At 36.1% G+C, this 144,179-nt stretch overlaps 10 protein-coding genes and 6 long non-coding RNA genes across 22 annotated transcripts; 13 read left to right on the top strand and 3 right to left on the bottom strand.

Annotated features, from left to right (window-relative positions):
- Positions 1-33,152: 33,152 nt before the first annotated feature.
- Positions 33,153-40,999, top strand: LOC109173185 (probable trehalose-phosphate phosphatase 3). Of its 6 annotated transcripts, none has more exons than XM_019322468.1 (9): positions 33,153-33,236; positions 33,510-33,638; positions 38,304-38,500; positions 39,204-39,344; positions 39,472-39,543; positions 39,634-39,759; positions 39,894-39,950; positions 40,059-40,382; positions 40,464-40,999. In XM_019322468.1, the coding sequence occupies exons 2-9, from the start codon at positions 33,590-33,592 to the stop codon at positions 40,617-40,619; spliced, it is 1,122 nt and encodes a 373-aa protein (XP_019178013.1). In that variant the 5' UTR covers positions 33,153-33,236; positions 33,510-33,589; the 3' UTR covers positions 40,620-40,999. The 6 variants fall into 6 exon arrangements, with proteins under 6 accessions (XP_019178013.1, XP_019178014.1, XP_019178015.1 ...); XM_019322471.1 differs by lacking the exon at positions 33,510-33,638 and adding an exon at positions 37,604-37,747 and having other exon boundaries at positions 33,170-33,236; XM_019322473.1 differs by lacking the exon at positions 33,510-33,638 and adding an exon at positions 37,604-37,747 and having other exon boundaries at positions 33,170-33,236; positions 38,301-38,500.
- A 1,628-nt stretch (positions 41,000-42,627) lies between these two features.
- LOC109173186 (abscisic acid receptor PYL8-like) lies at positions 42,628-45,109 on the top strand. Its single transcript, XM_019322474.1, has 3 exons — positions 42,628-42,977; positions 43,574-43,789; positions 44,590-45,109. The coding sequence occupies exons 1-3, from the start codon at positions 42,855-42,857 to the stop codon at positions 44,806-44,808; spliced, it is 558 nt and encodes a 185-aa protein (XP_019178019.1). The 5' UTR covers positions 42,628-42,854; the 3' UTR covers positions 44,809-45,109.
- On the top strand, positions 43,804-44,215 carry LOC109173187. The gene is made up of 2 exons (XR_002052864.1): positions 43,804-43,942; positions 43,997-44,215. It is a non-coding gene; the product is annotated as an uncharacterized LOC109173187 (long non-coding RNA).
- A 14,671-nt stretch (positions 45,110-59,780) lies between the features above and the next one.
- Positions 59,781-61,569, top strand: LOC109173219 (probable WRKY transcription factor 53). The gene is made up of 3 exons (XM_019322522.1): positions 59,781-60,130; positions 60,224-60,349; positions 60,604-61,569. Exons 1-3 carry the CDS (start codon positions 59,850-59,852, stop codon positions 61,244-61,246), a joined length of 1,050 nt encoding a protein of 349 aa, XP_019178067.1. The 5' UTR covers positions 59,781-59,849; the 3' UTR covers positions 61,247-61,569.
- Positions 61,570-67,521: 5,952 nt separating this feature from the next.
- Positions 67,522-68,298, top strand: LOC109173221. Of its 2 annotated transcripts, none has more exons than XR_002052871.1 (3): positions 67,522-67,552; positions 67,983-68,064; positions 68,212-68,298. It is a non-coding gene; the product is annotated as an uncharacterized LOC109173221 (long non-coding RNA). The 2 variants fall into 2 exon arrangements; XR_002052870.1 differs by lacking the exon at positions 67,522-67,552 and adding an exon at positions 67,788-67,871.
- A 190-nt stretch (positions 68,299-68,488) lies between these two features.
- Positions 68,489-70,123, top strand: LOC109173222. Its single transcript, XR_002052872.1, has 4 exons — positions 68,489-68,656; positions 68,812-68,855; positions 68,981-69,106; positions 70,094-70,123. It is a non-coding gene; the product is annotated as an uncharacterized LOC109173222 (long non-coding RNA).
- A 907-nt stretch (positions 70,124-71,030) lies between these two features.
- On the top strand, positions 71,031-71,593 carry LOC109173220. The gene is made up of 3 exons (XR_002052869.1): positions 71,031-71,226; positions 71,304-71,344; positions 71,441-71,593. It is a non-coding gene; the product is annotated as an uncharacterized LOC109173220 (long non-coding RNA).
- A 2,902-nt stretch (positions 71,594-74,495) lies between these two features.
- On the top strand, positions 74,496-76,283 carry LOC109173218 (putative F-box protein At1g19160). Its single transcript, XM_019322521.1, has 2 exons — positions 74,496-76,189; positions 76,244-76,283. Exon 1 carries the CDS (start codon positions 74,734-74,736, stop codon positions 76,045-76,047), a length of 1,314 nt encoding a protein of 437 aa, XP_019178066.1. The 5' UTR covers positions 74,496-74,733; the 3' UTR covers positions 76,048-76,189; positions 76,244-76,283.
- A 14,286-nt stretch (positions 76,284-90,569) lies between these two features.
- Positions 90,570-94,472, top strand: LOC109172984. Its single transcript, XM_019322230.1, has 3 exons — positions 90,570-90,730; positions 91,371-93,119; positions 94,016-94,472. Exons 2-3 carry the CDS (start codon positions 91,411-91,413, stop codon positions 94,200-94,202), a joined length of 1,896 nt encoding a protein of 631 aa, XP_019177775.1. The 5' UTR covers positions 90,570-90,730; positions 91,371-91,410; the 3' UTR covers positions 94,203-94,472.
- LOC109172987 lies at positions 93,526-107,872 on the bottom strand. Its single transcript, XR_002052829.1, has 3 exons — positions 107,860-107,872; positions 98,450-98,452; positions 93,526-93,731 (listed from the first exon to the last, which is right to left on the bottom strand). It is a non-coding gene; the product is annotated as an uncharacterized LOC109172987 (long non-coding RNA).
- Positions 95,187-95,993, top strand: LOC109172985. Its single transcript, XR_002052828.1, has 2 exons — positions 95,187-95,463; positions 95,767-95,993. It is a non-coding gene; the product is annotated as an uncharacterized LOC109172985 (long non-coding RNA).
- A 595-nt stretch (positions 107,873-108,467) lies between the features above and the next one.
- LOC109173091 (uncharacterized mitochondrial protein AtMg00810-like) lies at positions 108,468-109,987 on the bottom strand. Its single transcript, XM_019322347.1, has 2 exons — positions 109,387-109,987; positions 108,468-108,499 (listed from the first exon to the last, which is right to left on the bottom strand). The coding sequence occupies exons 1-2, from the start codon at positions 109,985-109,987 to the stop codon at positions 108,468-108,470; spliced, it is 633 nt and encodes a 210-aa protein (XP_019177892.1).
- Positions 109,988-120,390: 10,403 nt separating this feature from the next.
- Positions 120,391-123,692, top strand: LOC109173090. Its single transcript, XM_019322346.1, has 3 exons — positions 120,391-121,562; positions 121,675-121,816; positions 122,673-123,692. Exons 1-3 carry the CDS (start codon positions 120,391-120,393, stop codon positions 123,690-123,692), a joined length of 2,334 nt encoding a protein of 777 aa, XP_019177891.1.
- A 6-nt stretch (positions 123,693-123,698) lies between these two features.
- On the top strand, positions 123,699-124,457 carry LOC109173088 (uncharacterized mitochondrial protein AtMg00810-like). The gene has a single exon (XM_019322345.1). It carries the CDS (start codon positions 123,699-123,701, stop codon positions 124,455-124,457), a length of 759 nt encoding a protein of 252 aa, XP_019177890.1.
- Positions 124,458-132,084: 7,627 nt separating this feature from the next.
- Positions 132,085-134,543, bottom strand: LOC109173170 (rust resistance kinase Lr10-like). Its single transcript, XM_019322444.1, has 3 exons — positions 133,833-134,543; positions 133,493-133,543; positions 132,085-133,368 (listed from the first exon to the last, which is right to left on the bottom strand). The coding sequence occupies exons 1-3, from the start codon at positions 134,509-134,511 to the stop codon at positions 132,251-132,253; spliced, it is 1,848 nt and encodes a 615-aa protein (XP_019177989.1). The 5' UTR covers positions 134,512-134,543; the 3' UTR covers positions 132,085-132,250.
- Positions 134,544-135,332: 789 nt separating this feature from the next.
- On the top strand, positions 135,333-139,048 carry LOC109173169 (LEAF RUST 10 DISEASE-RESISTANCE LOCUS RECEPTOR-LIKE PROTEIN KINASE-like 2.3). The gene is made up of 4 exons (XM_019322443.1): positions 135,333-136,373; positions 137,540-137,563; positions 137,674-137,694; positions 137,804-139,048. The coding sequence occupies exons 1-4, from the start codon at positions 135,476-135,478 to the stop codon at positions 138,958-138,960; spliced, it is 2,100 nt and encodes a 699-aa protein (XP_019177988.1). The 5' UTR covers positions 135,333-135,475; the 3' UTR covers positions 138,961-139,048.
- Positions 139,049-144,179: the final 5,131 nt, after the last annotated feature.

The raw sequence follows: 144,179 nt of genomic DNA, 5'->3' as shown, positions 1-144,179 counted from the left end.
TCACAAATGAGATTGTTTTATCTGGAAAACGGCGAAAGAACATGTATATTGTGGATTGGAGCACAAGCAAAGATTCAGTGTGCTTAATGGCCAGAAATTCGAATGAAGCTAATTGGGAATGGCACAGAAAGCTCAACCACTTAAACTTCAAGACTATCAATCAGCTTGCAAAGAAGAATCTAGTAGAAGGCTTGCCAGATATTATCTTCAAGAAGGACCAAGTGTGTGATGCATGCCAACGCGGAAAGCAAATCAAATCATCATTCAAATCAAAGACACACGAGTCAACGTCAAGACCGCTAAGCTTACTACATATGGACTTATTTGGACGGTTGATCCAATAAGTGTAAGTGGTAAGAAATATACTCTCGTTGTTGTTGATGATTTTTCCAGGTACACTTGGACCGTGTTTCTCAAGAAGAAAAATGAAGTTGAGCAAGTTCTACCGAAGCTGTTGAAGCAACTACAAAATGAGAAAGAATTGCAAATATCAAAAATACGAACGGATCGCGGAACCGAGTTCGTGAATGGAGTTATACAAGCTTTTTGCAATTCACATGGAATTTCTCATCAATTATCTGCCGCAAGAACACGCAACAAAACGGTGTTGCCGAAAGAAGAAACCGGACGCTCAAAGAAGCCGCACGAGTGATGATTAGTGCTGCCGGTCTCCCGAAACGCTATTGGGCGGAAGCTATCAACACTGCTTGTTACACGCAAAATCGAAGCATGATCCATAAGCAGTACAAGAAGACGCCATATGAGCTATATAAAGGGAGAAAACCAAATATTGGTTATTTTCATATATTTTGGATGCAAATGTTTTATTCATATTAATGATAAATTGCATCTAAAAGCTTTTGATGAGCGTGCAGATGAAGGAATTTTTCTAGGATATTCAGCTACCAGCAAGGCGTACAGAGTTCTGAATAAAAGATCAATGGTGGTTGAAGAATCCATACACGTGGTATTTGATGAAAAATCACAGATCAAAAATGATGCACTGGACGAAGAAATTGCACAAAATGGTAACAAGTGTCATATTGATTTTTGTGATACTAATGATACGTGTGAAGATGATGTTTTGCAGGGAATGGATGAGTTGGAAATTAATTCTCTAGAAAATCCCATCCCTCACCCAGAAGAAGTTGGAAATTCTTTAAATAATAATTTTGGGAGTGATGCCTCACGTGGGAATGGAGATGCAGTACAAGTTGGTGATCCAATTAATGATCAAATTGCATGTGATGTTGGTAATCAATTTCAAGACAATTTAATGATGAAATTCGAACCAACACTGCAAATTCACAAACAAATGGATCCACCCAGTACCATGCACCCATTTCAACCAGATTTAAGATGGCTCAAAAATCACCCTCCAGAATTAATTATTGGGAATATCCATGAAGGCGTGAAAACAAGATCATCTACCATGGAAGCATTGTTCACGTGTTATCTATCTCAGATTGAACCAAAAGAAATTGACGAAGCTCTCAATGATCCGGATTGGATAAATGCTATGCAAGAGGAGCTCGATCAATTCAAAAGAAATGATGTTTGGGAACTTGTTCCAAGACCGCCGAACCACAATGTTGTAGGAACCAAATGGGTCTTCCGGAACAAAGCAAACGAAGAAGGCGTGATTGTTAGGAATAAAGCAAGGCTCGTTGCAAAAGGATACTCTCAAGAAGAAGGAATTGATTTTGATGAAACTTTTGCACCGGTGGCTCGACTTGAAGCAATCAGAATTTTCCTAGCCTACGCCGCACACAAAGATTTCACCGTTTATCAAATGGACGTGAAAAGCGCATTCTTGAATGGTCTACTCGAAGAAGAAGTTTATGTCGAACAACCCCCAGGTTTTGAGGTAAAAGGCGAAGGTGATAAAGTCTACAAACTTAAAAAGGCATTGTATGGGTTGAAACAAGCACCTAGAGCTTGGTATGATACTTTGTCAATGTTCTTGATAAGCTGTGGATTCACCAAAGGCCTTGTTGACAAAACTCTATTTAGAATTCAAGATGGTGATCATATTTTATTAGTGCAAATATATGTTGATGATATTATTTTTGGAAGCACTAACAATTCTTTGTGTGAGAAATTTTCGAAGCTTATGCAGAATAAATTCGAAATGAGCATGATGGGTGAATTGAATTACTTCTTGGGCTTACAAGTCAAACAACTGAAAGAAGGAGTATTCATCAATCAAGCAAAGTACACCCGACTTGATAAAGAAGTTTGGCCTTGATGGAAAATCATCGATCAAAATTCCATCAAACAAAGAAAGATCAGATATGAAAGGCACAATCAATGTTGGATTGTGGTATCCAAAAGGTACAGATTTTACTCTAACGGGTTTTTCAGATGCGGATTTTGCAGGTTGCAAAATAGACAGAAAAAGCACTTCCGGGACATGCCAGTTCTTGGGGGAAGGCTTGTTTCTTGGTTCAGCAAAAAGCAAAATTCCATCGCAACTAGTACCGCCGAGGCCGAATATATTGCTGCAGGAAGTTGTTGTGCGCAAATTTTGTGGATGAAGCAACAATTGAAGGATTACGGAGTTAATTGTGATGACGTTAGTATTTATTGTGATAATACTAGTGCAATCGCTATCACTCACAATCCGGTGCTTCACTCAAGAACCAAACATATCGACATTCGACATCATTTTATAAGGGATCACGTTGAAAAGAAAAATCTGAAGATCGAATATATCCCTACGGAAAACCAAGTTGCTGATATTCTCACGAAGCCTTTATGCGAAACGAGATTTTCTACCTTAAGGCACGAGTTGGGAATGATCGAAATGAGCTAAGTATCACTGAACTTAATCTCTCTATTTAAATTGATACTTGTGCTCAAAATAAATTGTTTATGTGAATAAATTGTTTTATTTTCATGTATGTTTTTATTCGAAATTTTTATGTGATAAAATTGCAATATGTGTTAGAAATTTATTTGTGTATTTGCATGTGTTATTTAACGTGAGATCATATGCCATGCAAATTAATTTGATAAAATGTGCAATTCGTGATTTATTTGATAATTTGTATAAAATTGCATGTTTTAATGTGTTAATCAGTTTTTGAGTATGTGTTCATGTTTCTGTAAATTAACTAACTTGTTTGCATGAACAATTTGCTCTAAAAATGATTTACCATGTTTATTTGATAATATATATGTGCTATGTGCAAAATGTGATTTAATATGTTATTTGTATGTGTGTTTCGTATATATGCAGTATATGTGATATAAATTGCTATAAAATGTTTTAGAAATCTAGAAATTAGTATTTTTGTTAGTTTCTAAAATATTTTGGAATCTGATTAATATGTTTTATATAAAAGTTGTTTCTAATTATAAATTAGGAATATGTGTGTTAATTGTGTTAATTTCCAAATTATATGTATTTTAATTAGGAATGCCGTGTATATGTGTTTAATATTTGGTATGTGTGATTAATTATTTGTGGAGTAATTTTTGCTACTAACGAGATGTTTGAGTGTGTTTATATGTACACGATTTTGAGAAGGAAATCAGGAGATAAAGGAGGAAAATTTAGAGTTTAATTGGGCATCAAACCTCCACCCATAAACTCCTACCTTTCTAAACCTCCACCCAACCTAAACCTCCCCCATAATCCTCTCTAAATCAAATCTTTCCAAACAGATTTACCCTCTCTCTCTCAAATCGACACCCCCATCTCGCCTGTCAGAAATCTACACTCTTAATCGATCCCACAAACAAATCTCAAGGAGATCAGAACCCAAATCCTTCCTAAGTGTCTCTTCAAATCTCCACCCTCTACACCTTACGTGCATTGGGTATTTCTAAAGAGGTGTGAGCATTAAATGCTCTTGTCTGCTCATGATGACATTTTCTCTTTCCTCGTAACACTCTCTATCAGATGACTCATCTACCCTAAACTCACCCAATCGACACACCTCACCAAAGGGTACAATTGAGAAGTCCCATCTCTCTCTCTTAAATTCGAAAAACCCCTTCGAGTCATCCTCCTCATATAAACCCCTCACTTATATTCAAAAACTCTTTCAAGGCCTTCAGAATATCAGAAAAACTCTCTCAAATTATCTCTCCTCGATCATCAATCTGATCATCATGGCCCAATCTGGAAGAAAGCAAATTGATCCTATTTTGCCCTCTCGCAACAAGTGACGAATGGGATGGTTCTCAATCCTGAGTTTTTCAGACTAGGTTCTACCAACAAGGACACGGCCGAGAAAATTCTTCAAGCTTAAAAGACTGTGGACTGTTTGATTTCTTCACCTACAACTACTTTGGAACCTTTGAAGAAGATGTAGCCGAATTTTATCTACATGCAATCGTTGAAAGGACTCGATAAAATCTAGAGTTGGAGGATCAGAAGTTTCGATCACTGAAGATGACATACACAAGTGCTTCAACTTTCCTGAATCTCAGATAATGCCAGAATCTCACAGCTATGTTGTTCAAAATTTTTGGAACGAGATTCGTGGTCCTACGGCTCCAATTTTCTCCGATGTATCCGCTCATAAGAATGTATTGAAGTTTGAATATGAGATGTTGGTGGACATGATTTACAAGATTCTTGAACACAAACTGGGAAGTACTGAAGATTTGACCGGTCAACAGTGTGCTGATGGACGGAATCATGAAAGGAATAAAATTCAAATGGGCAAAATTTATCTACAAGAAGATGGTTATTTTTGTTCATGCTGCCAAACCAATGAAGAAACCTGCTGTAGTGGACCGATTCTATCAAAATGTTAGATATGGTCTCATCATTGGAGAACTGCTAAGGAAGAAGACAATTCCAATGAGAAAACACAAAAATATTGGAATTTACAGAGCTCTCTTCAGAAAATTCAGTCCTAATTTTGGAAAAAGGTCAAGCCAGAGAAGAGGACAAGAAGGTGGGAGTTCTACAAGTTCAAAAAAACCTCAGAGTTCCAAACCGAGAAACAGCAAAGCAATCTCAACCTCAAGTAATCAAATGGGATCAAACAATCGATCAGGAAGAGATCAAGAAGCCATCAGTACGGCTATGGCAGTTGTTCCAATCAAATATGCCGAACCAAACTTGTTGGCCGAAGGAGTTGATGATACTACAAGAATGGAATTTGCAGGAGTTGATGTGCAAATTTCGAATGATCTACAAAGAAGGCTCTCGAGTCAATCTGCAGCCGAAGGAAGTGCAGGACCTATAGTTTTTGACTCAGCGCTCATTCAAGATGATCCGGAGCTGTTGAAAGAATTGATAATGGTGCGAACTTGGAAAGAATGGAAACTTGAAAGATATCATTCTTTCATATCAAAAATCACCCAGAATTGATACGGAGTGAAGATTTTTCCTTGGAATGGTGTGGAACGAACGTGATGCTAGATGCACTCAACATGGATTTAAATCAAGTGTATCACATGAAGCTACACGAGAAGGCAGCCAGACAAAAAGGAAAAACACAATAAAAGGAGGCAGTACGGCTCAAGACCGTTTAGCCGAACAAGAGAGACAGAATGAAATTTCACTTCAGTTAGCTCTACAAAGGTCAGTGTATGATGCACATCATTATCCAGGTAACACATCTCTTGTGGATAATGAAGTTTTTGATGAAAGAACTGATGGGACGGCACTCATTGATGTACCAATCATAAGCACTGAAAATCATATGGACATACCTGTGAAAGTCCATGATGCTTCTTTATTGATATCTGATTTGACCCCCACACCAATTAATGTGAATCTGGAGTGCAATGAACAACTTGTGGGAGCCAATGAAGAACAAGTGTCAGAAGAAAGAAGAAGATATTATACCAGTGGAAGTTGCAGTAGAAGTTGCTACTGAGAGTAGACTGCAAATCACAGAGGATTTATCCAGTGTATTGCCGGTACACCATACCGAGTCTACCATGCCTACCATGGACCCTGTTCTAGAAAATGAAGATTTATTTACAGAGAACTACACAAGAAACAGAGTCTTAGAAGAAGAAATTGGTGATCTCAATCAAGAAGCCGAATCACCTGAAGAAGAAGGGATGCAACTTATTGACACAGTTATTCTCACAGATCCGAATAAAAGTCCATTCGGATCCCCTCAAAATTTTGTGCAGATGGATGAACAAGAAGATGACATATTTTCATCCTTATTTGCCAAAGTAGCCGAATCCAGTGATGTTGTTTGTCAAACAATTGGAGAAAAATTGGTTGAACAAAACCAAAAGCTAGATCAACAACACACGGATGTACGAGTCAATCTGAAGGAATTAATGGAGCATCAAAATATTTTGAAGACCCAGATTGACAAAGCAGAAAGAATTTTGAAAAGGAGAATTGACAAAAGGCTTACTTGAAGTGATTCAGCTCATGAAGAAGGAACGTGAAGCAGCTGAAAAGATTCACAACGAACGTCACTTGAGACAGATCAAAGCAATTCAAGACCAAGAAAGCCGAATCAACAACTTGAAGCTGAACTCGCAGTTACAACAAACAAGCTGGACAACATGCAAACCGTTTCCATTGAAACACACAATAGTGTTGAAACTGTGAAGGCAAATCAAGACCGGAGATTTTAAGACCCTTGCATTTTTGGTTGATAACGCCGAAAGGGGGAAGAAATTCTCAGTCACTTGGCTTTGCAACAACAAGAATTTATTCTTAGAAGTCAACAACAGCCAGTAGTGTCTACTCAAGGTAGAGGCCGAAGCCGCGGACAATCCTCACAAGGACCATCTCAGATTTGTTTTGCTCAGTTCGCGAATCCTAGTCTTGGTACAAGTACATCGAAGGTTGCTGAACAACGTGGCTGGTTCGAATGCTCTAAGGGTACCGCCACTCAGACAACAATATGGACCAAGGAAAATTTACCAAGCATGATCAAGAAATGGCCTGCAGCCGATCAAGCCCAATGGATCTCGGAGAAGAATAAAGAAGAAGAAGGCAAAAGGAAAAGAACGAGATATGGTATGAACTAAGAGATTTCACTGGAAATATGGGCATGAATCTTGGAGAAGAAAGAAGCTTCGAAGAATGTGTCTTATGGTGGGAAACGGAGTTCTTCCGGGCAACAATATCAAAGAAGCTTTTGGACATTACATGGTCGGACAGCTTACAAAGAAATTTCAGAATGCAAAGTTCAAAGATGATTTCTTCAAGCTCAGAGAACATGTCAAGGAAATTTTGAAGAAAGACTTTGGTGTGAAGAAACCCAGAAGGTAATCTGAAAATTCTCTTAAGTTGATATTCTCTATTTTCGAACCTCTGTTGCGTTTTTCTCTATAAATTTGAAATATATCAATAATAATTTCCCATGGTCTATTTTGAGTCTTTAATTTTATTTGTTTAATGTAATTAGACTTTCGTGAATTAAAAGACAAGAAATATGTCAAACGCACGACAAAATTAAAAATTGATGATGATCAAAATAAAAATAATTCAAGATGTGTTTAGGAGTTTGTCTAAAAATTTAATTCACAAGTTTCTTTTGATTGTGTCTAGAAACCATTTGTTAAACTCATCTTGGCTTTGTCAAATAAAATTGAGCAAAAAGATTATTTTTCAAAGACTTAAAGCCAATGACTAAGTATAGGTTTTGGCATTATCAAAAGGGGGGAAATTGTTAGGAATAAAGTGTAATGGTTTTGATATGCCAAATTTGTATTTGTAGATCCCCAATTTTATTTTATAGGTCTAGTAGAGTCTTAGACCATGATCGGGAAATTATTTAAAGAGAAAAACAGAGGAAGATGGATGAAAATAGAAGAAGAAGATATAAAGCCGAAAATCAAGAATTTGTCTGGAGAAAATGACAAATTGAAGAAGAAGATGAAAGATATGAAATCACGTCAATGCTACTCAAAGAAGATATCCCAGAAGAATTTTCGTGAAGAAAATTAATATTGGAAGAATGCATGAAATTGACTTGGAGATCAAGCATCTATGGAAAGAAAGAAGTACATCAAATGTGATTGGAGATTTAATCAAAAGCTGTACGGACGAAGTGGATAATGCTTGATATATTATTCGAAATGGCTCAAGTTCAAAACTCATCATCAACAATTTTACAAGGTAAAATCACTTGGGTGGCAATTGAGAAGCAATTGCACTTGGGAGCCAATTCAAAGGAATTGGGAGCCGATTTCATAGAAGAGAAATCAAAATCAATTGAAATTGGGAGCCGATTTCATAGAAGAGAAATCAAAATCAATTGAAATATGGGAGCCAATGTAGAATTGAAATTGGCTTTGAATTGGGAGCCGATTTCATAGAAGAGAAATCAAAATCAATTGAAATTGGGAGCCGATTTCATAGAAGAGAAATCAAAATCAATTGAAATATGGGAGCCAATGTAAAATTGAAATTGGAAGCCAATTGAGGTTGTAGTATGGGATGCAATTTCAAAGTTGGGGACCGATTCAAAGAAGACATGGAGATCAAATTGAATTGAGATGAAATTCAATACCAGGAAAAGTCTGGGAGCCAATTTCAAAGTCAAAGTCAACAATTCAAATTGGGAAGCAATTGAAAGCACCAGGAGCAGTTGGGAGCCAATTGCAAGTCAAAGTCAATTGGGAGCCAATTACAATGGAGAAATTCAAATTGGGTGCCAATTACAAGCCAATTGAAATTGGGTGTCAATTACAAAGGAGAAATTCAAATTGGGTGGAAGTTCAAAGCCAGTTTGAAGTCTGAGAACACCCAGACGTGAGAATGAAGAAGATGAAGATGAACTTACAGTGAAAATATTCTCACAAGGAAAAATACTAGTTTTAACTAGTATGGGATTAAATTGATGAATATTTTTAAATCCCAAAGATACAAAGACCACTTCAGAGCTGATCAGAGAAGCCATTCTACACCAAAACTGAGACCCAGATATTTCCACTCAACGTAAAACCAGAGGAGTATCAGATGAAGTTTGGGAGCTCATTTACATGGAGATGAAACTCCATCAACGGCTAGCTTATCTCTTTCTGACATTTTTGCAGAAGATAAGATAAGATCTCTGACAAAAGATACAAGATTTCAAAAATGAGAGCGTTTCTTTCCAACGGACAGATTCTCATTACCAGCTATAAAATGATGAAGATATGAAGACTTGAAGATGGGGAACTCACGAACAAGAGAGCAGAAAATTCGAATCCATCAAAGGGATCGAATAGAGCAATTAAGCTTGAAAGAGCATAGAGCAAAAATCTCATTTGGTACAGAGCATACCAAAAATCTTCAAGTGAGAAGTGAGAAAAGAAAAAGAACTCAGAGAGCTTCAAAAGAGAAATATTCTGAGAGTTCTTAAGCAGAGCAAAACAGAGCATAAATATCAAGTACTTTACTTGATATATTCAAAGAGAGAAAACACTCAGAGCTGTCAAGAGAAATCATTCCAGAGTGTTTATCTTCATCAAAGAGACCTGCGCATCATTGAAGATCATCTACAGAGTCTCAGAAGTTGGAAGCAAGACAACACTTGTTTTGGAGGCAAAACAAGAGAAGGGAGGAAAGTAGCACGGAGCTGTGAAATCCTGGATTGTCACACGGTGCTGTGAGATCCGAAGCAGCAGTGTCGGAGGCACTGGGCGTGATTGGTGTGGGCTTGGTGATCAAAGCACCAGATCACGGGATACGTTTCTACCGGAGTGTGGAAGACGGGGGGAAAGTAACGCGGAGTCGTGAAATCCTGGGATAGTAGCGCGGCGACGTGAAACCCGAAGCAGCAGTGTGGTGTCACTGGGCGTGATTAGTGCGGGCTTTGTGATCAAAGCACTAGATCACGGAAATTCATTGTATCTTGGAACCAATGAGTGGTAGATATAGTGAATTGGCTCTTGGAGAAAAGAGCAAGTGGAGTAGGAGGATTACGCCACCTCGCGAACCACTATAATTGTCTTGTGTTCTTTACTGCTTTCTTTACATACTGCTCTTTATATATTTGCTCTCACGAAGATATACTGCTCACACAATCTCACACACACTTTATGTTTATTTATTTCTGCTGTGCACCATACTCTAACAATCTAGTTAAGAGTTTTGGTTTATCTCTGTCTTAGCAATTGTTGTGCTGTGCGAAAAAGTTTGAAAGTCTATTCACCCCCCCCCCCCTCTAGACTTTCACCTTACCTCTTTTGGGACCAACAATTGGTATCAGAGCGGGAGCCTATCCGAGTCAGAATTTGTCTCTAACTGATACCAACAATTGGTATCAGAGCAGGCTGTCTATTTAGGCCAAATTGCTATCTAAGCACGTGCCTAACTGGGTCAACCGTTTCTGACTGCTAGACAGATCCATTCTACAAAGTGTGTGAATTGGATTAATCTTTCATATCTCTCGTGATGATGATGAAGAAAGATTTAGCTCAAAATCTATTATTCTCTCTTGATAAATTTGATGATTGGAAAGTTCGTATGCAGGTACACTTATCGGCTTTACACGATGAAATGTGGGAAGTTATTTCCACTGGCCCTATAGAAATATTAAAAATCAATACGGCGTTTGTTATATCTCCGGATGCTCCACAGTACGTAAAAAGCCAAAACCGGAATGGACATCGGACGATAGAACGCGGAATAATCTTGACAATATTGCCAAGGATATTCTATTCAAAGCTGTTGATGATACAATATTTCCGAAGATCCGAAAGTGTGCCACTGCTAAAGAAATATGGGAAACTCTTATCAAGATTGGCGAAGGAGATGAACAAGAAAAAGACAATAAGCTCACAATCGCCATGAAGAAGTTTGAAGATTTCAAAATGCTCTCAAATGAAAGTGTTGCAGACATGGAAGCTCGAATGATCAAAGTTCTTGGAGAGATTAGTGATCTTGGCAAAAATATTAGCCAAAAAGAAACTAATCTCAAAATTCTACGAGGCTTACCATCTGCATGGGATATGAAGGTTACGGCTATGCGCGATCACCGAGATCTAAGAATGTTGTCAACAGACAAATTATTTAGTGATCTAAAAGCATATGAGTTCGAAATGAAGGCCAAAGATGATGATGTTCATGAAGCTCGAAATGCTGCTCTAATGGCCGAACAACCGTCAACCTCCAGGTCAGTAGAAAATAATGTTGATTTTATGACTGACGAACAATTTGCTCTTTTTGTCAAAAAGTTTAGAAGGTTTATGCGAAAAGGAGACAACAAAAATTCTGCTCGTGGAAAATTCATCTCTCGCATAACACAAGAAGAAAAAGTCGAAGAAAATAAGGATTTGTGCTACAATTGCCGCAAACCCGGACAGTTTAAAATAAATTGTTCGTATCCGATCGTTAGCAAGTATCAAGGCAAAAATGTTGAATCTACACCGAACAAATCCGAAAGCAAAAGGTTCAAGCGCGACAAAAGAAAAGCTCTCGTTGGTAACGAACCAAACGAAAATGATGATTCGGAGGATTCATCATCAAGCGATGAAAGTTCATATTCGGATGATGATACGGCGCTAATATGCAAGTCAATTGAGTTGAGTACAAGTGAAGATTGTCTTATGGCTCTTGACGCAGAGGAAGAAGAGGTAACATCTAATTCTTTCAATTCTGTTAATTCTTCTTTTTCTCATGAATCTATTGACAATCTAATGCGAGAATGTCAAGAGATTATGCTCACTCATCCTCAACTCAAGGAGCGCAATAATATTCTAATTCTTGAAAAAGAAGAAATGAATAAAAAATTGCAAGATGCTTTACTTGAAGTGAGTAAATTGAAGAATGAAAATATTCATCTTCAAGAAGAGTGTAAAGCAAGAGAGGTTAGAGAACATAATCTTAGAGCTACTATTGCTACGTTCACTAATTCGTCTAAAATTATAGATAAAATGGTGAGCATGCAAAAGCCATCAGGAGATAGAACCGGAATTGGTTATGACTCCACATGTTCTCAAACCCCTCAAAATCTGACTAATTCTACTACTACTTTAAATAATAAAGTTCAAGTGGTAAAATTTGTTAAAAGTCAGAATAGCACAATGAGACAAGGACTTGGCTATCAATCAAACGCAAAGTTGAATGTTGAAAGGCCGAAACAAGTTTATACTACGGCAAAGCAACAAAAATTCTACAAGCAAAGATATGCCAAAGAGTCAAGTGCAAAAAGATTTCATAGAAAAGAGGGAAGCTTTTCTAGAAATAAAGTTGGGAGATTTTATCCCACTCAAAAAGATTGGTTGTGCAATAGATGTAATACTTTTTATAGACCAAAGCAACCATTCTCTTCCCAGGTGCCAAAATATAAAAATAATTTTCAAAACCCGGCGCCAAAAATATTTTCTAAAGTGAGTTATGATTATCGTGTCTCAAATGGTTACAAATCGCCTCATCTTAATTCAATAAGATCAAGGTGGGTTTGGTTACCAAAAATCACTAACAGTAAAGGACCCAAGCAAGTATGGGTACCTAAAATTAATTAATCTTTTTTGCAGGATATTTGGTACATCGATAGTGGTTGCTCACACCACATGACTAGAAATAAATCATATCTAGTTAATTTCAAAGAAATCGATGGACCAAAAGTTATATTCGGAGGAAATCAAAATTATGGAATTACAAAAGGAGTTGGCACGATCAAGAAAAATGGTTTGAAGATTGAAGATGTTTCTTTCGTTGAAGGATTAAAATTTAATTTGTTGAGCACTAGTCAATTTTGTGATAAAGGCTATCTTGTAGAATTTTCTAAAGATAATTGCCTAATCAAAAATGAGCTCACAAATGAGATTGTTTTATCTGGAAAACGGCGAAAGAACATGTATATTGTGGATTGGAGCACAAGCAAAGATTCAGTGTGCTTAATGGCCAGAAATTCGAATGAAGCTAATTGGGAATGGCACAGAAAGCTCAACCACTTAAACTTCAAGACTATCAATCAGCTTGCAAAGAAGAATCTAGTAGAAGGCTTGCCAGATATTATCTTCAAGAAGGACCAAGTGTGTGATGCATGCCAACGCGGAAAGCAAATCAAATCATCATTCAAATCAAAGACACACGAGTCAACGTCAAGACCGCTAAGCTTACTACATATGGACTTATTTGGACCGGTTGATCCAATAAGTGTAAGTGGTAAGAAATATACTCTCGTTGTTGTTGATGATTTTTCTAGGTACACTTGGACCGTGTTTCTCAAGAAGAAAAATGAAGTTGAGCAAGTTCTACCGAAGCTGTTGAAGCAACTACAAAATGAGAAAGAATTGCAAATATCAAAAATACGAACGTATCGCGGAACCAAGTTCGTGAATGGAGTTATACAAGCTTTTTGCAATTCACATGGAATTTCTCATCAATTATCTGCCGCAAGAACACCGCAACAAAACGGTGTTGCCGAAAGAAGAAACCGGACGCTCAAAGAAGCCGCACGAGTGATGATTAGTGCTGCCGGTCTCCCGAAACGCTATTGGGCGGAAGCTATCAACACTGCTTGTTACACGCAAAATCGAAGCATGATCCATAAGCAGCACAAGAAGACGCCATATGAGCTATATAAAGGGAGAAAACCAAATATTGGTTATTTTCATATTTTTGGATGCAAATGCTTTATTCATATTAATGATAAATTGCATCTAAAAGCTTTTGATGAGCGTGCAGATGAAGGAATTTTTCTAGGATATTCAGCTACCAGCAAGGCGTACAGAGTTCTGAATAAAAGATCAATGGTGGTTGAAGAATCCATACACGTGGTATTTGATGAAAAATCACAAATCAAAAATGGCGCTCTGGACGAAGAAATTGCACAAAATGGTAACAAGTGTCATATTGATTTTTGTGATACTAATGATACGTGTGAAGATGATGTTTTGCAGGGAATGGATGAGTTGGGAATTAATTCTCTAGAAAATCCCATCCCTCACCCAGAAGAAGTTGGAAATTCTTTAAATAATAATTTTGGGAGTGATGCCTCACGTGGGAATGGAGATGCAGTACAAGTTGGTGATCCAATTAATGATCAAATTGCATGTGATGTTGGTAATCAATTTCAAGACAATTTAATTGATGAAATTCGAACAAACACTGCAAATTCACAACAAATGGATCCACCCAGTACCATGCACCCATTTTAACCAGATTTAAGATGGCTCAAAAATCACCCTCCAGAATTAATTATTGGGAATATCCATGAAGACGTGAAAACAAGATCATCTACCATGGAAGCATTGTTCACGTGTTATCTATCTCAGATTGAACCAAAAGAAATTGACGAAGCTCTCAATGATCCGGATTGGATAAATGCTATGCAAGAGGAGCTCGATCAATTCAAAAGAAATGATGTTTGGGAACTTGTTCCAAGACCGCCGAACCACAATGTTGTAGGAACCAAATGGGTCTTCCGGAACAAAGCAAACGAAGAAGGCGTGATTGTTAGGAATAAAGCAAGGCTCGTTGCAAAAGGATACTCTCAAGAAGAAGGAATTGATTTTGATGAAACTTTTGAACCGGTGGCTCGACTTGAAGCAATCAGAATTTTCCTAGCCTACGCCGCACACAAAGATTTCACCGTTTATCAAATGAATGTGAAAAGCGCATTCTTGAATGGTCTACTCGAAGAAGAAGTTTATGTCGAACAACCCCCAGGTTTTGAGGTAAAAGGCGAAGGTGATAAAGTCTACAAACTTAAAAAGGCATTGTATGGGTTGAAACAAGCACCTCGAGCTTGGTATGATACTTTGTCAATGTTCTTGATAAGCTGTGGATTCACCAAAGGCCTTGTTGACAAAACTTTATTTAGAATTCAAGATGGTGATCATATTTTATTAGTGCAAATATATGTTGATGATATTATTTTTGGAAGCACTAACAATTCTCTGTGTGAGAAATTTTCGAAGCTTATGCAGAATAAATTCGAAATAAGCATGATGGGTGAATTGAATTACTTCTTGGGCTTACAAGTCAAACAACTGAAAGAAGGAGTGTTCATCAATCAAGCAAAGTACACCCGCGACTTGATAAAGAAGTTTAGCTTTGATGGAAAATCATCGATCAAAATTCCAATGAGCACATCAATAAGGCTAGACAAAGATGAAGATGGAAAGGATGTCGATCAAACAAAATATAGAGGAATGATTGGTTCACTTCTATATCTTACTGCAAGCAGGCCGGACATTTCTTATGCTGTGGGCGTGTGTGCAAGATTCCAAGCAAATCCAAAAGAAAGCCACCTCACCGCAACAAAGAAAATCATACGATATTTGAAAGGCACAATCAATGTTGGATTATGGTATCCAAAAGGTACAGATTTTACTCTAACAGGTTTTTCAGATGCGGATTTTGCAGGATGCAAAATAGACAGAAAAAACACTTCCGGGACATGCCAGTTCTTGGGGGGAAGGCTTGTTTCTTGGTTCAGCAAAAAGCAAAATTCCATCGCAACTAGTACCGCCGAGGCCGAATATATTGCTGCAGGGAGTTGTTGTGCGCAAATTTTGTGGATGAAGCAACAATTGAAGGATTACGGAGTTAATTGTGATGACGTTAGTATTTATTGTGATAATACTAGTGCAATCGCTATCACTCACAATCCGGTGCTTCACTCAAGAACCAAACATATCGACATTTGACATCATTTTATAAGGGATCACGTTGAAAAGAAAAATCTGAAGATCGAATATATCCCTACGGAAAACCAAGTTGCTGATATTCTCACGAGCCTTTATGCGAAACGAGATTTTCTACCTTAAGGCACGAGTTGGGAATGATCGAAATGAGCTAAGTATATGTGTTTAATATTTTGGTATGTGTGATTAATTATTTGTGGAGTAATTTTTGCTACTAACGAGATGCTTGAGTATGTTTATATTTGTGGTACACGATTTTGAGAAGGAAATCAGGAGACAAAGGAGGAAAATTAGAGTTTAATTGGGCATCAAACCTCCACCCATAAACTTCTACACTTTCTAAACCTCCACCCAACCTAAACCTCCCCCCATAATCCTCTCCTAGATCAAATCTTTCCAAACTGCTATACCCCCTCTCTCAATCGACACCCCCATCTCACCTGTCAGAAATCTACACTCTTAATCGATCCCCACAAACAAATCTCAAGGAGATCAGAACCCAAATCCTTCCTAAGTGTCTCTTCAAATCTCCACCCTCTACACCTTACGTGCATTGGGTATTTCTAAAGAGGTGTGAACATTAAATGCTCTTGTCTGCTCATGATGACATTTTCTCTTTCCTCGTAACACTCTCTATCAGATGACTCATCTACCCTAAACTCACCCAATCGACACACCTCAACCAAAGGGTACAATTGAGAAGTCCCATCTCTCTCTCTTAAATTCGAAAAACCCCTTCGAGTCATCCTCCTCATATAAACCCCTCTCCTATATCTCAAAAACTCTTTCAAGGCCTTCAGAATATCAGAAAACTCTCTCAAATTATCTCTCCTCGATCAATCAATCTGATCATCATGGCCCAATCTGGAAGAAAGCAAATTGATCCTATTTTTGCCCTCTCGCAACAAGTGACGAATGGGATGGTTCTCAATCCTGAGTTTTTCAGACTAGGTTCTACCAACAAGGACACGGCCGAGAAAATTCTTCAAGCTTTAAAAGACTGTGGACTGTTTGATTTCTTCACCTACAACTACTTTGGAACCTTTGAAGAAGATGTAGCCGAATTTTATCTACATGCAATCGTTGAAAAGGACTCGATAAAATCTAGAGTTGGAGGATCAGAAGTTTCGATCACTGAAGATGACATACACAAGTGCTTCAACTTTCCTGAATCTCAGATAATGCCAGAATCTCACAGCTATGTTGTTCAAAATTTTTGGAACGAGATTCGTGGTCCTACGGCTCCAATTTTCTCCGATGTATCCGCTCATAAGAATGTATTGAAGTTTGAATATGAGATGTTGGTGGACATGATTTACAAGATTCTTGAACACAAACTGGGAAGTACTGAAGATTTGACCGCGTCAACAGTGTGCCTGATGGACGGAATCATGAAAGGAATAAAATTCAAATGGGCAAAATTTATCTACAAGAAGATGGTTATTTTTGTTCATGCTGCCAAACCAATGAAGAAACCTGCTGTAGTGGACCGATTCTATCAAAATGTTAGATATGGTCTCATCATTGGAGAACTGCTAAGGAAGAAGACAATTCCAATGAGAAAACACAAAAATATTGGAATTTACAGAGCTCTCTTCAGAAAATTCAGTCCTAATTTTGGAAAAAGGTCAAGCCAGAGAAGAGGACAAGAAGGTGGGAGTTCTACAAGTTCAAAAACACCTCAGAGTTCCAAACCGAGAAACAGCAAAGCAATCTCAACCTCAAGTAATCAAATGGGATCAAGCAATCGATCAGGAAGAGATCAAGAAGCCATCAGTACGGCTATGGCAGTTGTTCCAATCAAATATGCCGAACCAAACTTGTTGGCCGAAGGAGTTGATGATACTACAAGAATGGAATTTGCAGGAGTTGATGTGCAAATTTCGAATGATCTACAAAGAAGGCTCTCGAGTCAATCTGCAGCCGAAGGAAGTGCAGGACCTATAGTTTTTGACTCAGCGCTCATTCAAGATGATCCGGAGCTGTTGAAAGAATTGATAATGGTGCGAACTTGGAAAGAATGGAAACTTGAAAGATATCATTCTTTCATATCAAAAATCACCCCAGAATTGATACGGAGTGAAGATTTTTCCTTGGAATGGTGTGGAACGAACGTGATGCTAGATGCACTCAACATGGATTTAAATCAAGTGTATCACATGAAGCTACACGAGAAGGCAGCCAGACAAAAAGGAAAAACACCAATAAAAGGAGGCAGTACGGCTCAAGACCGTTTAGCCGAACAAGAGAGACAGAATGAAATTTCACTTCAGTTAGCTCTACAAAGGTCAGTGTATGATGCACATCATTATCCAGGTAACACATCTCTTGTGGATAATGAAGTTTTTGATGAAAGAACTGATGGGACGGCACTCATTGATGTACCAATCATAAGCACTGAAAATCATATGGACATACCTGTGAAAGTCCATGATGCTTCTTTATTGATATCTGATTTGACCCCCACACCAATTAATGTGAATCTGGAGTGCAATGAACAACTTGTGGGAGCCAATGAAGAACAAGTGTCAGAAGAAAGAAGAAGATATATACCAGTGGAAGTTGCAGTAGAAGTTGCTACTGAGAGTAGACTGCAAATCACAGAGGATTTATCCAGTGTATTGCCGGTACACCATACCGAGTCTACCATGCCTACCATGGACCCTGTTCTAGAAAATGAAGATTTATTTACAGAGAACTACACAAGAACAGAGGTCTTAGAAGAAGAAATTGGTGATCTCAATCAAGAAGCCGAATCACCTGAAGAAGAAGGGATGCAACTTATTGACACAGTTATTCTCACAGATCCGAATAAAAGTCCATTCGGATCCCCTCAAAATTTTGTGCAGATGGATGAACAAGAAGATGACATATTTTCATCCTTATTTGCCAAAGTAGCCGAATCCAGTGATGTTGTTTGTCAAACAATTGGAGAAAAATTGGTTGAACAAAACCAAAAGCTAGATCAACAACACACGGATGTACGAGTCAATCTGAAGGAATTAATGGAGCATCAAAATATTTTGAAGACCCAGATTGACAAAGCAGAAAGAATTTTGAAAGGAGAATTGACAAAAGGCTTACTTGAAGTGATTCAGCTCATGAAGAAGGAACGTGAAGCAGCTGAAAAGATTCACAACGAACGTCACTTGAGACAGATCAAAGCAATTCAAGACCAAGAAAGCCGAATCAACAAACTTGAAGCTGAACTCGCAGTTACAACAAACAAGCTGGACAACATGCAAACCGTTTCCATTGAAACACACAATAGTGTTGAAACTGTGAAGGCAAATCAAGACCGAGATTTTAAGACCCTTGCATTTTTGGTTGATAACGCCGAAAGGGGGAAGAAATTCTCAGTCACTTGGCTTTGCAACAACAAGAATTTATTCTTAGAAGTCAACAACAGCCAGTAGTGTCTACTCAAGGTAGAGGCCGAAGCCGCGGACAATCCTCACAAGGACCATCTCAGATTTGTTTTGCTCAGTTCGCGAATCCTAGTCTTGGTACAAGTACATCGAAGGTTGCTGAACAACGTGGCTGGTTCGAATGCTCTAAGGGTACCGCCACTCAGACAACAATATGGACCAAGGAAAATTTACCAAGCATGATCAAGAAATGGCCTGCAGCCGATCAAGCCCAATGGATCTCGGAGAAGAATAAAGAAGAAGAAGGCAAAAGGAAAAGAACCGAGATATGGTATGAACTAAGAGATTTCACTGGAAATATGGGCATGAATCTTGGAGAAGAAAGAAGCTTCGAAGAATGTGTCTTATGGTGGGAAAACGGAGTTCTTCCGGGCAACAATATCAAAGAAGCTTTTGGACATTACATGGTCGGACAGCTTACAAAGAAATTTCAGAATGCAAAGTTCAAAGATGATTTCTTCAAGCTCAGAGAACATGTCAAGGAAATTTTGAAGAAAGACTTTGGTGTGAAGAAACCCAGAAGGTAATCTGAAAATTCTCTTAAGTTGATATTCTCTATTTTCGAACCTCTGTTGCGTTTTTCTCTATAAATTTGAAATATATCAATAATAATTTCCCATGGTCTATTTTGAGTCTTTAATTTTATTTGTTTAATGTAATTAGACTTTCGTGAATTAAAAGACAAGAAATATGTCAAACGCACGACAAAATTAAAAATTGATGATGATCAAAATAAAAATAATTCAAGATGTGTTTAGGAGTTTGTCTAAAAATTTAATTCACAAGTTTCTTTTGATTGTGTCTAGAAAACCATTTGTTAAACTCATCTTGGCTTTGTCAAATAAAATTGAGCAAAAAGATTATTTTTCAAAGACTTAAAGCCAATGACTAAGTATAGGTTTTGGCATTATCAAAAGGGGGGAAATTGTTAGGAATAAAGTGTAATGGTTTTGATATGCCAAATTTGTATTTGTAGATCCCCCAATTTTATTTTATAGGTCTAGTAGAGTCTTAGACCATGATCGGGAAATTATTTAAAGAGAAAAACAGAGGAAGATGGATGAAAATAGAAGAAGAAGATATAAAGCCGAAAATCAAGAATTTGTCTGGAGAAAATGACAAATTGAAGAAGAAGATGAAAGATATGAAATCACGTCAATGCTACTCAAAGAAGATATCCCAGAAGAATTTTCGTGAAGAAAATTAATATTGGAAGAATGCATGAAATTGACTTGGAGATCAAGCATCTATGGAAAGAAAGAAGTACATCAAATGTGATTGGAGATTTAATCAAAAGCTGTACGGACGAAGTGGATAATGCTTGATATATTATTCGAAATGGCTCAAGTTCAAAACTCATCATCAACAATTTTACAAGGTAAAATCACTTGGGTGGCAATTGAGAAGCAATTGCACTTGGGAGCCAATTCAAAGGAATTGGGAGCCGATTTCATAGAAGAGAAATCAAAATCAATTGAAATTGGGAGCCGATTTCATAGAAGAGAAATCAAAATCAATTGAAATATGGGAGCCAATGTAGAATTGAAATTGGCTTTGAATTGGGAGCCGATTTCATAGAAGAGAAATCAAAATCAATTGAAATTGGGAGCCGATTTCATAGAAGAGAAATCAAAATCAATTGAAATATGGGAGCCAATGTAAAATTGAAATTGGAAGCCAATTGAGGTTGTAGTATGGGATGCAATTTCAAAGTTGGGGACCGATTCAAAGAAGACATGGAGATCAAATTGAATTGAGATGAAATTCAATACCAGGAAAAGTCTGGGAGCCAATTTCAAAGTCAAAGTCAACAATTCAAATTGGGAAGCAATTGAAAGCACCAGGAGCAGTTGGGAGCCAATTGCAAGTCAAAGTCAATTGGGAGCCAATTACAATGGAGAAATTCAAATTGGGTGCCAATTACAAGCCAATTGAAATTGGGTGTCAATTACAAAGGAGAAATTCAAATTGGGTGGAAGTTCAAAGCCAGTTTGAAGTCTGAGAACACCCAGACGTGAGAATGAAGAAGATGAAGATGAACTTACAGTGAAAATATTCTCACAAGGAAAAATACTAGTTTTAACTAGTATGGGATTAAATTGATGAATATTTTTAAATCCCAAAGATACAAAGACCACTTCAGAGCTGATCAGAGAAGCCATTCTACACCAAAACTGAGACCCAGATATTTCCACTCAACGTAAAACCAGAGGAGTATCAGATGAAGTTTGGGAGCTCATTTACATGGAGATGAAACTCCATCAACGGCTAGCTTATCTCTTTCTGACATTTTTGCAGAAGATAAGATAAGATCTCTGACAAAAGATACAAGATTTCAAAAATGAGAGCGTTTCTCTCCAACGGACAGATTCTCATTACCAGCTATAAAATGATGAAGATATGAAGACTTGAAGATGGGGAACTCACGAACAAGAGAGCAGAAAATTCGAATCCATCAAAGGGATCGAATAGAGCAATTAAGCTTGAAAGAGCATAGAGCAAAAATCTCATTTGGTACAGAGCATACCAAAAATCTTCAAGTGAGAAGTGAGAAAAGAAAAAGAACTCAGAGAGCTTCAAAAGAGAAATATTCTGAGAGTTCTTAAGCAGAGCAAAACAGAGCATAAATATCAAGTACTTTACTTGATATATTCAAAGAGAGAAAACACTCAGAGCTGTCAAGAGAAATCATTCCAGAGTGTTTATCTTCATCAAAGAGACTTGCGCATCATTGAAGATCATCTACAGAGTCTCAGAAGTTGGAAGCAAGACAACACTTGTTTTGGAGCAAAACAAGAGAAGGGAGGAAAGTAGCACGGAGCTGTGAAATCCTGGATTGTCACACGGTGCTGTGAGATCCGAAGCAGCAGTGTCGGAGGCACTGGGCGTGATTGGTGTGGGCTTGGTGATCAAAGCACCAGATCACGGGATACGTTTCTACCGGAGTGTGGAAGACGGGGGGAAAGTAACGCGGAGTCGTGAAATCCTGGGATAGTAGCGCGACGACGTGAAACCCGAAGCAGCAGTGTGGTGTCACTGGGCGTGATTAGTGCGGGCTTTGTGATCAAAGCACTAGATCACGGAAATTCATTGTATCTTGGAACCAATGAGTGGTAGATATAGTGAATTGGCTCTTGGAGAAAAGAGCAAGTGGAGTAGGAGGATTACGCCACCTCGCGAACCACTATAATTGTCTTGTGTTCTTTACTGCTTTCTTTACATACTGCTCTTTATATATTTGCTCTCACGAAGATATACTGCTCACACAATCTCACACACACTTTATGTTTATTTATTTCCGCTGTGCACCATACTCTAACAATCTAGTTAAGAGTTTTGGTTTATCTCTGTCTTAGCAATTGTTGTGCTGTGCGAAAAAGTTTGAAAGTCTATTCACCCCCCCCCCCCTAGACTTTCACCTTACCTCTTTTGGGACCAACAGATAATATTGTCCGTGATTTGCCTTCCAGGTACGAATGAGCTCTGAAAAGGGCCAATAATCCTCGGTAGAATATGCTTCAACCGGTTTGTGGTCGTTTTTGTTATCACTTTGTAAGATACGTTGCATAAGCTAATCGGTCGAAACTGTTTTATGCTCTCGGGCATTGCAACCTTCGGGATAAGAACCAAAAGTGTGTCGTTGACCCCGTCCGGGAGCTTGCCTGTCGCAAAAGCCGTCTTCACCAGATCAAACACACAATCCCCCACTACATCCCAAGAATGCTGATAGAATGCCGCATGGAACCCATCCGGTCCTGGTGCTTTCATGGGCTCATGTCAAAGACTTCTTTTTGGACTTCTTCTTTGGACACCGCCCTATTAAAGATCCGCCAATCCCGCTGCCTAGTCTAGGGAATAGACCTCTTACTGGCCTCTGCATATTACCCTCGCCCTCGTTTCTGAACAGGCTAGCGTGGAACGCCTGAACGTGTCGCTGTAGAGGCTTGGCTTCAGTGATCCAGTTGCCCTCTGTATCCATCAAACTTAGAACTTTATTTCTTGATTTACGAACCATCGTGGCGGTATGGTAGTACCGGGTGTTTCTGTCCCCCGACGCAATCCACTCCTCCCTAGACCGCTGAAACCACATAAGCTCCTATTGGTAGAGTACGTTCTCTAATTCCCCTCTCAATTTCTTCTCTAGCTGCCATGAGCCCCTGTGACTAGAGAAAGACTGGTGCCGTTGGATTCCCCCAATGCGAGCAAGAAGATTCTTTTTCCGGCCCTCGATGCTGCCAAAGACCTCTCTATTCCACACAGTTAAATCATCCCAAACCTTGGCAATATTTGCTTGCAGCGCATGGCCAGGAGCCCAAGCTTTATGAATAACCTCACTAAATGAGTCATTGGTCAACCAGGCCGCCTCGAACCGGAACGGGCCAGGGCCTCTCGTGCCTCCTCTCCCAACAGAGTGGAGCAAAATCGGCGCATGGTCCGATGCTATCCGTGGCAAGTGGCGGACCGTTGCCTCCGGGAAGCGGTGTCGCCATTCTACATTGCACAGCGCCCTGTCAAGCCGGGCCCCTTTCTCAGGTTCCGACCCTCGCATCCAGGTGAGTCAGGCCCCGCTAAAGCCCATGTCTACAAGCCCTTCACTATGAATCCAATCCACAAAATCCGCACTACGTTGGGGAGAATATGATGAGTAATTATAAGTTTCCTCTTCACAGGTGACGGCATTAAAATCCCCTGCCGCAACCCAAGGTCCGAAGATACTACGTTTTTGCCCCTGGAGTTCCGTCCAGGGCCTTCTCCAGAGGTGCTGAGTCGGGCTGCCATAGACGACTGCCATGGTCCATTGTGCACCTCCATTTTCCGTGACCTGCAATAAGATGAATTGAGGGTGAGTGTATTTTACTGAGATATCCAAAGGTTTGTTCCAAAGCACCCAAATTCCCCCACTAAACCCCTCTGCCTCCACGCGAACCCAGTCCTCATAGCCAAGCTTGGAGCAAATTTTGTTTACCTGTCCACCAGACACTTTCGGCTCAACCAAGCCCAACATACTCGGTCGATACGTTCTGATTAAATGTTTGAGGACACGGTGGAATTCTCTTCTTTCGGCGCCTTGGCAATTCCAAATGAGACCTATCATTAGAACGGGAACAAAAAGTGAAAGGCGAAAAAACACGCTGATAACAAAGAGAAAAACACAAAGAGGCCTCAATCAAAAAGAGAAAAATAGGCTCTGATTAAATGTTCAAGGCACTCTTCATTTTGGTTTACATATTCGTAAGTCTTCTTCGGTTGATGTGCATGCGTTTTCGGATTCGGATTGGGCTGGTGATCCGAATGATAGGAAGTCTACAAGTGGTTTTGCGATTTTTCTAGGTTGTAATATGATTTCATGGACATGTCGGAAGCAGTGTACTGTTGCTCGTTCATCTACTGAGGTTGAGTATAAGGCGCTTGCTGATGTGTCTGCAAAGGAAACTTGGTTAATTTCTTTGTTGTGTGAGCTTGGTTTATGTCCGGGTTTGCCACCCACTCTTTGGTGTGATAATTTGGAAGCTACTTACATGTGTGTCAATCCGATGTTTCACGCTAGAATAAAGCATGTGGAGATTGACTACCACTTTGTTCGTGACAAAGTGGCTAAGAAGAAGTTACAGGTTAATTTTATTTCCACTAAGGACCAAATAGCGGATGTCTTATTAAAGCTCTGCCTGGTCCGTGGTTCACTTCTCTTCGTGACAAGCTCAATATTAAAAGAGAATTTGATCTTCACCGAATCACTAATTACTATTTTTAGTTGAATATTGTGATCTTTTATAAATTGTATTGAAGATCATGTATTAAATTTAATCTTTTCAATAGTTGTTGCATATTTTTGTGGCTTACAGTGCATAATTTTGCCTTCCAGTGCATATTTTTCCTTCTTTCAAAGCACATTTTCCCTCCTTCCAGTGCAGGTCAATGCATTTTCGGACCTAAGGGTGTCATCTCACCAGAACCGCACCCTATATATATATATATATATATATATATATATATATATATATATATATATATATATTGAGAGAGAGAGAGAGAGAGTAGTATTGTATCTATTACAAGGTAGTATTTGTTCTATACTAAGAACCAATCCCAGCCTTACATTTGGAAAAATCGAACGGACCAAATCTGATTTAAAAAAATATGGTGGTATTTTTGTAATTATCACAAACTTTACTATGCAAACTTGAACACTAAAATCTGCACTTCTCAGAATTTTCTTGGTTTGCACGTTTAGTATTAACAATTTGCACATTTAGTAGTAAAAGATTGCACTTGCAAAAATTCTAAAATACATTACACTTAAGGTTTTGATTTTAAAGTTTATGATGAATTTTTTATTTTATTTTATTTATTTATTCACTTTTTATTGCTTAGGATCTAGTATTTACGATTTAGATTTAAGATAATACATATCACATTTATACAAAAGAAATTTACATGACTAAAAATATATCTGAACCAATAACTTATTAATTTCACATAAAATTTAATTTAGATAATATTAATATTTTTTTGACCTAATATTAAAATATTTTTGGATATATTCATTTGAATGACATGTATATAAATATATAATTTTTACTCTGAATTCTAATTTAGTAATATAGGTGAAATTTCAATATCCGATATCCGGACTAAACTTCTATTACGAAATAACAGAATTAAAAATATCCGAATCAATAATCAATTGAGTTCAATCAAAATATAGAACTTGATATAGAGTTCAATTTTTAATTTTGATAATGTGAATAATGTATAACTTTAAGCATAAGCAAATAAGTTATGTTTAAATAAGTAATGCAAGTAGAAAAGATAGAAGATGGTGATAAGTAAAAGAAGATGGTCATAAGTAAAAGAAAATGATAATGAATGTAATCATAGTAATAAATAAATATGTAAGTAGATAATGGTGAGAATGTGGTAATTGTGACATATAGACGAATATATGATAGATGATTATGTTTTCCATTTAGAAAATAATTTTTAATAGTTTTTCAGAAAACTGGAAAAAATTTTCCTGTTTTCAAAATAAAAAGTTGTGCTAGTAAACATGTTTTATGTTTTCTGTTCTTCAATTCTCCAGTTTTTCAGAAAATTGAAAAAAATTTCCAGTTAGTAAACGGATCTTTTGTTTTCTAAAAGAAAAATATTTGAATAAAGAAATTTTTTACTTATATTAAATTATTTAAATAATCAAAGTTCATTTTAATTATGTAATTTGTAATAAGTTTCATGTTCCATGTGCATTTAATTAATGATAAGTGAATGAAAATATTCTTAAAAAAAGTTTTTTTTTAAGACTATAACCTAACACTGTCTATAGTAACTGTTTCACATAATATGTCAATTCTGCTTCTATTTAGAATGGTAACAGTGATACTATCAAACTATAAGGTATTTGACAAAAATATTTTACATAGTTACATCACTTTCTTGATCTCACTTTCATGGCTGATGAGCCATGGCCCTATTAGTGTTTGGCTTGGTTTTCTAATTAGAGTTAATGACTTGAGGGTTAAATTGCAAGGAAAAGAAAATTTTGTGTGTTGGGGCGTGTTGAAGATCAAGATGGAGGTGGGTGGGCGTTGGTGTCCAGCCAGGGTCGCCAAGCGCCCCGCAACCCAATTACCGATCACAATCTAGCCAAGTGTGACTAGGTAGGGACAAAAAGGGTGAGGGGCAGCGGTGTGGGCCACGTGTATGACGAGGAGAGTGTAAGGCAAAGGAGGGAGGCGTGGGGACTGCGTCAGGGGTTGCATGATAAACACGTGTGTGGTGATGTAGCTAAAAAGTTTGGGATACACTAATTACACCTTGGACACTATTAATATGGTTCTTGTAAGAGTTCAAACATCATCATCTAGAAAAAATTTTGGTGTGATTTTTAAACAAATGAGGATGGATTTTTGGAGATATTTTTCTCCTACTAATTTAGTTTTTTGTGCGACCCATTGCTTGGGAAAATGGGGAAAAAAAACACGCAATTTGCGCGTGCTTAATTAGCACTGTGCCGCGCCAAGCATGGCACGTGAAAGGAAATTTCTCTTCTTTTTTTTTTTTCCTTTAATTTTTTTTTTCATTTTTTCCCTCTCTCTTTTTTTTTTTCTTTCCTTGTCATCCCTACAAAAACCCACTTAAAACTCCAACTAATGTTGTTGTTCTAAGCCTTTTTAATGAGTATGTGTGTGCGCGTAAGCGTACGTACATGTGTATGACTTATCTATGCATGTGTATTTCTAACCAGGGGCGGAGCCAAAGGGGGGGTAGGGGGGTCAGCTGCCCCCCCTCACCCCACTCCCAACCCCACCTCATATATAGTCTTTATATGTATATATGTATATATAGTACATGATTTAGTATTAGTATAAAAAAAACTATAAAATGGTAACAAGAGTGAGATAGATTAGGTGGTAGAGCACATATTTGACAATAATGAGGTTAAGGGTTCAAATCTTTGCATCAACATAATTTTACAATTCATTAATTATGCTTCATATTTTGTTATGAATATTTTTATAAAGTTTCGATGTGTTTTATTTTTCGTTCATATCCAACAATATTTACAACTATATTTCTTAAGTAATTTATTTATTTATTTTTAAATTATCTCTTTTGTTTTAATGTTTTCGCCTTTACTGAAAAAATTTTCTGAATCCGTCTGTTCCGCCCCTCAACTAAATTTCTGGCTTCATCCCTGTTTCTAACTAATTTTCTAAAAATGTATCTATTTCTCTCTCTTTTAAATTTGGCCTTCTCAAACATTGTCCATATGTATCTTTTGTTTTTCTCCAGTACACACCATATTTTTCTCTAGCACACTACGACTCTAGCTAGGTATTGACTTCAACTACGACTTAGGGGGGTGTATTCAATCATGACTTTCATAGAGTTTTAAAGACTTTTATGAACTTTAAAAGTTTGGAGGTATTCAATTCAAACTTTTAGAGAGTCTTTAAAAGTCAGGCGGTATTCAATCAAGATTTTTAAAGAGTCTTTAGAAGTCGGGTGGTATTCGATTAAGACTTTTAAAGAGTTTTTAAAAGTCATGTGGTATTCAAAAAGTTATGAACTTTTGTAGACTTTTTAATTTTAAGACTTTTGTAGACTTTTGTAGACTTTTCCTTCTCAAATATAAATAGTTGAAATCCAACCATCAACCCTAAGATTTCAAATTTTCTTTCTAACAACTTTAAATCTTTTCTCTCTATTTAAACTTTATTTTTTCTCCCTATTTAAACTCTATAAACCTATCTAAATTCAATAAAATAATTTTTTTTCTTCATTATCCTATATTTTCCTCATACCTAAACACTACCAATTTTTCTCTCTCTCTCTCTCTCATAAACTTTAGAATCTTCATCTAAAAATTCGAAATAATATTATTTTTACTTCACTATTGCTTGTTTATATTGGTTTTTTTTCTATGAATTTTTTATCCCTAACTTTCTCTAATTCTCTTTAAGTACATGAACAAAGCAAATTTTTCATCATCAAATTAGAGTATATGTTTCATAATATTCATATAAATACTTATATATTTTGATTTTTATTATTTTTATGTTTATATTCGTAATATATATTTTTCCTTTTTTTTAACAACAAGTTACTACGTATAGCGAATTACTATCCGGAACAATAATTTGGAGTTGCAAACAGTAGCACCTTGTTGTTGTTTGCAGTCTCAAATTGCTATTGCAAATAATAGTTCTTTGCGTGATGCCTAGCTAGCAATATATCAAGGATAATTATATATATATATATATTATTAATATTAGATTTTTATTTTTTTATTTTATGCAACTTGTAATTATATTTTTAAATATTTTATTTGATCAAGTCTTTTATTATAAATTTTATTGTCCAATATTGTTATGAATTTCTAATGAAATTGTCTTTTTTTTTTTTGTTGATGTTTATTAATAATATATATAAGTAATTAGCATATAAGTCTCAACATACTATGGATAAAAATAATAATATTGAGAATGTTGATGTGGGTGAAGAACTATATAATAAGAAGAATTTTATGATATATTATAAATGTTTTGTAAGAAAATTGTAAATGATAAGAATCAAAATCATTGAAAGTTTGTAAAGATGTATTCAATTTAGAATTTCAATGACTTTTGTAGACTTTTTAAAATAAAAAGTTGATAAAAGTCTATGAATGTTTTTTATATAGACTTTTATAGAGTCTTATAAAGTTTTAAAAAGTTTTGAATGACTCTATGAAAGTCAATCAAAGTTTATTAAAATCTATCATTTTAAAAGTCTTTAAAACTCTACAAAAGTCATGATTGAATACACCCCCCTTAGTCTTTGTGTATTTCTAAATACTTTTCTTTAAAAAAAATGAGTTAATACCCAAAATGGTCCTCGACTATAGTGGTTTTTCTCAATTTCGTCCTAAACGACTTTGGTGACCTAATACCGTCCCAGACTTTTGTGTTTCGCTCAATTTAGTCCCAGATTTTTGTATTTTTGCTCAATTTAGTCCCTCATTTGTTATTTTGTCCATTTGGTGTTAAATAAATAGACAATTCATTAATTTTAATATTGGCATCTCTTTACTCATAGACATGTGAACTGCAAAATCCCTTTTATTTTACGAATTACTCCCAGAATTACTTCTAAAACTGCGAATATAAAATTTGATTTGCAGGTCCGGGAGTAATTCTGGGCTTAATTCGTACAAGAAAGAGGAATTTCGCACTTCACAAGTTGAAAGTAAAGAGAGATCAATATTGACGTTACTGAATTGTCCCTTTATTTAACACCAATTTGACGGAATAACAAATGGAGGACTAAATTGAGCGGAACACAAAAGTCTGGGACGATATTAGGTCACCAAAGTTGTTTAAGACGAAATTGAGAAAAATCACTATAGTCGAGGACGATTTTGGGTATTAACTCAAAAAAAAAAAAAAATGCATCAATCTTATGTATGTTATATTATTTTTCTAGTACACCGTAGGTTAGGGGTGGAATCAGAATTATTTATTGCAAGGGTAGAATTATTATTCATGGTTAGCCTTGGACAATTCTATCAAGAGTTACTTGTAAATTGACAATATAATGCAAACATAATTTGACGTTAAGATGAAATCTAATATGGTATAATCTTTCAATATTAAAGATTTAATTGTTCAAAAAGTAAAATTTAATTAATTAATTTATTTATTTATATATGAATTGAGTTTAATTAATAAAATTTTGAATAAATATTGTACTTTTATTTTATATTTGAAAAAATATATAAGTTATACAAATTGAATTACATATATCTTATAATATTTCACTAACCCTAATATAACCTAAATATATACTATACGTTTAATTGATAATGATTGCACACATATCATTAACAACACTTGAATAATTACACAGCAAATTTAAACTTTTGAATGAATGAATTGATTCTAAATATTTTAATATCAAATTTACAAATTAAAACTTTTGGATGACAACAATAATTTTGCATACAATATACACATAATAACTGTTAATTTGTGATCTTGAATGCAAGGAAAAATTTAACGGTTCCTAATTAGATTTTAATCAAATTAATTATTATATGTGCTAAGATCAGTGTTAAAAAAACAAAATGAATAATAAAATCAATGCACAAAAATAAAGGAGCCAGTATATGTTTACCCAGTTCGAAGAACTTCTCCTACGTTGCGGGGCCACTCAAAAGTGAAACCCAACTCCAATAGATATCACGGATGTTACAGGGTTGAATAGATTTTCATACTATATTTATGGTCTAATCTTTCACACCAACCACTTTTGATCATCTTCTGAGTTGGCAGGAATGCAGGAATCAACGTTCCACAAATTCTTCACTTTTCTGGACCAATAAACAAAGCTTTCACTTCTGTGAAGAATAACAAATCACTTTAAATAGCTATACTAGCTAGATCACCATCTTATATAAAATATGCTTAAATAACATGTGTATCATTTGTACATTTACAATAACAAGTTGAAAATCCATAACAACACTAATTAAAAAATTTCAAATTAAAAAAATGGGGTTTCAAACCACCCCAGGGCCCAATTCCCCATGTCCTACACTCCTACCCTTGCTATAGGCCTTCTTAATAACTCAATATTAAAATTTCAAGTCTTGAGATTTATTATTATTATTATTTTGGAAATGATGAGTATACAATATATTATAGGGAAGATTGCATGATTTATTATTATTATTATTTTGGAAATGATGAGTACAATATATTATAGGGAAGATTGCATTTTTTATCATCTAGTTATACCAGTGATTTAATCAGGCGCACAAGGAACTCGACAATTTATATCCTACACCACGGTGCGCGTTGCACTGTGCGTTCAGATGCAAAACGATGTCGTTTTAAATTTTTTTTTTTTTGAAATTTCCCGTCCCAGTGAATGGCAGTAATTTTTTCTTTAAAAAACACCCGTTGTTCAAAAATGTACATAATGTTATACTAGAATACACATAATTGTATACAAGAATGTGCATAATTATATAACAAAATATACACTCTTTTTAAAAGATAATACACATAATCTAACATAATACATAATAAACATAAACTTTTAACATAATACACATCAACTCTTAACATAATACACACAAATTTTCTGATTCGGATGTACATAATTGTATAAAAAGAATGTACATAATTGTATAAAAAATGTACATAACTGTATGAACAAATACACATAATTGTGTGAACAAATACACATAATCACAGCAACTTCATACCGCGCCTCCCAAAATGACGTCGTTTTGGGAGGCGCGCGGAGCACAGTGCTACGCGCGCCGTGGTGTAGGGTATAACGATTGCAAGGAACCCCCCTTAATCAGTCACGACCACAGTCCGGCCCGAAATGCTATAAGCTAGGAGCTGAAAAGCTATAAGTTCGGAGCTGAAAACTGAATAGCTGTTATGATTGGAAGTGTTTGGTAAAATTAACTTTTTGATAAGTGGATAAATGTAAAAAGACTAAAAATGACATCTTCATAAAATTTAAATTAGTTTGTTTACATATTAAAACATTTTGAAATAAAACTATTAGCATAATCATGATCTAGCATCTCATAATGAAGTAGCAATATTGTTGCAAATTTGATAATAATAATAATAATAATAATAATAATAATAATAATAATAATAATAATAATAATAATAATAATCTCTTCAAAAAAAAAATAATAATAATAATAATAATAATAATATTTGCAGGAAGCTACTAGCTTATTTTGAAACACTAGCTAAAATAGCGTTCCAAAATAAGCTCTTATTTTAAAGTAACGTATATTGTCTTCCCAAATACTTGCATATACTATGTTCGCATTCAGTATGAAATAAAATGAAGACATTTTGTTTCTTGATTATCAATTCAATTATAATTTATCTTTTAATTATCAATTCTGTTTCAAATTTGATTCTCCGCTAAAAAATTGGTTCGAGACGTGTCAATTATAAAGAGAAAAATATAAAATTTATCATTTTTCTAAATTATCATTTGTGTATTAATTCGTTTCCACTCATTTTGAGTGTCTAGAGTATATTATATAATTGAAAATTTAAAAGATCATTATAATTTAAATAATAACCTTGGTTTTCAAAAAAAAAAAATAAAAAACTTGCTTTTGAATGATACGTTGTGCACTTATACATAACCAGTAATAGTGAAGAAAGGCACAAAAAGATAAATTTTACACTTTTACCTTCATAGTTCAATGTCTCACAATCATTTTTTTTTTATAGATAAAAGAACTAAATTTAGAACAAAACCAATGGGTGGTAGTCATTTATAGTAAAATTTACAATTAAAGAGAAATTTAAAAAGTCAATAGTGGATTGACTAGTTTTAAAATTAACTCCTAAAGAATGTTACAACAGATTATTTCAGATATTTAATGAATTAAATTAAAAATTTTCCTTTCAAGTCAATGACTTTGTGGTCGAGTCATACAGAGTCTCTCAAATTGGAGGTAAGAGAGTCAGTAGTAGTATAAAAACAAAATTGTTTACAAAAAAAGAATGTTACAACAGAATTAATGGTAATTTCGTAAATTTCGGTATCTGTGTCATCTTGACTGTAAATGACGTGGAATCGTGGATGGCATTTTGGGAAATTTATCCAGCTTAAACCCCTCTCCCCCTATCTATATAAACTAACCTCCGCTCCCACTAAACTCTCCCTTCTCTCTTTCTCCGGTTCTGAAACTCATTTTCATTTTCAACACAGTTCCGCCTTTCTCCTCCACCGTGGGCGAAATTCAGTAAGGTATCTTTGTCGATTTATATATTATTTACATATATATGTATGAATGTGTTATATGTGTATGCGTTTATGCATAAGTCGTAGATCACAACCTACTCTGCAACGATAATGCTTGGCGAATTATTTTTCTAGCAATTTTCAGATCTTTCGTCTTCCCTAAATGCGATTTTAGATTTTCAAATACATCTATTCGAGATCAAGGTGTGAAATTCTGTGATTTATCGCTTTTTTGTTTCAAAGCACTTTTTGATGGAAACTGCTTTCCTCATTCCGTAGAGAGAGATAAACGATCGTCGTAGACTCGTAGACTCGTCGAGACGAGACATTTCTGTTCATTGGCCTCGAATTTTCCGGCGATGGCGGTTGGCGAGTTTTTCGTTCACGCTCACCGTTCAAACGCCATAAGTTCCAGTTTTCATATATTTTTGTTTCTTTCTGGCGCATTTTAGCGTCGAGGATATACTTTATAAAAAAACGGTTGGCAGTTTGTTTGTTCTTCTTAGGGAGGAGCAAATAGGGCCCACGTTTAAGCCACGCGCGTTTGGTGGGCGTGACGGAGAAGTGGCTAAGTACGACCGCTCCGGCGGCGATGTTCGTCGTCACTCGCCGACGAGGCGAGCTGATGGGTGATGCCCCTAGATTCGGTGGGTTTTTACGGTTAACCTCACTTTCCATGAGAGATCGATACGTGTGGTATATGCACTCCACACGTGGTTTGTGCTAGGGTCTGTATCTGACTGGACTGGTTTTCCATTTTGACTGGGTGGGCCCACTAAAGTACAAATCTCGTTTAGATGTTTCACTGATGGCGATCGATGACCCACTGATCATCGGCCTCAACCAGGCCCGGGTCGCGGTTGACACCTATAGGCTATAGGGCATAATAGTTCTTGACAAGAAGCCATAATTTAGCTTTGTTCCTTTAAGCATTATGAATATTTGGGACACAGATTGTTACGTACGTGATGCAATAACTACACATATCATATGGAGTTATTTTTATAGGTAATTTTACTATTAAGTAAATTTTAAAATAATATTTTACCATATTAACTCTATTAGAATGTAGTATCTGTTTTTACTTTCTGTATCTCTTACTGTCTAAAGATTCAAAAAACCACCGTCAGAGTTCAATTCCTTGACCTTCTCTCAAGAGCCCGGAGCCGGGATATTTTGATAATTTTATTTTATTTTTCTTTTCTTGAATTGATTTATATTCCTTAAATCTCATCATCTTTTCTATTTTTAGAAAAAAAATCAAAATTTTGTTACTTTAAATGTTCGTGATCTTTTAAACTACCTGGTCATCTTTTCTATTTTTAGTCGGTTATGGGGTTGGGACTTGGGGGGTGCCTACCTTCTAGAGTTCTTGGCCTTTGCTTAGCTTTCCGGAAAGCAACTAGTATTATTTTATTTTTTTTTAAAAATTCCATTTCAATTTTCAGCAAATTTATTATCATTTGGAATATATTTATTATTCAAAATTATGTATTCGATGTAGTTATTATTTGATTATTATAATTGAATTGTTTGAGAGTTCCTATTATACTATATATGAGTGTTTGACTAAACAATTGGAGAAAGAGGTATAATTTTGATGTAATTATATCTCTTCCAAAATAAAATTTCATATTTTAGAGTAAATATAAGGCATTGTAAACTATTCATAGATTAGTCATAGCATTCATACTCCGTAAGATTAGGAGATTTTTTAGTATTATACTTTTATTGGTGATATAAAATTTTCAATCTTGACTTGGTTGAAATAGTTGACAAGCTAGACATTAATGCTTTTGAATTACCCCTCTTACAAGTTATTTTTGACCCATTCTACCCTTTTATTAATATTTATATTCTAACTAAATTCCCCCTTTTCTTCTACACATAGAAATTATATATAAAAGTACTTCTCATCGAGATCATAACACAATTGTCAATGATTCTGTCTTTTATTTAGGTTATATTAATTAATAATTAAACATTTTTATAAACCAAACAGCGCGTTAATTCCGTATCCCATTAGCATTCCAGTCGTTGAAATCAAGTGTGGGATTGGTACAGTTTTTATTTTTTAATACTTTGGTCGATTACAATATCGATTACTTAATTCTTAAGTACTAAAATATTCCTAGGTTAAGAGTACTTAAACGGCAGTACAATGTATGACGAGTTGTTTTCTTGTGTCATTATTTTAATTAGTTTGTGGCCTATATTGTGTATTTATTCCACTTCCAGGTAGTTTCACTAGTTGGTCGTAGGTTGTCCGCTTTTATAGTTGAATTGAATTCTACGGCATTTACTTTCTATTTTTATTCCCTCATTTTTACTTTATGATAATTAGTTATATTCATCTGGTGAATCTCAAGAAAATTAAGAGTAGAATTCAAGAGTAGAGGTAATATTTTTATTTATAATGTGTTACTCTCTTATATTATATAATTATATATATATATATATATATATATATATATATATATATATATAGGTTTTGGCACCGCACCTATAAAAGACTCCCCCTGCCATGGTTATGGACAAATTTGGATTGTTTTTACTTAGGTCCTGTTTGGTAAATGACTGTTAGCTGATAGTTGTTAGCTATTAATTGATTGAATTATTTAGAGAGTATAATTAAGTGATAACATTAGCTGATTGTAGAAAGGTGTTTGGTAAATTAGTTGATAGTTGTTTGGTATATAATTTCTTTTCCCAAAAAGTTAATTGAAAAGTTGCTTTGAATAGCTTTTTGAATTTTAGCATTTTGAAGTACAAAAAGCTAATTAACCAACCGTTTATATTAATTTTTAAATCGAGTAGCCAAACAATTAATAATGATCAAATAAGTTAGAATTGACCTAGGCTAACTATTTTACCAAACACGTCTTAACTAAGGTTGCTTTCTGTCCTGAATATTGTGTTAAAATCGTGTATTAATGAATGTGTTGGGCTTAAAAAGTCTGAGTTGTCCTACATTCTCGAGGAAAGTTGATGCGTAAATCTTTGTCATTTACCACCTCCTATGTGGGGACATCTTTAAAAAAAGAGCACTTCGCAATTATTTAAACTAGTAAATACAATTTCTCAGAACCTTGGTTTTCCTCGTTCACACCTTACGCCGCTTGATTTCCTCAAGCCATTTCTGCCCGAAAGTTTTTTTTTGGTTGCTCTTTTTCTTTTTTAGGTAGGGGACTGTTGTCAGTGGCTTCATAGGATACACGTGTCTGCTTTTTGTGGAAGTCATGTGAACATTACGAGGTTGAGTAATACATGTTCTGCCTGTTTAATTTATTCACGAGCGCGTATAGATCTGTATTTTATTTGGGATTATTTATTTTCTTGGTGGTTCACATTTTTTGTTTCAATTGTTTGGGTTGTAGATGATGTGACAAATGCCAATAAATTCGAACAATCGAGAAAAGGAACTAGCTGCAAGTTGGCACTGTAGTGTTCAATCTATTTCATGATCTTGTGCCCTTTTTTTTTTTGAAGTCTTTGCGTTTTCTTCTGTCCAACTTTTTTGAAATTCTGGGAATTAAATTAGAAATTTTAGTAGAATTGTTTTGCTTGCAGGACTATATAGAGTGACTAGACTAGATGTAAACTTTTGTTGTACTTAATTAATTTCTCTGATGAATTGAATCTGATTCATATTCCTGTGTATGGGATTCATGGCAGGTACTTGTATTCATTTACACATGCAAAATTCCATGTGTATACTAAAGAAGGATGTTTGGCTCAAAACTTTCCTTCCCACAGCTTATAATTGATATGTGTGTCACTATTTGCATGGCTGTATGTCCATTCAGCCAAGTTTCTTTGCGTCTTCCCTTTCGTTTTTTACTTCTTGGTCTGTATTATATTGTATCTTATTTCCTTGTTCCAATAGCCTACCACCTCTACTAAATAGCTATTATATTCATTTATAATTCTCTCAATAATTCTATTTGTTTCATACAATAAAATGGAAACTTATATTATTTATAACTATTATAATTTTGTTATGGTGAAACTCATTTTGTTCTGCACATTAAAAACCCATTCTAGTTTACTTCTTTTTTGTTTCATCTTTTATTTCTGGTAGGGTGGAAGACCCTGACAGCATGTATATTAATTATTAAATTTAATTGGATGGAGAGAATAATTGTAAATAACGATAATTAAGCATAGGTTGTCAATTTCTGCGGGCACTGCATAATTAGAGGACACATGGAAAGTAAATTAGTTTATTTTTGTTGGTTCTGTTTGGCCCTTTAATGGACCCGGGGGTGGGTTGGTGGTAGTTAACCTTGAGAGATTCCTTAACAGTTGGCACACATTTGAAGGGGGTGGTTGGGGTGGAGCCAACGGTTTTAACCATAGTAGTCTATTTGTAGGATGCTTGACAAAATCGAAAGTTATTAAAAATCGCTGGTCCTTGTCGGTGTTTTGATGGAGACTGCACCAGATAGCAGCGAATTGAATAAAAGCTAGCGGACATACTTCTTTTTTAAGTGGCCATGCATTCTTGAGTCATCGAGGTCGACTTAAATAATTTTTTATTATTCCATTTCATTGTCACTTCTTATCAAATCAAATTTAGTGTTTCTTCCATTATTGTCCGTGTTTACTTTATTATTATTTGCATCTTATGTTCCTGGAGGAATCCGTATTAATCATTTAACTACACATGTGAAACTATTTCTACATGTTAATATATAATGATATCTTGACCCCACCCTTCTTTTATATTTGCATATTTGGTATATACATGTATGTTTGTTTGTTTTTATTTTTTAAGTGATCAATTGGTTATTTGTTGAGAGGGCACATTTAAACTTTTTTTTAGAATATCCTTTCCATTTGGTTTCAATAGCCTAGCTGTGCGATTGTGTGAACTAAAAGATCTGTATAATTCGTTAAGGAGAGAATAATGTAAGAAAAAACATCATTTGACATTTCAAACCTATACTTTTTAGATTTTTGAGGATTAAAATTTATGAATAATTTTGGGCGTTATAAATTTTTATTTTTATTTTTATTGATTTTACAAGGAAGAAAATTTTCTTACATTTAGTACTCTTTATTATTGAGTAGGAAAAATGAGGGACAACATTCCAAGGTTTTACAAGCTTGTTGGATTGCCAAAGTGGCTTGCCAAAGCCCACAATATTGAGGCCTTCGCGAAAGTCAAGTATGACAAGTATCACCCCAGTGAATATTCTGAAGAGGAGCCTATTCATCCTTTATCAATTGAGCCCATTATTGGAGACCCCAAATGCAATTCTTGGTTGGTTAGTTTCCACTCCCAGACATTTTTGCTTTGTCATATATTTTAAGCACATTATACATGGACCAGGTTCATATAGCAATGGGAGTAAGTTTTTAGGAGTCTGAATTAATATAGGATTAATTTCGTAATAGAGGAATTTAATCTTCATTACGGTCAGAACCATTATTGGCTCTTTCTGTTCCACTTAGTTTTAGATTCGGCCTCCCAAGGCCGAACCATCAGCTCTTGTTTCGGCCTCTAGTCTAAACCATGAGTTTTGGCCCAAGGCCGAACTCAGAACTCAGAACTCATCACGAGAGCTTTGGCACTTGCTGTTATCTTTCGGCCTCCAAGGCTGAACCATCATGGCAGATCGATTCGGTCTCCCAAGGATGAAGTATTTTTCTGTCTAATATGGGACTGTTATTAAATCTATTTTTTCTTAAATTAATTTAATATTAGTGTTAAAAATTACATTAAGAATAATTTTAAATTAAAAAAATTATAAAAGTATTTAAGAAAATTAAACACATTGTTTACATTAAAATTAAAATAAAATAAATTCTTTTGAAAAATTTTTTAGTACTTTTCTTTACTATTTACATTCTCCCACAATAATATAAATTTTAATTTTACAAACTGTGCACCGACCTAGTTTGGAGGAGAAGAATTTTGAAAGGTTGTCTTAAATTTATTCTCAGCACTTTCAACTTGGTTTCTTTCAGCAAAAACACCCTTCTGCTCTGAGCTCGTTTAATGGGATTATGAGCGCAGCAAAGGGAAAACAGATTGTTGTGTTTTTGGATTACGATGGAACTCTGTCGCCAATTGTTAGTGACCCTGACAAGGCCTTCATGTCTGCTCCGGTAAAAATCTTAAACCACACATATTTGATTACATATAGGTTGCCTATACTTGATTTAAAAAAAAAAAAAATTATTTGGCATTTAAATATTCAGACCCTTGATCTGTTTTGACACTTATGCTGTGCAGATGCGCTCAGCCGTGCACGATGTTGCCAGACACTTCCCGACAGCTATTATAAGCGGAAGAGGCAGAGACAAGGTATTTAAACTTTCATGTTGAAAAATATATAATACTAATAAATACTCTGTAAAAAAAATGAAATAGTAAGTTTGTTTGTGGATATTTCAGGTGTTTGGATTTGTGGAGTTAGATGAGGTGTATTATGCTGGCAGCCATGGAATGGATATTATGGGACCTGCAACGCAAGTTAAGTCTTATGATGCTAAATACCAGACCAGAACAGTTGATAAAAAGGTTGGTTTTATATTACTTAGAGCAACCCCAACAGGGGTTCTTGCATAGTTTTTTTCAGGAAAAAAAAACTGGGTATGTGATTTTTTGGCTGATTCAGAAATTGACATAGTAAATCGGTTTGTTAAATATTGTAGGGGAATGAAATTTCAGTTTTCCAGCCTGCTCATGATTTTTTGCCTTTAATAGAGAAGGTAAGATTATATACATAAATATCATGTTGTTTTGTAGAATACAAATTTGATTGTGATTTGTGAGGGCACTATTTAGTGTATAAAGTTGTTGTTTTACATCACATACAGATGTTAGGTGAGCTAAGAGAGGCAACTTGTGATGTAAAGGGAGCATTCATAGAGGACAATAGGTTCTGTATCTCAGTGCATTATCGGCAAGTCTTGGAAAAGGACTATGCATTACTAGAGAAGAAAGTCCATGCCATACTCTCCAACTACCCAAAGTTTCATGTGACAATAGGGAAGAAGGTCCTGGAGATCCGGCCATCGATCAAGTGGAACAAAGGCCACGCGCTGCTCTACTTGCTCGAAGCTCTCGGCTTTTCTGACTCCAGCAGCAATGTCTTCCCCTTTTACATTGGAGATGACAAGACTGATGAAGACGCTTTTAAGGTATCATCCGACGCCACCCCCTTTCATACTCTCAATATATGGAACATGATTTGCTAATAATATTGTTAACCTTATCTCAAGGTACTCAAGAGTAGAGCGCAGGGTTGCCCTATAATAGTCTCCTCTGTCGCAAAGGAGACTATGGCTTCTTACTCGCTTCGCGATCCGTTAGAAGTGTTATCGTTTCTGAACCGGTTAGCAAGATGGGGCAAGATCAATGCGATAACTTCTCCATGAGATCACTTTCTTCTTCGTGCAGCTTGCATTGGCTTGACTTACTTTCTGTATATATAAATATATGTGAAGGAGGGAATACAAGAAGGAGGAATGAGAAGAAGTTTATACAAGGTGCTTTTGTTTTTTGAAATCCGCCTTGTATAAATATTCTCATAGAGAAAAAATAGTTTAGCAGTATATGTATATTTATATTTATATATATAGTTGGTAAATCTTCAGCTGTGGGCGAAAGTTTTTGTGCCTCAGCTGCTATATTTTATTCTCTGTTTTTCTTTGCTTTTTGGTTATCATGTTTAAAACTCAGGATGTGTTTTAAGGGTCTATTGGATATGAATGTATTAATGTAAATTACTTTTGTTTAGTTGAATTTTTTAAATTTGTGAATACACTATTCTTATATTTTTGCTTTACTTAACGTCTGAATTACACCAATTGTGAGAAATGTATGACGTAAGGGTTAACTAAACTTTTAAATATTTTCAAAAATCACAATTAAGCTATCAAAATTTTAGAATTGTTTGATCAGCTTTTTGTAACACTAAAATGCTAATATTCAAAAGTTGCTCAAAGTAACTTTTCTAATTAGCTTTTTGAGAAGAAATTATACCAAACAGATATTAGATGGATGCACACGATTTGTTCTCACGTTCTCATTGGAACCTTACCCATCCTATATATATATATATATATATATATATATATATATATATATATATATATGAGAACCCTACCCATCCTATATATATATATATATATACTAGTTATCACGCGCATTGCGTGAATAGTTTAATGTCCAATGTATATTTTTAAATTAGTGTTTCAGAATTTATCAAATTATTATTCGGTATTATTGTTAGTAATTATATAATATTTAATAATTGTGTGGTAGCAGGAGGATAGTCTGTGTGACTAGCCTATTCGTTAACCTTTTTTTTATTTTTTTATTTTTATTGTAATTTCTTATCTCATTGTAACTGAATAGGTTTCTACAATCTCATCTGGTATCAGTTAGCCAAACGATCCAATCTTTCTATTTTTCCTCCCTATCGACGGTGATTGCCGCCACCATCTCCGGTCCGGTCACCACCCAAAACACCATTTCTTCAGCCCACCACTTCATATCCATAAAGCTAGCTAACATAACTATGACTTATATGAATGCAAAATTATCAAATTTTTTATAAAATAAATATTTTAAGAATGTATAACAATGACTTGTGCATAAATGTTGGATTGAGTGGTTGTAATAGCAGTACGTTTTAGAGGGAAACACCCTCACTGAATAATACTCAAGCACAATTTTTACAACACAAAACCCTATTAATTGGCATGATTTATGCTTCTTCTTGTTGCCAGTTCCACCATAAATGAATTCTTGATTTGATCTGGTCTCTTGGTGTGCTTCACTGCAATTTTAATTTAGTGCCTTGTTGGCACAGTGCACCTTAAAAAACGTGACCAAATCTTCCTTCCCAAAAAAAAACAATGATAATAGGCATAGTTCCTCATCTATGTTGAATATATATACTCTAAATTAGGTGTACCATTTCATTAATGCCCAATACGTGATTCTAATTAATTGACCAAAGTTCATGTTAAATTTTATTTTGTATTTTTAACACGCAAACATATTCATAATATATGCTTAATAATTATGTAAATCTTGCCTGGGAAGGTTCGAACCTAAGACCTTCTTTATAAAAATTGATGAGTAAATTAACAATAATAAATAATTAATTGAATATTTCATTTCTTAAAGTTTACACCTCAAATGCATGAGTATTTAAGAAAAATAAATGATATAATAAATGGTAAAATAAAAAAAAATAATGAAAAATACTAAAATCAAAATGATATTAATCATTCATTTCAATAAATAATTAAGAAGTATTAGATTCGCCTCTCATTAGGTTTGTAGGCTGTAGATAAAGAAAAATAGAATATTTATTATTTATATATGAACTGTATTGTAAATTTCATGGCAGAAGTAAATAAATAAACGGTAAATATCTAGATGGAGTTCTCTTTTAGCTATGGCAGTGGCGAGTTTTAAAGGCAAGTGAGTCAACTCGCGAACCATCTTAATCTGTTTCCGCAGCATCTTGAAAGATTCGAGCGGCTCAAACTCCGGTGGTCGGAACATTTCTACGGTGACCGGAGGAGAGAGCCGTTGGTTGTCTGTCCTTGAGAAACGGATTCGGAGGAGTGGTATTGAATAGAGAGAGAGAAGCAACGATGAACGCGAACGGATACAGCAGTGTTGAAAGAGAGTACATAAGGAAACATCATAGGCAAGAGCCGGCGGGGAATCAATGCAGTTCGTTTCTGATCAAGCACATTAGAGCGCCTGTTCATCTCGTTCGTTTTCTTATCTCTGTGATATTTTTATATGTGCTTAGTATTTTCCCTTGTGCGTTTTTGATTTTGTAATAGATCGATTTATTGATAATGAATGTCGTTGAGATTGATAGTTAAGGTCGGATCGTTCTTGGAACATTTCATCTTTATTTTTGGGAAGATTTCATTTTATTCCTTTGAGATTGTGATTTCAGACCTTTGATTTGTTCCTATCTTTCAATATGATTGATTGCTTTTTTTGTGGGATGAGTCAATGAGATATTGATATATTTGATTGATTTCCTCAAGATTGCCAAATTTGTGATTAGCTGGGAAGGAAAAGGAGCAAATTAAAGAACTGAAACCTGAAGTTTTCTCCATTTGACCTTTTGCTCAGTAGATGATTTTTATTAATTTAGTTAATCCCAGAGTTGATTGTCAGGAGTGTTTAGATTGATAGCTTATAATAAATTGAATTCACCTGATGCAAGTAGTATATTATAATTGGAAATAGCATGATTAAATGCTTGAGATTATATTGATTTCAAGACTAGAACTTATTCCATCATGGTTACTGTCTCATATTTCTAAAATTGTTATGTTCTTCTTTTTAACAGGTTTGGTCATTGGTTCGGAGGTTTGATGAACCACAGAAGTACAAGCCCTTTGTCAGCCGGTGCATAGCACAGGGAAACCTTGAGATTGGTAGTCTTAGAGAAGTTGATGTCAAATCAGGCCTTCCTGCCACAACAAGCACGGAAAGGTTAGAACTTCTGGATGATGATGAACATATCCTCAGCGTGAAGATTGTTGGGGGAGATCACAGACTTAGGGTATGCAACCAACTTATTCCTCTTTTACTATCTCTTCTCCTCACATGAATGGTTTCTATTGGAAAAGGTTTTTAGCACAATTTTTGGATTTTTGCCTCTAACATTATATAGGACACATGGTGATTCTATTTGAGTTACTCGTGGTATATTTGGGTATAGAAGTAATGATCTATCTGTTTTTGGGTGACGAGAGAAACTCGCAACCAGTGTAACCAAGAAGGTTGGGATTCGAACTCGTGACCTTGTGGTTACAAGTTTTATCCTTAGCCATTTTGGCAGGGGTTAACCCCAATGTTTTATCTGTTGTTTCTATGGAGTAATGTCTTTTCATCAAATATCTACTGAAATTCGAAACATATAATAGTTATTATTAGAAATGTGGCTTCATATTATACTTAGAGAATGAATCAACTTCATAATCTGAAATTTTAAGTAGAGGTTGGACTTTGGACATCAATGGCATCCCCAAACTGCATTTGCTGAGCTTGAGTACACTCTCCCTTCCTGTTTAATTCACTAGCAAGTATTGTGGATCAGGATGCGGAGGTTGGGCCAACGTCTGAATTACCATGTACCAAATGTATCTGCACACTTAGTTATTTCAATCCTTTATATTGGATGGATGATTGTGTGCATTAAAGTAGGGAATCCCAGATCAATATATATATTACCTCGCGGAATTAGTGGGTAAATCATAGTGGTTTACCAACTAAACTGTTATTTTAGCTATTTGTCCTTGGTATGTCTTTCTGCACTTTATTTTTATCTTTTTTTTTTTTTTTTTTTTTTTTTTTTTTCAGAACTACTCCTCTGTCATATCTGTCCATCCAGAAGTAATTGATGGACGACCCGGAACTCTGGTTATTGAATCATTTGTGGTAGATGTGCCTGAAGGAAACACTAAAGATGAGACCTGCTACTTTGTTGAAGCATTGATCAAGTGCAATCTGAAATCTCTAGCCGATGTTTCCGAGAGGCTTGCTTTGCAGGGCAGGACAGAGCCCATTGATCAGGTGTAGAAGTCGAGATGGACGTGGTTGAGACTTGAGACCATATTCTCTTACGATGAGGCCGATCTTGGAGCTTTTGAATATACGCACTTCGGAGGCAGACTGGTTATAGCTGCTCTTCCATATTCCAGATGCATTCAACACTTCTTTCATTTGTTATGTTGCTTAGATTTAAGGTCACACGCCACTGTCGTTGTTTGAGGACCACAGGGTTTGTAATGGTTTTATAGACCATCCAAGTGAATGAGAGAAGTTGAAATGTATCGATTTCCACTTTTTTTTCAAGAGTTCTGAAATTAATATTTGTCAAGTTTACAGTTGTTGTACATGCTAGTTTGCAGTAGTAGTGGTGTGCATGTAAACAGGTGATAAAAAGACTGAAGAAGATTACAAAAATGACAGAACAATCAAGATCAAGAACACAAACAACCCAACTTAAAAATTAAGATTAAAAAATTAAGATTAAGGGGGCGATTAATGGTGATAATGGTAATGAATTTAAGTAGAAAGTCTATTTGTTTAGTAATAAATATGAATTGAAATAAAAATAATTGAATAATTAATTATTAAAATAAAAATAAATAAACAAATAAAAATATATAATGCATAATACACACATATTTTCGATCTTTGAGTGCATAGTTTTGTATTTTAGAGTGCACAATTTTAGATATTTGAGTGCACAATTTGTGTACATTTTTGTGTCTTCGAGTGCGCAATTTTAACATCTGAGTGCACGTTTTTGTAGATTAGAAGTGTATAATTTTTTTAAAGCCATTGAAGTGTATTAATCAATCATTTTAAAATAAAATAGCAATTAATCTTTTTAAATTCTAATAATATAACTGTTTTAAACAAATTTCGTTATCTCTTCTTCAACGGTGATAATCTTGTGGCATGCCCCTAAGGACCTTTATGATATTATAAAAATAAGCTGAGAAAGGATTACACGTAGCTTTTTGAGATTTAATCTGAAATAGTTGCTGTTGTGTTGGATTTACTGTTGTGCTGTAAGATGATCCGCATGTGTAAGAGTTTGTTAAAATTGTTTTGCCGTTATTTTAAGTTTATATTCTAGTGTTTGTATTTAGAGAAGTTTGTTGACTAAATTTTGATGTCTTATTTTCTCTTCATTTCTTCTACAATTTCCGCCATTTCTTCTAGAATTCCATTTCTGTCTGTTTTTCCCCCATTTCTTGCTAAGGTACTAGGGTTAGTCTTATTTATCCTGGAAGGAAAGCAGGAACATTACAAAGTGGTATCAGAGCTTGCGTTCATTGGCAGGTTAGGAGCTTAAATCCACCATGGTTACAGTGCAAGACCTTGAAAAAGCTCTCAGAACAGTAGAAGGGTAGGTGACTGAAAGCATGAACAATTTGAGAAAGGAGATGAGAAATAGTCAGTAGACTGCGGAAGTGAAGATAGCTTAGAGTGTTGGGAGCATGAAAGCAGATCCGGATGCTCTCAAAAAGGAAATGCATCAATGGATGGCCAACATGGCCAATCTTTGGCAACTTCAACAGCTTCAAACTCGACCCACTGTATTAGACGCCCTAGAAACATCTAGACGAGCTACTGAGCGTGGTACTTCAGTTGATCCTGAGGTAAGACCCACTAATGCCCCCTTCTAATGATACTGAGGATCATGATAGTATTTATGATGAACCAAGAGATAGATTCGAGCATGTCCGGAATTTTAGAGTTGAAAACCACATGAACAATGAAAGATTTAATTTTGGTAATGAAATGAATATCCAACCTGCGACACCCCCAAAATATTTTTCTCAAAAACTCCTATTTTATCAAATTTCAAAATAAAATTATTTATATAATTTTTACTCCTACGATGATTTTCCAAATGAGTATATAAATAAAATATTTTAAACTCTTTATTTCAAATGATTTGGTACAAACTATTTATATATTTATTTATGGTTTTAAAAGCTTATTTAAAGGATATACCTATTTTCCAAAATCTTGACCCAAAAGTCTATCTATGATGAACCTGTGAACCTGATAACCTTATTTTTAACCCAAACTTGATTTCGAAATGAACCAAACCTGCTTCCATATTGATTATGTTATATTTTTACCCAAACTTGACCCACCTTTTGACCCAAAATTATAACCCAACTTGTTACATAATTTGTAATAAGTAGCAAAATATTACAATTGTAATCTACTTCATTTTACAATCCATCCAACACCAACAAAATAACAGCCACATATACAGCCCCATATACATACAGATTACAGGCCATCCAACAAAATTTACATTAACATATCTATTATCTGCACACCAAATAACCGCCCCATATCCATATTAATTCACACAAAAAGGGTTACAAGGGCAACAAGCAGTCTACACACCATCTCCACCATGAAAATCATGCATTGATCTCAGATAGTTGTTTCACCACATAGTGGCTCCTAAGCTCCTTTGGTAAAGCAAATAACGTATCAAGCTTGTGTGCATTTTTCAGAATATGTTCACCAGCATTCATGAACTCTATCTTACTACTGTTGTTCTTAGCATCATTCTGGAAATATGTTGCCACATGTTTGTATGCACCCACATAATAATGTGTTAGTGTTTTGGTTAGATAGATAAACCCCAACTTTGTAATTGGCTTTATTATTATGGCAAAGTAGTTAGGCCGTGTCAGAGTTTGTCTGGAGTTTAGAAGATGAAGACCTGATTGATCAGGGAATGCATCAGAAGCTTATGTGAAGACTAGAAGCTGACAAGAAGACTGATTGTCTAAGGAGCGTATGCGCTGGCAGAATGCAGTTATGCCTTGAGGTGTTTTTACAAGAAATACCTTGGTCCTCTTCTCACCTCAAAGGGGTATCTATTTAATCTTGCTAAGAAGTAGTTAGGTGTTATAGATAACGGATACCTCCTTGAACCAGAAACTATATATTCTAAAGTGCTGATTCATTGAATGACTAATGAATCCATCCGATACACTCTAGAATCAAGAAGAAAGCACTTGAGTATTACGTTCTCTCTCTGGTTCGTAAAAGCTCTTCTCAAGACTGGTTATTCATGGTGATCTGAGTTGATGAATTTGAGAAGAACATTCTGAGCTTAAACCAGTGGACACCAAGATCACACAGCTGTTGGATGCAGTGAAGGATCCCGTTACGAAGCGGACTGCACCAGAGGCTGATCTCCATGGAAGGGACTTTCGTGGACCTTTGAGTGCGTAGATCTCCAACTTCACAATCCACTAAGTTCAAGGTAGATTGGGTACTTACCTTGTATTGTAACTCGGGTGAGATTGTACTTCTCCACCTTTGTACTTTGAAGTTGGGTTAGTGGATTGGACAGATCAGTGATCGTCCCCCAGATGTAGATACAAATTGTATCGAACTGGGTAACCAAATCTTGTGTTGCTTGTTTACCTTTTCCACACTTTTCTTTGTCTAGTGTTTTCTCTGTTTGACTATCTGGTTGATAATCTGCATTTGTTGTTGCACACCAACTGTTTGTCAAGAAAAGTAGGTAATAATAGTTAGTCTACCAATTCACACAAAATTAAATCATGGATCTCTGCCACCAAGTCATTAAAGCCATCATCACTTCTTGATCTTTTCTTGCTAGTATGTTGTTTTTTTTTTTTTTTTTTTTTTTTTTTTTTTTTTTTTTTTTTTTTACATTGGCAGTGTTTGTGGAGGGACAGGAAGATAAGTCAGCCTTATCAACATTATTTTCTGCCCCATTCTAACCAAATCATTCAACTTCTCCAAATTCCCAATCCACTTGAAAATCATCATCATTGTCTTCTTTTTGGTTTATTTCTTCCACTACATCAGCTGGGTTTTTGCACCAGCTCCTGAAGCATGATCATTTCCCCAAACAATCATCAACTCATCTAAATATGGGAATGATTTGTTCCTTAATCCAATTGCAATAGGATGGCTCTGAAAAAAAAATGATAAGTAAACATATCAATAATAATCTAGAGCAACTGAACTTAATTTAGTTTACATTTAACTTACTTTAACCCACTCATCAAAAACATCTTGATAGCAATGTAACACCCCCAAAACTAGGCATACTTTTAAACAATTAAAACTTAAGAGATTTAGATAAAAGAGTCTAACGCCAAGCACCTTGTGCTCAGATGGCATGTAGTGACTCTTCCATATGGAAGGTCATGAGATCGGGACTCAGTGGAGGCCGTGTTAACTCTTTGTGCTCCACCTAGCCTAGCGCGCTCTTGAACTGCCTAATCTGTACCTGATATCATTTTAAATAACCGTTAGCGATAATGCTAAGTAACACCACTCCAATGTGTAAAGATACATTTGATACTCTAAAATAGTTTTGAGACTTGGGAATACATAAGTATATCTCTAATCAACTCTCTCTAATCAACTCTAATGAGTAAAATCACGAGGAATGGACTCAAGACCAAACCATACAAGAGATATACTCAACGGTACACAATAGACCACAAGATCAAAAGAATAGACAGAATCAACGAGATAATGATAAAGGATCAAGAATAAAGGATCTACCAAAAACATGTTAAATGCAAGATTTGACATGAAAGATATGGGTTTGCCTTATTTAATCCTTGGGATTAGAATCATTAGAAGACCTGATGGTCTCATGTTGAGCCAATCACATTACATTGACAAAATCCTTGGGAAATTTAACAAGGATGATGATCAATTGGCTAGAACACCGTTTGATACAAACATTCATCTAACCAAGAACCACGGAGAAGGTATTTCACAAGTGGAATATGCTCGAGTTATTGGTAGTTTGATGTATCTTATGAGCTGTACTAGGTCGGATATTGCCTTTGCGGTTAGTAAACTCAGTAGATATACGAGTCACCCCAGTGCTATGCACTGGAAGGAAATAGTAAATGTTATGAGATACTTGAGGTATACTCGCGACCTTGGACTGCACTATGGGAGATATCCCGCTGTACTTGAAGGGTATAGCGACGCGAACTGGATATATGATATTAAGGACTCTAAGTCCACGAGTGGCTACGTGTTTACACTAGCCGGTGCAGCCGTTGCATGGAAATCCTCTAAGCAAACTGTGATAGCTAGATCCATGATGGAATCTGAGCTGATAGCCTTGAACAAAGGTTGTGAAGAAGCTGAATGGCTACGCCATTTTCTAGAGGATATTCTGAATTGGGAAAGACCTGTACCTCCAATATGTGTGCATTGCGATAGTCAAGCCACAATTGGGAGAGTACAGAGTCATATGTGTAATGGTAAGTCTAGACATGTGCGTCGTAGACATAATACCATTAGACAACCTCTCATAACTGGTGTTGTCTCGATTGACTACGTAATGTCAAAAGACAATATAGCGGATCCGCTGACTAAAAAGTTAGGCAAAGAAGTTGTGGAGAAGTTGACACGAGGAATGGGTCTAAAGCCCTTGGACTAAAAAGTTCTTGTAAACAAGAAAAAGTTGTACAGGTATATATATTCAAATTTCAAAATTGCGCGGGTACAAGATCTCTATCAAGAAAATCCTCTGATTCTTCACTTGGTTTACTTGATTTGAAAATTTTGGCTGAAGGGCCTCCGGAACGCCACTTGTTCTTCAATGAAGGACTTTGTTGCTTAATCTTCTTTGAAGGGCCTCCGGTCTTTAATTGGCTTGATCTTCAGTCCACTTTAACTTAGCTTGAATGGTTGAAATATTTGATCTTCAATCCACTCTAGCTTGACTTGATTTCTTGGATGCTTGATTTGATCTTCCTTTAGCTTGGCTTGATTTCTTGGAATTTGATCTTCAATCCTTTAGCTTGGTTTGATCTTCAATCCAGAGCTTGATTTGATCTTCAATCCTTTAGCTTAGTTTGATCTTCAATCCAGAGCTTGATTTGATCTTCAATCCAGAGTTTCTCTTCAACTCTTCAAGTGTGATTTTTGGAATGAATGAAGAGCTCTATTTATAGGGGAGAATATGGAAGACTTTCACTAGAACCCAAACTCTTCAATATTATCCTTATATTATCAATTAACATTTTAGGATAATATGAACATTTATCCACAATGTATCTAGCCACCATTGTATTCAGGTTCATAACCTTATCACATATTCAAATTAAATAATTAATTAATTTAAATATATGAATATCTTATCACATATTCAAATTAAATAACTAACTAATCTAAATATATGAATATCTTGTCACATATTTAAATTCAATAATTAAATTGAATATCTTCTTGTTGGCCAAATACAGATCGTCCTTATAATCCGAGTCCATTAGTCTTCAATTTATATTTAATTCGGAGAATTGGGCCAATTTAATTGGATAATTTAATTAATCCAAATAAATCAATAATTGGTCCAATTTCATCAACGAAGCCCCAAACATATGAACCAGCCCATTTATCGACTTCAATTCAAATTTCCTGTGTCTACAGTTCTATAGTGCATACCCAACCTAGCTGGCACCTAGGTTCAATGGGACAACTAAATTATGGAACGGAGCGTGTCACTGTGCGGGTCTCGCACTCCCTACCACTCCTTGTTGAAACAGTGACTCCCGCAAGAGGCTAGCACGTTGATGCTTTAATGATTCGAATGTCGGTTGACATGTGTGAGTATGCAAGAAACTCGAAAAAAGAATCACCTATGTAAGAGAGAAGTGAGGGTCGCTTCAAAGGAGAATTGATGGGCACAATTATTTAGAAACTCTCGCAGAACCAGGAACGGTGACCCACGACCAAAACGGGCACACTCATGAGAACAGAGTACGGTTGGGAGGTTCCTGTGTGAGATATGTCATCATCTACACAAACGGCAGTCCGTTCAAAGACATCGCGTTCTACCGTACAACCAGTAAGGTAAACATATCTTCACAAGGGAAGGTTCAAAGAGTGCGGTACCCCCTACCTATCCTATGCAGGGATCGACCGTTGAACACAGTTGTTTCCGATTTCAAAATACCCTGAAAATCAATTTTTCATTCATGTGGGGGATTCTTGTAAAAAAATAGCTTAAAATGGCATGTGGCTATTTTGTGGTACAATTATTAGTGGGGTCCACTTCCGATTTGGATCGGGTCAAAGTGGATTCGGGTTCTTCGTAGTGAGACGAAGAGATTGATATATTGTACGCTCAAAACGGATAATGGGTGAATGAGATATTGATTCTCAAAGTAAACCCATTTGAGTTGGAAAATGAAGGGAAAAAGTGAAGCTTTTGTCCCACATTGGTTTGGGAAGATGATTTGCCCCACTATTTATACAAGAATACTTTTAAAGCTTATTGAATTATATAACATAGAGGTTTTTATCTCAAGCGCACTTGGGGGGGGGGGGGTGGGTGCAAATCAAATCCCAAAATGAGATTGAAAATGCTTTATTCAAGCCTGAACTCGTGAAAGGACTCTCGGTTTTGGTCCTGTTGTGACCGTTAATTGATGGTTGCGGTTACAGGAGGGTGCCTTTAAATGCCAAAATTGTGACCGTTAATTGATGGTTGCGGTTACAGGAGGGTGCCTTTAAATGTCAAAATTAAGAGCTATTTAATCCTCAAGCCCTATATAAGAAGGGGTAGGACAGGAGCTTTCTACAAGAACAACAAGTTCACATACTTACACATTTTCTAGCTCCAAAACCTCTTTGCTTCTACTCTTTCTTAGCCAAATTGTGTTCAAAACGTTGCTCTAGTTCGCCGGATTCCTTGTTTGGGTGGTCAAACATTCAATCGTAGCAACTTTTATCCTGGAAAGCCTAGGTTACAACGCTCCTAGCACTTGTGGGAGGTAGCAAATAGGGTTTTAAGAAAAAAGTGATCGCTTAGCTTTTTTTACAGGTTAATAACATGTTACATATTTAATTATTAAAATAAATAAATAAAATTAAAAAAAAAAAAAAAAAAGAATGCAGCCACCGGCTGTCCGACGAGGACAGCCGGTGGCTGTATTTTTTTTTTTTTATAATAATTTTTAAATTATTTTGAAATTATTTTTTTTAATAATTGAATTGGTAACCTGCAAAAAAAAAGTCAATTACCTGCAAAAAAAAAAAAAAGTTAATTGAACAAATTTAGTAGGTAAGTGTGGTTAATTAGCCTTTAGTTTAGTTCATGGTAGGAATTGAGCACTTGACAATAGTACATGGGCCTATTTGACACTTCTCCCTTTTCCAAATCAAAGAGAAAGCCACTGACTTCAAGGTTGAATCCAAAATTTAAGATTGCATTAATATTCCAAATCGACTTCGGCAATTCCCTAAAATTAAATAAGAAAATTCTAATTTTGCCCCGACTTGACTCCCACTATAAAGTCTCACCTTTCTCAACCCTAATATTCATTTGAGATCTTTGAAGATAAGAAGGAGAGAAATCAAGAGTCACAAGTTGTCTTGAAAATCAAGAAGAAGACTAGGGAGATTTGGGAAACTCACTAGGTTCATTCTTGTAACTCTCTTTGATGATTTGTAACTTCTTTTATATCTTTGCTATGTATAATTTAGCCATGCTTGGCTAAATTCCAATAGAGATTCTTGGGTAAAAGTGTTTATGAACCTATGTGCTTGAGTTCTCAAATTCTTTAATATATTATTATTTGGGTTATAACTTGTGTTGCAATTGTGTTTTATATTGTTGTTGCTAGTAGTTAAACGGCCAAATTACGTGTTTCGTTTGGTTTCTTTGTGTCACAACGGGAGTCGGACATAATTTAGGGCACACACAATTGCACTTAATTGTTGCACCTGGGGAAATGTCAAATTGGTTAAGGAATGTATTAATTCTTGATTATTGCACATCAGGAGATGGTATTAGTTGGGAGTTAATTATGAATGCTTGTTCTTGTTTTATTGGGTGTTTATATCACGGGAGTGGATATTCAGTATTGTTAGAGACTACGAGAGTAGCTCTATACCATCTTTGCATTCTTACACCTGTTATACCCAGATTTAATATTGTCCTTAAGATATGACACTAGGTGATTAAATACTTGAATCCCATGAATCTCATCTCCTCTCTATTGATTTCAAAACCTGAATCTTGCTTGTTTACATTAGTTTTATTTTAATCAACCATCCATGTCTTTCGTTAGGATTAGTTTCTCGTGAATAAATTAGTAACTAGTGCTTGATACAATCACTTCCCTGTGGATCGATAACTCGTACTCTGAGTATTATTTGTTTGAGAATATACTACAACCAAATTGGCGTCGTTGCCGGGGAAGTGGTTTTAGTATTAACATTATGCACTCCTAGACCCGGGTCCCTATTATTGAGCCATATATTTCCAATATATCCCTCAATGATTGTCCATTTGAATTTGCTGAATATTTTGATTTTAGGAAATACCAATCCCCTGATGCTCTAATTGTTCTAGAAATACTCTTGTTTCTGACATTAACAAGTTAAATTTGAAGGAGAAATAAAAACTTAAACAAATGTTAACTAGTATTCCAAATAGGATTTGCTTGACTTCTGATTTATGGACTGCTTGTACTACTGAAGGATACATATGTTTGACTGGATTGGAGAATGTCTTTCATTCAGTAACAGAAACGATAGAGATTACAAACTATATTACATGTAGAACTCTAACTAACCCTGATAAATAGAACTAGCCTTGACTATCTAATAGCTACCCCATAATCTAAGACTATACAATATACAATAATAAGATGAAATAATAAATGCTCTAATAGACTGTTCATTTTGTTGATGAGAAATGAAAATTAATTAAACAATACGTAAAATACTTGCTTTTGATAAGAAGCCTCATCCACACTCTTGGTTTTGAATTGGCACAAAAAATATATGAAATCTTGAAGGATTGAGGGATTGAAAAGAAGTTTTTTTCTTTGAATTTGGACAATGCAAGTAATAATGATAGTATGCAAGATAAATTGAAGGATCAATTGACTATGCATGATAGTTTGTTGTGTGAGGGGGAGTTTTTCCATATTCGTCGTTCGGCTCATATTTTGAATTTGATTGTCCAAGAAGGTTTAAAAGTTGATACCCAAAGTTTGCATAAAATTAGAGAATCTGTGAAATTTGTAAAAAGTACGGAAAGTAGGATGCAAAAATTTCAAGAGCGTGTGGTTGAAGTTCGTGGCATTGAATCCATTGATACCTCAATTGGCTTACGATTGGATATGCCAATCCGTTGGAACTCTACGAATTTAATGTTGGATAGTGCCATTAGATACAAAAAAGATTTTAGTCTTCTTCAATTGAAACATAAGAATTTTAAGGTTTGCCCTTCAAATGAAGAATGGAAAAGGGGTGAAAGATTGTGTGCTTTCTTTGAGCTATTTTATGAGATCACTAACTTGATTTCTGGTTCTTCTTATCCTACATCAAATGTGTACTTTTTGCAATTTTGAAAATTGAAAGGTTGTTGAAAGATAGTTTAAGTGATGATGAAGACACATTGATGAGTGAGATGTGTAAAAGGATGTTAGAATATTTTGACAAATATTGGGGTGAATATAGTGTAGTGCATGCTTTCGGTGTTGTTCTTGATCCATGGTTTAAGTATAAAGTATTGGAGAAGCTATCTGCTAAGCTTGAGACAAATCCTACTAAATGCAAAGAAAAGATTTGAGTTGTTGAAAACAAAGCTTTCCAAGCTTTATGATCAATATGTGAGTGCCATTGGATCAAGTTCATCACAACCATATATGTTCGTCAACTGTCATGCACTCAAGAGTGGAAAGTCAAGTAGTGAAAGCGTTGGGATAAAGACTGTTTGATGTAAGTATTCTAACACTTTATTGGGTATTGTATGTTATTATATTATCTTAGTTGCTTGTATAGTTATTGTGTTTTAATTAATGCAGGATATTCTAGATGTCAGTGATAAAATTGTTATGCCTGTTGAAAATCTGAATTGTATCGTTATGGGATGAAATTTTATCAGGAATTGGATGTGTTAGATCATTGGAGGGGTCTTGTTCAAGGATATCTCATTCGATCCTTTCATGCATGACGCATGATCTTTTGGTAATTCCTATAACTACTGTTGCATCAGAGTCCACATTTTCTATTGGTGCACGTGTGCTCACAAAGTATAGAAGTTGTATGTTGTCTGAAAAAGGCAAACTCTTATTTGCACTCGTAATTGGTTGCATGGTTTCAATATGGGTAAGTTAATTTATAAAGTCTTATGTTATATTATCTTGGTTTTTATTAATTAGTAATTTAATTTTAAACATTTTTAATGTATTTTATTTATAGATTGTGATGATGTAGATAAAGTTATTGATCAAGGAGATAAAGGAGATGAAGAAGATGATATGAATGAAGATGAATTGAATGATGGAATGTCTAATGTTTGATGAATTGATGGACTTGTGATTTTGTGAACTCTATAATTTTAGATTATGCACTTTAAAATTATTGTTATGTTTAATGTTTGATGAATTATGGACTTTGGAGTTGTGACTAGTGAGTTTGATGGACCATGGTCCATGTAGTATTGTTAGGTTTAATAATGTTTGATGAACTATGGACTTTGAACTTTATAATTATTGTTATGTATTATCAATTATGTAATGTCTAATGTTTGATGAATTATGTTTAATGTGAGTTATGTATAAGTTATTTTAATTATTTTTGTGCGTTGGATAAATTTGCAAAGCAATAAATTAATAACTTTAAAAAAAAAAAAAAAGGGTTTTGGGGCGGGCCTAGCCGACGAGCCGAAGGCGGCGCGGTCTGGGCCAATAAAACCCAGGCCCACCCCGTTTGGCCTGGCCTGACCCGGCAACCTGTATTATTGACAGCACTTGCAATGGGGGCAGCTGCCCCCCTCCCCCACCCCACCCCTTATATATAGGAGACCCTTGTGTGTGTGTGTATATATATATATATATATATATATATATATATATATATATATATATATGTGTGTGTATATATATATATATATGTGTGTATATATATATATATATATATATATATATATATATGTATGTATATATCTACAAATTTAATAAGAGCGAATAATGTTAGGCCCTTAACTGGAACAAAAAAAATGTTGGTACTAATTGTTTCTTAAAATGAATGGTTCATATTATTTTGATTTTAGTATCTTTTAATGATTTTCCTTATTTACCCTCTATTATATTATTTTCTTCCCTTAAATAACCCTAAATTCCGTTAGTTTAAACTTTAGTAACGGAATATTCCGTTAACTATTTATTATTCTTAACATACTCTTAATTTATATAAGGTTTTAGGTTCGAACCCCATCCCAAGTAGAGTTGGCATAATTATTAATTAAACATATATTATGAATTATGAATATTATATTTGTATAAAATACTTGATAAATAAATATGTTATTTATTTATTTATTTATCAAGTATTTTATACAAATATAATAAATATTAATATTTTGTTCAATACTTTCACATGATTACCTACGACACAAATCTCACAACACATGAAACATGTAGGGAAAAAACTACCACTACTAAATATCAATAGGTGTTTGTACGTTAAAGAGTTCATATTAGAACTAAAATCTCAGTCATATACACAGCAAGACAAATCTAAAACTTCATACACCCTAATCTCATTGCATGATGAATCCCTCTATGCTTCTACTAGTGACCTAATTGCACATGACACACTACCAATAAAAAAATTTAAAAAAAAAAAAAAAACAACATGTACTGAACTCTATGTTCATAATTACTGAACTTCATATTCATAATTATTGAACTCTATATTCACAATTACAGAACTCTATGTTCATAATTACTGAACTATATGTTCATAATTATAAAGGTATATATTCATAATTTTTTAACTTCATATTCACAAGTATTGAATCTCTATATTCATAATTACAAAACTATATGTTCATAATTATGTTCACAACTCTATGTTCATAATTATAGAACTATATGTTTATAATTTTTGAACTATATATTCATAATTATGGACAATTTTAGAACCGTGTCCACCTTGCAAGGTGGACACGGTTCCACAACATAATTTGCCCACTTTATTGCTCTTATTACTTAAATTAAAAAATAAATTAGTAACTACAACAAAAAAAAATACATACGCATTTAATTAATTTAGAATTAGATGTCTCACAACACATATCAACATGTGTTTGTGAGATAAATTGTTCATAGCACAACTAAGATCTCAGTCATATACACAACAAAACAAATCTAAAACTTCATACTCCATAATCTCATTGCATGATGAATCCTTCTATGATACCACCAATAACCCAATTGCACATGACACACTACCAATAACAAAATAAATAAATAAATAAAATAAAGACATGTACTGAAGATGAAAACAATAACAATGCTACCCAAAAGAGAATTAGAAAAATTTAAACCAAAAAGAGTATTTATTTAGACTATCGCTTTTAGACTTAGTACTTAGATTAGCGTTATTACAAAGTTGCAAACATTTATTTTTGTGACAGTTATATATAATCAACCTCTCATATATTATCTTGCATTTATATACTTTAAATTACCGATTTAAATAAACAAAATCAACATTTATTTACTTATGCATGAACATCTTCTATATAATATTTCATTAATATACTTTGAAATACTTATTTAAAAATAAGTATTGGGCATTATCCTATTCGCGCAAAGCGCGTAGAAAAACTAGTATATATATATATATATATATATATATATATATATATATATATATAAAGATTCTACTTCTTGACCTTTATTACATACAACCATATATACTTAACCATCTAAACACTCCATCTTTGAATAATATATATCTATATTATTTAATTATATCTAAGCATTTACTATATATATATATATATATATATATATATATATATATATATATATATATATATATATATATAGAGGCGGGTTTAGGTGCGGCAGTGTCTTACGGTGCGGTTATTTCTTACGGTGTGGCAACACCAATAGTTCACCAAATATGCACCATCAACGTTAAGAAATACACCACACAAAACAGAGTAAACAGAGCCCTGCATCACCAAACACACACCATTAGGTGTGAGTAAAAACACCATACAATGTTCAGAAATACATCATTGGGGGTGGTGAGTTATATGGTGTGTTTTTTTGAGTCTGTGGTGTATTTTGTGATGTTTTATTACATTTCATTGGGGTGTGTTTTTATTACAGTGTTGGTGCATATTGTTAACACTGTTGGTGTATTCTGGAATTTGACCGCACCGCCGCACCGTAAGACCCCGCCGCATATAAGCGCTCTTCTATATATATATATATAGTAAATGCTTAGATATAATTAAATAATATAGATATATATTATTCAAAGATGAAGTGCTTAGATGGTTAAGTATATATGGTTGTATGTAATAAAGGTCAAGAAATAGAATCTCTTTGCTTGATTAATTATTTTTTTTTAGAATATCTTATTTATTTTAATCTTTCGTGCGCACTAGATGAAATTTCTGACTTCGCCTCTGACTTCACCCAAGACGTATTTTCAAGCAATGACTACAAAATTTCCTCTAAATGGAAGATATAATATCACACCCATGTTCTACCATCACATCATGGAGTGTAGAAAGATTCCAAACATCATTTCTTTCTCTTTTCAATTATTTGATTACATATATTGCCAAAAAAAAAATGTTGAACAGTCGGACGGGTCGATCGTCGCATCTAACTACCAATTATTTGAATATATATGTTAATAAAAACAATAAATTCATCCCACTAGCTACTTCTAGACGATTATTATATTATATTTGGCTTAGTTCCAGTTCCCTGTTCCAGTAGTTGAATTGGTCAGCTGTATGACTTATATCTTGTATCCTTCTTCTCCCACGATTACGTCGACCACAGACTGGTCCAATTAACTGCGACAAAGATGACCAAGAATCGTCAAACTTCAATATAATTTCTTCACTTTCCCTCTCCTAAGTCCAACCTAGGCCCTACGGCCCTACCTACCTGGAATCTTGGATACCTTATATATAGCATTGCATATCTTTTCCCCGTCCAACGAACAAAACCATATATTTATTCGTACCCCGCCACCTTCTTCTTTGATCCCATTCTTAATTGACAATTTTGATGGAAAAGGAAGTTGGTGTGGATGGCGAGTTTAATCTGAATGACCTGATAATGAGCGAGTTATTACAGGGAAGAGACGCTGCTAAGCGCCTCCATATGTGCCTGCAGAATAATGCAGCATTATTGTCATCTTCTTCCCAAGATTGGAGCTGTGAAGTGCTGGCAAATAAAGTTCAGTGTTCGTTGGATAATGCGCTTTGCATGTTAAACCATGCCGCCGGACGAAATGAATCTTCTGATAGCGACCGTGAAGTTAGAGACGCTACTTCTGGCAGAAGGAGGTACTATATATATATGGTTTTGTACTGTTTGTTATTAGTTTAATTTCCCTTTCTTAAACTGGAAATCTTTATATTTAAACTACAATACTGCAGAAAAGCCGCGGTTTGGACAGACCATGTTCAAGTCAGTCATGGTGAAGGCCTCGAAGAAGCCCATGACGATGGCTATAATTGGAGAAAGTACGGCCAGAAAAAAATTATGGGAGCCCAATTTCCCAAGTACGTGCACTATGGTTTTAATTTTCTTTTAATTTTTAAGGTTACAACCAAAACTGTAGTCACTATATTAGGTAAACACTGTCTTGTGAAACCAGTTTCACAGCTGATTGGCTCAAATCAAGAAAGTTATGATTTGAGCTTATGATGACTATCTTATTGTTACAAATTTGTATGTTTATTCCTTAGTTAACTTGGCTGGGATTACTCTGCAATAAATTAAATGATTATTTATTTGAATTATTCAATTCCTGCAGAGGCTATTACAGATGCAGTCATCTTTATTCCCGAGGATGTTTAGCCAAAAAGGAAATCCAAAAATCCGACGACGACCCCACCGTTTTTAACGTCCGTTATCGAGGAAATCATACTTGTAACAACCCGAGTCCTCGACTGCAATCGCCGCCGCCGCCGAGGACACTTGACAATGAAGAACCCCCCAGCACGTTACAGACTCAACAGGAGGACAATCTTTTGAATTTACGAAGGAATCTCAAAATCAAAACTGACAATATAGAGGCCAGTAGCCATGGCCGTGATGAAAACCCATTTCCTTCTTCTTCTTATGATTTTGCTTCAAGCTCGGGGGGCATTAAGGTTGGTGAGATCCACTGCGGTTTTCCGCAGCCTCCGACGACGACGGTGGTCGGAAACAGTTTCGTGTCGCCAGCCACGTCTGGATCCAGCTGTTTTACAATGTCACCTACTACTACTACTACACAAAACCTTGGAAGCCAATTTGTGCCGACAACCTCAGACCTTGAAATGATAATGGAGATTCCTACGGCAACCTCAGGAACAAATTCCCCAGTTGTCGGCATGGGATTCCCGTTCGATGCTACGATGGCTTTTGACTTCACTTTCACTTTTCATAATAATAATCCTGGATTCTTTGACTAGAATTCCCTTCAACCCACCCCAGGCCATCCTATCCTTGGCGCCAAAAACTGCATCTATCCCAGAGGATATAAACGCGCATTCAAGTATATATATGCATATATGCATGGCTGATCAAGAATATTTTTGCATGCATTATATTAATTGGGATTTCATAATCTGAGTTTTGGTTGGTTAGCTTCAGAATTTCAATTCCTATGTCTCTTTCACATTGGATTTTTCAAGTAAAAATCTGTTGTACGTGTTTTTTGTTAGTTTAATTTCTAGTGCTGTACTGTTGTATTAGTTTGTCTATCAAATTGTGATAAATTACTGCCGTTGATCAATAAATGAGTATAATATATACTACATATAAAATAATTAATATGCAATCTTACTATTAATTTTAATTAATACTTCTCCCAAACTATTAATTTAATACTGTATATTCTAGTAGATGCAAGCTAGAATTAACCATTATCATCTACATCTACATACATTCAAATACAAATCTAATAAGAGCCAATAAAGTTAGACCCCTAACTGGAACTAAAAAATATTGATGTAATTGTTTCTTGAAATGAATGGTTTATATTGTTTTTTTTTTTTCTTCTTCTTATTTTACCATCTATTATATCATTTAATTTACTTTTCCTAAATACCATTGTATTCCGTCAGTATAAACTTTAGTAAATGAATATTCCATTAACTTTTATTATTCTTAACTTACTCATTGATTTTCATAAGGAAGATCTTAGATTCGAATCTCTTCCCAATCAAAATCGACATAATTGTTAAACATATATTATGAATACGTTAGAGTGTATTAGAAAAAAAAATACAATATAAAATTTAACATAAACTTTGGTCAATTAATTAGAATCACGCATTGAACATTGATGAAACAGTACACCTAATTTACAGTAGTATATATTCAACACAAATGAGAAACTATGCATATTACTATTGTATTTTTTGGGAAGGAGGATTTGATTCTGTTTTTTAAGGTGCATTGCGCCAAGGCACTAAAATTGCAATGAAGCACACCAGGAACTAGATCAAATCAATAATTCATTTCTCACATAAGTGGTAACAAGATAAACCATGGATCACACCAATTAATACAGTTTTGTATGCAAAAATTATTCTTCCAAAAATTATGTTTAGAATACTATCTTGTTAGGGCGCTTTCCTCTAAAATTGCTATTGCACTAGTGTTTTTTTTTTTTTTTTTTTTTTTTTTTAAGGTCATGTATTCTTGAAATATTTACTTTTATGAAAAATTTGATAATATTGTATTGATATACGCCAGGATGCCGAATTATACTTAACTTTGATAAATTCTGAAATACTAATTTAAAAATACACATTGAGCATCAGATCATTCGTGCAATGCGCGTCTGATAACTATATTTATTATATATTTATTATATAAAACTCAATGATATAAATAATATTGCGATACAAATTACCAAAATTTTTATTTTACGAGACAACCCTTACGTACTGCGTCTTCATGAAAAGGAGTTCCCATGCATGCATATTGCACGTAGGAATTTGAAAAAAGCCGTCGTGGTCGTTGTGCAACTAACCAACCGTGTCTGCAAATCGCAAATACTAAACCGTGTTTTCTTCCAATTCGCTGCCCTTGATGACCTTAAGATCATCTGTTTTCTCCGGCGCGTTTTCATCTCATTCATTCATGGACACGTAGCTAGCTTCCTGGAACCAAGGACGAATTTAACACGCAACTCAATTTTAATTTCTGTTAGAAAAAAAAAAAAAAAAAAACATTTCTTTAGAGTTTGACTTTGTGGGTTAGAAGATGATGTGGTCTCCCACCTATATAATAGGACAAACTTTTACTTTCGTCCCACCATTATTTTTTATATTATCACATTTAGTTTCTCATTTAATTACATTTACTTTCATAATTTTAATAATATTGTCATAGAGTTAATTAATTTCATTTTTGTCTCATATAAATAGGTGGTAAATTAATTTTAGTTATTCTTTTTCAAAACATACATCTTTTGTCTTAATATTATTGTGGCACCATCATTTTTGGTCCTACATCAATAAAATGTTTACTTTCTGTAAAATACAATGACATTTAGGTCTTCAATTATGAATTTTGTTCAAAAAATAATAATAATAATAATAATAAAAATATAGCATGTCAACTCACTTTATATATATATATATATATATATATATATATATATATATATATATATATATAAAGATCAAAATGTCCTTGTATTTAACAACATTTCAACGATTTTGTTGAAGGAAGACCAAAAATAGTCATGCCACAATAATACTAGGATCAAAAAGGATATTCTGAAAAAGAAGGACAAAAAGTGGAATGTTACCTATAAATTTAGGATAAAAAATGAAATTAACTCTATTGTTATATATCCTCTATTACAATTTTTATTAAATTATCATTATTTTTAGGATAATTCAATAAATTTACAATCTTAATCTCATATTCTTGTTGAAAAGTGTCAATAAAATACTACTAATTTGATAGATATTTTTTAAATGAAAACTTAAGTTTTTGTTCTATATTATGTCTTTTATGCGACGTTGCAAAAATCGTGCCTAGGCGCCAATTAGGCGCTAGGCGACGGCAGGCCACCTAGAAATTCGGTGGAATTGCTAGGCGGTCGGCCGCCTAGGCGTCGAATAGGTCGCCGTGGACTAAGCGGCCGTCTAGATAGCCTAGGCGGGAGTTTAACTAATTTATTTTTTTAAAAAAAAATTAAAATTAAAAAAAAAAAGAAAGCGGGCGACTAGAGGATGCCTAGCGATTTTTTCAACCTTGCTTTTATGAATGTTTTTAAATGTTGAAATCAAAAATTAAAATGATGAAATTATCTTGATGAGAACAATAATATGCAAAGAATTTTAGTATTCGTCAATCGTATCTGTAAAGTACATAAAGAGATGTATTTATAAGACTACAATGATTAGTCCTAGTTAGGTCATGAATAGTAAAAAGTAGATTTACAATAATACAATAACAAAAAGAATGAATTCTAGTGTTGATAAAATACAGAGTTCAAATACATTGTCGTTAAGAAGATTAAATTTGGTTAATTGTGATGAGTGGCTTGGTGAATGTCGACTAGTTGGTCTTTTATAGAAATGTAGTTCACTTTTAGTTCTTTCAATGTTACTTTGTAATAAACAAAATGGTAGTCTATTTCTATATGTTTAAATTGGCATGAAACACAAGATTTGCATACAAATAGGTTGCACCAAGATTGTCACACTAGAGTCAAGGTGGTTTTAGCACAGTGAGACAAAGTTCTCGAATGAGAGCAACTAACCATGTTGTTATGAATAATTGTAATAGATTTTGATGATGTAGAACATATTATATAATCACTTTAGACCCCTCATTCTTTATTGTAAAATTTAGATAAGTTTTGCAATTGGATTGACCGAAAGGAAGCGGTTTCATAATAAAAACGTTCGGAAGGAAAGATTTCAAAAGGAACAAACAAAAGAAGTCTAAGTCAGAAGGTCTTGATAGTTCTTCTTGGATGATAAAAGGAGATTATCTATTGTATTCCAAGCATGTTAAAGATCCATTATTGAAGGACGCTTTAAAGAAGATCGTCCTCAGAAGAAGTTCATTCCATGTATAACAACAAGGAGTTGTTGAATAATTGCAACTTGTCTGACACCTAGAGGTCTATGAAAAGACAAATTGGTGATAAAAAGGAAAAACTATTTCTGACCTTGGGGGTGTTTATAAGCCAAATAGGGAAATGGTAATTTCCCTATGGATAAGTTGCAGAAATTATCAGATAGTAGGAAATTTTTTAGGATTGTGGCAACTTTTTGGACAGCTGCAACTTGCTGAGATGACAATGGGTAGATTCAAATTCAAAGTTGGCGCTCATCTCTCCTCGTCTATAAAATGAGGACCCTAAGCTTAGAGATAAGATGTTAATACTGAAGCTGGTGCATGTGGTAAAATGCATTATGTGTGCAAGTGTCCAAAGCGTTCAAGCTAAATCAAACTCTCTTAACTACACTGAAGTGAAATCTGAAGGTGTGGGTCCCGATGGGTTAGGGTTACAAGTTTGTAGGGGGGGGGGAGGGGGGGAGGGGTAATAGACTTGTATGACTTTAAAATTTTTTCAAAAGCTCTTAAGCTCAAGTGAACCTGAACTTTGTTTTGTTTTGTTTTGAGTACGCAAGTGAAAAATATATTTACCCCTTTTTACTTGTGTTGCATGTAATTGTTCTTTTCAAAAAAAAAAAAAAAAAAAAAAACACTTTGAGGTCAAATCATAAATATTGTTGACTTGGGATAAAAATAAAAATACATTAAATCACGATAAAAATTATTCAAAACAAAATTTGAAACATAATTAATTAGATATAATTGTTTGAATAGAAATCTATTATACTAATATCTACTATCTACTATACTAATAAGAGCCAAAGAAAGTTAGGCCTATAACGGATAGAAAAAATGACTGTCAAATTATTAAATCAAATGAATTGTTTATATTGCTCAAATTTTAATTCACTACTGGAAATTATTTAATTTCCGACCACATGAAAGTGATATTAAATCAAGTTGAAAGCAAAAAGTGGTCGGAAATAGCAATAAGGGTTTTTCCGGATACCAAAAGTGGTCGGAACAAGACTCTCAGCTTGATTTAAGATAACTTTTAGGTGGTCGGAAATTTCAGAATTTCCAGTAGTGCTTTTTTCTTAAGATTTTCTAATTTATCCTTAATTATTTAATTTATCCTTGAGATAAATAGAGAGGGATTTAGAAGATGGCTTCTAAAGCTAATGCACATAGAGACCATTCTCTGTACTCAAGGATTGCATAGCATAGTGTGATACACAGAATTATTATCTGATGAATCCGTCTTGTGTATTATGGTATGCTTTGCAATTTTCTTACTGTTAAATATATTTGTTTATAATATTGATACTATTTATTTCCTTTTTTTGAATGTTACTGACTCTGAGTCAATAACGCCTCCTATACGGAGACTCGATCTCATAACTGCCCATATGGAAGAGATCACTACATGTCATCTGAGGACAGCAAGGTGCTTAGCTAAATTTAGTAATTTAGTTATTATATTAAAATATTCATGTTTTTAAGTTATATGCTAAAAGTTAATTAACAAATACACTTATGGGTTAGAAGTGTAATTAAGTAAAATTAAAGGTGGGATTGTGGGAATGTCAATTGGTCCAGCTTGCTCAGTTTTGGTCTAGTCTAATTAAACTGTCAATATTTTTTTTTTTTTTTTTTTTTTTGAGTAGTGTTTAAAATTCTTGACCCTAACTGTAAAACATCAGATTTTTGAACTTATTAAGTGAGCACAAGTAAAACTTTTAACATTTTTAAATTAATATTTTAAACTTTCAATTCTAATAAATTAAGGCATTTCAAATAAAATTATGCATCATTTCATAAATCAAAACTTCAATTTTAAAATTCCAACTAAAGATAATTAATATATTTTCATACTATAATATAAAAATTATAATAAGATTTTTACTTCTCATTATTTAATTTCATAAAAAATATTTTATTTTGTATTAAATTTATTAATATTTTATTTAAAATTTTAATAAAACAATACAAAAGATAAATTTACATATAAACTTCATATATACGTTGTTTTACATTCACTGCTGGAAATATTCAATTTTCCGATGACTTTTCCGACCAACCACAAAAATGGTCGGAACAAGTGACATTTTTTTATTTTTCCGTCAAGGAGTTGGACTGGACGGAAAGTGATCGGAATTTCCGACCACTTCATACTTGGTGGTCGGAAAAAGTTTTCGGCCATAAAGTTATTGAAATTAGTTTTTTTAATGTTTATATATAAATATATAAATCAACAAAAGGCTTTATGTACACTCAGAAAAACAAAAGGCTTTATGTTAGCGATTCAGCCTCATCTCATCATCTGCGCAGCCTATCTCTCTCACTCCTCAATGATTTCACCAAGCCATCATCTCCGGAGACTGCCGCTCACAGACATGCGACAATCTCTCGGTCTCCGGCTCTCCACCGCTCACATCCTTGTCCCCGTTTCTCCACCGCTCACTGCCTCGTCTCTATCTCTCTTCTTCTCGCCCTCTGACCTTCTCCGTCCCTCTGCTTCTCCGGTAAGTCCCTCTAACCTCATCTACTCATACTCATAGTCTCAAGCTCAAGCATTCATTCTTTAACCTCTCTGGCTCTATACATAGGAAACCCTAGATCTACCTGCGAGGCTTCGAATTTCTAAAATTTTTCGGTTACCGTCTCTGGCCATGAAAATATAACAGGTACTTTATTACTATTTTAGTTATTTATGATATACTGTTCTTAAATCTTGAATTTTATGGATTTATGATTAAGGAATATATGTGAATTTACTGTCATATTGTTGAACATTCTTGAAGTTTATCAATAATGAATTTGAGAACTTGTTCAGTGTAATTTGAAAGGAATGCTTAGAATTGTGTGATTTGCTTTCACTTGTAATCACTATATATCTTTTGTGAAGTTATTATTATCAGTTGTTAGAAATGCCATCCAAATTGCTCCATTATTAGCTAAGGAGTAGATATGCAGTTCAACACTGCTAGGACGTATACCCCCCATGTATCACTACTCTTTCTGAACCATGAAGAACTCTTGTTGCATTTCATAAAATAAATCTAGTTCTCATTTGTTGTCTAAATGTGTTCTGAAGGAGCTTCCCTACCTTTGTAGGTTTTTGTTTGGTGAAGCGGCTCGAGCATGGGCAAACTCCAAAGGTGTTGTTTTACCAAAAACAATAGCAGAAGCTGATGTGGTATTATTCCCCTTTCCAGTAATGTCTATATGAACAGTGTCAAGTTTTTCTCCATACATGCTAACTTGGTTATTACTTCTCCATACATCAAGTTTATCAATAAGTTAAAATCATATTCCTTCTGTTGTTGAGACTGAATTTTGACAGAGAAGACCAGAAACCTCTGGAAAAAATATAAAGGAATGCTTGATGGAGCCAAAGCGGTTAATGATGTTTCTTCCACAACAGCCAATTCTGTGAAAATGTGTGCAGTATCAGGTATAAAGCTGTCATTTATTTTTGAGGTTGTTTTGACTTAAGTGGAATATAATACTGTGGAAACTTGTTCTGTATAAGGTTATAAGCGTATAATGCTATATTATAATTCCAGTTTTATAAATGAATTTGCTGTCTAACAAATGAGTTTGAATGTTTTGCTCTATAAATAGAAGCTCAATTGTGTGACAAATCAAATGGAAGCAGAGATGGTGACCAGTCTTCCTTGCAAAATGCCCTAGATTAGAACTGCATTAGTGACACTATCGGAGTTATTTGTGTCGACTCAGAAGGGCACATGGCATTTGGGGCTTCAAGTGGCGGTATTGTCCTGAAGGTGATGATTCCAAACTCACTACTTTTCTAGATCATATACAATTACACAGGATTCTGGTTTTACTCACTACTATGTCATACACTACCATTGTTAAATTGAACTATGGATCAAGGTCTGAAACTGAAGTATGTCAATGGTTCTTTGACTGAACATAGGTATTCAAACATCCACGCGTTTGGTTTCTATAAATTTATGAATGGTAAACTCTGTATTTCGTTTTCTTCATTAAATTCTTGGGAAGTCTTATCTGAATGGATACTTGACTTACCTATGCTGTCTTTTCGTGATTTTACTTTAAATGATTTGACCTTGTCCTTGAAACAGAAACAGGCATTACATGCTTAGCTTTCAGTATGGATGGATCTCTGTTGGTGTCTAGATCAGAGGATGGAACGATTCGAGTCTGGGATACTAAAAACCACATCACTCGCATCTTTAGGCATGGAAAAGGTATATTTGATATTATAATATGATAGTAATAGCAAGCTCAATCAACTTTTTATTTTCAGATTTTAGGATTAAATTTAATATATTGTGGACACAAGTTTTAGGTATTCAATGAGTTCTAATGAACTGACTGAACTTGCTTTAGCCACTGCAAAAACCTCCTCAACTTGAGTTCCAAACTGGTTATAGGATTCATTGAGAAACTAGCATAAAACTGAGAGAAATTGGGTTTTCATTGGGACATGTGGGAATATAATTGTTCCATCATGCATTTGATATGAGAGCATCAGTTCTGAGAAGTTCACAATGACCAAATGATGAAGAATTGAGGGAGTTAGTTTATAATCTCTGAAACCTTTACAGGCTCAAAAAGGAACATTAAAGCATTTAAACACTAGACTATAAGATCTTTTCCAATTATGGTTCCTCTTTATTCAACTTATTTGCATATATTTTGACATCTATTTATTTATTTATTTGTATTGTTTTAAGTAGGAGTTATCCTGTGATTTTAATGTCATCAAGGGAACTTAGTGATTGAAGGATAAATGATTTTTTTTTTAAATTTAAATTTCGGGTCTTATTTCATTAGCATATGAAGGCTCTCTCTTTGGTGTTTGCTACTATTGCTTTACTTCTATCTATTTTATCTTACATTTTTTGTTAGTTTATCCTTGGTAACCATAATTTAGTCCCTTCATAGTAGTTGAAATGCATACACTACCATTGTTAAATTGAACTATGGGATCAAGGTCTGAAACTGAAGTATGTCATTTCCATGTCTGAATAGCAAAGTATGTCATTTTTTTTATTTGTTATGTCGAATAATCTATATGCTCTTTTGGAATATCTATTTGCATTTCGAATGTAGAAGTTTTCCTTTATTCTAACTTCATGTCTTATTTATATATGTTGTCTAAATCTTTCATTCAATTCTGTTGCTTCAGAAGATTTTCTTGATAGTTTCTGATGAAACTTTGGCTTTTGCAGAACAACTCAATATATGCATGGGATGGTCTTGTTAAGTTGCACCATTCTGTTATGCAGAAGAAGCTGCAGTGGCAGAAGGAGAAGATGGGAGATGGAACTCACTTATGTACTTCATTCTCAAGTCAGTAATTAGCACTATATACAAAGGTTTGTAAGGCTCTTTTACATATTATTGTTATACATATGCTGTTCCATTGGCTTGTAATTCTGTGTCTCAAATTCATAATGAAGTGAAAAAATAAAACGTGCAGAGATATGGAATAGTGAATGGTATAGTTGAAGTTGAAGGTGAGAAAGCTGAAGCAGTGTCTATGGACCAAGAAGATCAATGACAAAACCGTAAAGAAAGGAGTTCTACATTTCTGGCTTACTGCTATTAAGAATAATGAAGTGAAGAAGATCAATGACAAAACCGTAAAGAAAGGAGTTCTACATTTCTGGCTTACTGCTATTAAGAATAATGAAGTGTTAGCTGAAGAGGCAGCAGCGGCGAGGACTTTCAAGCCAACGGCGGCGAGCAGGTCAGTCTTTATTTTAGCTTGGTTTATCTGAATTGGCATTTATCTGAATCGCATTGCTCTCCCAAATGGAGCTTAAGTTGATGTGTTGCTCAGACCAACTTTTTTGGCACTATATATATTCATATGCTTCTCATAAGTAGCACATAGTTCAATGAGTTTCAGATGTTAACAGGCACTTGAAACTAATATTTCTACCATCTTAATGTACTTATTCACTTGCACTTTGTTGTAGAGGTTTTTATGTTTCAGGATATATGAATTTTTTTAACTTTCTCATGGCTGTTTACAAGGAGTTTAGGTTGATGGGAGGGTATTTGACGGATGGCAGCAAGGTATTCAATTTGTATTAAAGAAGGTATACTAATTTAGAGATTTTGTCTTATTAATTGTTTTTCATCTCATATTCTGTTTTTTTTTTTTTTTTTTTTTTTTTTTTTTTTTTTTTTTTGGTGTGTTCCCTGCAGCAAGGTTTGTACCAGTATCTTTCTTCTTTATTTCTTTTCACGCTATGGTGTTTTTTGGGGTTCTAACTGAGTTCACATGCGCTTCCCGAGCATTATAGGAGATTGATGACAGACCCAAACTCGCCTACTATTGATTTTTATCCCACTAGTATTTTTTTATTGCTTAATGTATTCATTTTTTTTAAACGTAATGGAATTGTGTTTATATGGTTATTATGCTTGTAGATTTTGGAGTGGACATGAATGGCAAGAGGTTTTCTTGGCAGGTATTGATTAAAACATTTATAATTTTGCTTTCTGAGAAAGGATATCTTCTGTGATGTTTATCATGCAACTGAATTAAAATATTTCTTGATGTCAAGGGCATTGCCAAATTGCCTTTCATTGATGAAGCTTGGCTCCTTGCAGAGGTTGCAAATGTTGAACATACATTTTGACGATAAGGTTATCTATCCTTATTACCCAATTGAGCTCAAAGAGATTAGTATTTTAATCGATCATGTAATCAAATTTTAATTGAGAATGGGTATTTGTAGAATTTTAAATTTTATTTTTTTTATTAGTAAATCTTACCGACCACTAGGTGGTCGGTAATTCAAATTTTTTAATTTTTTCTTTGTAAATTTTATCGACCACTGGTGGATGATAATTCCGACCAATTACCGACCACCAGTGGTAGGAAATATGCTCTCTTTATCCAACAACTAATAGTTCCGACCTCTTAAAAAAGAAGCCGGTATTTCCGACCACCATGACTAGTTGTCGGTAATAGCGTGGGCTTTTTTTCCGAATCCATAAAATGGTCGGTAAGTTGGTCGGAAACTGCATTTTCGACCGGAAATCTCCCTCTTCCGACCACCTTCCGGTGGTCGGAAAAATGCAGAATTCCAGCAGTGATTACTGTGAAAAAAAATATTCTTAAATGATTTGGTTAATTAGACTAGTCCATTAAATTTCGGGCTAAGTCCTTCAAACCATCTGACTTAACAATTTTATGGTTATTGAGCAATTTTTTTATGGTGCTAAAATTTATTGACCATATTCCCAAAAAAAAAAAAAAAAAATTAAAAAATGGGTTCAGTCTATTGGGTTTTGCATCGACATATCCTTTAGAAAAATTCTATTCACACCACATATTTTGTTATTTGCACCACCTATTTAATAGGTATAATAACTTTATAAGTGGTGCAAATAGAAAAGTGTTAGTTATTTGCACTATCAGGGATGGAGGGACAGCGCAGGGGCCTTGGCCCCTCCCCCCCCCCCCCCCCCCCCCCTATTTTTTTAAAATATTATAATGCCACTTAGGAAAGTGGAAATGTAGAAAGTGTAGAAATTTTCCCCCTCATCAAAATGTTTTGTCCCCTCCTCCCAAAAGATTGAATCCGCAACCCTAAGGGCCCCAACACCCCGGGCCGACACAGTATTTGGGAGGATGTAAATCACGTTGACTCAATGTTTTGTCCCCTTCAATCAAGCTTTTAGTGTAAATTTTATACGTATTTTTGTTGGCTTTCAATCTCATACCAGACAAGTCTACAGAAAACGTGTGCAGTATCAGGTATAAAGCTGTCCCCTTCACATCTTTTTCTTCACGCTACAAGTCTACAGTAATTTTTCCCTTTTCTTTTTGAATCTTTGAATGATTTGAATTTTGATGAATTACTCTAGTGTTCCTTCAAAACTGATTTATTTTCAAATTAATTAGTTTTTCTAGAGATTTTTTTTTTTTGACGAATTTGAAGGTTTTAATTACATCATAAATCAGCTAGCCGATCTCAACCCTTTCGATGAGGAAGAGCAAGAAGTCAATCCATTTTTGGTTACCAACTAACCGCCTCTTCATTTGCCGCTTCTTCCTCTTTTACTGCAGATTCTTAGAATCTTAGCTCTTTTTTTTTTTTTTTTTTTTTTTTTCTGGTTATTATGCGTGATTTGTTGACAGATTATGGTATATTGCAGAGTTCGCGGATTGTGATATAGATCTAAATTTTAGTAAATTTATAATATATTGATTATGTTGAAATATGTTAAATGGATATCAACGTATTTGATTTAGTAAACTTCTATCGTCGTTGGCCCCCGCACCCTCCCATCTTGGCTCCGTCCCTGTGCACTACCATCATTAAATGTGGTCAAAGATTAATATTTATTATCCATTCTTTTTAACAATCAAAATACTAATTATTTATAAAGAAAAAGAAAACGTCACCTTCTCCGGTGAGAAGACAGCCCAGTGGGTCACCTTCTCACCGGAGAAGGCGATCCACTGGGCTGCCTTCTCACCGGAGAAGGTGACGGTTCTTCTTCCATTTTTGTTTTGTTTTTTTATTTAATATTTTGTAATTAAATTTTGAATTATAAATTTATTAATTATACCTCATAAATGAGATTTGACTAAGGTTGTGCAAATAACAAAATGAACCTTCATTTGACTATTTACACCACCTATATTTTTTTTTTGAATGTATTTACACCACGTATATAATTATTAAAGTTTCACATTTTCACAATTTTCAAGAATACTTTATACCACTTTTGATCAAAGGGTGGTGCAAATAGAAACACTCATCCTGTATTAAAGGTATCAATTATCAAAGAAGAATTATGTCCAATTAAAAAAAAAAAGAGTTAATTTTATTTTTAGTCCTAGATTTATGGTTAGTATTTCACTTTTAATCTTTTTTCTTTCAAACAATCCTGGTCCTAGTATTATTGTGGCATGATTATTTTTGCTCTTCCATCAACAAAATCGTTTAAATTTTGTAAAATATAATGACATTTAGATCTTCAATGATGATATTCAGTGGAGACGTTATTGGCTCTTTGTGCTTCAGTAGGTTGAGAATGTAGTTATGAACAGATACTACATTGTAATAGAGTCAGTAGCATTCAATATATATATATATATATATATATATATATATATATATACATTATTTTGATTATTTCTTATTAAGTGTTGTCTCTAGATCAGTTAATTTGCATGCTCATACTTTAGTTTCGGTAGCTTTTGATCAGGAACATTATTTGTATTGAGACTCTGTCCCTCCTGACTCTATTGCTTCGTTCATTCATTAATATATGCTAATGTTTTTGGCTTTCAAAAAAAAAAAAAATACATTATTTGTGTATTGAATGTACATTATATAAAATAATGTACTTTCAGTACTCAAATAATGTACATTCCTTGAATACAATGTATATTATTAATATACTAAAAGTATATTATTTTTGTACTAAATGTACATACATAATATGGTTCACACAGTTTGTATGGACCATGATGCACACAATAATGATTATAATAATACTAGGATCAAGATGAATATTTTGAAAAAGAATGATTAAAAATTAATTGTTACCTATAAATTTAGTATACAAATTAAATTAACTCTTAAAAAAAAAAGTGTCTTGTCAAAACGCGTATTTCTCTTAGAAGATTGAACTCCAGGTCTTCATCGTCTCCAATTCGAGTTTCTTCACTAATTGAATGCTGTTGAGGTTGACGAATTGAAGAAGAAGAAGACAATTGTGTATTGACGATTAAAGGTACATCATATCCTTCCTTCCGATCCTGTACGTATTCAATTATTGCTTCAAAATAGCTAGGGTTCATTAAAGATTCCATCTTTGAATTGTTTGATTCCTGAAAATGGAAGACTGCAAATTACCGATGGATACGATGATTGACATTTTGGCGAGGTTGCCGGTAAAGACTCTTATGCGATTTAAATGTGTTTGTAAATATTTCTACAATTTAATAAAAAACAATCATCAATTCATGGACAACCATTATGAATTTAGAAAGGGAAAAAGTCATTGTGCTGTTATCGACTTCGAGCCTCCCCAGCCTAATCAAGTATTTAACTTGATTTACAAAGAATCAGAATGTGATGATGTGGTATGCATATACCTAGACCTGCCAAATTCAAATACCAGGTTTGTCAAGTGTTGTCATGGTATGCTATGCCTGATTCTATGCAGGGGTGATTTGGTTAGATCTGATATAGCTGCTATCATTTCACCCGAAATCATTTTTGATGTTTTGATATTCAACCCATTCACTAGGGAAGTCAAGACCTTGCCTTTTATTAAGGTACCCAAAAAACCACCTAACAAAGAACGTCTTCATATACAATTTGGATTTGGATTGTCTAATAACATGACCTGGAAGATTATCATGCTTTTGAGTTTTAAAGATTCAAATTGGGAAATCGAAGATAGTCATGACATTGTAATGGTTTGTAGTCAGGTAGGTGATCTGTGGAGCTGGAGACAAATTGATGTGGCTCTCGATTCTCTAGATTTGGGTTTTCTTTACTATACTAGGGATTTTTATTTCAAAGGAAAATATTATTGGCAGAGTCTTAAAGGTCATTTGGTTTGGTTTGATATAGATGATGAGGTTTTGGGTAAGATTGAGCGCCCCTCTAATGCTAAAAATCTTGATTACTATGCAGTCATGAATGAGAGTATTGTTGTGGTTACTGTGCCACAACCGTGTACGGAAAATGAGGACTGTATTGAGATTTGGGTAATGGATGAAAATATTAATAATATTAATTGGAATAAACAAACAAGTATATTCTCTAGCAGCGACATACTTGAATATTTTGCTCCGATTGGATTTTGGAATCCGAGTGGCCATTTACTTGTGTTTGCAGGTCATATGGAAATAAGGTATACTAATTTCTTTAATACTGATTATGATGACGAGGAGTTATATTTCAAGGATGGTTTTGGACCGAATCTAATTTCTATTGATTTGGAAACCGATGAAAAGAAGACTATTTTTACAAGTCAAGAAAAGAAAAGTACTCTTACAGTTGGTTTGAATCCAGCTGGGCATGTTCAAGTTTGCAGCGAGAGGAGTGATGATCAAATTCAAGAATGGAACGATAGAAATATTGTTTGGAGTAGGGGAGCATATGTTCGAACTTTCCATGAGAGTTTGAAATTGTTGTAGATAGGAATGAAAATATATATTAATGTTTGTTTACTGTGACAGCTTCCTTTTTATTCGCACTTTTTCATGGAAGGATGTAAGGTTTTGCTTTCTCCTTTTATTAACCATAATTGATGATAATAAGATTTTATTTTAGTGTATTGTTATGTTTAATTCCGGAATTGTATTGTGAGAGGGCAGCAGAGAAGATAAATAGAGAGGATTGCAGAGCATAGTGTGATAAACTTGCAGTTACACAGAATTATTATCTTATGAATCCGTCTTGTGTATTATGGTTTGCTTTGCAATTTACTTATTAAATATATTTGTTTACAATATTGATACTATTTATTTCCTTTTTTAAAAAAAATAAATTTAATAATTTAGTTATTATATTAAAAATATTGCATTATATTTTTAATATTTTTTAAAAAAATTTAATTCATACATTTAGTTTACATGCAAAATAAGTGGATATTCAATATGGCTAGCAGTATCCATCTGAGTGGAATGCACTTTCCAAAAGGTTCACAAATGTAGGGAAAATATTATTGGCTGTGTTTAAAACATCATGAGCTTCCAAATGGTGATGGGTGGTTTTTCACTAATGGGTTTCGAACAAATTTAATTTCTGTTGATGATTTGATAACACAAGAGAGAAAGATAACTTTTACAAGTCAAAAAATGAAAAGTAATCTTAATAATTTTTTTTTGGGTATATCCAGGGTTTCTAACGTGGGATACAATGATTAATTCCCTCGCTGAATTGTAAGCACCTCTTTGGGATACAATTCCCTCGCTGAATTGTAGGCACCTCTTTGGGATACAGTGACTAATTTCCTCGCTGAATTGTAGGCACCTCTTTGGGATACAGTGACTAATTCCCTCGCTGAATTGTAGGCACCTCTTTGGGATACAGTGACTAATTTCCTCGCTGAATTGTAGGCACCTCTTTGAGATACAGTGACTAATTCCCTCGCTGAATTGTAAGCACCTTTTTTGGGTGGGACAACTGACCTGGAGATTTAAGGTTGTTCCATTCCATATTTGCATCGAGAGGAGTGTTATTTTTGATTTTTATTTTTATTTTTGGTGAAACGAGAGGAGTGTTAATAAAACTCAAGAATTGAATGATAGAAACATTCTTTGGAATATGGGAGTACATGTTCAAACTTTCAATGCGAGTTTGAAATTAGTTTAGGAATAAATGTATGTATTATTTGTTTGGTTATTTTGCGAGCTTTTTTTATTATTATTATTTTTTTATTTTTAATGAAAGGATGTATGGTTTTCCCCTTTTATTAACCTTGATTGACGATGTGATAGGAACTGTGTTTTTGAAATGCATGTTGATGAGTAGTGTACTGCAATGCAAGCCCATCTTTTACTATAAGAAAAACATAGTAATCTTAGTTAAGATGGTTAAGAATACAAATTTGTAATCATAATGTCACCAATTCAAATCCCACCATCCTTCTTGGTTTGAATTGGTTAGTGGTTTGTTTACTTTTTTGTGGTCCTTTATTAATTAGGGTCACAAAATAGGGTTTACTTAGTGCAGATCATTGAGTAGTGAAAAAAAATTGAAATAAAGCATGAGAAAAGAAACCATTCTCAATGCCAAACCATCACATGAACTAAAAAATGTCAGTCCAATTATTTGATGAAATGGATGGTTCATATTATTTTGATTTTAGTATTTTTTTTATGATTTTCTTTCTTTACCCTCTATTATATTTTTTTTCATAAATAACCCTGCATTCCTTAGTATAAACTTTAGTAATGGAATATTCTGTTAACTATTAATTATTCTTAACTTACTCATTGATTTCTATATCATAATGGTAGCTCTAAAAATTCATCAGAGAGCTATCGGAGTTCATTGGGAAGAAAGATTTCATGGTTTTTGCTATGGACTACGTTTCATCTTCATGCAGAATGAACGACGAAGTACCCGCCGTGTTCCCAGTTTATAGATGCTTCTGAAACGGAAACTCATACCGAACGGTGAATAGCGGTGGTTCCATCTCGTCGGCGCCAGCAGGTCAGCGAAGCAGTAGTGGCAAGTATCCCCTGTTTCTCGACGAGCAAAGTAGGCGATGGTGACCAGCTTTCCCGGCAACAGAGCTTCTCCTCGGTTGAGGAACCAGCGGTGGCGACTGTCCTCTCTCTCTTGGTCGACGATGATGGCGGTCAGCGACGACACCCTTTGTTTCCGGCGAAGGCAGAATAGTCGCGTCCTGGCGTGGCAGTTTCCTTGGTGGGGGAGTAGTCCCATCGGAGGTGGAACCACACCATCCACCATCGTTGCCGCACTCGTTGGTCACGTGGCCTTTTTGCGATGAACACTTTACTGTGCCGATGTTTTCGGCTGGTAGACCGGATAATATAACCGCCTTCAACTTGCACTATCTCCCCACCCCACTACCGCCTCTCTTCATCCCGGTAGCTTTCTTCCCACCGCTCCCCTTCGCATCTTTTGTTTTTTTCAGGCTATTCACGGCGTTTCCATGGTGCTAACGATAAAGAGCTTGAAGATTCTGCAGATGATCGACTGGCGATGGCAACTTCTGGGCTATGGCTGAAATGAATTTGGGGAGTAAATGGCGTGGCAGGAAAATGTGAGTAACTAAGGCTATTGCGAAATTACCAAAGTGTCCATGGTATTAACTCTAGTTTGAGACAAATCTAACAGGAGGGTCACATTGATTACATTTTAAAGATTTGAGGAACCCAATTTCATAAAATTGACAGTGAGGAACCACGTTGCAAATTGGGAAACAATTGAGGGACCAAAAATGTGATTTTCTCTATATTTATTTATCAAGTATTTTATTAACACCATGGAAAAAATATATAGTTTGAAGTCAATCATATTAACTTCTTGGGGAGGATTTGTTGACAAAGATGGTATTCAAATAATTCAAGAAATTGAAGAGGGAAATTACCATGTAATATCTCTAGATTACATTACAATTGTTTATTTGAAAGGTAAATCATATTTCTATATTAAGCTACGACACACATCTCACAACACATGAAATATGTAAGGGAAAAAGCTACAAATACCAAATATCAACAGACACTTGCAATATAAAGTGTTCATTGTACAACTAAGATCTAGTTATATACACAAAAAAAAAAAAAGGCAAATCTACAACTTCCACCATACCTTAATAGCTGGATCGCAAAGCAAATCTTCACCCCGTAGGGTCGACGGGGATGTGCGAAACCCAACAAGGTGGGTTTGACACCCCTTCGAAGTCAGGGGTGCTCTAGCCGATATCCCAAGGACCAATAGGGGAACCAAGAGAGCCTACTCTACCCCGTCGGAGGTAGGGAGGCCCTCACGTATCATGGAGTCACCAACATTGTAGGTGGGCCCCCAAGGCGAGATTTCGCCACCCTATTCTCTGGCAACTCCAAGGTAAGACCAGGCTCGCCCCGAATTGAGCACAGCGTGGGAGGTAGGAGGGCTCCTCCAGTCCCCATGGATCGAGGATCTGAATGGGAAAACAGAATTACCAAAAAAGTCCTCCCAACCTGCTGATGAATCTGAAGGCAAAAACACATATCGTACCCCGATGGAAGAAGGGTTTCATAGTAGGTGCACGAGCCACTCTCAAATGAATGTTGCTCCTCCTGATGGTTGGGCGAAAAAGATAGATGCTAAAATCTCGAAGTTACTCTAATAGAAGGAACATGGTGATCTCCTAGAGACGCCTAAAATAACGGTGACCCCGCCTTTCACCCGATGAATCATGCGAGAACCCCTTCCTTCCAATTTCAATCCCCCAAATGTCAAGCGATTTGACGGTTCGGGTGACCTACAGGAACACATCATGGCCTATCAGGCCACCATGATGCCAATGGGGTCCTCAGAAGCCGTGATGTGCAAAGCTTTCTTTTCCACCATGGCGGGGCAAGCTCAGCGATGGTTCACAGACCTGAATGGTAACACCATTGACTCTTTTCACGACCTGGCTGGGAAATTTATTACCCACTTCGTGAGAGGGAAAAAAGGTCAAAAACATTTTACACATCTCACCACCATGAAGCAAGCTATAGAGGAATTTTTAACGGAATTCTTAGTCCGTTGGCGAGAAGAAGAGGCGGACTTAGAGGGCATACACGATAAATCAACCATCGTTATGTTCGTAGATGCTCTATAAAAGTCTGAAACGTAAAACCCCAAACACATATGTCGCTCTAATGGCGAAGGCGGACAGATACGCCGAGGCAGAGGAAACAAACTGACTCAAGGGGAACGGGGAAGAAACCCCCGCAAAGAATCCCCGGGCTAAAGAGCCATATAAGAAAATGGGGACAAACCCACAAGTAGAAAATAACCCTATGGGGAGAGGGAAAGTCGTGGTAGAGGTCAATACCCAGAATCCGATAGGAATGCACAGGGCACCCCCTCCTTGGGCACCTCGCCCCCGTGAGGGCATCGCCTATGATTCCCCCCCCCCCCCCCTCCCCCACCCCCTCAAAGCGTGACCTAGTGAAATACTTGCGTATGCCAAGGAATGTCAAATGGTTAAGGCCCATGATCAACATGACAAGGACATCGTGACATCCGACCAAGAGAAGTATTGTCGCTTTCACTGTCGGTATGGGCATAGCACGGATGAATGCCAATCCTGGAGGAAGGAAATAGAGGCCCTCATTCAATTAAGTCAGTTGGAAAATTTCATCGATTGGAACAGAATGCACATGGGGAATGTATGGAAAAGGGAAGCAACTAAACACTCCGATCACCCAAGTTCCTCTAAGGAAAAACCCGCAAAGGATTCTGGAGACAAAGGTAAATGCCCAGTAATAAATGTGATTTTTGGAGGATGGCCCTACGCAGAGAACAAAAAGGAATATGTGGGGGTTTGTGGAGAAGACACCTGTCTAAAAAAGGAAACGACAAGAAACAATCACTTTCTCATACAATGACCTCCCGAGCATCCTTGAGGGACTGCCTGTGCTTGAAGTCGGATCGGAGCCGCAACTTCAATACCAATAGTTGCCAGTTACCAAGAATAAGACCAAGACAACATACAAAACCTTCAATTTTATGGATCGAAACTACGCAAGATGTGTGCGATCAAAGGGGGGAAAGATATATGTTGATCAAAGAAAAGAAAGTCGATACTTCATGTTGGAAAAATAGCTTAAAATGGCATATTAAGTGGCTATTTTGTGGTACAATTATCAGTGGGGTCCACTTCCGATTTGGGTTGGGTCAAAGTGGATTCGGGTTCTTCGTAGTGAGACGAAGAGATTGATATATTGTACGCTCAAAACGGATAATGGGTGAATGAGATATTGATTCTCAAAGTAGACCCATTTGAGTTGGAAAATGAAGGGAAAAAGTGAGCTTTTGTCCCACATTGGTTTGGGAAGAGGATTTGCCCCACTATTTATACATGAGCTCTTGTTAAGCTTATTGAATTATATAGCATAGAGGGTTTCTCTTACGCGCAGGGGGGTGCAAATCAAATCCCAAAACTTCGGTATTCATTTTCTGACAAAGCCACGAAATTTCGTGATGATTATTGTGAGTTTCGGCCACTATTGAAACTGCAAGTTTCGGCCACGTTAGGCCAATTGCAATTGCAACTGCAAATTTCGGCCAGCTTGGCCGAAACTTTGCAAAGGCAGTGGCCAAAATATGCACAGTATACACGAATCAGAAAGTTTCTGTTGGGCTGTTATGGGATTAATTTTTTGAATTAATTCCAATTTTAATTTTGAATTAACACCCATATTAATGGTTGCCGTTACAGGAGTTGTAGGGGTGTCCCTAAATGCCATAATAAAGGCTATTCACTCTTCAATCCCTATATAAGAAGGGGTAGAGTGCAGCAGAATTTTTCTAAGGAACAGTAACAAGAACACACAGAAAATAATTTTTCCAAGCCTCAAAATACTTCTGCTTCTACTCCATTCTTGAAGCTGTGTTTTTGCCCGCGCTCTTGTTCGCCGGGTTCGTTCGTTTGGGTGCTCAAACGTCGAACCGTTGTACGTTTTTATCCTGGGAGACCTAGGCCACAACGCTCCTAGCACTTTTGGGAGGTGGCAAATAAGGTTTTAAGGAAAGAAAGGCACTCGCCTAACTCGTACATTTCTTTCTTCCTTCTCCTTCTTTCTTGTTTGGATTATACTTTTAAGCAAAAATCCGTTCTCTCTCTTTTGATATATTATTTGGATTGGACTCATAATCTGAGGATTATTAGTTTCAATTTTGGTTGATATATATTGGTGTATTTTTTTCGTAGATATACATGTATATATAACCTTTGGATCCGTTTTATATATATTTGTGTGTATATATATATATATTTCGGATAAATATCCAATAATATTTTATATACTAGTGTGTGTATATATAAATATTATTTTTGGGATATTAAATCGATTGTGGTTCATTATCACCAACAATCTTAAAACCGTATTTACTTTGATAATGAACAAATCGATGGATTCCGAAAGTGTTGGAACCGTGAATGTTGCTCGTGGTGCACATTCTAATGGTAGGAACGGCAACGATGTTGCACATTTCGAGATGCCAGTTGATGGCAGCAACGTTGGAAATAATATTTTCATGGGAGTTGCAAAAACACACGATGGTGCTCCGGAGAACTTTGGTTCACGATCCGGTAGACCTGTGGCTAATGGCACACAATTGGTACCTATTGTGTTGTCTAGTGGATCGGCTAAAAGGCACGAAGGATCCTATGATGGTGTAATGACTACATGGTCTGAGGACTATGGTAGTGTTACCAATGACTTCAACCGTAATCGAAGGAAACTCAAGCGGAAGCTTAGCTTTCAAGAAGATTATGAGAAGAAGGAGAAATGCCACTACAAAGCGAACTGTCATCCTGGTGAAAAGGTTGAGGACAACTTCGCTATGTTTAAAACATGTGGATGGTTGGACGAGTGAGGTCACAACCGAGGTACCCCCGATGTGCGCTATGGACCACCCTTTGTGGTGTGGACAGTTGGAGAATGGAACAAGGCACACGGGTTCGAAGGACTACTACATAGGAATAATGGAAATTGGTTTCCAATGTAATTTTTCCTATTTATTTATTTGTTAAATAAATGTTGTAGTATCCTTGTGATACATTTTATTGTTGAATAAAATGAATTGTTCCATATGTGTGTTTTGAACTTTGTATATTTTAAAATATTCTTGTGTGATATTTTTAATATATATAAGATTCAATAAGGGTGCGTAGTGCATCACGGAGCATTATGTGGAAAATGCTAAAATGGCTTAACGGCCGGAACGAAATGTAACGAGCGTGTTACATGTTGAAATCCTATAAAGAACTTCGATTCTAATTCATGTTGAACGATACAGATTTCAAAATAGGATCAATTTGTCAAAAATTGGGATAACTATATAATCGTGAGTGTCACAGCTCAAGTGTTGAATATTTTAATTAATATTCTGAGAACGATTATATAAGTTTGATTCAACTAGTCGGAAAATTTGGATGACTTGTTCTCGTTAATTGTGTTATAATTAACTTGATCAAAAATTTCAAATTATACTAGTATATTTAATTTGAGACAAATTCTGTTTTGGTGAATAGTGCTTTTGTAGCACTAATGGAAAGTGCAATTTAATTTGGCACTTTGAAGTTCAAATTAAAACACTGTAACAGTGCTATTAAACACTAGGTAGAGTGCTTAATTAGGCACTTTCGGCCACTTGGTGGCTGCACCTTTAGGTGTTGAAAATTTAAGCATTTGGTTCTTTGGTAATAGCAATAAAGGTGTTAGATTATGATTGGTCTTAATGCTAATCTACTTAGCTTAAACCTTTCGTATGTGGCTAATTAAATTTAGTGTTGTAAAAGTTCTATGTGATTAGCACGAAAGGAGGTTTGGTTAATTGTGTAATTAACTAATAATCATAGTGCTAAGTAGCACTGGAATTATAAATTAAGCAACTATGTGTTGCTGTGAGTTTATAATTTAAAAGCAATAAAGATTGCTTTGGAATCGGCGCGTTAGTTTGGTAGCAATGACTCGTGCTTGGTATATCATGTTTCGTGCTTCACTACTAAGCACTGATTCGTGCTTCAATTTCGGAAGCACTGATTCGGGTTTGTGGCCTTCGGTCAAAAACCGAATGGATTTGTAAAGGCTAATCTGTTAGCATCTACGAGATGTGTTAATGTGTAACACATGTTTATTCTTTATGAGAATAAAAGGGATAACCAAATTAATTGTGAATTAACACGGTTACGAACGATCGATGTAGTGAACATGAAACACCTGTTGGTGGTTTCGGCGCAAGCCTTGGTATCGTACTCGAGCGTACGACACGGTATTCACCTCAATCGAACGTTGTTACCGAACATAAATATCAAGGCGTTGATAAGTTCGGGTCTACCTCATAGTATGTGGGGTGAGACATTTCTTTGGACAAGTAAGTACCTTTTAAATAAGGTTACCCGCATGAAATTCTTACGAATTGTGGGTACGTAGGAAGTTTCCTACTAATGCCTGAAATGTGGGGGTGTCTTGCCAAAGGTGTGTATTGGTTCTTAGTACACGAGTCCTGTAGTTTGGACGTACATAAGAACACGGAAAATTGAATCAAGAAATTCATTGCTCTCTAGAAGATGCATTTCTGTGAAGATTCAATAAAAGGACCTAGCACGTTGAAAGAAATTTTCGACATAGCTATGGTTGAAGGGTATGAAAGAGAACCCGAGCTCAAAGCTAAACGTAGCAAGAGAGCTAGGATTGAATAATCCATTGGTCCAGATTTTCTGACGTACATGCTAGAATGTGACGCGCATATTCTAACTTGTTTACTAGAAAATAAATCGGATTTTTTGACATGGTTGTTAGAAAACGAGCCTCGAACATATGTAGAAGTGGTGACTTTTACAAATGGACCAACCTGAGAGAGGCTATCGAGAGTGAAGTAGATTCTAACTTAAAGAATCATACTTGGAACTGGTTGTTCTTCCTCTAGGTTGTAAAACCTCGGGATCCTAAGTGGATCACTAGTCGGAAGATAAAACCAGTTGGTTATATTGAATTAAAATGGCCGGGCTTGTAATTTTAGATTACATGCGACGCGAGTGCCACAATTACTTCAATATATATTCTCTTGTGATGAGAATGAAATCCATTAGGATGATACTTCCCAAGAGCTGTTTAGCGAGACTTGGAAGTTTATCGAAATGGATGTATCGCTTTCTTAATAGACATGGAACAACCCGAGGGCTTTTGTGGTTCCGCACTATGGAAAGAAAGTGTGTAATTGGTGAGATCATTGTATGGTTTGAAACAATTGCCCTAGTATTTGTCATGCAAGTTTTGATCATACAATGATGACTAACGATTTTAGTATAAATAAAAGTGACAAGTTGGTCTACGTATTGCGTACGATAGACGGTGATATCACTACTTGTTTATACATGATAAACTCATCGTGGGTAGTAACGATCAAATGATCAATTCTACCAGGAACATGTTAAATTTGATTGACATGAAAGATATGGGGTTGGCAGATTTAATCCTCGAGATTAAAAATTGAGAGAAGACCGTATGGTCTCGTGGTAAGCCAATCTCATTGTGTTGATTGAATCCTTGTGAAGGATGATAATCAAGTGGCTTGGACATCGTTAGATACTAACAGACAACTAGCCAATAATCACGAAGATTGTACTTCTCAGGGAGAATACATTCAGATTATTGGTAGTTTAATTGTATTAAATGGGTTGTACTACGCCGAACATTGCCTTTGCGGTTAACGAACTCGGTAGATATACGAGTAACCCTAGTGTTACGCACTAGAAGGCAATAGTGAAAGTTATGAGATACTCAAGGTATGATCGTGACTTTGGACTGCACAACGTGGGATATCTAGCCGTACTTAGAAAGTATAGCACGGATATAAAAGGACGCTAAGTCCATTAAAGGCTACGTCCTTACGTAGGCCAGTGCAGTCGGTTGGACGGAAATTCTCGAAATGAATTTGTGATAGCTAAGATCCGACGGGATCAAAGCTGAGAGCCTTACACTCGTGTCGCGAGCGAGTAGGCCGAATGGCTATGCCATTATTTCGAGAATGTTCCTAGTGGTGAACTTGTACCTCCAATTTGTGTGCATTGTATAGTCAAGCCAAAATTGGTTAAGTACAGAGTTAAATGTAGAATGGTAAGTCTATACTTATAAGTCGTAGATATAATACCATTAAACAATCTCTCACAACGGGGGTTATCTCTATTGACTACGTGATATCAAAAGATAACGTAGCGGCCGCTAACTCGCTAACCCGAGGGTAAGCAAATAGTTGTGGAGAAATTGGAACGAGGAATGGGTCTAAAGCCCTTGGACTAAAAGTTCTATAGTGGATACCCAACCTAGCTGGCACCTAGGTTCAATGGGACAACTAAATTATGGAACGGAGCGTGTCACTGTGGGGGTCTCGGACTTCCTACCACTCCTCGTTAGAAACAGTGACTCCCGCACAAGGCTAGCACGTTGGTGCTTTAATGATTCGAATGTCGGTTGACATGTGTGAGTATGTGGGATACTCGGAAAAGAATCACCTATGTGAGATAGAAGTGAGGGTCGCTTCAAAGGAGAATTGATGGGCACAATTCTTCACAAACTCTTGCAGAACCAGGACGGTGACCCACGACCAAAATGGGCACACTCATGAGAACAGAGCATGGTTGGGAGGTTCCTGTGTGAGATATGTCATCGTCTACACAAATAGCAGTCGGTTCAAAGACATCGCGTTCTACCGTACAGCCAGTAGAGTAAACATATCTTTACAAGGGAAGGTTCAAAGGGTATAGTGATCCCTACCTATCCTATGCAGGGATCGACCGTTGAACACAGTTTGTTTCCGATTTCAAAATACCCTGAAAATCAATTTTCATTCATGTGGGGGATTGTTGGAAAAATAGCTTAAAATGGCATAAAATGGCATATTAAGTGGCTATTTTGTGGTACAATTATCAGTGGGGTCCACTTCCGATTTGGGTCGGGTCAAAGTGGATTCGGGTTCTTCCTAGTGAGACGAAGAGATTGATATATTGTACGCTCAAAACGGATAATGGGTGAATGAGATATTGATTCTCAAAGTAGACCCATTTGAGTTGGAAAATGAAGGGAAAAAGTGAGCTTTTGTCCCACATTGGTTTGGGAAGAGGATTTGCCCCACTATTTATACATGAGCTCTTGTTAAGCTTGTTGAATTGTATAGCATAGAGGCTCTCTCTTACATGCAGGGGGGGTGCAAATCAAATCCCAAAACTTCGGTATTCATTTTTTGACAAAGCCACGAAATTTCGTGATGATTGTTGTGAGTTTCGGCCAAGTGGCCGAAACTATTGAAACTGCAAGTTTCAAAGTAGTTTCAAAGTTTCGGCCAGCTTGGCCGAACTTTGCAATTGCAAGTTTCGGCCAAGCGAACTTTGCAATTGCAAGTTTCGGCCAAGCGAACTTTGCAATTGCAAGTTTCGGCCAAGCCTTTGCAAAGGCAGTGGCCGAAATATGCACAGTATACACGAATCAGAAAGCTAGCCAAGCGAACTTTGCAATTGCAAGTTTCGGCCAAGCCTTTGCAAAGGCAGTGGCCGAAATATGCACAGTATACACGAATCAGAAAGCTACTATTGGGCTGTTATGGGATAAATTTTTTGAATTAATTCCAATTTTAATTTTGAATTAACACCCATATTAGTGGTTGCCGTTACAGGAGTTGTAGGGGTGTCCCTAAATGCCATGATAAAGGCTATTCACTCCTCAATCCCTATATAAGAAGGGGTAGAGTGCAGCAGAATTTTTCTAAGGAAAAGTAACAAGAACACACAAGAAAATAATTTTTCCAAGCCTCAAAATACTTCTGCTTCTACTCCATTCTTGAAGCTGTGTTTTTGCCCGCGCTCTTGTTCGCCGGGTTCGTTCGTTTGGGTGCTCAAACGTCGAACCGTTGTACGTTTTATCCTGGGAGACCTAGGCCACAACACTCCTAGCACTTTTGGGAGGTGGCAAATAAGGTTTTAAGGAAAGAAAGGCACTCGCCTAACTCGTACATTTCTTTCTTCCTTCTCCTTCTTTCTTGTTTGGATTATGCTTTTAAGCAAAAATCCGTTCTCTCTCTTTTGATATATTATTTGGATTGGACTCATAATCTGAGGATTATTAGTTTCAATTTTGGTTGATATATATTGGTGTATCTTTTTCGTAGATATACATGTATATATAACCTTTGGATCCGTTTTATATATATTTGTGTGTATATATATATATATTTCGGATAAATATCCAATAATATTTTATATACTAGTGTGTGTATATATAAATATTATTTTTGGGATATTAAATCGATTGTGGTTCATTATCACCAACACTTCATTCTCAGTTCTACTACATTCATGGTGCCTAGAGGATCATTTTGGTAAATTTTTCATAATCGGAGGACCATTTTAGGTAAGAAAAATTTGCAATTACATCTTGCCCTCAAAATACACGGACAGTTCACGGTAATGTTAACTGAAGACCAAAATGGTTATCATTTTTAAAGTCGAGAACTTAATTGGGTAAGAAAAATTGTCCAGAACCAAATTGGTAATTTCACAATAGTCGAGGGACCATTTTGGTAATAAACTCTTTTTAATTAGTATGTAAAAAATCATTCATAAACTCTGCAATAGTTTAGTTAAAAATCGTATATCTTGACAACATATGAAAATTCTATTATATATATCCATCATCAGACATTCCTTCCTCTGACCTCTGTCATCTTAAAAATCTAGTAATGAAGAATGAACCTAAGACTCAGTTATAGGGAACATGAGACTCAATTATGATAATTTAAAAAAAAAATTGCAACTTCCATAACTGATGAGTCTCAGGCTCCTTATGCGAGATCCAGGTTCCTCCTTTATTATTTTGATTTTTAAGAGCACAAATAAAGGGATGTCTGATGATGGATGTATCATATATATAATAAAATTTTCATATGTTGTCATGATAATTTTTACATACTAAAAATCTCAAGTTAATCCTTGGTGAATTTCTCATAAAAGTAACCTGAGAAATTATACATTTTCTTATATCTAAAAAAAATTATGATTTGATTACCCTTGTTGCATAGTAAGGAAAATCATAAACTTTTAGGAAAATGGTGATCAAGTGCTTCTTTGTTTGTACTAGGGGTGGGAGTTTCGGGTTTCAGTTCGATTTTTTCGGTTTCGGTTTTAAAAAAATTAAACCATTCGGTTTAACATTAGAGTTCGGTTCGATTTTGGTTCGAATTTAATCCGGTTCGGTTTAAGATCCTCAAATCTCAATATTTTCTAATTTTTTGAACATACTACCAAACAATACATATTCACATAATCCAAATCCAAACTCTAAACATTATATAACAAAATAGCAATCCAAAGTTCAAACACAATACTAAGTACTAATTACCAAGCATTAGTTAACTTTTTGCACAACCGACTCTTTAGTTGGTTCACTTGAAATATTTTTATTGACAAGATGAATAATCATCTATCTGTATAGTTGATATTAGAATAACAAATGTCAAGTACTATATAGTTAATTTTTGGACACAATCTGTTATTGCTAGTGCACTCGAAATATATTCCAGTACTAGAAAATAATCTAGTGCACTGGAAATCAAAATTAGAATGACTGTAAAGCACATTAAATTTATAGAAACATGAAACTAAGGAAAATACTGAATATTGTAAATATAACTCAAGTTAGATATAATTGTGACGTAAAAAATAATTACGACAAACAACAAAAGTGCAATGTAGAGAACAAACTATAAAGAAATCAAATAAAAAATTTAAGGGAGATACCAGTGAGAATAAGAATTGAACTACGGAGCAGGCATCAAGGGACTTGGATTTACTACTTTTATTATTATTATTATTATTATTATTATTATTATTATTATTATTATTATTATTATTTATTAAAAAAATCATATAGTATTCGGTTCGATTTTTGCCAAACTGTTCAGTTTCGGTTCGGTTCGGTTCAGTACTAAACCGTTCGGTTTACAAGAATCCCGAACCGTTCGATTTTCTATTACTAGTTCGATGCGGTTCAAATAAACGGAATCGAATTGCCTGCCTCTAATTTGTACTGAGGCTCATGTTCCTTATATGAGGTCTAAGTTCTTAACTAGTCATGCAAGAGTTATTGAAATGTTTTTGAAATTGAAGAACCTTGAAATATGAGCGTGAGAAGGGGAAAATAATACAACGAAAATAGTTTGAATATAAGAGTGAGAATAATATATGATTTTCTACTTTATCACTCAAATAATGTAGGGTTCTTAGATTTTCTGTTAGGTTTAATGTCAGGGAACAAACTCACCCCTCATTACTTATGAGTAAAAAACAAATACAGTAATAATTTGAGTCTGAGTTAGAACTTGGGTATATTCAGGGACCAAACTGCAATTTTCCAACGAATAAAATGGTAAGGTATCTTCATTCTAATAGACTACTACTACAGTATATTCAGAAGTTTCCTAAATGGTAAGTACGCTTTGAACGCTAAAGCCTCGTCTAGCGTCTAGACCTGCTGACGTTAACAAAAATCCTTTCGGGTTTCGGGTGACGTTACAGCTTCATACTTTTACTTGGGATCACAGCGTTCAGATTTCTACAACCATTGAATGCTTCACAATTCTTCAGCAATTGTAAGTTCACCATTACTAGAACTGCCCATTCGTTTTCTTTTCTATTTTTGAAAATTTATTTGCTTCTGAATGTTGTCAGGTATAAATTAATAGTGAGTTAAGTACTGTATGTTGAAGCTTTGTAAGAATTTGAAGGGTTTAGTATTCTTGAAATGCTCTCTACTTTTCCTATATTAAGAAAAATTTTCTATGATGGTTAGTTAATAGTTGATGCTAAAAGTCTGTGTTTTGAGGAGTATGATCAGACCATTGTAGTCACTTTTTACATGTTTGTCAAAGATTATGATTATAAAATGTATTATAGTGTATCTTATTTAAGCCCTAAATTTGAAGTTACTGGGAGAAGTAGAACCATAGTCCATAAACAATCTCTAATCATGATGAATAGCCAACAGTTTTACCTAATTGGGGGCTAGAATTTGGGGGTTTAGGGTTGGAACAGGGGTGACTTAAATTTCTGCTAGACCTCTATTTACATTGATTCCGTAATTGAATTATTGTTTTTGTTTTTGTTGTTGTTGGTGGTGGTGGTGGGGTGGTATTATTATTATTATTATTATTATTATTATTATTATTATTAGTTTTTTTTTTTTTTTAAGTAAATCAATCTTGAATTAATGTCTCTTTTATATGTTTTTAGATCAAATTTGAACATTGACAAGAAACCTTGGAAGGTTAATATGGATAGTAGTGTGGAACTATTAGATGGAAACGATGCTATGCGTAGAGTTTGTGTACAGAGTGAATATGAATGTTGCAGGCAGTGTTTAAATTTGGAAGATAGTCGGAAGGAGGCTTGGAATAGGTGTGCTGCTTTGGAGTTGGAGATTGAAGGGAAGAAAAACGAGGTTGAATTGCTCCAACATAAGCTTGTAGCATTGGAAGGCGAGAAGATTGCCGTTGAGAATGAGCTTCAATTATTGAAAAGAAATAGTAAAGAGATTGAAGCACAGGAAACACACACCAAAAATGTTACAAACAGTGTTATGGGTGAAGGGCTTAAACCAATGGGAGGGGTAATTGATTTGACTGAAGAAGAGATTGAAGGAGAGGATGAGGTTTTACGGTTGATGACTGAGAATAAGGTTTTGGAATGTGAGAAAAGAAAGGCTGAAACTGATATTGAGGTATGGAAAGGGAAGTGCGAAGAAATGCAATTGTTGATAACGGAGTTAGAAAAGAAGTTGGTTTCGGAAGATGGGAATACTGCAGTGCACAATAAAGAGGAGATGAATGAACATCGGTGCTTACAAAATGCATCTCTTGCCTCGGCCACTTTAGATGGTCTGCAAGCAGTAGAGGAAGTAACAAAAATTGACGGGACAATACATCCTAAGACTGGCATGGAAACATCTGGAACAGAGTCCGAACATGAAAACGGGGAGAAGGATGTTGATCATATTAGGAAGCGCATAAGGCTTGTAGAAGAAGGGCACCCTAATAAGAAGATAGCTCCATGTACACCATCTGGGGTGAAATCTGCAGTAAATAGAGTTATTGACATTGATGGAAGTGATGAGGACACAAATGAACTTTGTATGCCTTCTCTATCAGAAAGCAAAGTGGTAGGCGGCTTGCCTGATTATGGAATTGGGAATAGCATGAGTGAAAATAAGTTGTACTCAAATAATAACATAAAGATATCTCCTGTGATCCATAGCGATGATGATTATGACGACTTGATTGGCCCGAACAACGGTGCTCCATGTATATCAACTCCAAAAAGGAAGAGAGCTTACAATATTGTTGTCACTGACAGTGATAGTGATGATGATAATCTTCCACTTTGTAGGCTTGGGATTAGACATTCCGATGAACAACCAAGAGATTATCATCCAAAGAAAAACTCGATGGAATCTACTGTTTCTGAGGATGAAGTAAAAGATTCAGGTAGTAGGCGGCGTTTGGTGAAGTTGAAAAGCTATGAAGACAAAGGTGATGGAGTGAAGAGGTCTCTAAATTATGAAAATAATTGTGGTGCTAATTGTGGTGATGAAGATGAAGATGATGAGTCAGACAATGAAGGAGAAAGCTTGGATGGCTTTATCGTTGATGATGATGATGATTGTAATGGTGATGGTCTTTCTGACAGTAATGATGGTTCTAACAATAACGATGCTTCTGCAGCTGATGATTCTTCTTTTGATCCAGAAATCGCATCTGACAATGAAGAGACCTTTGGTGAAATTATCTCTAGAATTCGAAGGAAGAAAACTCATAAGTTAGAGTGGGATTATGAGGCAGATATGCTTACTGCTTTTGCCGAGGTTCCTGAGCTTTGTATGAAGGCTGTTTGTGCCCTCTATAGGATGCAAACTGATGATGAAAAGAATTGTAAATCCACAATGTACATGAATGAGCGAGGCTTTAGCCAATGTGATGCATACAGGTATGGACCTAACATAAAAAAGTCTACAGCAGCTACTATTCAAATATATGCACTAAAAGGGATATATATATATATATATATATATATATATATATATATATATATTATATATGAAGGTGACTTCGTCATAAAGCTCACAGAACCCTTTGCATATCCATTAATTATCATTATCCTTTTTGTTTGTTACCTAGTGCATTTGATTACTTGGGTTGCTCACTTGAAGCTAGTGTAGTGCTAACTTTGCATCTAATTTCTCATATGTTTCAAACTGATTCTAATGAAAGAAACTTACTTATGTATAAGAAGCCCTGGAAGAATAGTTTTTTGGAAAATATTACCATAGGAAGTAGAAATAGAATTGAACTTCAAGCTTTAGGGAAAATTTATTGTTTGAATATGTTTTTGGGGTGACGATGGAAACCCGCAACCACTACCTGAGGTGTGCACGGGGTAAACTCTGTCTTGTGATTTTAACTGACTAAGGACCACAAGGAGGTAAACTAGCCTAGGTTGCTCATAATTGACCGACTTAAACCAAGAGGGTTGGGATTCTAACTCGTGACCTTGTGGTTACAAGTTTATATCCTTAGCCATCTTGGCTGGGGTTACCCCCTATTGTTTGAATATGTTCATCCTAGAGAGTAGTTCCAGCTTCCATTTCACTTAAGTTTTAAGCACGGGGTCTATGTTTTATGAGTTAATATCCTTCCATATGTAGAATCCTGCTCATCATCACCTGAAAGAATAAATCACAATTATGGGGTAACTTGCAATTCATCATCCATAGGGATTTCATAGCATAATTGGATTGTTGTTGAAGTGTGTTTCACTACACGTTTAATTTTCTCACCTTTATTAAATTATGGCCTAATTGTCTTTGTTGACTACTGCTACAGGGGCAGTCAATTGGCTCAGTTTCTTACTGACGGAAACCTGAAGGGAGATGTAATCAAGTCTGTTAAGGAATTAGAAGAACACGATCCTAAGGGGCTTGAAAAGTGTTGGAGTTTGGCACAACGCTACTCTAAGCAGTTGTTTGAAATCTACAAAAACAATGAGGACCCGTTGTTTCTCCCTTCCTGACTTGGCTTGCTTCTTAGGTTTTTGTTCTTATGCAATTTCATGTTACTCTCAAGTTCCACTATATGCATGGCTCAGCTAGAAACTTTTGTTCATAATTAATGTTAGATATTGTTGGGGTACGGTGTAGTTATTGGTAGTTATGTACTTAGAAGCTATGAATAGGGCAAGCTAAGGGTAAGGGTCCTCCGTCTCCCTAACATTTTTATATTGTCCCAAAATACTGTCTACTAAACTAGTGAGTTATAAGCCCGTGCGGGTGATATTTTTATATTTATGATTTCTATCCCAAATACTGTCTAGTCTGTTGTTATATCGTGGACCATGATCGACAAAGCTTTGTGGACCATGGTCCAAAAACGGTGCCGCTTCTTTAAGTAAAGAAACGGTTGCCGTTAATATAACGGAGTCTGTATTTTTGGTGTATTAATTATAAAATGAAACTATAGTATATCTAAAATGAAACTGTCTCACATTATTTTTATATTATCAAATGAAATTGTAATTGAATTGAAATGAAACTGTAGTTGTGTTGAAATGAAACTGAAATGTATATAAAATGAAACTGAATAACAGTTTCACATATTTGAGTGTATATTGTCGAATGAAATTGTAGTTATATCGAAATAAACTGTAGTTGTGTTGAAATAAAATTGAAATATTATACAAATAAAGCTACTTTATGCAGAATGGATGCTGTTTCTTTTTATTAAATAAAAGAAAAGACGTCGTTTTAGACTTGACCACAATGCTTTGTGGACCGCGGTCCACGATATAATTTGCCCTGTCTATGTAAGCTAAGCCCGTGATGACGATATTTTTCTTTTGTTATTATTGTGATGTTGTGTTATGTTAATAATGGAGGTGTTTGGATAGAATTCCCCTGCATTTTAATCAGGAATGTTTAGCCAAAGTTTACTGAGTTTGCCTATTTTCTCTCTGCACCACAACAATGGATCGAAATACCCTGATTGTAGGTATATATATGTGTGTGTCCTTCAAACATCTACCTCTTATCTCACCATATAACATAGAACATCCTTAATAATCATACCATTGTCTGTGTTTTCTACTCTTTCCTCTCATTCAAACTCCGCGTCGCCCGTCTGGTTTAGGACGCCGTGGAGTTTAACCAAAATGGCAATGATGAGCAGGGCTTCAATGTTGGCGGTGGCCATCTTTACTCTTGTCCTGGCTGCCGTCAGTTTTCCGGCCGTCGCAGATCAGGCTGCTCCACCCTCTTCTCCCACGGCCACCAGCGATGGTAATTAATACATATATATTTTTAAAAATATTTTGTTGATTATACTGTTTGTATCTTCTCCCAAAAGGTTGAATTCTCAATCCCAATAGTTCCTCACATTCTGGCCCGACAGAGTAGATCACGGTGATTCATGGTTCAGTAGACAAGGCCAAAAGGTCAAATTCGGTGCGCAAAGGATCTGTCCACTTTGAACATCATCCCTACATTGTTGCCGTTAAAATTTAAATTTTGGTCTTTTTTTTCTTGAGCTAAGTCTGTGCTGCTATATTGTTTGTATTTAAAAGAGAGGTGTGGTTGTGGCAGGAACTAGCATTGATCAGGGGATAGCGTACCTTCTAATGCTGCTTGCTTTGGCGCTGACCTACATTATTCATTAAGTATGAGCCATTGAGCCTGACCAGACCTTTGGAGTTTGAGAGAGTAGAGAGATTCACGTTTTTGTCCTCGTGGCATTCTCTAATTTTGTCTTCACTCTTCGAATTTTGTAAACTATAATAATAATAAACATTTTGCCCCGTTTATTCTTTAAATAATTCACAACATTTGTAGTGTGATTCATTACTTGCTTCTTCATTTGTTTTCCTGCCCCCCCCCCCCCCACCCTCTCTCTCTCTCTATATATATATATATATATATATATATATATATATATATATACATACATATATTTCTTGTAAACAAAATTTAGAAGTTTATACCGTAATCATAAATCTTTACTACCTAAAAAATTCAAGAATCCAACATACACCTAGAAAGTTTCTAGTGCGATTTTAATGAATCATCGTCAATAAGGAATAATGGCTTTGAAACCCACAATCCACAGCAATGGGTTCCACAACCCACAAGTCAACTATAACAGTTTACACAATTGAATGCACAATTGTACCATATATATATATATATATATATATATATATATATATATATATATGTGGTACCTACCAAGCTCATTGAGATGCCTACACATCCAAGCTCAGGAAATGCCTACACATTTTGAATTTAATTTGATGACATTAGGACCGATATGTTTTGATGGCTAGGGACTATATGGTATGGAGTTTTCCCATTCAAAATGGTTGAGGACATGCAAATGGCTAGGGACTATATGGTAACAACATCATCAGCCCAAAACAGGCGAGGGCCGAGGGTAGTGTTCCCAACAACATCAGGCAAGGGTAATGTTCCCAAAATAGAACAAATCATTACTGCTCAAAATTTTGTGACCCCGTTCTTATAAATAAATGGGGCCTTATCAAAAATATAAGTGCAATCTTTAAAATTAGGGGGAATCAATGATTTAGTCCCTCAGTTATTAACGAATTGTCAATGTAGTCACTCAATTGCTTATTCATCGATTTGGTTCCCGAAAATAATTCTCCTTCTGGAGGGAGCTCCATCCTTTTCCTTCCCCACTGCAGAAGCATAGTTCATAGACCCAGACCCAGGTCTAGTCAGAATTTAGTGTTCTTCCCAGAATTTCCAGGCCTTCCCTAAGCAGAAGGGCCATGCTTTTGAGACCCAGTTCTAGTATTTCCACCCCCACAGATTGTGGAAGAGGAAGGGAGCGAGGATAACGGCAGAGAATGCTGGGGAAGTTGGGTGAGGATAAAATGAGAGAGAAACCATGTTTAGATATGAGGATCAGTGCCGGAGGAGGCTTTGAGGTCAAGGCAGGTGACTTTGTAGTCGCCGGAGCTTTGTAATATGATTCAACAATCTTCAGGCTCAGGCTGAAGAAATACCACTGTCTGTCTTTCACCACACGACACAGAAACACCAGGAAAATTTCAACTGGGATCAAGTTTTCTCAGAACCGCCTCACCAATGGCTTTCTCAACCGCCTCACCAATGGCTTTCTCAAGCCAGGCATGTTCTGATCTCTGCCATATCGGAGGAAATTTCAAAGAATCGCCGGAATCTTTAAAAACATGTCTGGTCCCCTCTCGCATATTCTTTCGCCCGTGTCTCCTTCGCTGTCGACAGCCGGCTGTCCAATGACGGTGGCCGGAATCTCCGATGTCGATGATCCTAATCGTTTTTGGTTCATCAAGCGGCGGCGCCGACAGCAGCAGTATTGGTCGGCGCAGCGGGTTGTGGTCGTCGGAGTTGTGCAATCGTCGGAGTTGAACGCTCGCGCGGACGATATACGGCTGGTTGTACGTTGACGGTGGACCGGCGAAAATAGTGGGAAAAAAATGGAAGCTTGTATTTTGTGGTGAATCGCTAAATTACAACTTTTGAAAACTAGGAGTGAAAATTAAACCATACATAAACCCACAAACCATATACTACACCCATTTTATCCAGGCATGAAATTGGATTTTCAAGGAAGATGACACCAAGGGTACTGTTTTTACTGGTTACCTCTTATCCCTCCTTTCCCCCGCTCTGAGATCTTTCCTATTCTTTTTATCCCATTTCAAGGTATGACTAGACACTAAAGCCAGACTATCCAAGATGAAGCTCCCTTTTTTACGGCTCAGGTCGACTCTCTTTTTTGGCGGTGAGCTCATTTCGACGAGCAGAAGAGATGGAGCTCCCTCCGGCGAAGCTTGGTCAGAGTTAATGAAGAAAATGACGTGAAAAGACTAAATTGCCCATGGAAAATCGGAGTTATCGCCGGATTATTGACGGAATACGGGCGGAGGGACTGAATCGACGAAAAATAATTATTTTCGGGGACCAAATCGATGAATACGTGATTGAGGGACTACATTGACAGTTCGCTAATAACTGAGGGACCAAATCGTTGATTCCCCCTTAAAACTAATACTGTAAAATATATGACTCTTCTTTTCAGTTATAGAATGGTTTTGCCATACTTAATTAAATAGGTCCTAATTATTAGGAGAGAGAAGTGATTTGGGAAAAAACTAATGAGTTTTAGGATTAATAGTAGATTTTTTTTATTTCTTATGTAACTAGGTGAAAAATAAATATTTGGTCCTCTAAAAATTGAGACCATGTGTTGTTACCCATCTTGCACACCCTAAAATCCGGCCATGCTCAATGGCGTAGCGCGTCAATTGTCTTTTGTAGTCTTCTAGTTAGAGTGGCGCAAATTATGCTGTGCAACCGAATGCACCATGCGCATGGTGCATACGATGCAAAACGACGTCGTTTTGGTTAAAAAACGCGCGTCCCACTTAAAAAAGAAATCAGGTTCGATTCCCGGCAATAGCATTTTTATATGTCCATAAATTCATAACTATATATCCATAAATTCATAACTATATATCCACAAATTCTTAACTATATATCCACAGTGAATGAATGAAGTAAAAATTTACAATGAATGAACTAAATATCCACAATGATTGAACTAAATATCCACAATGAATGAACTAAATATCCAAAAATTCATAACTATATATCCAGAAATTCATAACTATATATCCACAGTGAATGAATGAAGTAAATATCTACAATGAATGAACTAAATATCCACAATGAATGAACTAAATATCCATAAATTCATAACTATATATCCAGAAATTCATAACTATATATCCACAATAATGCTATTGCCGAGAATCGAACCTGATTTTTTTTTTAGTGGGACGCGCGTTTTTAGTCAAAACGACGTCGTTTTGCATCGTATGCATCATGCGCATGGTGCATTCGGTTGCACAGCATAACTATTGTTAGAGCAATCGTTATACCCTACACCACGGCGCGCGTAGCATTGTGCGTCGCACGCCTCCCAAAACGACGTCGTTTTGGGAGGCGCGGTAGGAAATTGCTGTGATTATGTATATTTGTTCACACAATTATGTATATTTGTTCATACAATTATGTACATTTTTATACAATTATGTACATTCTTTTTATACAATTATGTACATCCGAATCAGAAAATTTGTGTGTATTATGTTAAGAGTTGATGTGTATTATGTTAAAAGTTTATGTTTATTATGTATTATGTTAGATTATGTGTATTTTCTTTTAAAAAGAGTGTATATTTTGTTATATAATTATGTACATTCGTATACAATTATGTGTATTCTAGTATAACATTATGTACATTTTTAAACAGGGTTTTTTTTTTTAAAGAAAAAATAACTGCCATACACTGGGGCGGAAAATTTCAAAAAAAATAAATTAATTAAAACGACGTCGTTTTGCATATGGGCGCACAGTGCAACGCGCGCCGTGTGTAGGATATAAATTGCCATTGTTAGAGTGGAATGGTAGTCCACCCACTATGGATTCAATCGTTATGCCATGGAACCGTGTTCACCATTCATGGTGAACACGGTTCCAACGGTGTTAGTACACCGTTATCTTTTTTTTTTTTTTTTTTCTTAATTAATTGCGTGACTTTTCTTTTTCATTTTCACATTTCGCGGTTTCACTTTAATTTGAGGTGAGCAATGATTTCGGACATTCATAAATTATGAATTCATGCCTGCACATTCACTTTGGAACCATGCCTACACATTCCTGTCCGAAATCACGGACATTCATAAATTACGAATCCATGCATGCACATTCACTTTGGAACCATGCCTACACATTCAATTTGGAACCATGAGATTATGATTTTTCTGTTATAAGATTATGAATTTTCAATTATGAGATTATAAATTTTCTGTTATGAGATGATGAATTTTCTGTTATGAGATTATGAATTTTCTGTTATGAAATTATGAATTTTCTGTTATGAAATTATGAATTTTCTGTTATGAAATTATGAATTTACATTACATTCATAATCTCATAACAGAAAATTCATAATTTAATAAATATTTTACTTTTATGCGATTATGAATTTTCTGTTATGAGATTATAAATTTACATTACATTCATAATCTCATAACAGAAAATTCATAATTTGATCAGACGCGCGCCGTTAACTCCACATCGGCGAATTTTTTTTTAACGTAAAAACGACGTCGTTTGGACTTGTGTTCACCATTCACGGTGAACACGTTTCCAGGGCATAATTTGCGCTATGGATTCATCCGGTACATTGGTAGCTCATTTATATTATATTTTCAGCGTATTGGGCCCTAGCTCAATTATATTATTTTAAGGGCCCTAGCTCATTTATATTATTTTAAAGGTATTGGACCCTATCAATTCAATTTATATTTCCTACCTGTTATCTAATATTAACCCGGTTTTATGGAGGGTATTGTCAATTAAAATTCATCAATATTGATAATCAATATACATCTTTACTGGAAATTATGAAATTTCCGACCATCTGAAAGTGATCTTAAATCAAGTCGAAAGCCTTTTACTTTCAACTTGATTTAAGATTACTTTCAGGTGGTCGGAAATTTTATAATTTCCAGTAGTGCATGTACAATGCTATAATTGTTTTCAGAAAATAAAATGCATACGGAATCAAGCTCTACCGTTATGATGACGAGTCATGCTGATAACCTGTTGTAAATTAGACTTCCTTACCTAAAGTTTTTTGGGATAACGTTTATGCAACTGAAATCTTTTCAATAATAATTGTTTGTATATACACCAGAGCTAACAATAATATAAGAACAACATATATAGAAGTAGGGAAAAGTAAGAGGCGACATATAAAATAAATGTTTCTAACATTTAGGATTTTTTTAATTCAAAAATGAGTTTTTTTTAAACAATTATAAATTCTTACTAACTTTTCCATTCTATTCCATCGTTTTATTTACTTTTGTTTTTCTTTTTCAATTTGGTAAGTCACCCAGGTCTAGATTAGAACAAAGTGTTAATTTTGATTTTAAGATTTTTTGGATTAAAAAACAGTATAATGATATAACATCTGCTTTTTCGCAAGCCTCTAACCCAGGAATCATGGTGAACCATTATGAGAACAGTAATGGGTGAAACCAATTGTCAGTTTCTTTGCAATTTTGTTTCCACATTCTCAAAGCATAGGCATTAGGGGTAAGCAATGAACCCTCACCAATTTACAAAATTAGTCAAATTTGTTCCTTATCCAATTGACATTCAATTAGGGTGCGTTTGAAAACCCAAAAAATGACTTTTGAGTTTTTAGTGTTTGGCAAGATGGGGGAAAAAAATGTCAATGGAAAATGATGCATTAATCAAAGGAAAATATGTATGTTTTGGGGAAAAATGACTTTCCTTTTTTTGGTAAGTCATTTTCCAAGGGCAAATTATTGTATGGACAATAGTCCACACAATGTTATGTGGACCATAATAAAAAGTACATTTTAATATACTAAATGTACATTATTTTTGTACTTAATGTACAATATACAATATAATGTACACTCATAACAAAAATAATGTATATCCCCTGTATGCAATATACATTATTTTTGTACTGAATTTACATTATATTTGTACTGAATATACATTATTTTATAGTAGACAAAATATGGTCTACACAACTTGTGTGGACCATGGTCCACACAATAATGATTGTTTTCCAAGGGATGCACATGCAAAATTTTTCGGACTTAATTTATTGCGGGCTTTTGCAAGTCGGCCCACCAAACCCGCAGGCTAAGGTTTATGCAACCAAAGCCCGCCCCATATGGGTTGGCGGGCCCCGCGAGCCGGTCCGCGGACATTTTTTTTTTAAATTCAAAGTTTAAAAAAAGTCTATAAATAATATTAATTTTTTTCTATTTAAAAATTTTTAAAAAGTTATATTTTTTAAAATATTACACACACACACACACACACATACACACACACACACACACACACACACATATATATATATATATATATATATATATATATATATATATATATATATATATATATATATATATTTGTCCCGTGCGGTGCACAGACAAAAATTTATAAGTATTGTTGTAATGTTATGATACAAAGCACAATTAGTTTTATTAAAAATGTAAGTATAGTCATACAATGTAATATTTAAATGTTAAAGACAATACATGCATTCATATTGCTAATCTCATTTGCAATAATGATCTTACAAAGTTAAACGGACCGAGAAAGACCCGGATCATATCGTGATTTACACACAAAATAATAATAATAATAATGATCTTACAAATCTATTAATATGCATTCACCCTTAGACGGGAAAATTTTTTCCCTACTTGATTTTACTTTACCTAATTTTCTTTGTAAATTATTTAAAAACTAATCAAAATTACAAACTATTAAAAAGTTAGTATATATATATATATATATATATATATATATATATATATATATATATATATATATATATATATATATATATATATATATATGTTGGAAAAATAGCATTAAAATGCAATGACATTTTAAGTGGCTACTTTGTGGTACAATTATCAGTGGGGTCCATTTTTGATTTGGGTCGGGTCAAAGTGGATTCGAGTTCTTCGTAGTGAGACGAAGAGATTGATATATTGTACGCTCAAAACGGATAATAGGTGAATGAGATATTGATTCTCAAAGTAGACCCATTGAGTTGGGAAAATGAAGGGAAAAAGTGAGCTTTTGTCCACATTGGTTTGGGAAGAGGATTTGGCCCACTATTTATACAAGAGTCCTTTAAAGGCTTATTGAATTGTATAACATAGAGGCTCTCTCTTGTGCACAAGGGGGGTGCATCCCAAACTAAGATCGAAAAGGTTTGATTCAAGTTTGAGTTGGCAGGCCTTGCGAGCTAAGGTATGCCAACTTTTGGTACCATTTTCCAAAGTCACTTGAAAGTTCGGCCTTGGACGTTGGTCGAAAGGAGGCCGAAAGTAACACAGTTGGGACAATACTTGTGGGATTAAATTCAAAATTTAATCTCATAGTGGCCAGGTGTTACAAGGCCAAGTTTTAAAGGCCATAATGAATGCTATTAGTTCCTTCATCCCTATATAAGAAGGGAGTTGGACAGCAGATTTTTCACACAGAAAACAAGAACACAACAAGAGAGATACACTTGCACGTTTTTCCAGCTTCAAAACTCTGCTTCTACTCCTTTCTTAAGCCTAACTGTGTTCAAGGCTTTGCTCTAATTCGCCGGGTTCGTTCGTTTGGGTGCTCAAACGTCGAACCGAAGCGCGTTTTATCCTGGGAAACCTAGGCCACGACGCTGATAAACATTATTTTTAGTGTTATTTTAAATAACCTTTTTATAGTTAAGTTGCAAATAATTGCTTATTTCTTATCTATTTTTATTTATTATTGCTATAATTAGTTTTTAGTAGTATTATTCAATTTTAGGTTGTTTTTATTAAATTTATTTTATTATTTGAATTCTGTTAGTCTAATAATTTCTTGATCCTAATTTTTTTTTTTTTTTGAAAATTTCTTGATCCTAATTTAATGATTAATATTTATAATTTTAGTAGTACATGTACAGTAGGAGTTTAATAAATGTAGATTAGTTATATATGGTCTCTAATATTATTATTATTATTATTATTATTATTATTATTATTATTATTATTATTATTATTATTATTATTATTATTAGCCTATTTAATAGATTTCAGAAAGTCAAAATTACTTACGAGAAGAAAGGCGCAGAGCTCAGCAAATCAGTATTCCGCAGATGAAGTCCTCTGGTGATCCCATTAAATAGCGGGAAGATTTTCGACGGCAATCCTTGCTTCAAGAATTTTCTGCGGCTATTCTCGATCTGAATCATGGAGTTACCGTTGGAGCTAGAGCAGTATAAAAGGCGGCAACAATGGAGAAACAAGATCATCAATTCACCCCGGACTGTTCTCGGCGGCGCCGGCGGTGGCTATGTTTCTGACCGACGCACGCAGCAGCTTCAATCTCTCACCAGCAAATTAATCCGGGTGATAATTCTTTGGGTGCAGCTTTAATTCAGTGGCAGCAATTCAATTTGGTATCATCAATTCTTGTTAGCAAGGTCAAATTGTTTTGATTACAACTTCAATTCTGTGCATTACAAAGTGATTTTCACATTTATGTTTACGGGAGATGTGATAATTCCATTTGAAATTTTTATTAAGATTAGGGTGTTTAATTAATTTCTTTCTAAGCTTTTGCAGTAGTTTTAGTTTTACTTTACAATTCATTATGTTTTATTTACGAAATGCTAATGAGTACTTAGTGCATAATATTTGATTACAATACTAATTATAATGTTTAGTGCTCAAGTATTTGTAAATCGTGATTCCTTTATTGCAATGGTAATTGATTCATGTTCTTAGGTTTCTCTATTTTTATTATCAAATCTAATTCCAGTCTTTATTCCCTGTCATTGTGTTTCACAGTAATTCAATTATCTTTTCTTTCAGAAGGCTGAACCCCAACCCTAAGGGCCCCCTACACCCCGGCCCGACAGAGCATTTGGGAGGATGTAAATCATGGTGACTCAATTGAACATTAACCACAGAGGCTAGACTGGTGCTCACTGCGCACAAGGAGCCCCCCATGACTCAACTGAACATTAACCACAGAGGCTAGACCGGTGCTCACTGCGCACAAGGAGCCCCCCTCACCTTGAGAGGTTGCTCCCACACTGCCGCTGGTGAGACTCAATCCTTGGTCATTCTTTCAAAGTTTCACCTCTATGACCAGTTGAGCTACCCATGCGGGCTTCAATTATCTTTTCTGCCTTGATTTCTATCGCGTTTCCATTTAATTTTTATTCCATTTTGATTGCCGTTTGGTTTTTAAAATTCTTTATATTGTCAAGTTACTTTAATTTTATGTTCATTAAATTGCATTGTTATTAAATTGCACCGTATCAATTCTCTGAGGGATCGACCCTTGCTAAAAGCACGCTACAACTACAATTGACTCGTGCACTTGCGAGGACATTACATTAAAATTGTCCATCAACGCTCCTAGCACTTTTGGAAGGTGGCAAATAAGGTTTTAAGGAAAGAGTGGTCTCTTGACTCACGCAAAAAACCCGGCTATACCCATACACGAGCCATCTTTTCCTTCTTTCGGTTTTGGATTATGCTTCTAAGCAAAATCCTTCTCTCTATTTGATTTAGTTATGGATTGGATTTATAATCTGAGGATTATTAGTTCCAATTTCGGTTGATATATATTGGTAGAAAAGCTCTCATATGTGGTCATGTCATTAGGTGTGGTCGTGTGGTCATATCTGTGTCGTTGAATCAGTTTAATCTAACGGCAGTGGTAATTCTGAGAATTTTCGTGCGTTTTAGTAAGTGGGGGTGTTATGGTAATTACAGTGGCCATTTTATAGCGGGCGGGTTCTAGAATACACCAACAGTGTTGACAACATACACCAATAGGGTAATAAAACACACCACAGTGAAACACACCAATGGTGTATTTCCATGTTATGGCAATTACAGTGGCCATTTATAGCGGTTGGGTTCCAGAATACACCAACAGTGTTGACAACATGCACCAATAGTGTAATAAAACACACAACAATGTGATTTTCCTTATTCCGGTGTTTTATGACGAGTTTACCCTTGCAGTTCACTGGGTAGGAGAATGTGCGCGAAAATACTGGAAAAATCTTGATTAATATGATTCATTGGATCTATCTAATCTAATGGCCTATAATTGACCATATGACCACACCTAACAACATGACCACATGTGATCACCCCTCTATATTGGTATATCTTTTTCGTAGATATATATGTATATATAACCGTTGGTTTTGTTATATATATATTTGTGTGTATATATATATATATTTTGGATATATATCCAATAATATTTTATATATATTTCGTGTGTATATATATAAATATTATTTTTGAGATATTAAATCGATTTTGGTCATTATCACCAACAATATATATATATATATATATATATATATATATATATATATATATATATATGAATCCGGATCAGGTGAGGACCTAATCTTAGGTGAGGACGTGAGGACTAATCTTGTGCGTTTGTTTTTTTATTTGGATGGTCCAGATTTGAGTTATTGAGATCACATGGATTGATCTTTTTTGTTAAAGTGGGATAATAGTGTCTTTTTCTATTTTTTTAAGTGTGAACGCATGTGTAATCCTTGGCCAAATTGGTTTCTTATTTTCTTGGATCATCACCGTTGCAATTTGGAGCCGCGATTTCTTCATCATTGATTGAGTGTTCGCCCATGCAAACTAATCAGTATTTTTTATTTTTTTTCGCTTGTTCTTTTGAGTATAATATTGTCTATATTTAGATTGTCGTGTATATGTATAAATGCCTGGGTAGTACGATTGTGCATTCGTGTGTGCTGATTGTGCAACCTAGTGTTGTAAGTTGTGCACTATAGGCTAGGGAGTTGTGCATTATAGCACATAGTTCAATGCATCGTAGAACATTGGATGTTCACTGTATGATTTTTTGGCGGGGTTTGAATGCACAACAATGAAGTTATTGATGCACAACACTCAGTATAGGAATGCACATCTTTTAATAAGACTGATTTACCCTAAATTTATATATTTTAATATTTTAAATGGATTTATTTTCTTAATCCGTGTGATTTGTTTCTTTTAATCTCAATCATACATCATTCTGATTTAATGGTCTAGATTAGTCCTCACGTCCTCACCTAAGATTAGGTCCTCACCTGATCCGGACCCATATATATATATTGTAGGCCATTAGATTAATTGTAAGCCATTAGATTAGATAAATCCAACGAATCACATTCATCAAGGCTTTTCCGATATTTTCGCGCCCGTTCTCACAGTACGCGAACTGCAAGGTTAAAGTCGTCATTGGGCACCAGAATATATCAAATCATAGTGTTGTGTGTTTTATGTTCGTTATTGGTGCATTATTAACCTTACTGTGGTGTATTTGAGAATTCGTGTTGGTGCCTTCCCGAGCGGTCAGTGCGACCACACTAATAGTTATACAAATATACACCATCCATGTTAGAAAATGCACACCAAAAAAACATGCACAAATTAGATACGCATCACCAGAACGCACCACTAGGTATGACTAAAAGCATCACACAGCGTTCAGAATACACCATTGGGGTGGTGAGTTATATGGTGTATTTTTTGGGTGTGTTGTGTATTTTTTGGTGTATTTGTGCATTTCATTGTGGTGCTTTTTCCTAACACTGTTGGTGTCTTTTGTTAACACTGTTGGTGTATACTGACAAGCGACCAATATAAATAACCACTACAATTACCATAACACCCCCCACTTACCAGGACGCGCTTAAATCTTTAAATCTTCTGAAATTAGCCGCTGCCGTTAGATTAAGCAAAATGGATGACGCTGATAGGGCCACACCGCCGCACCTAAAGCCACTGCTGCATATGAGCCTTATTTTATATATATATATATATATATATATATATATATATATATATATATATATATTACTGTGTACGTAGTATATATATTACCTCATGAAGGAAGGTTCCAATGAGAACACTTGCTTAGGTGAGAGCGTGAGAATCATGTGCATCCATCTAATATTTTTTAATGATCTTGATTAGATTAAGTGTGTGCGAACGCGAATTAAATAGGTACAATTCTTTTTTTTCACATATGTCAATTGATTTCCTAGCATGGAATTATGAAATTGTCAAAGTCTTTGGCATTTTAAAAGGGTCAAGGGATATGCTCTATTTTCTTGATTATGATGGCTTTCAGGAATTAAGTAGGAAGTTACAAAAAAATATCATAATGTGATTTTTTTTTTTATTTTATTTGGGGGCCGGCGTGTAAATAAATAAAAAAATCACAATGTGTGATTGTATTTGCTTTCAATATCTTTGCTTTCAATTTCATTAGGATTTTTTTACTTCAAAAATGACTTTAAAAAAAAAAATCAATTGTAGATTCTTACTAACTTTTCCATTTTATTCCATCGTTTTATTTACTTTCATGTTTCTTTTTCAATTTGTTAAGTCACCCAAGTCTAGGCTAGAACAATCAAATTGGAATTTTGTTTCCACCCACATTCTCAAGGCATAGGTTAAATATTGGAGAAAAATTCAATTATCAATTAGTTTATACTTATGTAGTTTCTCAATAAAATAAATTTTTTGTGAGTTTTCTCTCTCTCTCTATATATATATATATATATATATATATATATATATATATATATATAAAGAAGAAATATTAGAGAGAGTTCAACAATCAAAATCTTGTTTGGCAAATCTAGCTGAAAAGGTAGTTGAAAGCTTAAAAAGAGCTGAAAGCTGAAAAATTATAAGCTAGGAGCTGAAAATTGAAGAGTTGTTAAACTAGCTGTTATGCTTAGCTTGAAAGTGTTTGGAAAAATTAACTTTTTGATAAGCTGATAAATGTAAAAAGACAAAAGAGGACATCTTCATAAAATTTAAATTAGATTGTTTACATATTAAAATTTAACATTTTTTTCTTCAAAAAAATTAACATTTTGAAATAAAATTATTAGTATAATCATGATCTAGATCCCATAATGAAGTACCAATATTGTTGCGAATCTCCTTCATCTAATAATAATAATTATTATTATTATTATAATTGTGGTGAAAGTTGCGAATAAAGGACAAGATAAAAAAAATTTAATTGGGAAAGGTAAAACGACGTCATTTCTTTAAAATAATAAGGACAAAGATGGAAAAAAAGTTAGGAAGCTACTAGCTTATTTTAACAAAATTCATTTACTATTAAAAATTTGTTAACTATTAAAACATTAGCATAATTACAGTTATTTCCCACATTTTAAAATTGATCTTGGTGAGGATACGATATATCCGAATAATCAATAATGAGTCTGTACAAGAGTATATCTAGTAGTGAATAGTAAACCTATTTCAAAACGAATACTAATAATAATAGATAACGAATACTAATGATAATAGAGTCCTAATACTCCCCCTCAAGCACAAGGTGGACTAGCAACAACATTGAGCTTGCCACACAGAGTAGAGAAACGCAGACCAGGGAGAGCTTTAGTGAACACATCAGCCAGCTGATCCTTTGTGGAAATGAAGCTAACCTGCAACTCCTTCTTCACCACTTTGTCACGAACACAGTGGTAATCAATTTCCACATGCTTCGTACGAGCATGGAACACCGGGTTGGAACAGAGATAAGTCGCACCCAGATTATCGCACCAGAGAGTGGGAGGAGCAGCCAACGACACCCCAAGCTCGTGCAACAGAGAAACCAACCAGGTGACCTCCGCAGACACATCAGCCAGAGCCTTGTATTCAGCCTCTGTAGACGAACGAGCAACCGTATGTTGCTTTCGGCAAGACCAGGAAATCAGATTGCCACCAAGAAAAACTGCAAAACCACTAGTAGACTTCCTGTCAGCTGGATCACCAGCCCAGTCCGAATCCGAAAAGGTATGAACCGCAACAAAGGAGGAAGGGCGAATAAAAATGCCAAAGTGCAAAGTTCCTTTTACATACCGCAGAACACGCTTGAGCATAGCCCAATGCTCAGTAGTCGGAGAGTGCATATGCTGACAGACCCGATTCACGGTAAAAGAGAGATCCGGGCGAGTGACAGTAAGATACTGCACAGCCCCAACAAGACTGCGATACTGCGTGGGATCCGCGTAGGAAACCACAGAATCAGAGGAAGGTCGGGACACAGGAACCGGAGTGACCAACGGTTTACAGTCCACCATACCTGCACGGCTCAAAATATCTCGCATGTATCGCTGCTAAGAAAGAAACAAACCACCATCTTGGGAGACCGTCTCAATGCCAAGAAAAAAGGACGGAGCACCCATGTCACGAATCTTAAACTCCGGGGCTAAGTCAGTAAGGAGCTGAGTAACACACGAAGCATCAGACCCCATAACAAGGATATCATCAACATATACAAGCAAATATAAATAGACAGAGTCACGAGTATAGATGAATAAAGAAACATCAGTCTTGGAGGGTGAAAAACAAACCGACACCAAGAAAGCATGCAACCTTCACGCTCGAGGAGCCTGCTTAAGACCATAGAGTGACCTCTGTAACAAACACACATTATCCGGCCGTGACTGGTCTTCATAACCGGGCGGCTGTCTCATGTAAACTGTCTTTGCAAGATTGCCATTGAGGAAGGCGTTGTGAACATCCAACTGCCGAATGACCTAACCGCGAGAGACGGCTAAGGAGAGAAGAAGCCGCACGGTGGTGGGTTTGACGACAGGACTGAAAGTCTCAAAGAAATCCTGCCCATCGACTTGATTGAAACCCTTAGCGACCAATCGAGCCTTGTGCCGCTCAATCGTGCCATCGGCCTTGCGCTTCGTTTTGAACACCCATTTGCACCCCACAACATTCATGCCAGGTGTGCGACTAACCAGACGCTAAGTGTGATTCTGGAGCAAGGCATTAAACTCAAGATCCATGGCCTCACTCCACTTCGGATACCGAACTGCCTGAGAATAACAAGTCGGCTCAGGAACAGTCATAAGAGCCACATGCTGCGTCGGTCCTCGAGAACGGGTTGCCATAACATGAGACCGAGGCTGAACAGGCTTCACCGTACGGCGGCTTCGCTTGGGCGCAGTAGGAGCACCCGAGACTGCCCCTTCCGGAGCCGTGGCAGTCATGGTGCAAGAATCTGAACCAGCTGCGGCAGCCCCGGAATCCGCGTCCAACTCCGGATGAGGATCAGGTCCAGTGGGACAAACATCGGAGCCAACACCAACCCGAACGGCACCAACACCCCACGACTCAACCGGGCGCGAGCTAGAGGCCTGAGAAGGCACAGAAGAAGCAAACGGATATATGGTCTCATCAAACCGCATATGACGGCAAATGAATACCTTGTTAGTAGCAGGATCTAAACAACGATAGCCACGAAACGAAGACGGATAACCAAGAAACACACACGGGGATGACCGATACTGCAACTTGTTACGATTGTATGGGCGCAACAGAGGATAACAGAGACAGCCAAACACACGCAAGGAATAAGAAGGACTAGAATGGTGCAAACGATAATGAGGACTGACGTTGTCTAGAACTCGAGTAGGCATTTTATTGATAAGATAGACCGCAGTCTCAAAGGCAGAGTCCCAATATCGCTGGGGAACCGAAGCCTGAGCCAAGAGAGCCAGACCCGTTTCCACAACGTGACGATGCCGATGCTCAACTCTACCATTCTGCTCATGGGTATAGGCACAAGATTGCCTTTGATTGATACCCAAAGAGACAAAAGTACGGTGCAACCGTTTATACTCTCCCCCTAAATCAGATTGTATAGAGACAATTTTACGACCATATGAACGCTCAACCAGTGACCGAAACTGCTCGAAGATAGCATACACATCAGTTTTTAATCGCATAGGATAAAACCATACATAACGTGTGTAGTCATCAACAAACAAAACAAAATAACGAAAACCATTGACAGAAAGAAAAGGCGCTGAGCCCCAAATATCAGTATAAATAAGCTCTAAAACATGCGACGTAGTAGTATTGACACGAGGCAAGGGAAACCGAGATGATTTCCCAAGCATACAAGCACGACATGACACCGAACTATTACTAAAACTAGAATCAATAGAACACGAATTCAAAATCTTCCGCAAGACACGAGGATGAGGGTGACCCAACCGACCATGCCAAACTTCAGAGGAGACACGCGAAGCCACTAACGCAGCGGGACTCGAACGAGAAACAGCCCAAGAATAGAGACCCCTCGAAGCCTGCCCTTTATATAGAACTTCCCTGGTTGAACGATCCTTCACAAAGAAACAATCCGAGTGAAATTCAAAGAAGACATTATTAACACGGGTAAACCGTTGTACAGATAATAAAGACGCAGAAAGCCCAGGAACATAAAGAACGTCAGACAACCGAAACAGTGTTTTAGAAGAGGCTACCGAAGACGAACCAGTACCAACAATAGGTAAACACTTACCGTCACCAACACGAAGATGATCCGGACCGTTATAAGAGACCGCCTAGGACATCAAAGACGGATCCGGGGTGGCATGGTTCGACGCACTAGTGTCGGGAAACCATTGTTGAGTGCTAACCGAAGCCGCATCGTCCATGGGATACGCAACATGCACTCTCGGCCCCGGAGCTCCATCATATCGGCGAAAGCACGAAGCGGCCGAATGGCCCTCGCCGGAGCAGATCTGATATTGGACAGCCCCGGCACCACCTCGACCACGGCCACGCCCTTTGCCGCGACCACAGCCGCGGTTGCCGCCTCCACGCTGCTGCACGCCCGAACGGCCTCCACCTTGCTGAGCCGCCATGGCGGTCGGAACAGCAGCAACATCACCAGCATCATCGACACATATAAAAGCCTGCGAAACAAGAAAATCGGATAGCTCGGGCAGAGACACCAGAGCACCCCTTGTGAGCAACGCCATCAAAGGACGATATTCGGACCGCAAGCCTCAGAATATATACATATTATGATCCTCTAGCGTCATCGGACGGCCGGCAAGCACCAAATCCTCGATAAGCACCTGTGCACGGCCAAGATAGTCCGGGATCGAAGCATCCCCCTGCCGCAATCCTTGTAACTCGCCCACCAACCGGAGAGCACGAGCCCGTGTCGTCGAACCAAGGACCTGTTCGATCGCCAACCACAAATGCCGAGAAGTGGACTTACCGATTGCGAGGTGCATCATCTCATCGGACAAGGATGAGATAAAAAAGGAGAGCATGTTCTTATCTTGACGGAGCCATGCACTCCGAGCAGCGGAAGACGAAGCCGACGAAGGCACGGTAGGAACAGCTCCCTCGGCAGGCGGCACGGCAAGGGTGGTGATCGACGGACACACTGACGTACCATCGACAAAACCCAATAACCCTTGACCATCCAGGAACGGAAGAAGCTGAGTACGCCAAAACAAAAAATTGCGGGATGTCAACTTGATGGAGACGAAGTGATGCGCCGAAGAGAAAGACACCCCCGATGCAGTGGTGCAACAAGCGTGGCCTCGGAAACAGTCCGTTCAGAACTACCAACAGAGCCGTCATCAGATCTGAGGTGCGCCATGGAGAGAAGAGAGAGAAACCTGCTGATACCAGATGAGGATACGATATATCTGAATAATCAATAATGAGTATGTACAAAAGTATATCTAGTAGTGAATAGTAAACCTATTACAAGACGAAAACTAATAATAATAGATAACGAATACTAATTGATGGAATAATCACGGAGCCGGAGCGGAGCAGGATAATATGGACCGGGTCGGACCCCGCGTCCACCCGCGGCACAGGACGAACCACCCCAGGGTCGGCCCAGTGGGGGTCGGCGTGGGCCGACCTCCCCGAGCTCGGCCGAGCCCCATAGGCTCGGCCCCTTAGCCGAGCTTCGTGCTCGGCCAAGGGCCGGGTCCTCGCGTGGAGCGAGTCCCGCGGGCCTAGGGCCCGTAGCAGCCGGGGAGTATTTAAACACCCCCCGGTGTCCTAATTAGGCATCTCATACTTTTCCTACAACCTTTGTCTTGTTATTACACGATCTGAACATCTGTAATAACATTTTATATCCAAGTAATACAATCTTTACCGTTTTATTATTCGTTCTTATATTAAATCATATATACGGGTTGTATAATCCGGACCCCCGGGTTCATATAATACATCACTAATGATGATGAGGATTGTATATTCAACGTAACAGAATAATAGTCTGAACAATAACAATATAAGGAGATAAGTAAAGACTCATAGCCAACTACTAACACAAGAGTCCTAACACTCCCTCTCAAGCTCAAGGTGGAGCAGTCGAAATATTGAGCTTGTCACGAAGAAAGGAGAATCGAGTGGACGCAAGTGGCTTGGTAAAAAATATCAGCAATCTGATCCTTTGTCGAAATAAAGTGAACCTGAATTTCCTTTTTGGAGACCTTGTCTCGGACAAAGTGATAATCTATTTCCACATGCTTAGTCCGAGCATGGAAAACCGGATTGGCACACAGGTACGTAGCACCCAAGTTGTCACACCATAGAAACCGATTTCCCTAAGCAGAGAAACAAGCCATGTCACCTCAGCCGCCACATCAGCTAAGGTCTTATATTCTGCCTCAGTAGAGGAACGCGCCACAGTGCGTTGTTTCCGGCACGACCACGAGATTAGATTAGAGCCCAAAAACACCGCAAAACCACTGGTGGACTTCCTATCATCCGGACTACCAGCCCAATCCGAATCAGAAAACGCATGCAGCGAGGTAGACAAAGACTTTCGAACACACAGCCCCATGCCAAGAATGCCTTTCACATAACGCAACACCCGCTTCATCATAGACCAATCGGCAGTAGTAGGAGCCTGCATGCGTTGACATAGCCGGTTGACCGCAAAAGACAAATCAGGACGAGTCACCGTTAAGTATTGCAAAGCACCAGCTAGTCCACGATAGTGCGTAGGATCAGCGAAGGGAGCAACATCACCGTCCTCAGAGCGAGCAACCGAGATCGGGGTAGAAACCGGCTTACAGTCAACCATCCCTGCACGCTTGAGAATATCCTGAACATAATGTCGCTGAGACAAAAGAATACCATCAGAAATAGAGACAGTCTCAATCCCTAGAAAAAAGGACGGGGGCCCCATATCTCGAATTTTAAACTCCTGAGCAAGCTGATCCACCAGCCCAGTAACACGGCGAGAATCCGAGCCCATGACAAGAATGTCATCGACATAAACCAGAAAATAAAGCTGCACACCATGATCAGAATAAATGAACAAAGACACATCAGTCTTCGATGGAATAAAGCCAACGGAAAGAAGAAAGTTATGTAACCGGGTAAACCATGCACGCGGGCCTTGCTTAAGCCCATATAAAGAGCATTGCAGAAAACAAACATGAGTAGGAACTGACTTGTCCTCGTATCCCGGAGGCTGAAGCATATACACTGTCTCAGCCAAACGCCCATTAAGGAAGGCGTTATGCACATCCAGCTGCCAAATACACCAATCACGAGAATAGGCCAAAGAAAGCAAAAGACGAACCGTGGTGGGCTTAACAGCCGGACTGAACGTCTCAAAGAAATCCTTGCCCGCAATCTGATTAAAGCCCTTGGCAACTAACCGGGCCTTGTGCCGCTCAATAGACCCACTTGCAGCCCACAACATTCATCCCCGGAGTATAGGGAACAAGTTGCCAGGTCTGATTTTGAAGCAAAGCATTAAACTCAGCATCCATGGCCTCACGCCACTCTGGATGCTTGACTGCCTGGGAGTAACACGTGGGCTCAGGTGGATCAACAGTAGACACCAAAGCCACATGCTCCTGTGGACCCCGGCTCCGTGTGGCCATAACATGAGAACGAGGACCAACCACCTTAGTCCCACGGCGAGGACGACCACGAGCCGGCCGACCGCGATCAGAAACTGTCTGCTCACTAGACACAGAGTCAGCCGGTACCGGATCCGAATCCACAACCTGTTTCTCAAAATCACTATCCACCACCTCGGTAGTAGGAGGAGGCACAAAAACAGAAACAACCGGAGCAACACCCCAAGGAGCAGCCGGGGGCCGAGAAACTACCTGCGAAGAAACAGAGCCAGCAAAAGGAAACATGGACTCATCAAATCGCACATAGCGACAGATAAAGACCTTATTAGTGTTAGGATTCAGACAACGATAGCCTCGAAAGGAGTCAGGATAACCTAAGAAAACACAGGGAGCCGAACGATATTCCAATTTATTACGATTATAGGGACGTAACAAAGGGAAACACAGACAGCAAAAAACACGCAAGAAAGAATAAGAGGGAGGTGAACGATGCAGCCGAAAATGAGGAGACTCATCGTTCAACACACGAGTAGGCACAGGACTACCTGTGACGAATAACAAGCGACTCAAAGTAGAGTGGAGCTTTTTGTACTCTCCCCCTAGATCAGACTGAATAGACACGATTTTGTGGGAATATGATCGCTCAACTAGTGACCGAAACCGTTCAAAGATAGAATAAATATCCGTTTTCGCACGCATAGGATAAAACCACACATAACGCGTAAAATCATCCACGAATAGAACAAAATAGCGAAAACCATTAACAGAGTACACAGGCGCTGGGCCCCAAATATCAGTATATATAAGTTCTAATACTCGAGTACTTGTAGTCTCAACACGAGGTAAAGAAAAACGGGAAGATTTCCCTAACTGACACGAAGAACATAAACGAGACAAATCACTAGAATTAAACGAACTAACACCGGATGTCTGCAATATCTGACGCAACACCCGTGTGTGTGGATGACCAAGCCGCTTGTGCCAAGTAGAGGACGACGCACGCGCAGCAACAAAAGCAGACGGACTCGAAGACACAGGCCACGAATATAAGCCACCGGAGGTACCCCCCTTAAAAACCACCTTCTTGGTCAAGAGATCCTTCACAAGAAAACAGTCAGGATGAAATTCAAAGAAGACATGGTTATCTTTAGCAAACCGCTGAATAGAAAGCAACGAAGATGACAACCCAGGAACATGTAGAACATCATTTAAACTAAACGACCTAGAAGAAGAAGCTATCGAAGCAGACCCAACACTAAAAATAGGCATACCTGCACCATTACCCACACGTAAGGTGTCCGGACCATCATAACGAGCCGAAGAAGTCAACATAGAGGAGTCGGGAGTAGCATGATTCGTGGCTCCCTTGTCAGGAAACCACTGATGAGACTCAACACCACCGTTCTCACCACCAGAAACAATCATATGCGCCTGAGGATCTGTGGTCTCAGAATATCGCTGGAAACAAGCCCGTGCTGAGTGCCCAAACTTTTCGCAAATCTGACACCGGACGTCCGACCGCCCACGGCCACGACCCCGGCCACCTCGGCCATGGCTACTACCGCCCGAGCCGCCACTGCCCGAGCTCCCACGATAGGACCGGCCGCCACCGCGGCCTCCTCCTCGGCCACGCGACGCCGCCATAGCAGTCAGGGCATCAGCATCACCACCACCCGGCGCACAAATATACTCCTGTGAAGTTAAATAATCAGAAAGCTCAGTTAAGGTTACCGGAGAGCCACGCGTCAGCGGAGCAACAAGAGGACGGAGCTCCGGTCGTAAGCCACGGAAAACGTAGAGATTCTGATCATCAAGCGTAATAACCCGGCCGGCCAGCGCCAAATCTTCAACCAGAACTCTCGCCCGACTCAAGTAATCGGAGACGGATGACGCCCCCTGGGACAGCCCCTGCAGCTCGCCGAGAAGCCTCAAAGCCCGGGAACGCGTCGCCGAGCCAAGCTCCTGCTCGATCGCCGACCATAGAAGCCGCGACGTGGAGCGACCGATCGCCATGGGTAGCATCTCGTCGGACAAGGACGAAATCAACAGAGAAAGGACAGCCTTGTCCTGCCGGCGCCATTGCTGCTGAAGCGAAGCCAGATCAGACGGCCGGACGCCACTGTCCGCCGTCGACTCCACAGGCACGGACGGCGGCAGTGCTGGCGTCGGACATGGCAGTGTGCCATCAACAAATCCAAGCAACCCCTGGCCTTCCAAGAACGGCAACATCTGAGTACGCCAAAACAAATAATTGTGGGCGGTAAGCTTGATAGACACGAAGTGATGGGCGGAGGACAGACTAGTATTTGGGTAAACGGGAGTGGGGGCAACCTCGGACACAGTCCGTTCAGATGAATCGCGAACAGAACCGCCATTGTTACCTCCCAAGGTTGCCATGAAAATAAGAATCCCTGGATACTGATACCAGATGAGAATTGTATATTCAACGTAACAGAATAATAGTCTGAACAATAACAATATAAGGAGATAAGTAAAGAGTCCTAGCCAACTACTAACACAAGAGTCCTAACAATAATAATAGAGTCCTAATAATCTTAACCTAATTGATTTTGATTTTTGGATTTATCAGTTCGCATCCACAAATAATTTTGAGAAAAATAAAGCAGTAAAATTATTTTAAAATATAAGATACAATATAAGACGGTATTTAAAAGAGTAAAATTGAATAAAATAAATTATTCAAAAATACAACATGAAAACACAATCTCATATGAAATCGGATCAAAACCGAGAATTAACTAAATCGAAACAAAAAAAAAAAAAATCAAAATATGTAACAAATTGCAAAAAGTAACAACTTTTAGTAAAATTGCACTTGTTTATAGAAGTTTTAATTTCTGTTTTTATTTTTTAATTAACAAGGCTTATGAAATTATTAATTCCTTAAAATGCCCTTCACAATCCATAAGTACCACTCCTACCATAGTCTTCTAAGAAAACGCGTAAAACAATTTTTTTTCCACATATTTCGTTTTCTATCACGGAATTATCAAATTGCCAAAGTCTTTGGCAATTAATTTCAAGATGATAGGAATCTTTCTTTCCAAGTTGATAGGAATCTTTCTTTCCAAGTTGATAGGAATCATAAAGCTATAGAAAGATAGAGAAAGCTTTATCATGTAAGAAGAATACAAAAATGTGTACATAGTGGAGTAACTTGAATGTGAAAGTGAAAGTTTAAGTTGCAGCATGAAAATTCTTTGAAAATAAAATTATTAGGACTCTGTGTATTCTAACATACAACACAAAGAATTAATACTGCCCCCACCAAGGCTAGATCTCATAACCTCTCACATGGAAGAGATCACTACATATCATCTAAGCACAAAGTGCTTGATGCATACACAACATTTTTATTTTAAATAAAATGCATAAAACAAATAAAGAGTAAACTTTTTTCCACATATTTCAATTGATTTCCTAGCATGGAATTATGAAATTGTCAAAGTCTTTGGCATTTAACAAGGATAAAGGGATATGCTCAATTTTCTTAGATTATGATGGCTTCCAAAAATGAAATACGAAGTTACGAAGAAATATCACAATGTGTAATTATCTTTGTTTTAAATTTCTTTATGATATTTTACTTTAAAAAATGACTTTTAAAAAAAATCAATTGTAAATTCTTACTAACCTTTTTCATTCTATTCCATCGTTATATTTACTTTCATTTTTCGTTTTCAATTTGCTAAGTCACCCAAGTCTAGGCTAGAACAATCAAATTGGAATTATGTTTCCACCTACATTCTCAAAGCATGGGCTTAAATATTGGAATAAAATTCAATTATCAATTAATTTATGCTTATGTAGTTTCTCAATAAAATAAAATTTCTGTGAGTTTTTTTTTTTTTTTTTTTTTTTTTCAAAAAACAAAATTATAAAGAAGAAACTTTAGAGAGAGTTTAACAATCAAAATATTGATGGAACTAATTGATTCGGAGTATGTGTTACATGGATCAATAAGCTCGCATGGAATACAAAAAGTGGCAAAATGACAAGGACAAATGTAATTGCAATAGTATTTCCTTGATAGATGTAGGAAAATTACAACAACACGTTTGGTTCACGAAATGAATTTGGAGGGAATAGGAATGCTATTCCACAGGGAATAGAATATGTAAGGAATAAAATAGAAATTGTATTCTATTATTTGGTTCACAGAAGGAATACACTTTAATAATTCTATTCTAGTGTTTGGTTGGTTAAAGGAATATAAATGTAATAGGTTTTAAAGACATAAATACCCTTATACATAATAATAATAATAATAATAATAATAATAATAATAATAAATATAATTATGATATACTGAATGTTATATATATATATATATATATATATATATATATTATTTATTTATTTATTTATTTATATTTATATACATGTGTGAGAGAGAGAGAATAACAACAACAACAACAACAACAACAACAACAACAACAACAATAATAATAATAATAATAATAATAATAATAATAATAATAATAATAATAATAATAATAATAAATATTATATATTATTATTATTATTATTATTATTATTATTATTATTATTATTATTATTAGTATTGTCGTCGGCGGCGACGGCGTCGTCGTTGTTAGACTATGGTTTTAATATATTATTTGTTATGTAGCTTATAATATATAGTTGTGTAATTCTGTTAGAGATCTAGTCTTATGCCTTTTAGATAGTTCTCTCTCCTGAGAGTATATGTGTAATCTGAATTCAGTTACTGAATGATTAATCCTTTCCACACTCATCTGGTATCAGTTAGCCAATAGGATCCTGTGACTCAATTTTTTTTTGTTTTCTCTCTCCTCTCTTTTTCGAAAATGTCACAGAGTTCGGAGCGTACACTCACCATCACCACCGTATCTTCCCCAAACACCAACCCCAATTCCCTCCCAAGTGCACATCATTTTGTGTCACTCAAACTTACGCACCGGAATTACCTTTATTGGAGAACCCAGATTATTCCTTTTTTGCGTGGACAAAGACTGTTGGGATTCATCGATGGATCTCGACCGTGCCCGTCGCCCGTGCTTGAGGTTTCCGCCGGCGACTCTTCGGATGGCACTCCCACCACCGTCATTAACCCGGCCCATGAGGCTTGGATAGAACAAGATGCCTCCATCTTGTCTTTACTGATTTCTTCAATTTCAGAAGAAGTCATGTACCTCACGCTTGGACAGACCACATCGCGTGAGGTGTGGCTTGCGACGGAAACAGCCCTGGGGTCATCATCGCAGGTGAGATGTCTCAATCTCATGGGGCAGTTCCAGTCCTTGCGGCAAGGTGACGCCTCCACGCAAGAGTACCTTGGCCGGGCACAACATTTGGTAGAAGATCTTGCGCTGGCTGGACGGACAATGACATTATCGGAGCAGAATTTATATGTTTTCCGGGGGTTGCGAACGGAATTCCGGTCCATGGCAGCCTCCCTGGCGGTCTCCGGTACACCGGTGACGATCCCGCAGTTAGCCGACTATTTACAGGCGCAACAGTTCATCCATGAGGATGACTTTCCAGTTCAACAATTGGGAATGGCGAGTGGACAGCAGTCGGCTCTGTATGCTGGCCGCGGCAGGTGGCAGAACGGCGACGGTTCTCAGCGCGGTGGCCAGTCGCGTGGGGGAGGTGGCCAATCCCGTGGCGGCGGGAACCGGCGCGGCGGTCGTGGCCGTGGAAATCAGCGAGGTGGTGGAGTCCGCTGTCAGATCTGCCGATCTCAGGGACACTCTGCGGCTTTCTGTTATAAGCGTTATTCCGAGCCACCACCCTCCCAGGCTCACGTAGCAGTCGCCGGCAATGGAAGCGTCCCGGCGGTGACATCCTGGCTGCCGGACACGGGAGCGTCTGCCCATGCCACTCCTGATTCCGGCGCTCTCGGGCAGTCCACAGAGTATCACGGAGACGAGGTTCTAAGAGTGGGAAACGGCTCAGGTTTGGTGATCTCGCGTGTTGGTTATGCAGTTATTCCTTCCGTTTCCAAATCCTTAAAACTGTATAATATTTTACATGTCCCTGAACTCTCTGTTTCATTATTATCGGTCAATCGTTTCACAAAAGATAACAATTGTTTTTTCGAATTTCATCCTAATTTTTTTGTTGTGAAGGATTGCACCACGCAGGCAGTACTTCTTAAGGGACCAAGTTTCGGGGGCTTATACTCGCTATCAATTCCGAAGTCACATTACGCGTTCGTCTCGGCTCGTGCCTCTTCCCTGGTCTGGCACCAGCGTCTCGGTCACCCACATGGTCAAGCCTTGCAGCGTATCTTGAAAAATTGTCCCGTTGAGTCAAATAAAAGTGTAATGCCCGCATTATGTAATCCGTGCCAATTAGGAAAATCGTCCCGCTTTCCTTTAGATAGGGTTATTAAATCAAGTAATAATGTACTCGATCTCATTTACACTGATATTTGGGGTCCTTCGCCGGTCCTTTCGGCGGATGGCTCGCGTTATTTTGTATTGTTCGTAGACGATAATACTCGCTTTTGTTGGTATTATCCTCTGCGAATCAAAACAGATATTTATAAAATTTTTGAGCTTTTCCGGACGATGGTAGAACGGACGTTTTCACGTTCTATCAAGTCCATCCAGTCTGATTTGGGAGGGGGGGGGGGGAATATCAAAAGTTACACAAAGTCTTTTCATCCTTAGGAATTGTGCACAGGCAATCATGTGCCTATACGCACGAACAAAACGGGCGTGTAGAACGCCGGCATCGGCATATTGTCGAGACCGGCTTGGCATTGATGGCCCAAGCGTCTATCCCGTTCCGTTATTGGGATCACGCGTTTGAAACTGCCACATTTCTTATCAATCGTCTTCCGTCAGCCTCACTCCAGTTTGATACACCCCACTACCGCCTTTATCACGAACCACCTAATTACACGTGGCTTCGTGTGTTTGGCTGTCTATGCTTCCCTTATCTACGCCCGTATAACCGACATAAAGTCGAGTACCGGTCAAGCCCGTGTGTCTTCTTAGGTTACCCTCCATCTTTTAGGGGTTACCGCTGCATGAGTCTACACACCGGGAAAACCTATATCTGCCGCCACGTCCGCTTTGATGAAACTAACTTTCCTTTTGCAACAGTTGGTTCTTTTCAGGCAAATGGCGTTCCATCCGAGCCCAATGCACCATGGGCCTCCAGTCCCGTTGCTCATCACGGTGACGAGACTGCCCCGGCTCTTCCACCGCCTAACCCTATAGGTGAATCTCAGCCTGAGCCCCAAGCTTACGCTCGGACCCGGCGTCGAGCTAAAGATAGGCCACAAGAGCGGAATCATGTAATGCGTCTACGCCACCAGACTCGGGGAGCCGCAGAGGAGTTTCATGCTCTCACTGCGTCAATTCCTGATCCTACTTGCTACTCGCAGGCAGTTGGGCATTCCCACTGGCGAGATGCAATGGATCAAGAGTTTAATGCGTTACTACATAACTGTACATGGCAGCTGGTTCCTGCCACATCAGACATGAACATAGTAGGGTGCAAGTGGGTTTTCCGCACCAAACGGAAAGCTGATGGTACTATCGAGCGCTATAAGGCTCGCTTAGTGGCCAAAGGTTTCAATCAGGTCGCAGGGGAGGACTTTTTTGAGACATTCAGTCCAGTGGTCAAACCCACCACAGTCCGGATTTTATTATCTCTAGCCGTGTCACGCGGGTGGACTCTACGGCAATTAGATGTCCATAACGCCTTTCTTAACGGCCGTCTGTCCGAGACTGTATATATGCGGCAACCTCCAGGGTATGAGGACCCTGATCGCCCAACTCATGTTTGTCACTTACAGCGTTCTCTGTATGGGTTGAAACAGGCGCCACGGGCCTGGTTCAAACGTCTACACGACTTTTTGCTCCATACAGGTTTTGTAGCTTCGAAGACCGATGTCTCCCTATTTCACTACTTGGAGGGAGACTCAAGGGTATTCCTTCTTGTCTATGTCGATGACATCATCATGCTAGGGGATGATGATGTCCTTATTGATCGTTTGTTGAGCAAGCTGGCTACAGCCTTCAAAATTAGAGATCTTGGTACGCCAACGTTCTTTTTGGGTATAGAGACGCTACGGGTTCCCGAGGGCATGCTACTCACTCAGCGTCGTTACATGCATGATATCTTACAGTGAGCAGGCATGGCTGATTGTAAGCCTCTTGCAACCCCAGCATCAGTCTCCCAGCCAGTCAGTCAGTCATCTAGTCTGTTTGACAATCCGACGCAATACAGACGCTTAGCCGGGGCCCTACAGTATCTTACCATTACTCGTCCAGATTTATCATATTCTGTTAATCGTCTTTGTCAATTCATGCATTCGCCTACAGATGAACATTGGGGACTGCTGAAGCGTGTACTCCGCTACATACGGGGTACCCTGGACTATGGTCTTCGTATTACCGCCTCAGTTTCATCTGGAATTCAGGCTTATTCCGACTCCGATTGGGCTGGTTGTCCAGTTGACCGAAAGTCCACCAGTGGGTATGCCGTGTTCTTAGGGACAAATCTGGTCTCGTGGGTCTCTCGCAAGCAACGCACCGTGGCGCGGTCTTCTACAGAAGCCGAGTATAAGGGTCTGGCTGATGTCTGTGCTGAGGTCACCTGGGTTGTGTCTCTCCTCCGTGAGCTTCGCTTGGGTCCGACAGCTCCACCGACGTTATGGTGTGATAACCTTGGGGCCACCTATCTGTGTGCAAATCCCGTGTTTCATGCCCGCACTAAACACGTCGAGGTGGATTATCATTTTGTTCGGGATAAGGTGTCTTCAGGAGATTTGCAGGTTCATTTTGTGTCTACTAAAGATCAGCTTGCGGACATATTCACCAAGCCACTACCAGCAGCTCGCTTTGGGGTTCTACGCAGCAAGCTCAATGTGTCGTCACATCCACCTTGTGCTTGAGGGGGAGTGTTAGACTATGGTTTTAATATATTATTTGTTATGTAGCTTATAATATATAGTTGTGTAATTCTGTTAGAGATCTAGTCTTATGCCTTTTAGATAGTTCTCTCTCCTGAGAGTATATGTGTAATCTGAATTCAGTTACTGAATGATTAATCCTTTCCACACTCATCGTCGTCATCATCATCATCCCTTATTTAGGAGCTTATAGTTTATTTTAAGCTACTAATAAGCTATAAGCTCTGTTTGGTAACGTTTCCAAAATAAGCTCCTAGCTTTCTAACCTTTTTTTTTTCATCTTTATCCTTATTATTTTAAAGAAATGACATAATTTATCCTTCCCAATTAAAACTTTTCTATCTTCTCCTTTATCAGCAACTTTCACCGCAAATATTATTATTATTATTATTATTATTATTATTATTATTATTATTATTATTATTATTATTGTTATTGTTATTGTTATTGTTATTGTTATCGTTATCGTTATCGTTATCGTCGTCGTCTTCGTCGTCGTCGTCGTCATCATCATCATCGTCGTCGTCGTCGTCGTCATCATCATCATCATCATCATTATTATTATTATTATTATTATTATTATTATTATTATTATTATTATTATTATTATTATTATTATTATTATTATATTTGCAACAATATTGCTACTTCATTATGAGATGCTAGATCATGATTATGCTAATAGTTTTATTTCAAAATGTTAATTTTTTTTAAAGACAAAATGTTAAATTTTAATATGTAAAGAAACTAATTTAAATTTTATGAAGATGTCCTTTGTAGTCTTTTTTGCATTTATCAGCTTATCAAAAAGCTAATTTTACCAAACACTTTCAATCATAACAGCTAGCTTAACCGCTCTTCAGTTTTCAGCTCCGAGCTTATAGCTTTTCAGCTTTCAACTCCATTTCAGCTTTCAACTCCTAGCTTATAACTTTTCAGCTAGGTTTGCCAAACAGAGTCATATTGGTGCATGTGTGTACACACACACACACACACACGCACACACACACACACACACACACACACACATATATATATATATATATATATATATACACACACACACACACACACACACATATATGATTTACTATTTATAGAAATTTAATTAAAATATAATCAACAATTAAAGTAATTATATAATGATTTTAATAAAATGATAATTAAAGAATAGGAAAAAGATATCATAGATAATTAGATATATGTGTATGATAATAGTGATAGAATTATGAAAGTTTTAGAATTAAATAGTAACGGTGTTATAACGGTATAAACGTATTTTAGTTTAACAAAAATATAGTAGGGACAATTTTGTCCATTACAATTGAAGTGTACAACATTTAATAAAAAATGTATACCTTTATTAACATACAAATGTAAGCGTTGACACAGATGTGTTTATAACTTAATGGGTAAAGTTCTTGATTTTTGACTTGGTGGTCAAGGGTTCAAACCTTACTTTGGACACTTAATACATGTATATATTTATTATATATATAACCGATCGGTGGAATTATGAAATTGTCAAAGTTTTGGCATTTAAGAAGGATCAAGGGATATGCTCCATTTTCTTGATTATTGAGAAAATTACCGATTTGGTCCCTCGACTATGAGGATTTCACCAATTTGGTCATTGACTACTAAAATTACTCAATTTAGTCCTCGACTATGACATTTTTACCTGATTTGGTCCTAAGTGTTATTTGCAGGTCAAACCTAAAATGCAATTTTGGGATCTAAAAAAAGTATCTTCCTTCTTATTCCTTAAATCTAAGTTGTTTGTTTTATATAGGTAGGTTATTTGTTTTCGATAGCAGTCGCAGCTTCAATATGCAACCAAAGTGCAGTGAATCATCTTCATCCAGCTATAAAAATCGAATGATGTTCGAAAATGGAGATGCTTATAGCTGGATGAAAATGATGTTGGCACAAGACAGCAAATTTTTAAACATCATTCGATTATTATAGTTGGATGAAGATGATTCACGACACTTTGGTTGCATATTGAAGCTGTGACTGCTATCGAAAACAAATAACCTATCTATATAAAACAAACGACTTAGATTTAGGGAAGAAGAAGGAAGATACTTTTTTTAAATCTCAAAATTGCCCTTTAGGTTTGACTTGTAAATAACACTTAGGACCAAATCAGGTAAAAATGTCATAGTCGAGGACCAAATTGAGTAATTTTTGTAGTCGAGGACCAAATTGGTGAAATCCTCATAGTCGAGGGACCAAATCGGTAATTTTCTCCTTGATTATTGATTATGATGGCTTCCAAGAAGAGCAAATTACCAAAATGGTCCCTCGACTATGTTGATTTCAACAATTTAGTCCTACTCATTTTGATTTCTCTAATCAAATCCTCCGACTATTAAAATTATAACCATTTTAGTCCTCCGGTGACTTGGATGACATATTTTGAGGGATATTATTGGAAGTTCACTGTATTAGTCGTTGGTCCTCCGTTCACCGGCTATTTGTTCGTTCCGGTGTGTGTTATGCCGGAAAAGGGAAGAAGACTGCAACCCATTCGCCGGAGCCGTCGGTTTCTCGCACTCTTGGCTCGCAAGACACCTCCGATGAGGTTCAAAGGCCTGGGCAGGGTGCACTTCGGGGTCCACACAATTTTCAGAAAACTCCTGCCCGCTTTGCCAACCCGTTCCTTACTACTATGCTCGAAGGGGAGGACTGTCGTATCCAGAAGTTTGATTGTAATTGCGTTGCAAAGATTGGTTCGACCGATTTGTTGGAGGTTGAAGATGAGCCGATGTTCAGTCTCCTTGGCAGGTTTGCTGGCCGCTTCTTGGGCATGAAGGCTGTTGAAGATTTGGTGGCCAACTAGAAGGTAAAATGCAAACCGGATGCCCTTTTTAATGGTCATGTTCGCTTTTGGTTTGTGAAGGAAGCTGACAGGGATGACATCCTCTCCGGTGGTCCTTACGCTCTTTTTGGTAAGCGGCTATTCCTCCGTCTCCCGCCGGCGAACTACCGGGGTTACGAGGAGTACAAATTCCTGCCTGTTTGGGTCCGACTACCTGGGTTACCGAAGGTCTGTTGGCATGAGAATGCTCTTGGAATCATCGCGTCCTGCTTTGGTGAATCTCTGTTTCGTGACCGGGTGACGAAGGAAATGAAGAGGATGGCGAACACGGTCAGCTTTTCTTGCAGTGGTGAATTAAAGCGCCAAATATTACGATTCAGCGAGAATAATTGCGAAGTTACTAAACTACCCTTACCATCGCCGGAAGTTGGTCATCCAAGTCACCGGAGGACTAAAATGGTTAAAATTTTGATAGTCGGAGGATTTGATTAGAGAAATCAAAATGATTAGGACTAAATTGGTGAAATCGACATAGTCAAGAGACCATTTTGGTAATTTGCTCCTTCCAAGAATGAGATACGAAGTTACAATGAAATATCACAATGTGTGATTATCTTTTGCTTTCAATTTTTTTTTTTTTTTTTTTTAAAAATTTCCTTCATAAATGACTCTAAAAAAAAAAAAAAAATCAATTGTAAAGTCTTATTAACTTTTCCATTCTATTAACCTATCCCATCGTTTTATTGGAATTTTGTTTCCACCCACGTCTAGGCTAGAACAATCAAATTGGAATTTTGTTTCCACCCACATTCTCAAGACATTTTGGAAAGAGATAGTCTTGGTGCATGCTGGGAGAAAAGAGTTTTGACCAGTAAATATCTAACATCTAAATAAATCTAAAATTTTAATATAAACTATTAATATTGGGCACTTATTTTTGCACAACGTGTATAAAATACTAATAATAATAATAATAATAGTCAAAAGCCTTGTGGTTGAGCGGTATAATTATGGCTCTCTCATTGACTCTTTGTACTTTAGTAGGTTGAGAAAATATGTATGAACAAATACTACGTTACAACAGAGTTAGTAGGCTCTGTTTGGCAGAGCTTATTTAGGAGCTTATAGCTTATTTTAAGCTACTAATAAGCTATAAGCTCTGTTTGGTAATGTTCCTAAAATAAGCTCCTAGCTTCCTAACTTTTTTTCCATCTTTAACCTTATTATTTTAAAGAAATGACATAATTTACCCTTTCCAATTAAAACTCTTTTCTTTTCTCCTTTATCCGCAACTTTCGTCGCAATTATTATTATTATTATTATTATTATTATTATTATTATTATTATTATTATTATTATTATTATTATTATGAGATTTACAACAATATTGCTACTTCATTATGAGATGCTAGATCATGATTATGCTAATAGTTTTATTTCAAAATGTTAAATTGTAATATGTAAACAAACTAATTTAAATTTTATGAAGATGTCCTTTTTAGTCTTTTTACATTTATCATCTTATCAAAAAGCTAATTTTACCAAACACTTTCAATCATAACAGCTCTCCAATTTTCAGCTCCGAGCTTATAGCTTTTCAGCTCTCAGCTCCTTTTCAGCTTTCAGATCCTAGCTTATAACTTTTCAGCTAGATTTGCCAAACTGAGCCGTACTATAAAAAAACAAAAAAAAAAAAACAATCAAATTAGAATTTTGTTTCCACCCACATTCTCAAAGCATAGGCATAAATTTTGGAGAAAAAAAATCAATTATCAATTAATTTATGCTATTGCATTTTCTCAATAAAATAATTTTGTGTGAGTAATTTTTTTTTTTTTACAAAAAAAAAAAAAAAAAAAAAAAAAAGAAGAAGAAGAAGAAATTTTCAAAAAGAGTTTAACAATCAAATTATAACTAAGTGGCTTGTAGTCCACTGGTATTTGGTTGGCCTTTTATGTGGGATGTCTTAGGTTCAAGCCTTCCTTTGTAATATATAAAAACTACTCCGTATTTTACACAAAGTATAACACAGATTTAGTAGCGATACTATCTATTAGGACTCTATGTATTTGAATTAGTCTCTCTATGATTTCCTATCCTAGCTAGTTTCTCTATGATTCTCCTTGTATATATACCTATGATCTGTACCTTTGTAATTATATTCATTCAATACAATTCTATCCGTTCTCATCTGGTATCAGTTAAGCTAGGTTTCTTTCCTATGGCTAATGGATCTGTTGACTCCTCGGAACGGACCGTCTCGAATGTCGGTATCTCTTTGGTCACATCAACAGTGAATTCCTTGTCCACCGCTCATCACTTTATCAGTATCAAACTGACCTACAAGAACTTCCTGTTTTGGAGAGTTCAAGTTGTTCATTTTCTTCATGGTCATGATTTGATGAGGTTCATTGATGGTACGAACCCGTGTTCGCCAGCTTATCTCCCCACGGTAGAAGGTGTGTCGGTGCAGCCAGATCCCGCTCATAGAGCTTGGGTTTGACAAGATCAGGCTCTCTTGTCCATGATCATGTCCTCATTGTCCGACAAGGTAATGCCGCTGGCTATCGGACACCACACCAGCCGGACTGTTTGGGAGGAAGTCGTCAATGCGCTGGCTTTGTCGTCCAGGTCTCGGTGCTTGAATCTCATAGGGCAGCTTCAGTCCCTTTAACAAGGAGATAGTTCAGTTGCAGACTACGTCGGCAAGGCACGGATCTTGGTGGAAGACCTCACTCTTGCCAGCCGGTAGATTACCCTTGAAGAGCAGAATCTCTATGTTCTCAACGATTTACGGCCGGAATTTCTCTCTCTGGCATCCTCCCTTAATGTACGCAAACAGCCAGTGACGCTCTAGGAGCTTGCTGGCCTCCTTGGCGCAGAGGAGTTCATCTTGGGTGGTGGTCCAGGCAGTGGTTCGCCGACTGCTTTTACAGCGCAGCTGGGCGGATAGCAACGTGGTCGAGGCGGCCAATCACGTGGAGGAGGCGGCCACAACTCCGGCCAGAACATCGGAGATAATTTCTAAACCGTAGATTCATAATTTAAATATAGTAGATTCATAATTTCTATACAGTAGATTCATAATTTACTTTAAATTCATAATATCAATACTGTAGATTCATAATTTCTGTACTGTAGATTCATAATTTCTAAACTGTATAGTTATCAATTTATGAACATATAGTTATGTGATTTGTGAATACAGATCGAGTTCAACAATTGGGAATATGAACATCGAAAATTATGAATATATAGCTCTATAATTATGAACATATATTTATAAAATTATGAATCTACAATATAGAAATTATGAATTTAGACCCATGTGCAACATGGTTGCACATCATAATTTGCCGGAATGAGGGGCTTGGGCACTGGGCAATGATATGCTAAATCCTCACCAATCTACAAAATTATCTAAATTCCTTCCTAATCTCATCGACATCTACTTAAAGTGAACTAAAATTCTATTTCTTTTCTTTTTCTTCTTCTAATAAAATTTAGAAATGTGGTTAGAATTTTATTCTTGAGAATACACAATATTTTTTAAAAAAACAAATGCATAAAACAAAAAACCAAAAAAAAGAGTAATTTTTGTCCACATATTTCATTTGATTTCCTAGCATGGAATTATGAAATTGTCAAAGTCTTTGGCATTTAAAATGGGTCAAGAGATATGCTCCATTTTGTTGATTATGATGGCTTCCAGAAATGAAATATGAAGTTACAAAGAAATATCACAATGTATGATTATCTTTGCTTTCAATTTCTTTAGGATTTTTTACTTCAAAAATGACTTTAAAAAAAAAAAATCGATTGTAAATTCTTACTAACTACTTTATCATTCTGTTACATGCTAAGTCAGCTAGGCCTAAACGGAGCGTTATGCCATCCAACGGTGTTAGTACACCGTTATCTTTTTTTTTTTTTTTTCTTAATTAATCGCGTGACTTTTCTTCTTCATTTTCACATTTTGCGGTTTCACTTTAATTTGAGGTGAACAATGATTTCAGACATTCATAAATTATGAATTCATGCCTGCACATTCACTTTGGAACCATGCCTACACATTCCCGTCCGAAATCACGGACATTCATAAATTATGAATCCATGCCTGCACATTCACTTTGGAACCATGCCTACACATTCACTTTGGAACCATGAGATTATGAATTTTCTGTTATAAGATTATGAATTTTCTGTTATGAGATTATGAATTTTCTGTTATGAGATTATGAATTTTCTGTTATGAGATTATGAATTTTCTGTTATGAGATTATGAATTTTATGAAAATTCATAATCTCATAACAGAAAATTCATAATTTGATCAACGCGCGCCGTTAACTCCACATCCGCGATTTTTTTTTTTTTTTGCCTAAAAACGACGTCGTTTGGCCTTGTGTTCACCATTCTCGGTGAACACGTTTCCAGGGCATAATTTGCCGGCCTAAACTAAAACAATCAAATTGGAATAAACTAAAACAATAAAATTGGAATTTTGTTTCCAGCCACATTCTCAAAGCATAGGCTTAAATTTAAGTTTTGGTCATGGTCATTCAACTGGGCTATAATGCACATGGGCCAAATCACACTAAAAATTTGAATCCAACAAATTAGCTAGTCTAACCCATGACCTTATAAACCCATATGTTCTCTCTTATTTTATAGATGTGGGACTCTTAAGAGAGAAAAATTCAAATATCAATTAATTTATGCTCATGTAGTTTCTCAATAAAATAAAAATTTTGTGAGTTCTTTTAAAATAAATAAATAAAGAAGAATAAACTTTGGAGAGAGTTTAACAATTAAAATATAAAAAACTATTTTACACGTGGTCTTATGAATTGGGAAATAATACATTTGCTAGTATAATACAAATTTAGTAGTCATACAATAAACAATAAGTAAAATTTATAGTATATAATTTTATAAGATCAGAGATATTCATTAATCCATTTCAGATATAATTTCTAGTGCACTAGTGAACAGTCTCCCTGGCTTGTTAGCTTTAGCTTTTGATGGATCAGTGGAAGTAAAAGGATTGGGTGGCATGGAGGGAGGCTCCTCAGCTTCAAGCATCTGAATCACAACCTTTATTGAAGGTCTATCCACAGGATACCATTGAATGCACCAAAGTCCCACTATTGTCAGTTTCTTTGCAATTTTGGAATCCTCCCCTTTCTCTATTTGGATCTCTACTTCTTCTCCCCTACTCAGGATATTGTAAATCCATTCAGGGAAATAGTCTTGGTTTGTTTCAGGTGATCCAGTAATGTCACTCTTTTTCTTTCCCCCCACCATTTCGAGCAAAAGCATTCCAAAACTGTAAACGTCTGACTTATACGAGACATTCCCAAAGTTGCGAGAGAAGACTTCTGGTGCAATGTAGCCCATGGTCCCTCTTGCAGCAGTCATGGAGACAATGCTCTTCTCCTTGGAGCACAACTTTGCTTGACCGAAATCAGAGATTTTCGGGTTGAAATTCTGGTCCAGCAATATGTTACGAGGTTTAATGTCAAAATGTAGTATCCTTTGATCACACCCTTGGTGAAGATACTCAACTCCTTTGGCTATGCCCAGAGCAATCTGTTGCAATTTCTCCCAACCAAGGAAATTTTTGTCATTTGGTGAAAACACAAACTTTTCAAGAGAATTATTCACTAAATATTCATAAACAAGAGCTCGATGGAACCCATCTGCGCAATAGCCAACCAATCGGACCACATTGATGTGGTGTATGCTTCCAATTGTGCTCATTTCATTGACAAACTCTTCCCCATCTCCATCTCCTTTGGAATTATTGAGGACCTTAACAGCAACAAAAACATCACCCGAAAGCTTCCCTTTGTACACTGTACCATAGGAGCCTTCACCTAATTTTTCACTAAATCTGTCTGTAATTTTCTTGATATCTGCATATGAATACCTTGCTGGTTTTAGAGCCTTATAGTCCTCCAAGAACCTTTCAATCTTCACTTGCTCCTCTTTCTTCATTTTATTCAACCTATAAATACGGTAGGTGACAAGAACGATCACCACAACAAGAAACGAACCAAGAACTTCACCTGCAAGCATATTCAGGCACTACATTGTTACTGTTAGCCTTAATGATCAGATCATTCTAAAAGAAGCTTCACCTCTGAACAAATGAATAGACAGATTAAAGCTAAGGGCTGATTAAAGTTTCACCTGCAACTTTCAATTTTCTCAGTGGACCTGTATGTAATTTTGTCAATGGAGCTGTATGTGAAAGATAACACAAAATTAGTTGGTATTCAAGTGAAAAATTTGATTGATAAGAAAATTAAACCACTTACTGAATTTGGGGCTTTACTTACTGTAGGATACTCCAAAAATGAGCAATAAAATTACAGAATATACTATATATATTTATTGTCAATTAATCTAGAAAGAAAGAAGCTAAGCATCAGGTGGGTGTGGGTAGAATTAGAATTGGTTTTAAATAACAGAAACATGAAAGAGCATAAGTATGAGCAGAAAAGGAAAACCAAGAGTACTTAAACTGCACCTATACAGTCGTCAGCATCTTCTGCAGTGCTGTTGTTCTTCAGCCTACAACTCGGCCCAGTCCACCTCAAACTAAATACAGTGTTATCTTGTGCTATGGAGTAGGGGACTGATGAAACGTGAAACATTTTTGTGCAAGAAATTAGATCTGTTGCACTGTAGAGATATAGGGAAGAGTCCGCAGCATAAATGAAATGGCCTGGTTTGGTAAGGCATGCTATCGGGGATATATTAATTGAGCCTGCAGTGATGTTCCTGTGTGTGGAGCAGCTGAAAATGCTGAAGTTATAAAGATTTTCGAAACTAAAGGGAGATGCAGATAAGTTTAGTATGGGGAGCAGTTGTAGGAAGCAGCCATCCACTCGAGATATTATGATCAAACGATCCTCACAATCTATAGACTCTATCAAAAACTTCACTGGAAATGGAGGTTGCAGGGTGGCGTTGAGAAGTGGAAAAGGATTCTCCAAGGCAGTTTCTCCCTTATCAGTGCATAAAAGCTCAAATCCGGGGTAGCCACACTCTGGGGGCTGGATGTGTTTCAGTCGAAATGGGAAGGAGATTTCAGGGCCATTATTCCCACATTTTCTGGGCAAGCATTCATTGCGATCATAGCTATAGCCATAGCCCAAAGTCAAAAAGAGCACAAGAATGGGAAGATGCAGGAAATAGCCTTTCATTTCTGGAGATGGATCAGAGAATAGAAACTATAGCCAGTATTTGTTTCACTACCAAGTCTTATAGACTTAGGCTCTGTTTGGAAAATGGTTGTTAGCTGTTAGCTGATTGTATTAATTAGAGGGTATAACTAGTTGATAACAGTAACTTTTTCAATTTTAGCATTTTGTAGTTGCAAAAAGCTAATTAACCAAACATTTATATTGATATTTTAACTAAATTAAACAATTAATAGTGGTCAAATAAGCTAAAATTAATCTAGCTAGATTAGCTTATGATCAGGATCACTCTATATATTGGGACTTGATCCCTCCTGACTCTATCGTTCAGTTCTTAGCTTAATATATTGGCTACGCCATTTAAAAAAAAAAAATAAAATTAAAATTAACCTATAGGTCAAATTTTTACCAAACAGGACCTCCATCTTCCTCTCTCCCCTGCCATTCTTTAATTTGTGCATCCATCTAGCTAGGAGTAGGATGAATTTTCTGCATGCTAGCTGCCACCAGACATACATGTCAAATTAATGTTGTCCCTATTTATTTATCGACCTAGTAATGCAGCTATTTTTTTTTATAGACCGTCATTACATTTTCGAAAAATAAGGTGCTAAACTTGACAACATCCACCAAACAATCCTCAAGCCACCAATTAGTGGACTTGGCCCTACATTGGCCTCCGCCCAACAAGACTCAACTTTGGTATTGGAAGGAAAATTAATATCATCATAGACAGAGTATTCAATATTGGCGTGCGGACCTAGCTTGAATTGTCCAGGCCAAGAAAGACTTTTAGACTTACAATTGATAAGTGAGTGATGAGTGAGTGAATGCTTTATCTATCTTTAATTTTATCCTCTATCTGCAACTGCCAGCAATTTGCTTCCTTAGCTTCTTCATCTTCTCTAAACTACTCTAATAATTAATAGCATCCAGTAAAGAGTAGAAGAAGAAGAAGAAGAAGAAGATGGGAGGAGTTATTAGAGTGTGCATGATTGTAATGAGTTTGGTGCTTGTGTGGTGTGCCACAACCACAAATTGCAAATCATCCCATTCCTATTCCCACCAGATAAACATAAACAGCAACTGCACTTCTTCTTGTGGTGCCATTGAAAACATAAAGTATCCTTTCCGATTAGCCGGCGATCCCAGCTCATGTGGCCTTCCCGATTACCAACTTTCCTGCGTAAACAACCGCACCATTCTACATCTCAACTCTAACAAGTCATTTTTGGTAGTTTCCATAAATTATGAAAGGCTTACAATACGACTTCTGGATCCTGGTCTTGAAAAGATTAATCACACCAACTTCTGCTCCCCAGCTTTCCCACGTTATACTCTAACGATGGCCGATGTACCCAAACAGTATTCATATTCCATCCACTCCAACTATCGTCCATTCGACTCCATGGCTGTGATGAACACTCCGGTGATATTCATCGGGTGTAGAAACCCAGCAAAATCCCCCTTATATGTGAAGATGGCGGGGTTGTGCAGTAACAACACTACTACTTTGTCCTACTCCCACTCTTACGTCTTAGATGGGGGTATTATAGGAGAGTTAGAGAATTCATGTAGCATCACAGCGGTTGCTTGGTACTCATTATCTAGACCTACACCATACAGATCCGATGAAGAAGAAATTGGTGACGCACTGGCTTCGGGGTTTGAGCTCTTCTGGTTTCGTTTCAACTGTACTAATGAAGAGTGTATAGACGGATCATCTGATCAGTACTGCTTCATTGATTTTGACCACATCGGCGCATTCATCACCTGCACCAATGATACTCACAATAATTATTGGACTCCCTGCGATCTCTTACATTTGCCTCATCATTTAGACTTCAACTTCAATGATCATCACTGTAAGTAGCTACATTTCCTCACCACACCAGCAATACATTAATCTTTAATTTATGGAATAAGGTTCAAATTGGCCCTGAACGTAACCTGAAAATGCAATTAGGCCACTGAACGAAAAAAAAGTGCAAGGCAATTAGGCCACTGAACGAAAAAAAAAAGTGCAATTAGGTCATTGAACACTAAAAAAATGTGCAATTAGGCCACTGAACTCTCCAAACGTATGCAATTTTACTGGATAGCAGGTTACCATCAATTTTAGCAGGTTACCTGCTTACGAGGCAACTTAGTTGGCATTTTTAATAATTTTTAAATAATTTTTAATAATTAATTTTAATAATAAATTTTATAAAAAAATGGAAAAAATTAAATAAAAAATAAAATAAAGTCGTTTTTATTTTTTTAAAATTTTTTTTAATAAAAAGTTATTATTAAAATTTATTAAAAATGCCAACTCAGCTACCACGTAAGCAGATAACCTGCTAAAATTGAGGGTAACCTGCTATCAGGTGAAATTGCACATTTTTGGAGTGTTCAGTGGCCTAATTGCACTTTTTTTTTGTTCAGTGGCCTAATTGCATTTTCAGGTTACGTTCAGTGGCCAATTTGAACCTTATTCCTTAATTTATTTAATGAATTAAATTAAATTGGATCTTTCCCATCCTTTCTTTTAGTTTCAATACTAAACCCATTAAATTAAAATAAATTATACTGTAGGTGGTTTGGGCCTGCTAGGACGGGGCTAATTGTTACTCTGGTTCAAAAATGATGTATTTTCAGTTAACATATGATGTATCTTTAATTAACATACGGAGTATTATTTATAAGCACATATATATTCTGTTACCTGAAACCAATTACTTGTAGATACATAATTTGAATGTTATTTTGGATTAAGAGTCACTTACCTTATCATTTTGAATTAAGATGTGGTTCATGATATAATTTGTCAGGCAGGGCTGGGCAAATTAAAATTAATTCCCATCGGGTAGTGCTACACTTCTGACATGAATGAATTAATATTAGATATTGCAACATGAAGTCCAGAATAGGAAAAAAAAAAAAAAAAAAAAGCACTTGTCCATTTGGTTGCATTTTTGGAAGAAGAATTGAATGTCCAATCACAACTCCTATATGCTAACACTGTTTCTCATTGGATTATATAATGCAGGTAGTCTATATCAGTTGTGGATAAGTAAGTTCACTACCCTCCATTTCTCCATATACTCTTTTCTCAGATACTTAATAATTAATATGCTCATTATTTTGCTTCTTTTTTTTTTTTTTTTTCCAATTAAATCACAGATGACCGTCCCACATTCATTGGTAAGATTATATTCTCTCCATAAAAAGCTGTGTTGATATATTATTGATGTTTAATTTGATCCTACCTCCTGCTTTTTTAATTTAATTTAATTCTTATTTTTCTTTGCAGTATTCATCTCATATGCATTGGGAAGATTTAGTTTGGGTTTACTATTCCTAATCAGCATTGTAGTGTATAAACTACGGCGGCGCCACTTGTCAGCTTATGACACCATTGAACACTACCTAAGCGGTCCAAACAACCTCATGCCGATAAGGTACTCCTACTTCGAGATCAAGAGGATGACAAATAATTTCAAGCACAAATTAGGTGAAGGAGGCTATGGAACTGTGTTCAAAGGAACACTCAGAAGTGGCCCTTTTGTTGCTGTAAAGATGATGGGCAAATCCAAGGCTACTGGCCAGGAATTCATTAGCGAAGTCGCCACTATTGGTAGGATTCACCATACTAATGTTGTGCGCCTCATTGGCTTCTGTGTTGAAGGCTCAAAGCGTGCGCTCTTATATGAATTCATGCCCAATGGTTCCCTAGAAAAATATATATTCCCAAAAGAAGAAAGCATTTCATTGAGCCATGAGAAAATGTTTGACATCTCCCTTGGAGTGGCTCGTGGGATTGATTATTTGCACCGGGGTTGTGACATGAGAATATTGCACTTTGATATCAAGCCACACAACATTCTTCTTGACGAGAACTTTAGCCCAAAAGTGTCTGACTTTGGACTAGCGAAATTGTATCCCGTTGAAGATAGTCTTGTGTCACTCACTGCAGCAAGAGGCACAATGGGCTACATGGCACCGGAATTGTGCTACAGAAACATAGGCGGAATTTCGCACAAAGCCGATGTTTATAGCTTCGGGATGTTGCTAATGGAAATGGTAGGGAGAAGAAAGAACTTGAATCCATTTGTGGAGCAGCTAAGCCAGATTTACTTCCCTTCATGGGTTTACGAGCAACTCAAAGATGGGAAGGACATTGACATGGGCGATGCAACAGAGGAGGAAAAGAAGGTTTCAAAGAAGATGATAATAGTGGCACTGTGGTGTATACAGATGAATCCTAGTGAGCGTCCAAGCATGAAAAAGGTAATAGAGATGCTTGAAGAAGAAGATGTTGAATTGCTAGAAATGGCGCCAAAGCCTTTCTTGTCTCCGGATGAAGTGCCGACTGATGAAAATTCCTTTCCAAATGCTCAAAATGTGGAGTCGCCACTGTTATCAGATAATCCGGTGCGCTCCTCTAGTTTTGAAGTGTGTGAGAACTAAATAATATATATGCAGCTTATTACAATGCTCTGTTCTGTAATATTTTTATTTTAGTTTGTTTATTATATTCCTGAAAGTACTTGAACAACCTTGCTTAGCCTAAATAAACTAAAATAATAAAATTTGTTTTCTGTATCATGCCCTTATTTGGCTATTTGCTATGCACATTAACTTTAATTAAAGGTTAAAAAAAGCCAATGTAATTGTTGGTTTGGTAGGATTACGCCTAACATAAATACGAAAATTAAATACTAAGTAATTTGTGGAAAAAAACAAAAAAAAAAACAAATATACACGAGAATGTTTTACGTGAAAACTGTAAGGTGAAAATCACGAGTTTTTTTTATTGATGTCAAGTTAAAATTCGCTATAGGTTGTTTGGAAAATGGTTTATCAGTCAAAATTTGGTTTCTTTGAGAAACTTTAGTTGTTTGATTGGTCAAATAGCTGTTAGTTAATAGCTATTAGATGATTGTGTTAGTGAGTTTGACTAATTAATAGTATTAGTTGATTGTAGAAAAGTGTTTGGTAAATTAGGTGCTAGCTGATAGCTGATTATATGCAAAATGACTTTCTCAAAAATTTGACTGAAAAAATTACTTTGAGCAGCTTTTTGAATTTTAGCATTTTGGAGCAATAAGTTGTTATAAAAAACTAATTAATCAAACACTCATATTGATTGTTTAACCAAGTCAAACAGCTAATGGTGATCAAATAAATCAAACTTGGATAACTATGTTACCAACTAGGGTCATTGATTTTTTTAACCATGTCAAACATCTAATAGAAGTCAAATAGTCAAAATTGACTGATAAGCTAACTATGTTACCAAACAGGGCCAACATGAGTTTCTAATAAACAACTTTTTGGCTTAGCTTATTGATGTCATAAATTGAAAAGCTACTTTGAGTAGTTTGTTGATACCAATTTATTGCATTTTTGTTTTAAAAGTATAATTTACCCTTAATAGTTGTTGGTTATTGTAGTGTTTATATTTATTCAACTAGCATTCCATTCCTATGATGCACGGCCTAAAATTTAAAATGATAGAATAAAGCAATTATGCCCGAAAGTCATTGCTAAATCTTTTTTTTTTTTTTTTTTTTTTTTTTTTTTTTACTTTAGCAATACTAAGTTGTTTGTTCATATTGAATGTCATAACATTCTACCAATAGATATTAGAAACTATTGTATTATTTGATAATGTGCAGAATTTGGAAAATATAAAATTAAATATTTGAAATGCACTTTCAATATAAACATAAATATTGAAATTACAAAGATATTAAATTGTAAGAGTTAATTCTTTTTTTTTTTTTTTGTGTGCTAGATTAATAGGTAGCATTCCATTTTAGTCTCTTTTTTTTTTCAAGACATCATCTATTGGTCCTATCATTATTTTTGCATGACAATTTTTTGTCCTTCGTCAACAAACCTATTTAAATAACGTTAAATATGATGATATTTCAGTCTATTCAGTTCTAAGTGTTAATTACTTTTTTGGTCCCACATTTATATGTGTCATTACACTGTTGCAGAGGCTCAGGTTGTGGAGGCATGAATTGCAATTGAAGAACACATGAGAGTCTAGTAGTGAATTAAATATTTTTTCAAAATAAAAATAAAAATAAAAATAAAAATATAGCGGGTCAACCACTTTGTATTAAAAAAAAAAAGATTGAAATGTCATCATATTTAACGTCATTTAAACATTTGTTAAAGAAAAATATTTTCTTTAAGTAGTGAATTAAATATTTTTTCAAAAAATAAAAATAAAAATAAAAATATAGCGGGTCAACCACTTTGTATTAAAAAAAAAAAAGATTGAAATGTCATCATATTTAACGTCATTTAAACATTTGTTAAAGAAAAATAAAAAATGGTTATGTATCAATAATACTATGACCAATAAATGATGTTATGAAAAGAATTACTAAAAGTGAAATGACACATATAAATCTGAGACCGAAATTAAAATTAACTCAAATAGTAATATTCATAATCCTAATAGATTACAAATTATTAGATACTTCTTAAATAAACAACATTTGTAGTGAAATTACAACACTAATCAAAACCACCACATAGCATGTGTCATAATTCTTCCATTGTCTCCCTCACTATTATTAGATTTCTTTTATTTTCATGTATTTTACAAAAATAAAAAATAAATAAATAAAAATTGTACTACAAAATTCCATAGTGCACTTAGCAGAATACACACTTAACACGGACTAGCATAATATTGGATCTTTAGATTTCTTTTATTTTCATGTATTTTACAAAAATAAAAAATAAATAAATAAAAATTGTACTACAAAATTCCATAGTGCACTTAGCAGAATACACACTTAACACGGACTAGCATAATATTGGATCTCTAAAACTAAAAGAATTCCCAATTGTGCAAATTTGTAAAAATAAAAAATAAAAAATCACCAAAAAAAAATGCTGAAACTAAAATCCTTAATCCACTTACCATTTACCAACATTCAATCTTTAACTATCACAACTTTCTCATAAAAACAAATAATTGTGAAACCACAACAAAATTAGACATATGAGATAAAATATCTGTAGATTGATTGAAACTAGAAAGCAAGGCACAAAATCATAAAGACATATACAATCAAACGTATAAATTAATGGAGTAATTGGCACATGATTTTGACCCAAGAAGCACCACAGCTTCTGGGCCGATCTCATGCCTAACCTATGAGTAGTTATGTTGTGCATCCGTATGCACTATGCATGGTGCATACGGATGCAAAAACGACGTCGTTTTATTAAAAACGCACGTCTCCCCTTAAAAAAAATTCAGGTTCGATTCCCAGCAACAACATTATGTTGTTCATTCATTCTGGAATTTTAGTTCATAGATTATGGAATTTTAGTTCATTGATTCTGGAATTATAGTTCATCGATTATGAAATTGTAGTTCATCGATTCTGAAATTTTAGTTCATAGATTCTGGAATTTTAGTTCATTTATTCTGGAATTTTTTGTTCATATATTAGATTCTGGAATTTTAGTTCATAGATTCTGGAATTGTAGTTCATATGTTGTTGCTGGGAATCGAACCTGTTTTTTTTTAAGGGGAGACGCGCGTTTTTAATAAAACGACATCGTTTTTGCATTCGTATGCACCATGCATGGTGCATACGGATGCACATCATAATTTGCCCTAACCTATTACAATTGTTATATCATGCACCCGGGCGCACAATGCATTGTGCGTCCTAAAAATCATCTGTTTCGCATGTATATAATTGTATAGTAGAATATATATAAACTCTTAACATAATACACATAAACTTTTAACATAATATACATGAACTCTTAATATAATACACATAAACTCTTAGGTGCACGGACAATATAATTTGCCAACCTATTAGCATTTCTAATTACTATGACTATTGACTAGCTGAGCTGGGCATCACCTATGCCTTTAAGTTATGCCAATTGCAATTTGAGCCCAACGCTGCAACATATAATTGTAGGTGTTGTAACCCATTAGCTCATTGCTCAAAGAATAGCTCATTGATCAAAGGTAGTAGAAAGAAAAGTAATAGAGAAGGAGAGAAGAGAGTGATATCATTTCATTCCCATGGCCTCATCTTACAAAAGGATTACACACATATATAATATAGAGTAATAATGGCATACATAATGAGACATTAATATGTCTGTTACAAACGTTACAAAATAATGGCCACCATTAATATATATAATTACAACACTCCCCCTTGGACATTATTTGTACATGATCTTGCCTCGTTAAAAACTTGCTAGGAAAACCCTGTGGGAAAAACCTATACAAGAAAAGAGTACAAGGTATAGTATATTTAAATATATTCATGTCTCGTTAAAAACTTCACTAGGAAAACCACATGGGAAAAACCTAGTTTGAAGAAAAGAGTACATGATATTTGTAAACTCATATATTGTACTGATTGCCTCGTTAAAAACCTTAACTTAAGAAAACCTCATGGGAAAAACTTAGTTAAGGGAAAAAGAGCACAATTATAAGCCTTCAAGGCATAATCTTCAGGATATTTGGGGTTTGTTTACTTAAGTATTTATATACAACTTCCCCGTTAATATATCATACTCATACCTCATTAATAAAAAACCACATGGTATGTATATGCTGCAAAAGGTATAACTATTAGTCATTTTAAAACTCAATCTACGGGATTGACTCGATTGAATGTACTTCCTGTCTCCCCCTGAAGATAACAATCTTCAAATTCTACATTGCTTGTAAAATCATTGTTTCTAAACGGTGTAGAGATGGGATATGGTACAATTTTCAGGATTGTCATTAGAATTTATCATATTTTCTCATGATCATCTAGACCAATAAAATTATTTATAGTTTATATTTTGTTGCTCCCCCTAAATATAATAATTTTTCTTTACCTACACATATCAATCTTATGGATATTTTGTAGGTATACATTTGCTAACTTGTCACTGGAGCAAACCTTCTGAACAAATATTTTATCACTCTTCTGGAGTTCATGTGGATCAAGGTATTTTATATCATGAAAAACTATATACATTTTTATCTGTAACAAGTATGATGACTTCATGCCAAAAAGCATCAATACGTACCTTGATTTTGCTATTCGTTATCTTATCTCATAACTTAACATCATCAAACTCTTTATATATTTCATTGATGTTTACCCCATAAATATTGACTGAGATAATAAATAAGTCCATTATCAACTCTTTATTGAGCACATAATGGTACATATTATTCCTTCTATATGAGGATAATAACCCCATTCGCAACTCTCTAAAAAGTAAATAATGGCACTTAAATAAATCCTCATTTTGGGAATTATAAATCCATTAGGGATTTTCAAGATAAACTAGAGGATATATTTAGGATATTTTCAAGAGGAAACAATATTTGAGTTTCCCAATCACATATAACATTACTAGGCATGTTTATGATAATATATTTTCATACTTTGTTATGGGGGAGAAAATACATTTAAAAGATCATAGTTAGTAACTTACTAACTTTTATACTTCTTATTTTGTGATTTTCATTCATCACATTTTGAGAAAATCCATCAAGGATTTTAAATATAAGTAACAAGTTACCCATATAAATATGTGATAACTATAACTATTAGCTACATATCTAATTTATTTACTGCTAGTTTTATTGAATAGCGGAATATAAAGCCATGACTAATATT

This window comes from Ipomoea nil, unplaced genomic scaffold (genome assembly GCF_001879475.1).
Source record: "Ipomoea nil cultivar Tokyo-kokei standard unplaced genomic scaffold, Asagao_1.1 scaffold0465, whole genome shotgun sequence".
Classification (NCBI taxonomy): domain Eukaryota; kingdom Viridiplantae; phylum Streptophyta; class Magnoliopsida; order Solanales; family Convolvulaceae; genus Ipomoea; species Ipomoea nil.
Note: the sequence above shows the minus strand (reverse complement) of the source record. Positions and strands in the feature narration are given on the sequence as shown.

Coding starts and splice junctions, on each gene's coding strand:
- LOC109173219 (XM_019322522.1), top strand. CDS start 59,850: ATGGAAAAGGAAGTTGGTGTGGATGGCGAGTTTAATCTGAATGACCTG. Junction 60,131..60,223: donor GCTACTTCTGGCAGAAGGAG/GTACTATATATA, acceptor ACAATACTGCAG/AAAAGCCGCGGTTTGGACAG. Junction 60,350..60,603: donor ATGGGAGCCCAATTTCCCAA/GTACGTGCACTA, acceptor CAATTCCTGCAG/AGGCTATTACAGATGCAGTC.
- LOC109173090 (XM_019322346.1), top strand. CDS start 120,391: ATGTCACAGAGTTCGGAGCGTACACTCACCATCACCACCGTATCTTCC. Junction 121,563..121,674: donor GTTTCCAAATCCTTAAAACT/GTATAATATTTT, acceptor TTTGTTGTGAAG/GATTGCACCACGCAGGCAGT. Junction 121,817..122,672: donor GCGTCTCGGTCACCCACATG/GTCAAGCCTTGC, acceptor GGTTCTTTTCAG/GCAAATGGCGTTCCATCCGA.
- LOC109173088 (XM_019322345.1), top strand. CDS start 123,699: ATGGCTGATTGTAAGCCTCTTGCAACCCCAGCATCAGTCTCCCAGCCA.
- LOC109173185 (XM_019322467.1), top strand. CDS start 36,957: ATGTTTGGCTCAAAACTTTCCTTCCCACAGCTTATAATTGATATGTGT. Junction 39,345..39,471: donor AGGCCTTCATGTCTGCTCCG/GTAAAAATCTTA, acceptor TATGCTGTGCAG/ATGCGCTCAGCCGTGCACGA. Junction 40,383..40,463: donor CTGATGAAGACGCTTTTAAG/GTATCATCCGAC, acceptor CCTTATCTCAAG/GTACTCAAGAGTAGAGCGCA.
- LOC109172984 (XM_019322230.1), top strand. CDS start 91,411: ATGGATAGTAGTGTGGAACTATTAGATGGAAACGATGCTATGCGTAGA. Junction 93,120..94,015: donor AGCCAATGTGATGCATACAG/GTATGGACCTAA, acceptor CTACTGCTACAG/GGGCAGTCAATTGGCTCAGT.
- LOC109173186 (XM_019322474.1), top strand. CDS start 42,855: ATGAACGCGAACGGATACAGCAGTGTTGAAAGAGAGTACATAAGGAAA. Junction 42,978..43,573: donor TTAGAGCGCCTGTTCATCTC/GTTCGTTTTCTT, acceptor TCTTTTTAACAG/GTTTGGTCATTGGTTCGGAG. Junction 43,790..44,589: donor GGGGAGATCACAGACTTAGG/GTATGCAACCAA, acceptor TTTTTTTTTCAG/AACTACTCCTCTGTCATATC.
- LOC109173170 (XM_019322444.1), bottom strand. CDS start 134,511: ATGAAAGGCTATTTCCTGCATCTTCCCATTCTTGTGCTCTTTTTGACT. Junction 133,544..133,832: donor AGATGCTGACGACTGTATAG/GTGCAGTTTAAG, acceptor TTTCACATACAG/CTCCATTGACAAAATTACAT. Junction 133,369..133,492: donor GAGAAAATTGAAAGTTGCAG/GTGAAACTTTAA, acceptor ATATGCTTGCAG/GTGAAGTTCTTGGTTCGTTT.
- LOC109173218 (XM_019322521.1), top strand. CDS start 74,734: ATGGAAGACTGCAAATTACCGATGGATACGATGATTGACATTTTGGCG.
- LOC109173169 (XM_019322443.1), top strand. CDS start 135,476: ATGGGAGGAGTTATTAGAGTGTGCATGATTGTAATGAGTTTGGTGCTT. Junction 137,564..137,673: donor TCTATATCAGTTGTGGATAA/GTAAGTTCACTA, acceptor ATTAAATCACAG/ATGACCGTCCCACATTCATT. Junction 137,695..137,803: donor TGACCGTCCCACATTCATTG/GTAAGATTATAT, acceptor TTTTCTTTGCAG/TATTCATCTCATATGCATTG.
- LOC109173091 (XM_019322347.1), bottom strand. CDS start 109,987: ATGCGAGATATTTTGAGCCGTGCAGGTATGGTGGACTGTAAACCGTTG. Junction 108,500..109,386: donor CAACCCGGTGTTCCATGCTC/GTACGAAGCATG, acceptor CTACCTTTTCAG/CTAGATTTGCCAAACAAGAT.